General features: G+C 51.3%; 7 protein-coding genes across 15 annotated transcripts in view; 5 read left to right on the top strand and 2 right to left on the bottom strand.

Moving 5' to 3' along the window:
- Nucleotides 1-1,830, bottom strand: part of LOC101947241 (mast cell protease 2-like) — a 4,870-nt gene extending 3,040 nt beyond the window's left edge. The window contains exon 1 of the mRNA XM_005281140.5: nucleotides 1,640-1,830. The gene's annotated coding sequence lies outside the window, so the exon portion shown is untranslated. The remainder of the gene's footprint in view (nucleotides 1-1,639) is intronic.
- A 6,231-nt stretch (nucleotides 1,831-8,061) lies between these two features.
- On the top strand, nucleotides 8,062-18,259 carry LOC122172309 (sphingosine 1-phosphate receptor 4). The gene is made up of 2 exons (XM_042841688.2): nucleotides 8,062-8,181; nucleotides 9,293-18,259. Exon 2 carries the CDS (start codon nucleotides 9,369-9,371, stop codon nucleotides 10,677-10,679), a length of 1,311 nt encoding a protein of 436 aa, XP_042697622.2. The 5' UTR covers nucleotides 8,062-8,181; nucleotides 9,293-9,368; the 3' UTR covers nucleotides 10,680-18,259.
- Nucleotides 18,260-22,391, top strand: S1PR4 (sphingosine-1-phosphate receptor 4). Its single transcript, XM_065578490.1, has one exon. It carries the CDS (start codon nucleotides 19,872-19,874, stop codon nucleotides 21,162-21,164), a length of 1,293 nt encoding a protein of 430 aa, XP_065434562.1. The 5' UTR covers nucleotides 18,260-19,871; the 3' UTR covers nucleotides 21,165-22,391.
- Nucleotides 22,392-25,580: 3,189 nt separating this feature from the next.
- On the top strand, nucleotides 25,581-43,450 carry NCLN (nicalin). 7 transcript variants are annotated; one of them, XM_005281142.4, is made up of 16 exons: nucleotides 25,582-25,860; nucleotides 31,193-31,383; nucleotides 31,610-31,754; nucleotides 32,572-32,666; nucleotides 33,658-33,738; nucleotides 33,954-34,057; nucleotides 34,918-35,006; nucleotides 35,819-35,958; nucleotides 36,587-36,765; nucleotides 37,071-37,158; nucleotides 37,264-37,302; nucleotides 37,422-37,585; nucleotides 38,429-38,482; nucleotides 38,585-38,663; nucleotides 42,157-42,257; nucleotides 42,378-43,450. In XM_005281142.4, the coding sequence occupies exons 1-15, from the start codon at nucleotides 25,680-25,682 to the stop codon at nucleotides 42,214-42,216; spliced, it is 1,689 nt and encodes a 562-aa protein (XP_005281199.1). In that variant the 5' UTR covers nucleotides 25,582-25,679; the 3' UTR covers nucleotides 42,217-42,257; nucleotides 42,378-43,450. The 7 variants fall into 7 exon arrangements, with proteins under 7 accessions (XP_005281200.1, XP_042697452.1, XP_042697455.1 ...); XM_005281143.5 differs by having other exon boundaries at nucleotides 25,581-25,860; nucleotides 37,425-37,585; nucleotides 42,157-43,450; XM_042841518.2 differs by lacking the exon at nucleotides 38,585-38,663 and having other exon boundaries at nucleotides 25,581-25,860.
- An 8,782-nt stretch (nucleotides 43,451-52,232) lies between these two features.
- Nucleotides 52,233-62,307, top strand: LOC101948159 (activated RNA polymerase II transcriptional coactivator p15-like). Its single transcript, XM_005281144.4, has 5 exons — nucleotides 52,233-52,365; nucleotides 55,606-55,675; nucleotides 56,630-56,746; nucleotides 57,051-57,159; nucleotides 59,433-62,307. Exons 2-5 carry the CDS (start codon nucleotides 55,607-55,609, stop codon nucleotides 59,510-59,512), a joined length of 375 nt encoding a protein of 124 aa, XP_005281201.1. The 5' UTR covers nucleotides 52,233-52,365; nucleotide 55,606; the 3' UTR covers nucleotides 59,513-62,307.
- A 4,736-nt stretch (nucleotides 62,308-67,043) lies between these two features.
- On the top strand, nucleotides 67,044-124,895 carry CELF5 (CUGBP Elav-like family member 5). Of its 3 annotated transcripts, none has more exons than XM_005281145.5 (13): nucleotides 67,045-67,383; nucleotides 78,456-78,538; nucleotides 96,588-96,636; nucleotides 108,943-109,071; nucleotides 109,515-109,594; nucleotides 110,779-110,925; nucleotides 117,317-117,461; nucleotides 117,848-117,994; nucleotides 118,374-118,436; nucleotides 118,527-118,610; nucleotides 119,889-120,032; nucleotides 121,467-121,630; nucleotides 123,000-124,895. In XM_005281145.5, the coding sequence occupies exons 1-12, from the start codon at nucleotides 67,125-67,127 to the stop codon at nucleotides 121,592-121,594; spliced, it is 1,458 nt and encodes a 485-aa protein (XP_005281202.1). In that variant the 5' UTR covers nucleotides 67,045-67,124; the 3' UTR covers nucleotides 121,595-121,630; nucleotides 123,000-124,895. The 3 variants fall into 3 exon arrangements, with proteins under 3 accessions (XP_023961494.1, XP_005281202.1, XP_023961493.1); XM_024105725.3 differs by having other exon boundaries at nucleotides 96,588-96,639; XM_024105726.3 differs by lacking the exon at nucleotides 110,779-110,925 and having other exon boundaries at nucleotides 67,044-67,383; nucleotides 96,588-96,639.
- Nucleotides 124,896-128,012: 3,117 nt separating this feature from the next.
- The window catches only part of LOC101949352 (repulsive guidance molecule A-like), a 14,973-nt gene continuing 3,824 nt past the window's right edge, over nucleotides 128,013-139,161 (bottom strand). Inside the window, exons 2-3 of the mRNA XM_005281149.4 lie at nucleotides 138,039-138,532; nucleotides 128,013-129,742 (exon numbers count right to left, since the gene is read on the bottom strand). Coding sequence (XP_005281206.2) covers nucleotides 129,074-129,742; nucleotides 138,039-138,532 — 1,163 coding nt within the window. The 3' untranslated portion in view covers nucleotides 128,013-129,073. The remainder of the gene's footprint in view (nucleotides 129,743-138,038; nucleotides 138,533-139,161) is intronic.

The following is a 139,161-nucleotide window of genomic DNA, read 5'->3' as shown; positions in this document are numbered from 1 at the left end:
TCAAGTCAGCGTCTTTGCCTTGGAGAGGAGGGGAGGGGCCATATTTCACATTCAAACAGCAGCTTGCATTCAAAGCTCCTTTCGTGTAGGCAGCGTGGGCTAGTGGGCAGGGCAGCGTGCTGTGACGCAGAAGAGGGTGCGTTAATTCCTGGCCTCTGATCTGCTGTATAATCTTGGGCCAATCACTTCCCCTCCCGTCCTTCCTCTGGTTAGACTTCAAGCTCTCCAGGGGGCAGAGGCCCCTCTCATTATGTGTTTGTACAGCCGCTGGCACAGCTGGGCCCCGGTCTCCATTTGGGCCTCTAGCGTCCAGGAGGAAATGGGGTCAGTTGTCAGGAGGCCTGGCCCAGGAGGGAATGGATTTGGCAGCTGGAGGGATGCCCTGACTGGGAATGGGGACGTTTTGAGAGAGGATCCGGAGTACTCGCTGTGGGACTGGCTGAGAATCTGAACAGGAGGGGATGGTGTCATGGGAGCAGGGAGTGCCGGGCGGCTCCCTGCCGGGGTGTCGGTTATTGGTCCCAGCCTTGGCTCTCGCGGGGGAGGTGCAGAGCTGGGGGCTCAGCGGGGGGAGGGATGTTCCAGGAGTTTGCTCTAAGAACGTCTTTGTGGTCTCTTGCGACGCCTGACCCTGTGAGGTGCTGAGCTCCCTCCCACGGGAGGAACTCAGCACCTGCAGGATGAGACCGTAACGTGCCTCCCCATCACCTGCCCCTGGTGCGATCACTTACTCCTGTGCAAAGCCGGCGTAAAGCGCTCCCAGGGCAGAATGGCAGTGACGTGCATTCTGCGCCCGCTTTGCCCCTGGCTGCAGGGCCATGGAGAATCAGGACCTAGCAACAGTTTAATTCAATTGATTTAGTGAAACCAGCGCAGACCTCTGGGTGGACACTCCAGTCTCTGATTTCAGCCAAACATAAACCTGCTCCTAATTCACTTAACCAGCCTGACTTCAGTTGAGTTTAAAGTGAAAACAGCGTCTCCCCACAGCCTTTCCAACCAGTGTAGCCTAGTGGCTAGGACACTGGACTGGGGCTCAGGGCACCTCGGTTCTAGTTCCAGCTCTACCACTCGCCTATTGGGCGAGTCACGTCACCTCCCGGTGCCTCAGTTTCCCCATCTGTAAACTGAGGATAATGACATTAACTTCCCTTGTTGAGATTCACCTGTACAAAGTGCTATGTAAGAGCTAGGGATTATTATAATGAAATCGACTTAAAACCACCCCTTAAGTTAAAGAGATGGAATTGTCTGGCCAGCCCAGCCCTGAGTCTGCTGGACCCTTTCAGAGTGAGTTAGGCTCTTTAATGAATTTCCCAACACTCTGACATTTGTCTTCCAACCAGAATCCGTCCGTGCGTTTGTGGGGAAGGGCCGGGGCTAACCCCATGCAGTGAGCAGCGGTCATCATCCAGTCTAGGGCCACCAGAAACCCCCGGCAGTGGAAACGACCGGAAACTTTCAGGGCTGCCATGTAGGGTCTGGAGTGGGGCTTGGCTTCATGCCCCCCCACAATCTGACTCCGCAAAGCACCCGAAAGACACGCACACTCCTGAGCAGGAGGAGATGGGACTGCCCCTTCCTCACGTGGTGCACGGACCCCGGATGGTAACCCTAGCCCACGACTTCCTCTACTCACCAGCATGGGCTGAGGGGTAGGACAGCAGGGACAACAGGAGGCACTGGAGCCGCTCCGTCTCTGAGTTCCTCGGTCCTCGTCCAGGCTCGGCGCCAACCTGAGCCTCCTGCTGCCCCGTGGCTGATTTTATACCCTCAGCCCAATGAAACTCAGAAGCCAGAAAACCAGCTGAGCTGGGCTGGTCTAAACAATCCGCCCAGATCTGCATCTCCCCTCACCTCCTGCCTAACCGCTGACCAGCACGTGCTGCCATCTTGTGCAAACTCCCCGTTTCCCGTTCTCATCCTTCCCTCCCGCAGGTGCATGCCTTGCTGCGTTGAGACCTACACAGTCATTTCTTGACCCCTACTGATATCTCAAGAGATAAATGACTAATGCACATCCAACCAGTGCTGCTTGGGCTGTTAGGGGGATTAGAACCGGGGACCTTCTGCATGTAAAGCAGGCGCCACAACCACTTGAACTAAAGGGTAAGTTGCCTTTGTTGTCAGCCGCATCAGACTCATATACGGAGTCTGGCTGAAGACCCATCCTGTGAGAGAAAGGGCTACACACACAGGGCAATACAAAAGCCTTTCCAAAGCTTGGTACCAGTGGGATTTTTCTATGAATCATAGAATCTCAGCGTTGGAAGGGACCTCAGGAGGTATCTAGTCCCACCCCCTGCTCAAAGCAGGACCAATCCCCAACTAAATCATCCCAGCCAGGGCTTTGTCAAGCCGGGCCTTAAAAACCTCTAAGGAAGGAGATTCCACCATCTCCCTGGGTAACCCATTCCAGTGCTTCACCACCCTCCTAGGGAAATAGTATTTCCTAATATCCAACCTAAACCTCCCCCACTGCAACTTGAGACCATTGCTCCTTGTTCTGTCATCTGCTACCACGGAGAACATGCCCTGACTGGAAGGAGGATGGACAGGTCCCAAGGGAGAATGCAGTCAAAGACTCAGATTGCAGGTGAATCTTGACCCAGGGTTCATGTGACTTACGTCTCCACACACCCATTTTTGCGTGAGAGCCTGAATGAGTCTGATACTCACCCCCCGGCTCTTGTGAGCAGATGCCCAGTTATCGCGGCATCGGAAGCAGATTGTGAGATTGGCTTGAGGGGAAAGGACAAGAACTGAAACAGAGTGATAAGGAGGAGCCCTGAGATAACACTCAGGATGTATTTGCAGAGATAGGGACTCAGCATCACCGAGTGATGAGGACGAAAATGCTGCTCCCACCCAGGCCGATGCAACAGGAGATGCTGACAGCTGCTTGTGACCGTTACCCGTCACTGCCTGTGTCAAGTCCATATGACTCGCCGTTGGGCCGGTGGATTTATTGCTTCTCAGAAGAGCAGCGTTTCTCCATCACATGAAGCCCAACGTGAGCTGTGCTGCCAATCAAAGTGGTGTGGGTCGCTGTGCGAATCCAGGTGGGCGCTCAGGCTGGGATTCTCAAAGGAGACTGACTAGAGGCCCCAATTCCTGTTGAATTTCAGTGGGGCCTGGACCCCTTATTCCCTTTTGCCCCCTTGAAAATCCCAGCCACATTCCATAAATGACCTGGCTCACTGGGAAGCAGATGGTGCTGCTGGTGACGCACGGGTAAGTCTGGTTTACGTGGGGTGACTGACAGCAGAATCTGGCCCTGAGCGTGGATCAGACACAATTCTTAGCAGACACAAAACAGCACCAGGAAAAAGAGAAGCCAGGCTAACTCTGTTTTTTCAAAAGCAGACCCCAAAGGCCTTTCGGTTGTCCCATCGCCAAGGGACTATGGTTATCATTTGTATTGGTATTACAATAATGCCTTAAGGCCCTGGCCCTAGTGTGCTTGGTGCTGTACATACACCTAGCAAGAGGCTGTCCCTGCCCCAGAGAGCTTACCGTCAAAGCAGACAAAGGGTGGGAGGGGAAACTGAGGCACAGAGAGGGGGCGATGACATGCCCAAGGTCACCCAGCAGGTCAGAGATGGGAATAGAATGCTGGTCTCCTGACTCGTAGCCCATTGTCCTCACTACTAGGCCACACGGCTTCCCAGGCGCAGGCCCAACGACAGCAATTCCGGGCCCCAGGCCAGAATAGTCAATGAGCCCCCGCGCACGCCTGCGCGGACACGGGCCACCTGACAGAGGCGGTGATGCGCCTGCGCTGGCTGGTGCCCAGTGAGCTGCCGGCTGCGCTGCTGGTGCCCTCCCCTTCTCCGAGGTCCCGGCCCCTGCTCACTCCATTCCCCCACCCCCGTCGCTCGCTGTCCCTCACCGCCACTCACTTTCACCAGGCTGGGGCAGGGGGTTGGGGGGCAGGGTGCAGGCTCTGGGAGGAAGTTTGGGTGTGGGTGGGGTGGGGGTCAGGCTCTGGGGGGGAGTTTGGGTGGGGGAGGGGGTGGGAGTCAGGCTCTGGGAGGGAGTTTGGGTGGGGGAGGGGGAGGGGGTGCAGGCTCTGGGAGGGCGTTTGGGTGCAGGAGGGGGTGTGGGCTCTAGGCTGGGGCAGGGAGTTGGGGTGAAGGAGGGGATCTGGGGGTCGGCACTTACCTCGGACAGCTCCCGAAAGCGACCAGCAAACCCCTCTGGCAGCGGCTCCTAGGTGGGGGGTCCTGGGGGGTCTCCAGGCACTGCTGCCCACAGGCACCGCCCCTTCAGCTCCCATTGGCCGCAGTTCCCAGCCAATGGGAACTGCAGAGTCGGCACTTGGGGCAGGGGCAGCGCACAGAGACCCCCGTCTGCCCCAGGGGCTGCAGGGACGAATCAGCTGCTTCCGGGAGCGGCGCAGAGCGAGGGTGGGCAAGAAACCGGCTTTAGCCCCACTGTGCTGGTGGCGGCTGGAGGCCTCCGGGCCCTTTTAAATCACCTGGGCAATTCCCCCCTTTGCCCTCCCTGTCAGCGGGCCTGCCCAGGGGCCCCATTCAGACAAACCATCATAATTGGAACAAATTTGTCAGCCACCTCACATGGGGACAAAGACTGTATGTTCAGAGGTCAGGCCTGGCGCCCGCTGACATGGGAAAGCTTGCCCTGCTACGGTGGGTAGACGGAGGGCTCCGTTCTCCAGGATAGGCAGATGCCACAGTGATGAGCGACTTTCTAAAGACCCAGACAGACAGTGGAATATGTATGCTGATGATGGACAGATAGTTAGATTTGTATGTTCACAGCTCCATAGATTTTTATTTTTTTTCCAGCTCAGAAGGGAGCATCCAGTCTGATCTCCAGCACAACCCAGGCCGTAGGACTTCCCTGAATTAACTAGTGTTTCAAGTGCAACAGATGGGTGAGGGGATGAACTAGGCCAGATCGTTCAGAAAAACATCCAACCATGATTTTAAAATGTCCAGTGATGGAGAATCCATCACAGCCCTTGGTAAGTTCCTCCAAAGGTTAATTACCCACGCTAGTAAAAACTGGCACCTTATTTCTAGCCTGAATTTTTCTAGCTTCCGTTTCTAGCCACTGGATCTTATTAAACCTTTGCAGGCTAGACTGAAGAGCCCACTATTATGAAATTTCTGGTCCACATGTAGGTATTTATAGACGGCTCAAGTCATCCCTTCAACGTCTCTTTGATAACTAAATAGATTGATCTCCCTGCTACAAGGCCTGGCTTCCAGTTCTTGACTCATTCTCCTGGATCTTTGCAGAACCACCTTCAGTTGATCAACATCCGTCTTGAATTCTGGACACTGGAACTGGACATAGTGTTCCAGCAGCAATCACACCAGTGCCAAATACTAAGGTAATAACCTCTCTACAAATACGTGATATTCCCCTGTTTATGCATTAGCCCTTTTGGCCACTGGATCGCACTGGGTGTTCATGTTCAGCTGAGTAGCTACCGTGACCCCCACATCTTTTCAAGTTGCTGCTTCCCAGGACAGAGTCCCCCATCCTGTAAGCGTGGGTGATGGTCTTTGTTCCTAAGTGTATGATCTTATCTTTGGCCATATCAAAACATGCGTTGTTTGCCTGCGCTCCGGCTTACGGAGCGATTCAGATTGTCTGTGTCGGTGATTTCTTCTTCATGATTTCCCACTCCCCCAATCTCTGCAACACCGATGAACTTGATCAGTAACGACTGTATGTTTTCTGCCAGGTCATTGACAAAAATGTTAAATAGCAGAGGGCCAAGAACTGTTCCCTGTGGGAACCCACTAGAAATCGACCCGTTCCACGACGATTCCCCGTTTTGGGATCTGTCAGGAACCAGACTGTAATCAGGGCCGGCTCTACTGTTTTTGCTGCCCCAAGCAGGGCGGGCGCCGACAGCGGGGGCAGTCCGTGTGCCGTTAGGCCGGCACGCGCGTTTCTGTGGTGGCGGCAATTCGGCGGCAGCTTCTATCTTCAGCCGGAAGACAGAAGCCACCGAATTACCGCCCCGGGCAGCTGAACATAGAAGCTGCCGAGGAATTGCCGCCCCCGCGGAAATGCGCGTGCCGCCCTAATGGCACACGGACTGCCCCCGCCGTCCGCGTTGGCAATTCAGCGCGCTGCTTGGGGCGGCAAAAACACACAGACTGCCGCCCCTTGCCGGTGGCCGCCCCAAGCACCTGCTTGGAATGCTGGTGCCTGGAGCCGGCCCTGACTGTAATCCATGTAACGTTGATGATTGAGTGACAGATAACGGGTCTGTCGATTGTAGACAGATGCAATCCAGCACTTTTCACGAGCATCTTTACTACCACCCTTTCCACCCCCAATTTTTAAATCTATACGTTTTTACAACACCGTTTCCTTGGTGAGGTTTTATTCTCAGTTGTCTCATCAGCTTCTCCTTGCTCGGGGAGGTAGGCAGGAACGGCACCTCCTAGTGCCAACAGCAGAATTTACTTGCAAGTTTCCACGCCGCACAGCACCAGCGTAGCTTGCGTGAGGCAGAAGCAGCTAAGTGGGAACACAGGAGCCCCTGGTTGGCCTCGATGGGAGGGGGTTTCCCTTCTCAGAGGTGCAGGGGGCCAGGTGGCACAGCTGTGAGTCAGTGACTGAGAAGAATACGATGCAAATCAGCCCGTACTGAGCAAGCAGCGTGAGAAGGACCCAGCTGAGTTCAGCCCATTTGCCTGCAGAAAGCCCCAGCAGGAGCGAATGGGTCCCTGATGGGACAGCCCCTTGCATGCACCCTTGTAATGCTTGGGATTCCTCTCCCGTCGGGCGTGTCGTGTTGGAACGGCGCGGAGTGGGAGGGTTTCCTGGGCCTGCTTGCAGGCTCAGGGCCTTGGCAGGAAAGGTGCCTGCAGAGTCAGTCTGGGCACAAAGCCGGGTGAGATATGCCTCTCTGCCTTAAGGGAGGGCTGTGATTTTGCTGCGGCCAGCAGTACCTGCCAGGGGCAGAAGATGGCCCCCATCCTTTCAGCGTGTGGCCTGCACCTCCACGCCAGCAGGATGGGGGCACAGCGATGGCTATCTCCAGTCTCCTGCCCACCTGCCGGTGCCAGTGGGATTCTGCGGCTCTCAGCACCGGGACCGCTCGGCCACTGGGCGTGTTGACTGCGAGCGCCCTCAGCTGAGCGTGATTCAGCAGGGTGCTTGGGCAGTGCCTGACTCTCAGCACATGACCAATAGTCTTATCTGTGACCAGTGACCTCCGCAAAGAATCCCCTTTCCGATCAGGACACCTGGGTCCTCTTCTAGCTCAGGGAACCCCATAGCAGACCCCCCATGCTGCTTACTACTTGTGACAGGCCTGATCCCGCAGGCATTACTCTGGCAGAACTCCTCTGATGTGGGGAGAGACCCCCCTGCTGCCTTTCAGCCCATGCCGAGAACCTCGATCTTCCCTGGACCATGCAGACCCTGCCCCACGGCCCTGTCCGAATCCAGCACTAGTACGGCATGGGGGGAACTCATGGGCTTCAGCTCCACCTCCTGGCAGTCTTGTCCAAACAGGGACTGGCGAGGGGGTGTTGTGTGGGTGGGGGTAGGTGCATCGTGAGGGTGGGGTGGGAATGGGACGTCTGTAGGGTGGAAGGAGGGCGATGCGGGTGCTCAGGAGAAGGGAGGGCAGAGAACTGGACAGGGCCCTGCCCCTTTAACTTTGCACTGGACCCTGCAGAAGCTGCCACCATCCCTGCAGCATGGTGAGCTATGTATTCTCCTCTTGCGCCCCGGATGTCTCCCGCTGTGGGTGCATCTCTGCCAACGGCCTTTGCACCTTGGTCCGTTGCTTGCTGGCAAGAGCGGCCCTTGCTGTCCGTGGGGAGATGCTGCTGTTCTTCACCTAGAGTCTGGAGACCAGCTAACCTCTACCACCCCCCGGCATGGCGTGAAGAGCTCCAGGAACATGAGCATCAGTGGAGATCAGGGGAGGCTGCTTCTGCCTTGTAGCTGAACTTGAAGGTGCCCTCGATTGTTTTACGCCTCCTCCACCACCTCTCAGCTGTGTTGGGTGGGTCCATCCTGCAAAAACTGTGGTTAGTTTAAGGCGTGTTGCAACTTCCCCTTTTTTTTTCTTCTGCTAGGTACAAGTGCCAGTTACCCTGCACGAGCAGCCCTCACTGCTACCTCTGCCCAGCGCAGGATCCAGGCTAGACAACAGAGCCTCCGGCCCCTTCCTGACAGGTGAGTCCAGCCAGAGCTTAATGGGGACAGGGGGTGGTGAGAGGTGGGGGGTTGTTCCTGATCCAGACCTTCCTTGGTTTTGAAAGCAGGTCAGTCATTAATACCAGCATTGCAATGTGGCCAGGACTCCTGGGTTCTACTCTTGGCTCTGCCCCTGGCTCCCTGTGGGACCTCGGGCAATCCACAGCCCCTTTCTGTTCCTCAGTTTCCCTGCCTGTCCAATGGGGGGTGATGTGACTTATCTTTGTAAGGTGCTTTCAGATCCTCAGATGAAAGGGACAACGTCAGTGCTAAGTAGGGTGATCAGATAACAAGTGTGAAAAATCGGGACGGGGATGGGGGGGGTAATAGGTGACTATATAAGAAAAACCCCAAATATTGGGACTGTCCCTATAAAATTGGGACATCTGGTCACCCTAGTGCTAAGTATTAATACAGGGTTTTCCAGCAGACTCTGGGCTCAGTCCTAGCCTGAGACCTGCAGATGCCCACAGCTAGTGGCGCCTTCAAAGGGCTCTGCACCTCCATGTGTCTGTGTGCAAAGAAGCATGTTGTGCCAAGCACCCCTGGAAGCGAGCTAATGTATCTGAGACCGGAGGGCTGGGCCGGAGACTGAGGGCCTCTCCTTGATGGATGCAAGGAGGGTGTCCGGGCACTGGTGGCCGAGGGGAGGCTGGAGATTAGGGAACAAGCTCTCCATGCAAGGCCAAGCGTTGGGAATACTTTCACAGAAACGCTGAGATCCCAAAGTAGAGGCCTTTGTGTAGGCGCAGGAATGGCAGTGCTCCCTTGCCCCCTTGGCTAAGGAGCTTTCACTCAGCCCGGAGTGACCCCATCCAATCAGTTAGCTAGAGTCACCATCAAGCCAGCTGTAGAAACAGAAAAGCCGGGCTATTGCTACATTCATGTTCCATCCGCCCGTGGTCCCATTTACCAATGAACCAGCGGAGATTAACCCAGCCCTTACTGCTGAGAAATGATTTCAGCTGAACTGGGCAGCGGTGATGCTTTCACTCACAACAGGAAACCGTCCTGAACAACAGGAAACCATCACTATCATGCCCACACAACTGTGCGCATTTCAAAACATCTCATGTTTACTCTCTTGCAGAATCCCGGGCTGCTGGACGGAGGTGCCAGCTCTGACCTCTGCTCCATTGGCTGGACGCGGGGCCGTCTCCTGTCCTATGTTTGTGCTTTCCCTAGCTCTGGGCTTTGCTCTTCCTCAGGGCTTGCCGGTTCCTCAGAAGATGCCTGCTCCAGGGCTAAGCCGTTCAGTAGATCCCTCTCTCCCTTCTCTCCTAACTGACATCCCCGAGGCCAGGGTTAGCCTGCTGTATAGCGTGGACTCATGTCTGCAGCTGGCAGCCAGGCAGAACATCAACCTCATCCTGCAGCACTACAATTACACGGGGAAGCTGGGCAGGCGGCGGCCCCAGGAGGACAAGATGGGCCTCCTCAAGGTGGCCTTCATCACCATTAGCTGCCTCATTGTGGTGGAGAACCTGCTGGTGCTGATAGCCATCGTGAGGAGCCTGCATGCCCGCCGGTGGGTCTACTCCTGCATCGCCAGCATCACGGTGAGCGACCTGCTGGCTGGGGTGGCCTATATCTGCAACATCTGCCTGTCGGGCAGCCGGACCTTCCAGCTGACGCCTGAGCTGTGGTTCCTCCGGGAGGGCGTCCTCTTCATCGCCCTGGCCGCCTCCACCTTCAGCCTGCTGGTGACGGCCATCGAGCGCTACAGCACCATGGTGAGGCCCATTGCCGAGAACGAGGCCAGCAAGACCTTACGCCTGCGCAGTCTCATCGTCTCCTGCTGGGCCTTGGCCATCCTCATTGGGATGCTGCCTCTGCTGGGCTGGAACTGCCTGTGTGACTTCCCCAGCTGCTCCACCCTCCTGCCCCTCTACTCCAAGAACTACGTCCTCTTCTGCGTGGCCATGTTCAGTATGATCCTGCTGGGCATCATCGGCCTCTACGCCTCTATCTACCGCCTGGTCTGGGCCAGCTCCCAGCAGGCCGTCACCCGCCACAGCCGCAATAGGTCCCTGCGGCTGCTCAAGACCGTCCTGATGATACTGGGGGCCTTCATTCTCTGCTGGAGCCCGCTCTTCGGCTTGCTGCTCCTCGACGTCTTCTGCGAGTCCCAGACCTGCAAGCCGCTGCAGGGCATGGACTGGGCCCTGGCCCTGGCATTGCTCAACTCAGCCATCAACCCCCTCATCTACTCCTTCCGCAGCCTGGAGGTGCGCCGGGCCGTGCTGTGCTTCGTCTGCTGCTGCTGCATCCGCCTCGGGCTCCATGGGCCTGGGGACTGCTTGCTCATGGCCGATATCAACTCGGGATCCTCGACCGAGAGCTCCCTGCGGACTCGCGAGAGCCTCCGCCGGACTCGCGACAGCTTCCGCCGTTCCGTGGTGCTCAACGCCCGGGCCCGGCCTAGGGAGCCTCTCTCCAGCAACTCCAGCATGATGAGCAACCTTGCCAGTAACTGAGGGGATGGCGGCCGGCTCCAGGAGGGGGCCTGCCCATGGGGACTTGCCCTCATGGCTGGGACTGGGTGTCAGGAGTAAGGCCCAGCAGCTGCTCCCGCTCGGGCTCCTGATAGCCTCATGGGAACAGGTGGGCTGGGTCAGCTAGCCCACATCACGGACCGCCCCACCCGATTGACGGAAGAAGCCAGCAGGCTTGCTCTTAAGCCCAGAAGCAGCAGCATGAATTATGCTGGCTGCTCAAAACATTTCCCACGGCTTCTGCCCTGCCCTCCCTCCCTCCCTCCAGATAACCTGGTTCTGATTCCCGACTTCTGACTCTGATTCCGATCCTGGGCTCTGACTCCAGCTGTGACCCTTGGTTCTGGCCTCTAACGCCAGCTGCTCTAACCACTAGGCAAGGCCGCCCATATATCCTGGTCCCTGACACTGGGCACTTGCTTTGAGAAGAGGGTGTGGGGGGGCATAAAGGAGACGACTGCAGGGAACTAGATGTCGGTGGATCCGGTGCCGGAAGGCGTATGACGCCCCTAAGACTTGGGTTCAGCACAGCCTAAGGCTGAGCAGGGCAGTGAGCTCAGGGCAGCTGTATGGGACTGAGGCAAAGTCATTCCTCGTCCAATGTGTGTGTCAGCAAGTACCGGCTGGGCTATTGTTTCAGTGTGTCTGGGGGGTGCGTGGAGTTATGGGCTGGACGCTGCGTCTGGGTGTAGGCCAGGGGTAGGCAACCTATGGCACGCGCACCGAAGGCGGCACGCGAGCTGATTTTCAGTGGCACTCACACTGCCCGGGTCCTGGCCACCGGTCCGGGGGGCTCTGCATTTGAATTTAATTTTAAATGAAGTTTCTTAAACATTTTAAAAACCTTATTTACGTTACATACCACAATAGTTTAGTGACTTCTAGAAAGAGACCTTCTAAAAGCATTAAAATGTATGACTGACACGCGAAACCTTAAATCAGAGTGAATAAATGAAAACTCGGCACACCACTTTGGAAAGGCTGCCAACCCCTGGTGTAGGCTGTGCCCACGGTTATGGGCTGGGCACTGCTCCAGGCTCTGGTGCACAATGGGCAGCCCCAGGGCTGAGGGCAGCTTGCTCGCTCGCAGATTGTGGCGAGCGGTGACTCCCCGTCCCTGTGATGCCGCTGATGAACCGTGGGCGTTCGACCGCTGGGGAGCGAAGCCATCCAGCGATTCCCATCCCCGTCTCGCCAGGCTGATGCAGCCCCGCAGCGAGAGCCCGGTCGACGTGGCTGGGCGTTTGAATGAAATGAATCAGCCGCTTAGGTGCAGCCAGTGAATCTGCAAGTGGGACGGGGTTAACCCCCCCGGCCGGGGCATAGCTGCAACCACTGGCCTGACTCCATTCCTGTGGGCCTGGTGCTGTGCCGGGACATACGGTGCATGTGTCACAGCCCTGACAGCAGTGGCTTACAGGCCTGTTGTGCCTCCGGCCCGTGGCATAGGCACGTCTGCAATTAGGGGCCTGACGGTGTTCCAGGCTGGACGGGCTGCCCGCCACACTGAATGGGAGACCAGTGACAGCCCTGGCAGCGATCCAGGGGGTGGGTGCAGCTCGGGGTGGGCTCCTTTCGGGAGGTTGGGCATGTTTCCAGCACACCAGCCGGCCTGGCACCCGCTCGGCTATCCCCGTGGCGAAGGGCTAGCCCTGGCCACGGCGGAGGAGCTGGTTCCGGGTGCGGAACGGCAACGGCCGGGCAGGACACTTACTCCCTGGGACGTCCATGGGCTTTGGGGTCGGGCCCTTAGGGACGCGGCTCCATTTCCCCTTCCTCTCCAACCTGGCATGGAAATGGCAGCGAGCGCAACGCTGCGTCTTTCCAGGAACCTTTTGCAAACAGGGTTTTGCAACAGGCAACTTACAGCATTGCACCAAGAGACCGTGTGTGTGTGTGTGTGTGTGTGTGTGTGAATCTGTGCCCCAAACCCTGCGATCCATTGTGTAGGGCGAGGATTCCCAAGAAAGAGAGAGGCATTTATGGGCCCGGTCCTGAGGACTTTCCTCAACCCCCCACCCCCAAAGTCAATGGGAATTTGCCTGAAAGAAGCAGTACAAGATTTGCTCAGGTAATGAATTTAATCTCCCAATAGGCCAGTCCCCAACCTACAGAGGGGAAACTGAGGCTCCAGGGTCACAGCTAGGGATTGAACCCAGGAGTCCTGACTCCTACTCCCAGGCTTAAGCCTTACAACAGTGAGGAAGCCTGAGATTGCATTAGCCTCCCGCCTGCCCAGGTGTCTTGACTGGCCCATTGAGAGTGGCGTACTGGGGCTCTCTTCTCTAAGCCTGTGGGTGTCTCTCTGCCCATTCGGCCATCACCTGGGACTCTGGCCCTGATGGTTCAGCTGGGGCCTTGCTGGGTACCTGTGGCAGGGGAAGGGTGTTGCCACGTGGCTCCAGCATCACGGGATGCTGCTGGCAGGGGCACTGCAGTGCTAGGCAGTGTAGCAGCAAAGGGTGGGCATGTGTCGTCACTCTGCATGGGAACGGCAGAGCCGGTGGCCCTTGTGGCTGGCTGTGGCAGGAATGCAACAAGGCTGGACAGGTGGGGTGGCCCTGGCAGTGCCGGGTGGGCATAGTGGCCGTACGGCCATGCTGAATGGGTGGGCAGGGCTGCATGGCAATCCAAAGCAGGTGGCAATGCTGGAAGGGGGTGGTCGGGGTGGCTGGGTCTCAGGGGGCTTGGGCAGTGTTTGACGGCTGTAGCAGGGCTTGCTTGGACGCACTAGCTCAGGAGGGCTGTGGAAGAGGTGCGTGGAGGGCTGTAGCAGGCTACAGGAGACATGCTGGGGGCGCTGGCTGGCTGCATGCAGCCGGGCTCCACCATGCCAAACGGACATGCTGAAGGACGCCACGGGGGGTGTCGTCCCCCCATTTGGTGCTGATGGGAGAGAGGGTTCTGGGGTAGGAAAGCAAGGCTCTGGTGTGGCACTAGTGGGCAGAGAGCTCTGTTCTGCATTGCTCCAGCAAAGCAAGGTGGAACGGCGCCTTCTTGTAGCTACTATGAGAAGCAATGTGCGGGGGGTGGGGGAGGGGATGCATTTCTTGGGGGGAGAACTGTCTTTCTTATTTTCCATTCCCTGTTGCAAATGAAAGAGGAACCAGCTAACCTTGCTCGACCCCAGAGGCCGAGAGCATCTCCACTGCCAAAGAAGGCCAGGTTCTTAGTGAACATCCCTGTAGCATGAAAAGCAGGGGCTCCTCCTTGCATGTGACTCGAGACACGGCTCTGAGGGCTGCTCTCAAGAGACTCCAGCTGGGCTGAGCCACCTCTAGCGAAAGAGGAGCAGGGGTTTTGTAAGTCCACTTCTTCTGCAATAAACCTTTTGTACAAGAAAGTCACTCGTTTGGCAACACCTCCTTCCGTTCTCCTCCCATCCATTGAACAGCACATCCCACAGGAGAGGGTCTGATGTAGCAGGGGGAAGTGACTTCGGCGCTGGCGAAAGGTGCCACTGACTTCCCATGTCACCTTGGGCAAGTCACCCGGGGGGCGGAGGGCGGGGGGAATTTTTCCTGGGCAGATTTTCCAGCACCCTCAGGAGGGGCAGGGTTTTCAACCCCCTCCACTCCCACCTCCAGGCTCCCCCTGTGATGTCTATGGGGGGTTTTTAAAAGAGTTTGGTGCTCAACTTGCTTTTGAAAATGTGATCACTTATTCTGGTGCCACAATGAGAGCTGAGCCCATCTGAAAATTGTGGCCTCTAGGGGCTATCTTCAGAAACACTTAGCATCCAGCTAACTCAGCTTAGGCCAGTGGAAAAGACACTCCTGACTCTCTCTGGGCCTCGGTTTCCCATCTGTAAAATGGGGATAATGCGCCTTCCTTTCTCCCACTCTTTGTTTGTCTTCTCTATTTAGGCTGCACGCTGTTTTTGGCTGAGACCATCCCTTCTTATGTGTCTGCACAGTGCTCAGTGCAATGGGACCCTGATCTCCACTGGATTCTAGAGGTGCTCCTGTTGTACAAAGAATAATCGCTCCTGCAATAACACATTCATGTATCTATGACACCCCCCCGATGCAGAACACGAAGGAGCTACCCTACCCTACCTTTCCCTAATGGCTTTCATCTGGCATTAGTTAAGCCCCCTGCACCGCAGGGAAGCATTAAACCCCATTCTACAGAGAAACTGAGGCAGAGAGAGAGGCGCTAAATTTAAGGTCACACAGAGTATAGGTGGCAGAGCAGGGACTGGAACCCAGGCTCCTGACAGCCTCTCACTAACCATTAGATGAGATGGCCTCTCACGGGACAAATCCTTCAGTGCCCAGGGCTATAGAAGGACAAGGGATTGTCCTGTTGCTAATGGGGCTGGGAAAGCCCTTGGGTCTGGTCCTGAGTTAACACAATGTTCCCAGCCAAACCACCTAAAACTCCCCCGGTTCTGGCTTCTGTTGCAAACTTGGAGCTCTGGAAAGGGGTCGCCAAAGCCCAGGGATCATACGGGGAAATCTGGGGTGGTTTTACGGCTTCCCGTGCAATCCACGTGATGGCTTCGTGAGTTGCACTTTGAAGAACCAGCACCTGAAACTTCGAGGGGTGGGACACCAACCTGGCAGCACTGCTGTTCCCACCCCACCTCCCTGCTCAGATCTGGCCTTTGGCTGAGGAGTCAAACCCACCCTGTGGACTGTAAGGGCAGGAGGGGAACCTCCGTACATCCTATTCCTCAGCACGACCGAGAGCCTAAATTGTCAACGTTGAGGCTCAGTGGCCTTTGGTGCCCCCTTGTGGGTTTGGTACAGAATCATTGACCCGTCAGGCTGGAAGGGACCGTGAGACGTCATCACCCTCAGCCCCCTGTGCTGAGGCAGGACCAAGTAAACCTAGACCAGGGGTCTCAAACTCAAATGACCATGAGGGCCACATGAGGACTAGTACATTGGCCCGAGGGCCGCATTAACTGACAGCTCCCCCCTGCTGCCCTCGGCCCGGCCCCCACTCCACTCCTTCCATGAGGCCCCGCCCCTGCCCTGCCTCTTCCCACCCCTTCCCTGCCCCCATTCCAACCCCTTCCCTGAAATCCCCACCCCAACTCTGCCCCCTCCTGCCCAGGAGGAGTGTGGGGTGTGGCGGGGGCTCAGGGCAGTGGGTTGGGATGCAGGAGGGGTGCGGGGTGAGGCAGGGGGTTCAGGGCAGGAGTTCGGGGCGCAGGATGTGGCAGGGGGTTCGGCTGCAGGAGGGGTTCGGGGTGCAGGATGTGGCAGGGGGTTCAGCTGCAGGAGAGGTTCGGGGTGCAGGATCTGCTGGCCCGGTGCGTACCGGGGGCAGGGCAGGATCCCTGCCTGCCTGCCTGTCTGCCCTGCTCCCACGCTGCTCCGGGAAGAGGCTGGAACGTGGGGAAGGGGGGGCGGAGGGGCTGTGTGTTTCTGTTGCTTCAGGCACCGCCCCCAGCAGCTCCCATTGGCTGCAGTTCCCGGTTCCCGGCCAATTGGAGCTGCTGGGGGCGCTGACTGAAGCAACAGCAACACACAGCCCCTCTGCCCTCCCTTCTCTTCCTGGAGTGGTGCTGGGCAGGGCAGGCAGGCAGGGAGCCTGTCCTGCCCCCGGTGCACTTCCGGCCGGAGCCGCTCTAGGTGAACACTGGAGGGCTGCGAGGGGCTTGCAGGCCGCAGAAAATAACCCCGTGGGCCGCATGTGGCCCCTGGGTTGCGTGTTTGAGACCCCTGACCTAGACCATCCCTGACAGGGGTTTGTCCAACCTGGTCTTAATCATCTCCCATGATGGGGATTCCACAACCTCCCTGTTCCAGATCTTAACTACCCTTACCGTTAGAAAGCTTTGCCTATGATCTAACCTAAATCGCCCTTGCTGCAGAATCAGATTAAGCCCATTACTTCTTGTCCTACCTTCAGACATGGAGAATAACTGAGCACCGGCCTTCCTACAACCTTTAACATCGGAAGACTGTTAGCAGCTGCCCCCTCAGTCGTCTTTTCTCAAGACTAAACGTGCCCAGGTTTTTTTAACCTTTCCTTATAGGTCGGGGTTTTCTAAACCTTTGATCACTTTTGTTGCTCTCCTCTGGACATTCTCCAATTTGTCCACATCTTTCTTAAACTGCGGTGTCCAGAACGGGACAACTTCCTCTTCTGTCTTATATGCAGCCCTTTTCATAACCACATCACATTGTTGACTCATCTGCTCTTTGTGACCCACTGTAACCCCCAGAGTCTGTTCAGCAGTAGGACCAGTTAGACAGTTATTTCCCATTTGGTAATGGTGCATTCGATTTTTTCCCCCCCTTCTCAAATGAAGCACTTTTTACTTGGCTTTATTGGGTTTCAGCGGGTTGATTTCAGACCAGTTCTCTAAGAGCACGTCTACACTTGACATGCTCTAGCTGTGCTGCTGTAACGCTTCAGTGTAGACACTACTTATGCGGATGAGAGAGGTTCTCCCATCAGTGTAGGTAATCCACCTCCCCAAGAGACGGTAGCTAGGTGGGTGGAAGAATTCTTCCATCAACCTAGGGCCGTCTACACTGTGGGTTAGGCTGACATAGCTACTTCTCTCGGGGCTGTGCGTTTTTCACACCTCTGAGCGACATAGTTTTCTAATGTAGACCAGGCCTAATATAGCCCCTCTGGAAGCTCCCTAAACCCTCTTCTGGTTCAAAAGCTCTGTGGCGTGGCGGTTCTGGGGCCCGGGCACCTGGAAGGCTGGTGGTCCCCCAGCTGCATCGCCACACTCAGTCTGCTCTTTCAGAGGACAAAGGACACTGAGTCCAGTCCCAATCATTGCAGGCGACCCCTTCCTATAATCCGTTCAAAAACGTATCAAGCTCCACTTTTAAACTAGTCAGGTTGTTTGCCCCCACTACCTTACTGGGAGGCTACACCAGAGCCTCCCTCCTCTGATGGTTGGAAATCTTCTTCACACACACAGCTGGGCAGGAGTAGAGCTCAGATTCTCTTTTTCCAACAGACATTTCTCCTCCCCACCCCCTTGCAGTAAAGGAGAGAATCTCCACTTAGCCCTTAGCAGTCTAGGGCACATGACTTGCAGTTGGACAATTCCGATCCCACCCAGTAGGGGGCTGGTGCTGGGGGATCTGGGCCCCAGAAGCGAGAGGGGAGGGTCTGGTTACGGTTGGTGGTTTGATGCTCCGAGTTCTTTTCTGCGCCACGGTAAGTGGTGTCATTGTGAATCGTTGGCAAATCCAGCGGGTGAAAAGCGTGTGGGCGTCAAGGCTGCCCATGTTTGTGTGCCAGGGTGTCTCGGGAACTGCTCTGGACCCGGATCAGGGCTGTGAGAACGGGACTCTCAGCTTCACTTCAAAAGGAGCTGTGAGGAGGGAGCCCTGTAATGCAAATGGAGGAGCCCTCAATAATCATACAGACGCGCTCTGGCTGGCTGGTGCGCCCCTGCCCTCTACAGGGTAGAATCAGAACTGCCTACCTGTGTTTCATAGGCTCTACACTGCTACAGCTGAAGGAGATTTTCTGGTTGCTCAGGTGGAGGGCTGTCTTTTGCAGGACGGGGCTTTGGAGTTTGATCGGTGGGGTCACTGGTATGTTCTCAGTGGTTGGGACACACAGTGTAATCACAGCCGTGCACTCAAGGCCTGGCAATGAACTTCTACCACATCATACAGCGATGAAACCGTTCAACGCTCGTCCGTTTTCTTAACCGGAAAAATAACAAAACAGCAGCCACTCTGCTAAGCCCGAGCGTGGGTCTGTTTCGATGCCCTGGGTGGCTCTCACCCATTTCCTAGCGGCCAGGCACAAAGACCCCCATCGCCGTTGGCCTCTTTGGTGGTATTATCGGCAGAGTAGCCAGTGTGTGATCATAACAGTTACCTCCTTTTACCATAGACCCCCAAAGCACTTTACAAAGGCCAGTCCCATTATCCCCATTTCACAGATGGGGGAAGTAAGCCACTGAGAGGGAAAGCACCTTGTCCAAGCTCAGCTAGCAGCAGAGTCAGGAATAGAAGCCAGATCTCCTGAGTCCCAATCTGCTGCCCTATCCACTAGGCCACACTACCAGTGGGTCAGTGAAACTGAGCTCCCCCCTTACATGAGAGTCGGGAGGGTCCCTCCAGGTCAGGACTGAAGCAGGCAGGCTGTGTTGGGAGGGGGGGGGGAGTTTGCCCTGGGTTTGGCACCCTTTCTCAGTCACACTGTCTATTAGGGTTCCATGTATAAAGGACTATGAAACGGTCAATGGCTGTTACAAGCATGTGCCAGTCAGGCGTATTCTAGATAGTGATAAGCCCATCTGCAGAAGGTGTTAAAGATGGTTCTAAACTGTGCTTGTCAGTAACCTATTGGACTCTATAACAATCTATAACAGTTGATTAACCGTTTATGAAAGCTGCTATTAACCCTCCATTAACTATTTATCAAGGTACTCGTCCTATAAAGCGTGACTTATTCCTCCAGCAGATGCACAGGAGAAAGTGACCAATAAATAAATAAAGCGGTTTCCTTTCTCCCCCTCTCAGTGCAGAGAGGTCACCTCTGCCGCTTGGATGGATCAATCTCCACAACACGCGAAACCCACAGCAGGCACAAGGACAGATTGTTGGGCTAATCGGTACTGTGGCTGGCTGAGCTGACCCTGACGGCTTTATAATACCCATTGTATGGCTGGTGCATGAGACGTGATCTCCTGCTGCTTTATACACCCTGCACCCCTTACAAACCCAGATGATCATGTCATGGTTTAGATTCCCCCTCTTTAAAATGGGGACCTCTCACTGGGATGTTGGGAGACTAAATTCATTAAAAGGGTCAAGTCTTGAGTTTTTGACTCAGGCAAACTACAATTGACTTCCACCTAGGCTAAGAATTAGTAACTGGTGATCTGTTGATCTTCTAGAGTCACCATCAAGCCAGCAGAAGAAACAGAAAAGCCGGGCTATTGCTACATTCATGTTCCATCTGCCCGTGGTCCCATTTACCAATGAACCAGCGGAGATTAGCCCAGCCCTTACTGCTGAGAAATGATTTCAGCTGAACTGGGCAGCGGTGATGCCTTCACTCACAACAGGAAACCCTCCTGCACAACAGGAAGCCTTCACTATCATGCCCACACAACTGTGAGCATTTCAAAACATCTCATGTTTACTCTCTTGCAGAATCCCGGGCTGCTGGACGGAGGTGCCAGCTCTGACCTCTGCTCCATTGGCTGGACGCGGGGCCGTCTCCTGTCCTATGTTTGTGCTTTCTCTAGCTCTGGGCTTTGCTCTTCCTCAGGGCTTGCCGGTTCCTCAGAAGATGCCTGCTCCAGGGCTAAGCCGTTCAGTAGATCCCTCTCTCCCTTCTCTCCTAACTGACATCCCCGAGGCCAGGGTTAGCCTGCTGTACAGCGTGGACTCGTGTCTGCAGCTGGCAGCCAGGCAGAACATCAACCTCATCCTGCAGCACTACAATTACACGGGGAAGCTGGGCAGACGGCGGCCCCAGGAGGACAAGATGGGCCTCCTCGAGGTGGCCTTCATCGCCATTAGCTGCCTCATTGTGGTGGAGAACCTGCTGGTGCTGATAGCCATCGTGAGGAGCCTGCATGCCCGCCGGTGGGTCTACTCCTGCATCGCCAATATCACGGTGAGCGACCTGCTGGCCGGGGTGGCCTATATCTGCAACATCTGCCTGTCGGGCAGCCGGACCTTCCAGCTGACGCCTGAGCTGTGGTTCCTCCGGGAGGGCGTCCTCTTCATCGCCCTGGCCGCCTCCACCTTCAGCCTGCTGGTGACGGCCATCGAGCGCTACAGCACCATGGTGAGGTCCATTGCCGAGAACGAGGCCAGCAAGACCTTACGCCTGCGCAGTCTCATCGTCTCCTGCTGGGCCTTGGCCATCCTCATTGGGATGCTGCCTCTGCTGGGCTGGAACTGCCTGTGTGACTTCCCCAGCTGCTCCACCCTCCTGCCCCTCTACTCCAAGAACTACGTCCTCTTCTGCGTGGCCATGTTCAGTATGATCCTGCTGGGCATCATCGGCCTCTACGCCTCTATCTACCGCCTGGTCCGGGCCAGCTCCCAGCAGGCCGTCACCCGCCACAGCCGCAATAGGTCCCTGCGGCTGCTCAAGACCGTCCTGATGATACTGGGGGCCTTCATTCTCTGCTGGAGCCCGCTCTTCGGCTTGCTGCTCCTCGACGTCTTCTGCGAGTCCCAGACCTGCAAGCCGCTGCAGGGCATGGACTGGGCCCTGGCCCTGGTATTGCTCCACTCAGCCATCAACCCCCTCATCTACTCCTTCCGCAGCCTGGAGGTGCGCCGGGCCGTGCTGTGCTTCGTCTGCTGCTGCTGCATCCGCCTCGGGCTCCATGGGCCCGGGGACTGCTTGCTCATGGCCGATATCAACTCGGGATCCTCGACCGAGAGCTCCCTGCGGACTCGCGAGAGCCTCCGCCGGACTCGCGAGAGCTTCCGCTGCTCCGCCCGGCCTAGGGAGCCTCTCTCTAGCAACTCCAGCATGATGAGCAACCTTGCCAGTAACTGAGGGGATGGCGGCCGGCTCCAGGAGGGGGCCTGGCCATGGGGACTTGCCCTCATGCCCGGGACTGGGTGTCAGGAGTAAGGTCTGGCAGCTGCTCCCGCGTGGGCTCCTGATAGCCTCATGGGAACAGGTGGGCTGGGTCAGCTAGCCTGTCTGATGGACTGCCCCACCCAATTGGCTGAAGAAGCTAGCAGGCTTGCTCTTAAGCCCGGAAGCAGCAGCAGAAATTATTTGCCACGGATTCTGCCCTGCCTTCCCTCCCTCCCTCCCTCCCTCCCTCCCTCCAGATAGCCTGGTTCTGACCCTCTGAGACGTTATGAGTGTAATATAATATTTCATTGGAAGGTGACAGGGCCAGAAAGAGTTAATTAACTCACAGACTGATCTGCCCCATGAGTGAACCTTAAGGACTGGTTAGGAAGATATGTAAATGAATAGAGCTTTGAAATGCAAGTCTGCATTGTTAGAGATCTCAAGGGTAGATGTTTGCTCAGGTCTTGTGATGTAAGGAAACAAGTCTTGTCTATTGCTATAAATTCAATTCAAAGATCAAGAAAGGAATATTAACATTTGTGATGATACTTGAGTGAAATAGTATAATTGTCTCTATGTCTCTTTGAAGGTTGTGGTAACCTGTATCAGAACTGTTTAATGGATAAATTACCCTGTGCTAATTGCCAGGATGTTTGGAAGAAGGAGAATTAGGCCTATTGTTTTCTCAGGCCGAAAGGCTGCTGGAAATGTATAAGAACCCTGGGACATGATCCTTCTTCATCTCAGATCTGCTTTGGGTTTCAAGAGGGGGAAACCTTAAGCCACAAGGATTGAGATCACTGACTGGAGCCACCATGAATATGGACATTGGACTATAACCTATGGAGTATATCTAAAAGGCCTTTTGGCAACTACAAGCTCACCTCTGCTATGTATCTGAACCTCAAGAATTGAATTCAAGTCTGTCTGTATATTAATCTTTTAACCAACTCTCTCTCTTTTCTTTTTTAATAAATGTTAGTTTAGTTAATAAGAATTGGCTATAGTGTGTATTCTGAGTAAGATCTAGGTTATAATTGGACCTGGGTATGTGGCTGATTCTTTGGGATTGGAAGAACCTTTTCTTTTATATGATGAGATAAGATTTTCAGTCATCATCATCATATCTGACGTGTGTGTCTGGACGGAGGCCTGACGCTGGGCACTTTAAGGGAACTGCGTTGTTTGGACTTCTAAGTAACCAGTGAGGTCCTATAGAAGCTGTTTTGTGCTGGCTTGGTAAATCTAAGTATTGGAAGATCCACCAGCGTTTGGGGTTTGGCTGCCCCGTTTTGTTTGCAGTTCACCCTGATTGAGTGACCTCAGCTGGCTCCCACGGGCAGCACTGTCACACCCTCCTCTCCAATTCCCGACTGCTGACTCTGTTTCGATCCTGGGCTCTGAGTCCAGCTGTGACCCTGGGTTCTGGCCTCTGGCCCCAGCTGCTCTAACCACTAGGCATGGCCGCCCATATATCCTGGTCCCTGACACTGGGCACTTGCTTTGAGAAGAGGGTGGGGGGAGGGATAAAAGAGAGGACTGCAGAGAACTAGATGTCGGTGGATCCGGTGCCGGAAGGCGTATGACGCCCCTAAGACTTGGGTTCAGCACAGCCTAAGGCTGAGCAGGGCAGTGAGCTCAGGGCAGCTGTATGGGACTGAGGCAAAGTCATTCCTCGTCCAATGTGTGTGTCAGCAAGTACCGGCTGGGCTGTTGTTTCAGTGTGTCTGGGGTGTGCGTGGAGTTATGGGCTGGACGCTGCGTCTGAGGGTAGGCCAGGGGTAGGCCTGTGTGACTCGAGACACGGCTCTGAGGGCTGCTCTCAAAAGACTCCAGCTGGTCTGAGCCTCCTCTAGCGAAAGAGGAGCAGGGATTTTGTAAGTCCACTTCTTCTGCAATCAACTTTTTTTACAAGAAAGTCACTCGTTTGGCAACACCTACTTCCATTCTCCTCCCATCCATTGAACAGCACATCCCACAGGAGAGGTTCTGACGTAGCAGGGGGAAGTGACTCCGGCGCTGGCGAAAGGTGCCACTGACGTCCCGTGTCACCTTGGGCAAGTCACCCGGGGGGCGGAGGGCAGGGGGAATTTTTCCTGGGCAGATTTTCCAGCACCCTCAGGAGGGGCAGGGTTTTCAACCCCCTCCACTCCCACCTCCAGGCTCCCCCTGTGATGTCTATGGGGGGTTTTTAAGAGTTTGGTGCTCAACTTGCTTTTGAAAATGTGATCACTTATTTTGGTGCCACAATGAGAGCTGAGCCCATCTGAAAATTGCGGCCTCTAGGGGCTAGCTTCAGAAACACTTAGCATCCAGCTAACTCAGCTTAGGCCAGTGGAAAAGACACTCCTGACTCTCTCTGGGCCTCTAGGCTAAGAATTCGTAATTGGTGATCTGTTTTGTTTTTTTAACCAGATTACATTAGCAGCTGGGATCCCCGCAAAGAAACTACAGCAAAATCTGATTTGAGTGACTACTCAAGGGATTGACAAAAACCAGCTGTTTAAATAAAATTGGCCTGTTAAATCTCTGTCTGTCTCAGGGTTTTGTATTTAGTACCCGTCGCTATCTGATCACTAGTTTGGGGAGAGGGGGGCAGAATGATTTGTGTGTTTTGGAAATACTCTTTAGACAGGTGGCAGTTTACTGAGTGTTTTCTTTCACGGGTTTCACTGTGTATAACCTCCATGAATTCTCATAGGCACAGCTGCCCAAATAGGGGATGGGATGACGCAGGGGTCTGGGAGACAGAGCCCTTCCCTGTTGGGTCACTGGTCAAAACTGGCCAAGCTTGTAAATGGACATCCCTGCTATCTGATGGCTGTTTGCGGCTTGTGTGAAATGAGTATTTGGTGGGTACTAAGTGTGATGGACAGGTGCTCCCGTTGCTAAAAATACGCCTCCACTAACTGGTCCTCATTATAAGCTGCCACTAAATGGTCCAAGCGGAGTAATGATTCAGCCGTGGCCCAGGAGCTGGTCTCAATGAAACAGAGGTGAGGCCTATCGGTAGACAGGCCATTTGTCTGGTTTGAAACTGAACAGTTCTGCTGTTCTGCTGTTTGTCCCATCTGATACTCAGCCAAAACCGGCTGTGGTTTTGTCCGGTGTCAAATGGGGGACGTCATAATGAAGAGCATCCCTCCACCGGTGTGACCTTGCGCATGCCATCCGTGCCTGGTCATTCCAGCAGGGATGGGGCAGGGCTGTCTTCAAAAGGGCACCCCATCTATGTGGCATGCCCTCATCACACCATGCGTGTGAGATCACAACAACAAGGTGGGGTCAGGCCCAGGCTGTTCCCGAAGATACTGGAATGTGTGAGTGGCCACCCTCCCTATTGCCAAGATGGTGCATTGCGCATGAGGTGGAGTGACTGAGTGGTTGAGGCACTTGACTATGCTCCTGAAGGTCGTGAATTTAACAATCTCACACTGAAAGGCCACCTCAGTTTACCCCGCTGCGAATCGGGTACCCGATCCATTGGGTTTGGGCAGCCAAAGAGGGACGGACGGGATGCTGACCACATCACTCTCTCCTGTGCTGTTGGCTATGAAACTGATGGTGGCTTAACCAGCTGAGCCAGTGGGTGGGGGGAAACTAAACAGAGAAGGGTGTGAGAGGACTACATCCCCCAGCAGCCCTTGCATCAGATCCTGGAAATACTACAACTCCAAACACCCTTTGCAGCTCTCGGTAAATATTTTATTAAAACTAATGTTAAAAAATTATATAGCAGACAGGTTAAGAAAAGAGTGTCTGTATATCAGGGTATAGTGCTTAGATTATTCACAAATACAAAGTTTGTTTTTAAAATCATAAGCTGCATATAGTGCCTAATCAGCAATCACCCAAATTTAGGTGAATACATTTTAAGAATACAGTTTATATATTAGCCTCCAAGTATTCGGCTACGTCACTCATGAAAAGTTATACAGAGAGTTGGTTGTGGAAAGCAAATGTAGCAATGAGTGGGGACGGTCCCTCAGTAACTGAGAATTGATGGTAGGGTATCCATTTAAAATACAATCCACGAGGAAAGTATCAGAGGGGTAGCCGTGTTAGTCTGGATCTGGCATGCGTCTGACGAAGTGGGTATTCACCCATGAACGCTTATGCTCCAATACATCTGTTAGTCTTAAATTTATTAGAGCATAAGCTTTCGTGGACTACAGCCCACTTCTTCTATATGCATCCGAAGAAGTGGGCTGTAGTCTCTAAGGTGCCACAAGTACTCCTGTTCTTCTTTTTCCATGAGGAAAGTATTTCAACTACAACTCCCAGCAGCCCTGGCAAGGAACGCGCCTATAGAGGACTACAACTCCCAGCAGCCCCCGAGGCTAGGCCTCCGCCCCCCATCCGGGCCCCTCCCCCTGGCAGGACTCCATCTCCCGTGAGCGCTTGCGGGCGAGGCCCCCTCAGCCGGGCTGTCCGTGCGGTGCCTGCAGGCTGCGGCGGGTGGCCGGGTGTGAGGGAGCCGGGGCGATGCTGGAAGAGGCGGGCGAGGTGCTGGAGTCGGTGCTGAAGGCCTCGTGCCTGCCGCTCAGCTTCCTGCTCTTCGTGCCGGCCGTGCTGCTGCTGCTGGGGCCGCCGCCCGCTGCCGAGGCCGCCCACGAGTTCACGGTCTATCGCATGCAGCAGTACGAGCTGGGCGGGCAGCCCTACGGTGAGTGCCCGGCCCGGTCCGGCCTGGCTTCCCCGCCCCGCTCCCCCCGGGCCCGGCTCCCTCCTCCCCCCTGGGCCCGGGGCAGCCCTACGGTGAGTGAGCGCCGGGCCCGGCCCGGCCCGGCTTCCCCCCTCCGCCCCCTCCCGCTCCCCCCGGGCCCGGTCCGGCTTCCCCGCCCCCTCCCCGCTCCTCCCCGGCTTCCGCCCCCCCCCCCGGGCCCGGCTCCCTCCCCCCCCCGGGCCCGGGGCAGCCCTACGGTAAGTGCCCGGCCCGGCCTGGCTTCCCCCCTCTCGCTCCCGCCGGGCCCGGCCCGGCTTCCCCTCCCCCCCGGCCCGGCTTCCCCGCCCCCTCCCGCTCCCCCCGGGCCCGACTCCCTCCTCCCCCTGGGCACGGGGCAGCCCTACGGTGAGTGAGCGCCGGGCCCGGTCCGGTCCGGCCTGGCTTGCCCCCTCCCGCTCCCCCCGGGCCCGGTCCGGCCCGGTCCGTTTTCCCCCCTCCGCCCGGCTTCCCCTTCCCCCCTGGGCCGGGGGCAGCCCTACGGTGAGTGAGCGCCGGGCCCGGTCCGGCCTGGCTTCCTCCCTCCGCCCCCTCCCGCTCCCCCTTCCCCCCTGGGCCCGGGGCAGCCCTACGGTGAGTGCCCGGCCCGGCTTCCCCGCCCCCTCCCCGCTCCCCCCTGGGCCCGGCCCGGCTTCCCCGTCCCCACACACAGCCCCAAAGCAGCCCTATAGTGAGTGAGCGCCCGGCCTGGCTTCCCCGCTCCCCCCTTTACCCTCCCAGGGCCCAGCTTCCCCCCTTCCCCCCCAGCCTGGCCTGGCTCTGCCCCGATCTGTCTATCCTAGGCCTGCCCCGATGCCCACCTGACCTGTCACCGCGGTATCTGCCTTGGCACATCCTGCCAGGTCTCATCCCATGGCAGCCTTGCTTCACCCTCCCCTGGGGCTCAGCCACTTTTTCCGTTGACTGCTTTGGCCTAATGAAACGAACAAGTGCCACTGGGCATAGAGGGCCCTGTCAGCGAACGGGGCAGTCCTTCAAGCACCAGCTTCTGGACACGGCTTTGCGCCCCACTGGCTGTGGCCCGTACAGGAAGCCCCTTGTTTGGCAATATCCTCTCCAGTGAGCGCTGTGGGGGGGCTTCTCTCTTCCCTGCTTCCACCCCCCACGGGCTTTAATCGCTGTCATAAATCAGCTGATGTCCTGTCTGTGCTGCTAACTTCATTTAGCTGAGGAACCCCGCTTAGATTTAGCATCTGGCTTCCAAAGAGGTTTTTTTACTTTTCACCCAGATTTACAGCTGCTTTAACAGAAGCCAGGAGAAGGGTTAAGGGCATCTCCAGAGGTCACCGAGCAAGTGAGCGCAGGCTGCTTGGCCGCAACTGAAGTTTCCTGTAATGCTGCACCAGCGTGCCTCTTGCACAACACTTCAATGTTGCAGATAGCTCAGTTCTATTATTACAAAGTTCTTCTCCCACTCCTAGGGCTAAATCCAGCCCTGGTCTGGCTTCAGTAGAGTTGCAGTCTCTTATGTTGGAGAATTTGGCACCTAAATTGGTCTGTTCATATGCCTTTGACTTGTCCTCTCCTTTCTGTTCAGAGGTCAACTTTCCTCCTTCCTGAGCTATTCCGTTTTCACTTTTTTCCTTCCTCCTGACATATGTCTCACTGCTCCCTGGTCTGAAAGTTCTAGTCCCTTCTCCAATCTATTCCCCAGTCCTTTCTTCACATTACATTTCCCTCATCTTTCTCTTAGTCCTGATGTTCTTGAACTTTACGTTCTTATTGGTTGCTCAACATCTTGTCTTGCGTCAGAAATATAATATCCATCATGAATTTCTTAAATGTTATAACCTTTTCCCTTCTCAAATGCTGATTAACATGGAACCAAGTATGGTTTCTAAGGGCTCTGTTCGTAGTGATCTTCTTCCAAATTAGGGTTTCTATTCTGCTCCTCTGTGGCTCTTACAATTTTTTGTCATTGTGGTCTAAAGCTTCAGCCATTTGTTGACCTCCAGAAATACTTAGGTATCCCTGATCCAGCCCCAGATTCATGTCGTAGAACTTTGGGGATCGAATCTCTAGATAGTTCTGAAATTCCATAAGATTAAACAGCACTAAAGGTGAAACAGTGTAAATTCTACCCCTAGTTGGATTTTGGCCTATGGGATATATGAATGGACCGGATCCTTGTGATTATTTTTGAACTAGAGTTTAATCATTGCCAATGTTCAAACCTCCATTCTTGAGAACTTCATTAGGTCATAGCTGTGCTCTCTCATGGAGATACTGAGCTAGATCTCTTCAGACTGCAATAAGTCTTCGCTGGCAGGTTTAATAGGAGGCACTGTGCACAAATTTCAGTTGGCTTTGACTTCAGCTGTAAGAATATTAAATCCAAGCAAGTGTTCACAACAGCTCTCTCTGATTCCAAGTTCTCGGACTCTTAGAAAAGCAGTATATTGATTTTTAAGATGCTTGCGATTAACTTTTAATGCTGTTTCTTTTTCTGGTTAGCTAAGTGAATTGTGTATTCTCTTTATCCCTTGCAAAACGCTTTGGGTAGCTAATGTTCCCATTCTGTGTGTGTTCTGAGGCCAGATGTCCTTTGGGGCAAAAGCTTTTTGTTGTTCCAAACTCTCAAATTTCTTTCCAATGAGATCAACTAGGTTTTTTTTAAAAAGATTGAGCCTGAAGCAGGTTAAGAACAGAGTTTGATTTGCTTCTAATTCTATTAAAATAGAGTCCTTCAGATTATAAATAATTATATACATATTTCATGTGTCTCTGAGAAATTACAAAAAGTAGCTCTTTCTTGTAGTATCAAAGAAAACAATGTTGAGCTCACGCTGCAGCAACATCTAACTGAGATCCATGCTGGGAATAGAATATACTAGTTACAACCATGTAAACAGCCATTGCTCTTGGGATTGTTGCATGGTTTTCCTGATGAGCGTGGGCAGATTGGTTTGTCTGGGAGGTGTATTATAGATATAGGCCCCTCTGATCATGCAATCTGATCCACTGGTGTAGATCCCCGTGTCTGTGCAGGGGCAGAGGTCTGTACTAGTTGGACTCAAGCAGGGGTAACTAGAGAAAATTCTATAGCTTGTGTTATACGGAAGGCCAAACTAGATGATCCTTCTGACCATAAACTCTATGAATCTGATTGCGGGATCGAGGCTGCATTACACGCTACACTATGTATCTTCATGCAGTGGGGCATGAAATGCAGCTCTCAGGAAGAATAAAACCGTTCCCACTGCTCAGGGAAACTGTGGCGGAACTCTGCTAACAAAGACCATGTTTAAACGCTGTTGTGTAAAGGTGTAATGCAGTTCCCGGATGCGCTGCCATCACAGGGACATGAACAGTTAAAAAAACCCCTGTGCTTACATTGTAAAGGGGTTTGGCCTTTCCTCTGTAGACAAGTAACCATGTAAGCAGGGCTAGCCCTGACCTTCACGATCCATGCAGGCAAGACTAATGTGAATTGGGGTACTGCCATGTTCAAGCATGTTGACTGACTTAAAAATACTGACATCATGCACCTTTTTGGCATGACTGACTTAAAAATACAGTCCCCCGTCCTTATAAGTATGGCCTAATTCTTTGTTTGTAGATGTATATATTTACATTTACCCATACTAAAACCCATTGTTTGCTTCCACCCAGAGTACCAAGTGATCTAGATAGCTTTGAATCAATGACCTGTCCTCTTCATTATTTACCACTTCTCCAATTTTTGTGTCATTTGTAAATTTGATTAGTAGTGATTTCTTTTTCTTCCAGGCCACTGATAAAAATGTTAAATAGCATAGGGACAAGAAATGATCCCTGTTGGACCCCACTGGAAACACACCCACTTGATGGCGATATCCTGTTTACAATTCATTTTGAAACCTATCTGTTAGCCAGTTTTTAATCCAGTTAATATGTGTCATGTTAATTTTATATCATTCTAGTTTTTTAATCAAAATGTCATGTGGTACCAAGTCAAACGCCTTAGAGAAGTCTAGATATATTATATCAACACTGTTACCTTTATCAATCAAACCTGTAATCTCATCAAGAAAAGATATCAGGTCAGTTTGACAGGATCTGTTTTCCATAAACCTATGTTGATTTGCATTAATTACATTATCCTCCTTTAATTCTTCATTAATCCAGTCCCGTATTAGCCACTCTGTTATCTTTGTCAGGGACCAATGTCAGGCTGACAGGCCTATAATTTCCTGGATCATCTCGTTTACCCTTTTTAAAAATCGGCACAACATTAGCTTTCTTCCAGTTTTCTTGAACTTCCCCAGTGCATCAAGACTTATTGAAAATCAACATTAATGGCCCCGTGAGCTCCTCAGCCAGCTTTTTAAAAACTTTTGGATGCAATTTATCTGGATCTGCTGATTTAAAAATGTCTCACTTTAGTAGCTTCTGTTTAACATCCTCCAGAGATACTAGTGGAATGGAAAGAGTGTTATCATTACCATATGATGAGACTATTTTAAATACAGAACAGAAATATTTATTGAACACTTCTGCCTTTCCTGCATTGTTGTTGATAATTCTATCAATTCCATCTGCTAATGGACCAATGCCACTGTCAGGATTCTTTTTGTTCCTAATATAGTTAAAGAACTCCTTTTTGTCCTTAACTCTGTTGAACATAGATTTCTCCTTGTGTCCCTTTGCTTCCCTTATCAATTTTCCAATTTACACTACATTCCAAATTTCCGATTTTATATTCTGAATAAGTTATGCATGTATAGCCAACACCTTTTCATATATTATCTCAGACTGTGCTGTCTGTTAGCATTTCCATTCAGCTTGATCCTGTGCTCTCAGGGAAGCTATTCGCAAAGCCAGAGGATGCAGTTGCCTGAGCAACCCGCTGCCTAGATTTTCCCAGAAAGCACTGGTGCTGACATAGGTGGTAGGTGCAGAGAAGCAAACGGATCTCGTATATCGTTGTGCTGTGTGGGTTTGAGTGTACTGTATCAGTAATAGTCAGATGAGCATGTCAGAATACGGTTCCACAAATGTGGTTGTAACCGGTATAGATGAGTGCACAGTGACTGTCTCTTAACGTGCCCATTGTGGGCTTAGGAACACAGGGGCAGATGATTAGTGTGTCCCACAGGGGAAAGGGAGAAAACTGAAGGTGTTCAAAAGGAATGGGGGAGGGAGAAAGGAATAACTTAAGTAATTACAAATACCTGTCTCTGCTGATGACTGTGGAGATAGTCAAGGCTGTTTAGCATGGAGAGTGTTCTGGGAACAGGATGCTAGTATTGACAAGACCATCGGCTAGATCTCATCCTCTTCTCCTTCCCTGCAGGCACCAGGAATGCAGTGTTAAACACAGAGGCCCGCACTGTAGAGGCGGACGTGTTGAGCCGCCGCTGCGTGATGATGCGGCTAGTGGATTTCTCGTATGAGCAGTACCAGAAGGCTCTCCGCCAGTCAGCTGGGGCCGTGGTGATCATCTTGCCCAAGGCCATGTCAGCGCTGCCGCAGGATGTTGTCAGGGTAAATATCGCTCCAGACAGAGAGATGCTGTTATTGGAGAAAGGGAGCAAAGATTCAGGTACAATATAGTGACTGAAACTCCCAGTTGTGGTTTGACGAGGTTTTTACTCTGTCAAGGTTAAGTTTAAAACTTTGACTTATGCCCCTCTGCTTTGGCCATTAGTACGCCTGCCTTCTTGCAAGTTCAATGGAGCCTAAGTGTGCCCCTCTCCTTCTAACTCCTCAGCAATTCATGGAGATAGAGCCAGAAATGCTGGCCATGGAAACCATTGTGCCGGTCTATTTTGCAGTAGAGGATGAAGAGCTGCTCTCCATCTATGAACAAACACAAGTTGCTTCTACATCACAGGGTTCAGCTTCAGCTGCTGAAGGTGAGTTGCTGCGAAAGGGGGGTTTGAAAGGAAGAAAATTAGCCATAATAATGTTCCTCAGTCAGGTGTCCCTAAGAATGGTAGGCAAAGGTTTCCACAAAATTCTGGAGATGCAATGTGATCTAATGGCTAGGGCGGTCGACCCCAGGAGTCCTGCGTTTTGTTCCCAGCTCACCTAATGTGTCACTTGGACAGATCACTTAATCTTTCTTTGCCTCACTTTCCCTATCTGCAAATTGGAGATAATGATCTGTGGACGAAAAGGCTGTATAAGGGCCAAGTTATTATTTTACTTGGAGTGACACGATTTAGGAACATAGTTCCATAGAAATCCTTATTTCTGTTTCATCTCATTTGCAACAGCCTAGGGGCCAAATTCAGTACAATTTGGTGGAAAGTTGTTTTTTCTAAGTGGCTATAGCAGGTTACTGCGAGTCACAACTCTTTGGCCCTATTCCTGGCTGGGCCACTGATCACTCTGTCTCTGGGCAAGTAACTTAAACACTTAGTACCTCGGTTTACTCCACTGTAAATTGCTTTAATATTTACCTATCTGTCAAGAGCATTGGGCTTAATTGTTTGTCATAGCTTTTGGATCCCGGGGTGAAAGTTGCTGTAGAAGTTCAAAGTATTGAGATTTTTGTACAGAATTAAATTGCTTTGTCACCAGATGTGAAAATGTAAACAGTGAGCCGGAGAAGTTATGGGCTTATTTGACAAAGCTAGGTTCTTTGTTCATCCGCCATCAAGGGAATTAAAGCGATAAGATTTCCCTCCCACACCTCCAGTGTCAGTATATTGAATTCTTTTTTTCTAGTTCTGCTGCACACGGCGACCGCCAACGGCTTCCAGATGGTTACGAGTGGGGCTCAGAGCAAAGCTGTCAGTGACTGGCTCATAACCAGCCTGGAGGTGAGTTCTAGATGGATCAGAACTGGGATCTAGGCTGGTAATGTTTATAGGAAAGCCCTTTCTGTATGGGGACTTCACTGCGTTGTGTGTTTCTAAAGACTGAAAGTTAAAGCCGCCTCAGAGGAAATCGGAGATTTTTCAGCCGCATCGTAGAGGCAGCTTTTCTACCTTTCTGGATTCAGAAGCCAGAAAGCTGGTTAATGGCTCAGTACTGGAAGTCAATGGGAGTATGATTCAGCACTGAGGCTGTTAGAAATTGACTGGGTGATGGTTAGGAGTGGTCTATTGTGCCCCTGTACTCCAGGCAATAGAGTGATGCAGGAGGGGATGAGTCAACAGTGTGCCCTTGTTGCCAAGAAGGCTAACAGCATTTTGGGCTGTATAAGTAGGGGCATTGCCAGCAGATCGAGGGACGTCATCGTTCCCCTCTATTAGGCCTCATCTGGAGTACTGTGTCCAGTTTTGGGCCCCACACTACAAGAGGGATGTGGAAAAATTGGAAAGAGTCCAGCGGAGGGCAACAAAAATGATTAGGGGGCTGGAGCACATGACTTATGAGGAGAGGCTGAGGGAACTGGGATTGTTTAGTCTGCAGAAGAGAAGAATGAGGGGGGATTTGGTAGCTGCTTTCAACTACCTGAAAGGGGGTTCCAAAGAGGATGGGTCTAGACTGTTCTCAGTGGTGGCAGATGACAGAACAAGGAGCAATGGTCTCAAGTTGCAGTGGGGGAGGTCTAGGTTGGATATTAGGAAACACTTTTTCACTAGGAGGGTGGTGAAGCACTGGAATGGGTTCCCTAAGGAGGTGGTGGAATCTCCTTCCTTAGAGGTTTTTAAGGTCAGGTTTGACAAAGCCCTGGCTGGGATGATTTAGTTGGGGATTGGTCCTGCTTTGAGCAGGGGGTTGGACTAGATACCTCCTGAGGTCCCGTCAAACCCTGAGATTCTATGAGGGGATGCTGGGTAATGCTCCTATGTGTTCCATCCCTAGGGGAGGCTGACTGGTCTGGGAGGAGAGGACCTGCCCACCATTGTAATAGTTGCCCATTATGATTCTTTCGGAGTGGCCCCAGTAAGTATTATTTTTCTTGCAGCTCTGTTTCTGTTAATGGGTTACTTCCTGGGACCCATATCCCTGTCTCTTCTCCACCCTCTGGCTATTGGGGCGGGAGGGAAGGAGGGAGGGAGCCTGTGAGGTCAGTGTGTGGCAGCGGAAGCTGTTCTCTGTGGGGTGGGTGAGCACAGTCATGAAGCCTTGTCTTTACGTCTCCCGTTCTCTTCCTGCAGTGGCTGTCTCATGGTGCAGACTCCAACGGCAGTGGCATCTCTGGGCTACTGGAGCTAGCCAGGCTCTTTTCTCGACTCTACACCTACAAACGTACCCATGCTGGGTAAGAAGCTGCTCTCTCCATCGGAGAGCGTGGGCGGGAGTGGGCGCGTGGAAGGGGTTTTGTCTGTAAGAGGAACTTGTGAACAATCCTGCAGCTGTGAAGTGTTCTACGTGCAAAGTCCCTTAGCACAGTGACAGGGCTGGCAGGGTGAAGCCAGGCTGCCTGTGTGCTTTTATCTCAAGCTCTGTTAGGAAATAAAACTAACATTTCATCTTTTTTTCCAACACATCTGCTGTTCATGAATTATCATGCCCTTTCCTTTCTTCTCCTTGCAGTGGCTTATCAGTTTATGCTTTGTGCAAGGCAGAGGCTGCATCATCTAGTGGACTTGAGGGTAGGATAAGAGCCAGGAATTCTTGTGCTCTGATACCTGCTCTGCCACTGTCTTACTGTGTGGCCCGTGGCAAGTTCCTTAACTTATGTGTCTGGGTTTCCCCATCAGCAAAGTAAGGCTAGAGAGACAGAGCAATGGGGAGAGGTGATTAGTTAATGTCTGTAGAGTGCCTTGAAAATGTAAAGTACAGAAGTGCCAAATATTCAGTAAGAACTGTGTGTTCCAGCAGGCATTTCCTTGCCTTCTGTTCTGTTAGGATGTGGATTCGATCATATTCCTGTATAGATGTTGCAGTCAAGTACATATGGTATATAAAGTAAAAACACTCATGATTTTACTCAGGATACAGCTCATAGTAATGAGCAAAAGTTAGTCTTTGGACAAAGTTCAACTTGGATTCCATGCCCTGTCCTTCGTTACTTCTCCTACCCTGTCCTTCGTTACTTCTCTTGGTGCTGGGCCTGCTGCCACCACAGCCAAGAAGTCAATTCTGCTAACTCTATTTTCCCTGTTTCTTGGTGGGCAGGTATAATCTGTTGTTCTTTGCATCTGGAGGCGGTAAATTTAACTATCAAGGAACCAAGAGGTGGTTGGAAGACAACTTGGATCACACAGGTGAGACAGACACCTAGGATGGGAGCAGAGTGTCCTGCAAGCTTAGCTGGGTGGAGCAACTTCAGCAGTGAAAGCATCCACTATTTGTGCTGTGATAAGTTAGGTTAGGGAGTGGGGTGGGTAAACTAACTTCAGAGGCTGTGATGCCATTTGCAGGCCAAATATTAGATCGCTGTATGTGTTCTGTGCTCTCTGGAAAGAATGTGATTCTCTTGGGGCTGTATTGTTGAGGGAAATGCCAGGGACATGAGAAGTATGGACTAGGAAAATGGGCCTGCAGTGAACTCCTCCAGCAAATGTACATTCCAGAGAGAAACCATTATCTTCTGTGAGTATGCACAAAGGAATCTCAGACTAGCATGACTTGGGATTGGGAGATGGTTCTCTTCCTGACTGTCACTGACTTGCTGTGTGACATTGGATGGTTCAGTTTTCCCCTCTATAATCAAGATAATGTTACTGATCTATTCCTACAGGATTATGAGGATTAATATTTGGGTAAGGCACTTTGAGATCCTCAGATGGAAGAGATCCATTATTGCCTATGTGCATGTTCTGTTTTGTTGAATGGGCTTTTAATATCAGCCGAATCCATACTGAACCACTCTAATAAGGTATATATTGTAAAGTGTCGTCCATGCTATGTGTATTGCAGCTGTTGTAAGAGGAGTATAGGGTGCATACCGGCCTCCTTACTCTGCAGCTGTAATACCTGACCATGCTGGGAGACCTCTTCTCCATATGTCCTGCACATGTGTCTAGCCCCGAAAGCGTGGAGTGGCGTTTCATGGGTTTGGCTGCATCTGTTTCAGATTCCAGTTTGCTGCAGGATAACGTGGCGTTTGTTCTGTGCCTTGACACCCTGGGCAGAGGGAACAGTCTTCACCTCCACGTCTCAAAACCTCCAAAGGAGGGGACCCTGCAGCATGCTTTTCTAAGGGAGTTGGAGATGGTAATGAAAAGCATCAACTTCATTGGGCCTGTTGGGGAGGGTGGGCTGGGCATGTTCTGGGTGGATGAGCATTTGGGGGTGAATTGCTATGGGGAGCTCTTCTGCTTCTATAAAGGATAGAGGGTGTGAAATTAATGTGGCTAAAAGAGATGAAGGGAGGAAGTCCTGATATCATCCAAGCCTCATTTCTGGTGGCCTTGATTTGGTGCAAGGAGTTACCTATCATTCAGGAATCCAATGTGGAGCAGACTGCGTCCGTTCCCTTTCCTTAATACAATGGTTCCTTTTAGAGCTTCTTGCTTGTACAAAGTGACTCGCCAGCTCCTGCAGCAGATGGCTGTCTCGGCAGCTTGGTGACTGTAGACTGTTGCTTGAATATTGTAAGCCAGATTTCGAGGGTTGCTACGTATTTTCCGGGTGCATCTGCCTTAACCAGCCCATCCTGAAGGACGTTGGCAGAAACATAGCCCTGTTGGAATAGGCCGGAGGGAGGGAAGGTGTAACCATCTATAACACTAGAACTCCAGCCTGGGTTTTGAGAGGGATGGGGAATGTGTTCTGAAGTAATGGGATCTGTTCCGTGACCTCCGGGTCATCCTTTTCCTGGGCTGCTTGGCTTCTTCCACAGGTGGTCGCGAGCCAGTTTCCAGAAGTGAAATTCTCCATGGTGCACAAGAAGATTAACCTGGCTGAGGACATGCTGGCATGGGAGCATGAGCGCTTTGCGATCCGCCGCCTGCCTGCATTCACCATCTCCCACCTGGAGAGCCACCGGGAGGGCCTGCGCAACAGCATCATGGACTTGAGGTCAGTGGCTCTGAGGAGAGGGCGCAAGCAGAAGATCAGTTGTTGAATGGACATGTGGGCTAGAGGCACTTTATAAGCATGATTGTTCCAGTGTCTTAACTTTCTCAAGTGGTGCTAGCACATCAGGAACACTGAGAAATCAAGACCAAGAGCTGGGAGTGTTGGGTCTATAACTGTGTCCTGATTGGGCACCCTCTGCTTCCTCCTTTATGGATGATGTTTCACCATAGTTGTATGCAGTGAAAAGAGCTTTCCCGAGAGGAAGCTCTTACCGTAGCCAGATTTACACCTCCCTTCTCTTGTAGGTCACGAGTTGACTCTAAGACTCTAACCCGTAACACCAGGATCATTGCTGAGGCATTGACTCGGGTCATCTACAACCTCACTGAGAAGGTAAGACTGTCCCCCAGCATGCACCCGCTGCCCATTGGCCAGGACTTTTCAGTTCTAAACCACCATGCCTGCTTTCGCAACTGCATCCCTTTTCTCTCTTCGCAGGGGGCACCTGCTGACCTGCAGATCTTCACAGAGCAGATGGTAAGGGAGCAGGGGGGCATAGACGTAGCCTGGTGGGGAGAGGGAGTGAAGTGCTCTGCAGACCTTTGATCAGCAGCATAAGTTTGTCTAATTCTCTCTCTGGTATCCTCTTTCTGCAGCAGATCCAGCAGGAGCAGCTGGAGTCCGTGATGGACTGGCTGACCAGTCAGCCCAGAGCGGCCCAGCTTGTAGATAAAGACAGCACCTTCCTCAACACCTTAGAATATTACATGAGCCGCTATCTGAAGGATGTCAAGCAGCATCATGTGAAGGCAGATAAACGGTAAGGGAGGCAGGTGAATGGGGAGAGGGAGAAAATTTGGTCTGCTCCTGACGTGCTTAAACTGACTTCCCCCTTCATTGCATTCCTGTCTCCTCCAAGAGTAGCAGCTTCCCAGGTGTTCTCCTCAGCGTGTGGGGTGACTGTACCCCCCCATTTCCTGCTGCACCTGTACAGTCTGGCCACATGTTCTTTACTCTCTAACAGGAAGTTCTGCCTTCTCTAAGGAACTCCCAGGAATTCCAGTGGGCATAATTAGAAGTCTTGTCTTCATCAGTGTGAAGAGGGAGGGTTTGTTTTTTCACTGTTCAGCCCCCTCCTTCTCCAGAAGTCCACCTTGTTAGATATGCTGTACCCGGTCTGAAGGCAGTGAGAGAGGAGCAGCCAGTCTCCTGGCGCCAGGAGAGCATTGCCTGCTTTTAAACAAAGGCAGTCTCTCGTCCTGATTTAGCTGCTTGGGATGAAGATGCTTGTGAGCCAGTGAGGTGTCTCCAGGGCATCTGCTCTTTGAGACAGCTGCAAATTTGTGTGGAAATGGAGGGCAAAGAGTCTTGTTCTTGTGTGTAAGTAAACAGCATTCTGCAGCCCCCTGAGAATGGGGTTCGGCTTTCCAAGGTTCTCTCTCTGGTTTGGATGGGAGATGAGTACTAGTTTATCTGGGTAGCTGCTGAGAGCGGTAAACTGGCTTAAAGGGGTATGTGAAGCTGTCAAGCTTTGCCTGTCACTGGTTGGTTGCTTCTGTGGCGAGGGGGACAGGAGATGAGTGAGTTCTGGAGCTGTTTTTATTTCCCCTGGAACCAATGCCCAGAAATGTCGCACCATCTGAAGAGCTCGTTCTTTCCACAGGGACCCTGAGTTTGTTTTCTACGACCAGTTGAAGCAGGTGATGAACGCATACAGGTATGTTCTAAGGCAGGGTTGGGTATTTCGTCTAAGGCAGGGTTGGGTATTTCATCTTGCTCACTCCTTTGGTGACCTCACCCTTTTGTCGGTCCATTTCAGGGTCAAGCCAGCAATCTTTGACCTGCTCCTGGCTCTCTGTATAGTAGCCTACCTCGGAGTTGCCTATGTTGCAGTCCAGGTGAGAAAAAAGGAGTGATCCTTCTATTCATTCACTTCCTCTTTAAACTATAAGAGTGCATGAGCCAGGTATGCTTTAGTGGCCTTCAGATCAAACTCAGAGTGTGAGAGACAGTCTTCTCTGGATGAGAGAGGACCCCTGATTTTTGCGACCCATTAACTCTTCTGGTGCTGGTGTTTTCACTTCCATGGGTGTCTTCACGGTGTTATCAAGCTCATAATTCAGCTCCCTTCTAGTTCTGGAGCATATTCCTGATGTGGGACTAATCTAGAGCAGCATCCTTCTCTTGGGGAGCAATGGGTTTCATTGGTGAGGGAAACGCATGCTGCATGTGTTACGAGACTAGCTTGAATTCTGAGCTCTAATAGCATGCATAGGCTTCAGGCAAAGGGCTTGTACATACTACCACTTAGGTTAGTATAACTTACATTGTTATGGGGTGTGAATAAGCCACCCCCCCGAGCGATGTAAGTTACACCTATCTAAGTCCCAGTGTGACCAGCGCTTCTGCTGACATAACTGCTGCCTCTCATGGAGGTGGTTTTATTGTGCCGATGGGAGAGTTCTCTCCCCTTGGCATAGAGCGTCTTCATCAGCTGCGCTACAGTGGTGCAGCTGCAGCACTTCTAATGTAGACCAGCCCTGAGACATCTGAGTTAAATCTGCCGTGTCGTAGTAAGCGTTTACAGCCCATGATAGGTCAAGTCACACACTAAGGTGCATAACGTCGGCGCTCCAGAGGCCTGAATTCAGACTGCACAAAAGGTTCTACGATTTTGTGCAATTAATAAAAATCAAAATCTCTATTTTTTTTGAAACCTTAATTATTGCCTGAATAAAATCAGGAGACATCCCAAGCAATTCAGTACATATGAAATAAATAAGCACACGTTCAGGTGATAGTTTATATCACAAGCATGTTACATTCTAAGCTTGTTGGCCTGTACATAGGTTCAGGGAGCTATTACTTTTGCCACGATAATGAGACTGTGACGGGTTCCCCCGGGGTGCCACCTGGAACTGGGGTGCCACTGGGGACCCACCAGCCTGGGCTCCCTTTACACTGTACTGCTGTGACCAGCCTGCACTGTCACCAGCACACATACAGGTAGGGACACACCCAGCTGCAGTTGCATGCAGATGCTGTGATCAGCTCTGCATGGGAAGGCTCCTGCTAAGGCGCTTCCCAGCTACTCAGGCGTGCACCCCCCTCTGGAGTGTAAACCCCAAATGATACTGTCTTGTGCTGCACAGGGAACTGTACAGCGTAAGCGCATGAAATTCCTCCCCCTCCCGCAATGTGGAGAGGAATATACAACCGCTTTCTGCCCCGAGTTATGACTCCCACACACTGGTTTTAGACAAAGCAAAAACAAGTTTATTAACTACAAAAGAGAGATTTTAAGTGATTATAAGGCAGGGGTAGGCAACTTACGGCACGCGTGCCGAAGGCGGCACGCGAGCTGATTTTCAGTGGCACTCACACTGCCCGGGTCCTGGTCACCAGTCCGGGGGGGCTCTGCATTTTAATTTAATTTTAAATGAAGCTTCTTAAACATTTTAAAAACCTTATTTACTTTACATACAACAATAGTTTAGTTATATATTATAGACTTAGAGACCTTCTAAAAACTTCTTAAAATGTATTACTGGCATGCGAAACCTTAAATTAGAGTGAATAAATGAAGACTCGGCGCACCACTTCGGAAAGGTTGCCGACCCGTTATAAGGCATAGCAAACACATCGAAGCAGATTACCTAGCAAATAAACAAAACATGCAAACTAAGCTTACTATACTACATAGGGCTGATATGAATAGCAAATGCTCACCCTAAGTGAGGATACAAACAGGCTGCAGATTCTTAAGGGGCAGGCTGCACTTGTTCCCAGCTTGGAATCCCCAGGTGTTCCATTCACGGGCTGAAAATCCCTTTAGTGGGTTCAGCACTCCCCCTTCCTCCCCCAGTTCAGTCTTGGTTCCTCAGGTGTTTCCAGAAGTCTCTTTGGGTGAGGAGTCATTGAAGAACCACGATGATGTCACTCCCCTGCCTTAAATACTTTTTTGCATATGGCGGGAACCCTTGGTTTCAAAGCTTGGTTCCCACACCAGTCAGTGGAAAAACACTGATATCCCAAGATGGAGTCCAGCACCAGGTGACCTGATCACATGTCCCTGTAGTGTCACAGCAGCGGGGGCCTCAGGAAGGCTCCCAGGTGGGAGATAAGCTTCTTCTAAGGCCTATTGTTTTCGCTAATGGCCCTTCCCCAGCCAGGTTTTCAGAGTGAAAGCATCTTGTCTAGTTGGGCATTCCCCAGGTGTAAACACATTTGTAATAGAGATACGTAGTCAATATTCCTAGCTTCAGATACAAAAACGATACGTGCCTACAAATAAGATAATCCTATTCAGCAAATCATAACCTTTCCAATGATATCTCACATGGCCTATCTTGCATAAAATACATCCTAACTATGCCATAATCATATAATAATATCACCATGAAGAATATGGGGTGAAGTGTCATCGAGACCATTGTGAGTCTGGCACCTGATCAATGCTCAATGAAAGGGGGAAACTATGTTGGGTCAGTCTGTACCTAATCCTCTTGCTTCATAACAAGCCTTTTTCCTTTTGTCATTTCTTTTTTTAAGTTAGCTGCTTCAGGAAACGCCCACCTTTGGATGAATGTCTTTTGTATATTAACAATCATATTAAATAGAAAGAAAAGCACAAATACTGTTGTATAATTCAAATGGTCCTGTCCACCCATTTATTTCTTATTGGTTAGCTAGATTGATGATGGGGTCATTTGGAGGCTGCTGCTAAGATTTGGGTTTGTAACCAAGTATTTGTTGAATATCTGCAGTGGCCGTTTAAATGAAAATGGGAATCACATGGGTGTTTCAATGATTTCTAAAACGGCAAAAGATAAGCCCATGTTAAAGGATTAATGGTTGGCCTTAATCTGTGGTTTTACCTGTTGGTTTTGCAATCCCAAAATCATTACAAGCCAAATGTTACTATCAGTGGGCCAGATCATGTGCACTGAAGTCAGTGGGAGTTTTGCCATCTACTTCAATTGGAGCCGGAGCAGGTTCCACAAGTACTGATTGCAGATCAACAGCAAATACTCATGGCAATTCTCCATGAATATAGGAGTTCATAATGGTAATGCAGGCATGCCCAGTGGGCGTTTCTGTAAGTAATTCATTGTTCTTTCCTTAGAACCCTGGTTTCATTGGCTGTACTGTAACAACTGAGCATTGTTTGCCAAGCCCTGAGCAGATCTATCCGGAAGGAGGCAGAGTTCTCCTTAGGGTAGGGATATGGGTGTGAACTCAGCCCTGAGGCAGATATTGCATTTATGTGCTAGCACTGCCTCCAACCTCCTAATGAGCTCCTCCTTCCCTGTGAGGCAATGTGTGTTCTTCTCTGCTGTTTGCTAGCACTGACATGGACTCACTACTCTTTCCCCCCCCTCCCCTTTCTAGCACTTTGGTCTCCTTTACAAGACGGTACAGAGGTTATCCCTTAAATCCAAGCAGCAGTGAAGTGACAAATCACCAACCCATCGAGCAGCACTGAGCCACCGGTGAGCCCAGAAGGAGCTTCTGCCTTCCACTGGCTCCTGCCATTTCTCCCTCTCTCCTCTAACCCTCCTGGAGGAAAGCAGAGATTAACAGAACTTCCAACTCTTGTGCACCTTCTTTAGGTCTCCCCCCCAACTTGCCCATTTTCCTTCATTTTGTGGCGAGGGAGATGTGCAGAGACTTGGTCAATCCCTGCAGATTGTTTAAACACTGAATGGCTGATGTAAAGTTTCCGCCGAACAAGAGGTTTCTGTAAGTGTGAAGGTGCTGAACCTGGTTTCACAGACATGTGCCATACAACCAGCTTGGAGGCTGAATCCACGGGGCGAAGGGACGGACAGCTCTGCCCACCCAACTGGACTCAGAGCACTCGTTTTTTTTTTTTTTTTTTTTTTTTTAAATGTGCACATGTAAATTAAAAGATAATTATTAGCACGTTTCATACTGCACCTCTTCCTTCAGCTCCCTCCCTGGCACCAGGAAGGGAGCGCTCAGCAAGCAGTGTCTTCAGCAAACCACTTATTGCATTTTCTTTGGACAGTGCAATAACCGGTTCTCTCTTTGGAAGTGCACTGTAAACGATCTTGACTGTTAATCTGATTGGGAAATGAGAAAGGATCATTAACTGGTTGCCACAGTAGGATTCCTTCCATAGCATGTTTTTCTCCCTCAGCTGGAGGCTGCATTCCGCTATGCCCAGGTTCCTTTGAGGTTTATATCCCTCAGTTTGATGCTGTCTCCACTCTGTGCTTAACTCTCACTGATGTGGGCGGGTGTGTTTCCCTTTTTTTTTTTTTTAAGGAGTTTCTAAGTTTATAGTTGCTGCAGGATCGGGTCTAAAGCAGTTCTGTATATTTAAACAGTTTGATGGTTATAGTAATAATATAAGCAGGAGTGACCTAGTTCCTGCCATGATCTCTGGTCAGTAATCCATTCGCTTCCATTCCTTTCTCTTTCCACTTGCAGTTGGGCAGATTTTAGTCCTGTTCACCTTCATCTCAGGGTCTTGTTTAGCATTTCTCATCACTATTGTTTATAAAACACTGGTCCTAGCCTAATATTATTGGTAACGTGCCAAGACTCTGTTGTTGCTTCCTTTACATGCACCCTGTGGTATGTTTGGAGGGAGGTGGGATGTTAGTGATTTTTTTTTAAGAAGGTTTTATGAAAATGTCATTAAACGTTACTGTTTCCAGATTGTAGCTAAGAGCACGTGTTACAGCTGGAGGTCACTTGTTCTCCAATACTTTTGTTCTCAAGCAAGATCTTACTGCTTCTGTTTGCTAATACATTAGGTTGGGGAAATTACCCTGTTGCCCAAAACTACTGTTAATGCATGTGCAGAGGCCTGGGAATTTTCCAGTCTAGACAGACAAATGCCAAAGTGTGATCTCTCTCAATTTTAAACCCCTCTGAATTTCACAGCCTAAGGTAAGTGGAACACTTTGTCTTGCAACCATTTTCTGATGAGTCCCCAGGCTGCTAGCAGAGGAGGTGCAGCAGTGTGGTTACCACAGTGTTCCTACATGTAAACCTCTCAGACCTTTCCCACAAGTTTTAGGTTAATGGTATGTGTAGATGACACTAAAAAAACCAAAACTCCTGCAGGCAACAGCAATCTTAACTTTTAAAATACTTTCTGTAGTTACTGTACTTCTATGCATATATAGTACGTCTCTAAGCCAAGATGACTCTCTTTATTTAAAATACCACTTTCCATTTGAGGCTGAATTTCGATCTTTTGTGGCTTGGAGTAGAACTATCCACCTTCCTGTAAGCAAGAAAAACATTAGCTGTGTGTCCCCCTTTTCATTAGTCACTGTACATGGATTAGCTAGGAAAAAGTGGTGGTGTGTGTGGCCAGATGCCCTAGTATTATTGTCCTTTGGATGGGGATTAAAACTCTCATTTTTCAACCATCTTTTTTTTAAAAAAGCAAGAGAAAATGCACCTTGTCCAGGGCTCTTCACCCAAGCTTTCCAATACACAGTGGCTCACTCTTTAAAGGGCCTGATTAGCAGAAACTCTTGCTGAGTTACTGTAGCTCCCAGTGACGTTGGATTGGTATCATAGATGCCCTCGAGAGGCGTGCCTTTTGCTAGCTCTTGGGTGCTTCCTTAAAATAGGTTGCACTGTGCGTTTGGTGTTTTTAGCTTCACCTCTGGACAAGCCATTCCAAATGGATGTGAAGCCTGTTTCCTTCTTGCTTTGGAATAGTTGGAGGAAAAACTGGCCTGTCGTTAGCTTTTATGCCCTGCACCATTTTATGCCCTGCATGCAGCAGCTGGGAGGAGCAATTGCATGGAGAGTCGTGCTCAGCCATAGGATGGAGCATGTCCAGTACAGGTAGTCTGACAGGTAAATGCTCCTAAGATTGTAAGCCCTTACTGAGCATGTGCAAACTAAGATGTTTCAGAGGCTTATAACGGTGTTTTACACCCCAAGGAACGTCTCCTTTCCCTATCCCAGCTCATTACTGAACCAGGCTTGTTGGGACACCTTTACTCCATTTAGAACAGCTAATAGGAAGCAAGTCATTAGCAGTCCTGCTTCAATTCACGTTAATGTAAGTAATATTTACGAATAGTGGGCAGAAGCGAACAGAGCCAGCGTGCTCCGATATGCAATGAAAAGCCCATTCTGGCATCTTCAAGACAAGAAGAGACTGAAGCTCATAGGTGCTGGAATTAGGGGTGCTGGGGGTGCAGCAGCTTGAGTGGTTTCCATCTTATACAGGGTTTACAGTTTGGTTCAATGGCACTCAGCACCCCCACCTCTGCTAAAGCCTGAGAGTAACAAACATCTCGGCCAGCGTGAACAATTGATTGCAGCTCTGATCCCTTCAAGGTTGTAGTAGTAAACCAACCGTTTACAGCTCCTTGCATGGTGGGAAATCAATACCAGAAGTTCCTGATAATGTGAAAGAATATAGCGGCAGTTATCTTAAACCAAGGAGGGTAGGACCGCATGGTTACAATGCATATTCAAGGGCAGTGGTGGAACAATGACCTGTTCTCTCCAGAGTGAAAGCAGTTTACCCTGTTATCTCATTTAGGCATGCCTAAGCCCTGTTCTGTCACTATAGAAGGTAAGTTCAGCTCATGGTAATTACTGCAGCTAGGGGTATTGCATTGCTGATCAAAGTGTTCCTGCTGCTACCAAAGCATTCATATATTCATAAATGTGAGAGAGCAGAATTACAGCCTCCTCACACCTGAAGGAGAAAGAGGCTGCCACTTTTTGATCTATTTAAATCAGGTGTAAATGTTTAACAGAGAGGGTAATGAACCCCTGGAACAACTTACCAAGGGTCTTGGTGGATTTCCCATGACTGACCATTTTCAAATCAAGATGGGATGTTTGTCTAGAGATCTGCTCTAGGAATTATTTTGGGGATGTTCTTTGGCCTGTATACAGGTGGTCAGATTAGATGATCGCGGTGGTCCTTCCTGGCCTTGGAATCGATCCGTCTTGTACTCTAATCCCACTAGTGCAGGTCCCTGAAATTAGAACACCCTATTGCTGGGGGTTATCAGTTGTGCTGGGTTCCCCTTGCGAAGTCAATTTGGAAACTTGCAACCAATCCTTGTGCTGTCCTTTGGGTTGTTTTGTAACAACAAAAAGTGATGATGATGCACCAGGCAGGTTCAGATTTCACAGTATCTGCTTAATCTTCCCAACCATAAAATACCGTACAGGGAGAAATCCAGACAGTTTGTTTTAACGTAATAGACTCCAAGGCCAGAAGGAACCACTGTGATCTCTCAGGTATTTCTGTAGGGCATAGGCTACTGCTCACCCTTAGCCTAGCCATGTGCCCTGTCTCTGGTTTTGATTTGCAAGGATTTGGCGATGACTGGCAGAAGAAATAATTAAAATGGTCATCAAGTTCATGCAGATGGGACAAGATTATGCCTTAGCTAAAATGCAACTAAGGGGCAATGCTGCTAGCATCCGTCTCAACTTTCCTTGCTGTCCTAGAGCTAGGGTGACCAGATGTCCCAATTTTGGGGTCTTTTTCATATGTAGGCTCCTGTTTACCACCACCACCCCCATCCCCTGTCCTGATTTTTCACACTTGCTGTCTGGTCACCCTGCCTAGAGCTATGAAACTCAGCACACTGTAGAAATACTTCTGCTTTCCAAACCGGCTCTGTCTATTGCAACCATTTTTCAGTCTCTCCACACCCAGACTGCTGGGGAGGCAATACACATGTCACTTGCTCGAGGGCAGCCTTTGTGCTACATTTTAGGTATTTTTTTTATTTTACCTTCCCTATTTTGCGCACAAGAAAATCAATCCAGAGGCATTAGGTTTGAGGAGGAGAGATTCCTTGAACAATAGTGATTGTTTTCTGCCAGTAGAATTAGTAATCACCACACTGTTTTTGAGCTTATAATCTCTGCAAGAAGGGAAGAAACTCTAGTAATCACTGCAGTTATTGCTCTGTCGTGGGGAGCCTGCTGCATAATAATTGCAGTAGAGAAAATTTATATATAATGGGCCAAATTTTGCAGTCTGGAATTGAAACTCAGATAGCCATGCATTAAGATTTAACTAATCCCTTAAGCAAACTCCCCTTGAGTTTTGCTTGATTTAAGGACTGCAGAATTTGGCCGCGCAAGAGCCTTTACTGTGTTGAAAAGCTGGCTACCTTGAAAACCTGCCACGTGCACACTACCTCCAGTATTTAGTCCTATGCTTGTACCTTCTGGTGTTACCAAACTTAATACTCTGCACGTGCAAAAATGACTTTTCAAACCGCAAGCTTGGTTATATTTAGGTGCATATTGAAGGGAGGCGTAGCTCAGTGGTTTGAGCATTGGCCTGCTCAACTCAAAGTTGTGAATTCAGTCCTTGAGGGGGCCACTTAGAGGGATCTGGGGCAAAATCAGTGCTCGGTCCCTGCTAGTGAAGGCAGGGGGCTGGACTCGATGACCTTTCAGAGTCCCTTCCAGTTCTATGAGATGGAAAGGGGGTTCTACTCATTGAGGGTGAGCCAAGATGAACATTTTAAATTGTAGATTTCTGCTACTTTTTGGGGGGGGGGGGGGGTGTGAGCAAAACAACCCATACAAACCACAAACAAAACCCATAATATGCACCAAAACAAATTGGCTTAAAATGAGCAGTGCATCTGAATAAATTTTGCTTATAAATTCCCAAACTGTCTCATCTGTGCTGTGCTGAAGAATGGATAATTTCAGCTGAATTTATATTTTGAGCATGTAAAAATGAGGTTCTCAATTAAAGTCTGGATGGTTGCCTCAACTTACTGGACTCATTACTATAATTCTTTTTAGGCTTTGTGCAATTCACTGGCTTTTCTGGCTTCTTAAACAAAGCCTCCAGAACTCATTCATCTGGGATAACCCAACGACTGGGCGAGCCAGCAATTGCATAAAGACTTCATCCATCTAGCGGATCCAGCACATTATCTGAAAGACCAGAAAGAATGCTTAAAGGGGCTAGTTAAATCTTAATGCTGTTCTGTCTGAGTCCTGGGGCTAGTCACAATATATTTCCAGTGCTTAACTTTCTGTTGTGGCTTTGCTGGTTGCTTTTAAAAGTAAGACCCTCAGCTACCCATTGGACGCAGGTCTTCCAGCGTCCAACCAAAGCTGCAGGTTGTCTGCCCTATATAATTCAGTAATTAAAGATCATGTCCCTATCCCTGCTTGTGAAACCCTGAGCAACACCCTGATTTTTTTTTTCTAACATCCTAAATCTATTAACGCTTGATCTGTATCGACCATTTTGCCAATTCAGGAGTAACCAACATAACCTTCCAGCTCCTCTCCTTGGCTGTCCCGGAGCAGCTGTGAGTGAGTCACGGGAGGCACTGCTCTTTTCCTGCTGAGGCAGGATTAGACTCTCACTAACGTTCTTAGCCGCCGATAACCTGCAAAACCAAATCTGGATTTCTTTGCACATAAATGAAAAAGGCACTAGGCCAGTGGCTCTCAAACTTTTTTTTACTGGTGACCCCTTTCACGTAGCAAACCTCTGAGTGTGACCTCCCCCTTATAAATTAAAAACACTTTTTATATATTTAACACCATTATAAATGCTGGAGGCAAAGCGGGGTTTGAGGTGGAGGTTGACAGCTCGTAACCCCCCCCCCCATGTAATAAGCTTGCAACCCCCTGAGGGGTCCTGACCCCCAGTTTGAGAACCCCTGCACTAGGCCACTGGCTTGCCTCTCTGCAAGTGCAGAGAACTATCTCTAGTTCATCAGACTTTTCCTGCGCTACAACTACTAGGCAACAGAGCTGTTCCTCAGTAACACTAATCCCGCCTTTTTTGTGTGTGCTCCTTTTCATAACGATTCTTCTAGACTCGGGCCACTTCTGTTGGTGGTTGGCAGGTACCACTCAGTTCTGGCCAGTCGTCTTTGGAGGAAGGAGTATGATACACATAGGCACAATGGTGAATTTTTATTTTTATTTTCACTGCCAAAGATTTTTTTTTTAATTTACTACAGAGACTTGTTGGGTTTTTCGTGTCTCTTTCCGGAATCACTCAATGCATTTAATTAGTCAGGGGACATCTGCATTATGGAGAGAAAATGTTCCGGAAAAGAAAAATAAAATCATTATCAATAGACATGTCTGTTTACTCTTTGTGTGCCTAAGAGGTGAGCCTGTTGCCTATGGCAATGTCTGGGATGGTGAAACAACCAAAGAAGAGGTGGCTGTAACCAAAATTCATAGCAGACCAGCGCACTCAGCGTATGAAACTTTTTGGCAAAAGGCTACAAAGAGGAGCGGCTGCAACTTTCAGTTTCATGACTGAGGGCACTGATGCCGAGGACTTTAACTCTGCTATAGGAGCAAGCCCCTGAGTTTATATGACAATAACAAGGCTTCTGATGGTCATCGAAGGCTAGATCCAAAGTCTATTGAAGTCAACGTGAGTCTTTCTATTGACTTTTGTGAGCTGGTGTGTTTTGGGCACTACAGGAGTGCTAGATATCTTTAGCCATCATTTTACTGTTTAATATGGAGAAATTGAGACCATGCAGCTGGAGTGGAAGCAGTGCAGTCCTTGTGGTTAATTCTTCTCCCCTAAGGCCCATTGGTCATGCATCTGGGTACCCAATACAAAAAACATTTTACAGCATGGCCCTCCCTGGGCTTCCACTGTAAGGAGACACACACATAAACACCCCCCCCCCCCGCCAGCAATATGCCGCTCCAGTAAGATGAGCTGTGCACCATGTGCTGAAGATCAGTATAAACTGGTTTACTGGGGGTTAGTGGGTACTGGTTTTGCATAGAAAGACTGAGCAAAAGTGTCTTAATTGTCCTGATGATGCTTGCTCTGCTGGGTTAGGAACTCCCGAGTTGTGTTTCCAGTTCTGCCACTTTCTCATTCTTTAGTTTTGGGCAAGTCATGTAAGTGTGTGAATGCCTCAGTTTCCCCCTTTGTAAAAACGGGAATCATAGAATATCAGGGTTTGAAGGGACCTCAGGAGGTCACCTAGTCCAACTTCCTGCTCAAAGCAGGACCAGTCCCCAACTAAATCATCCCAGCCAGGGCTTTGTCAAGCCAGGCCTTAAAAACCTCTAAGGAAGGAGATTCCACCACCTCCCTAGGGAACCCATTCCAGTGCTTCACCACCCTCCTAGTGGAAAAGTTTTTCCTAATATCCAACCGAAACCTCCCCCACTGCGACCTGAGACCATTACTCCTTCTTCTGTCATCTGCTACCACTGAGAACAGTCTAGATCTGTCCTCTTTGGAATCCCCTTTCGGATAGTTGACAAGGCATCTGACAAGGTCTGGCTCCATCCTCGTGTCCAGGCCACCTGGCCAGTGACTTGGCACGAGCAACTTCCAGGCTAGTAACTATAATAGCAACCTTGCAGAACTTGTGTGTGTGGGTGAATGATATTAAAACCTCCTTGGGAAATTCACTACATGAGATTATTATTTATATTCCCCTAGCACCCATAATATCACCGGCACAGTCCAAGAAAATCAGACTGTCCTTGCCCTGAGAAGCTTATAATTGGATGTCTCCGAAGTGCTATATAACTGGCAGATATTACAATGGTGGGACCCAAAGGGTTTCTGTATAGTCTGCCAAGCCTAGTTCCTTTTGGATTTGGGCCACAATCGACACTTCTAGCTGTAGAGAAAATGCCACAAAGAGGAATGCTTATCACTTGTGTTTGAGACAATTTTTCAACCCACAAACTTTTACCACTGGTGCCAGTGGATATTTGCAGGTTTCTACCTTCCTGATTTTAACATTGGCACTGAACACACGAGCCAAAAATCTTCAGTGTGGAACTTTCGGAGCAAACTTTGTCAAGCTAAATGTTTTTGTATAAGTCTTAAATATATAACCTCCCTGGTGGTTATAGACTTTGGTCACCTGGGTTGTTGTAACATCTTCCATTGCTATAGTGTCTTACACATCAAATATTTGAGAAAGAAGGTGGGTGAAATATCTTTTATCGGACCAAGTTCTGTTGGTGAAAGAGACAAGCTTTTGAGTTTACAAAGTTGAAAGCTCATCTCTTTCGCCAACAGAGGTTGGTCCAATAAAAGATACTACCTCACCTATCTTGTCTCTCTAATATCCTGGGACCACCACAGCAACCCTGCAATACCAAATAGCTGTATGATGTTTACATTCAGGGTTCCTGAAATGCAACCCCTTCTGGGGTGGCAACCAGTTGTCACATGGACAAACATTGTACAAATCAGGGTGGGGATTACAGATGCTTGTCTACACAAGGAAATTAATTTGGGTTCAAATAGGGCGTGAAAAGGAAGGAGCACCTTATTCCAAATCCACCAAGCTAATTTGTCATAAAACATTCTTAAATAAAGAATAAAGGTATCCACACAGGGAGTTAATCAGGAACAGCTATTCCGGAATAATCCGTGTAGACAAGCTCTTCCTCATGAAAAATACCAGGGGAGCTTTGATGTCCATGTGGAGTGGAGGTCCTTGGTTTTGAAGGCCTCACCCTACAGCTTTACCTACCAGATTTATTTATCATTAGGGCCCTACCAGATTCGTGGCCGTGAAAAACGCATCACAGACCGTGAAATCTGGTCTTTTGTGCGCTTTTACCCTGTATTATACAGATTTCACAGGGGACACCAGCATTTCTCTAACTGGGGGTCCTGACCCAAAAGGGAGTTGCAGGAGGGTCACAAAAGTTATTCTAGGACCCTTGCTTCTGCACTGCCTTCAGAGCTGGGTGGCTGGAGAGCAGTGGCTGTTAGCTGGGCACCCAGCTCTGAAAGCAGTGCCCTGCCAGCAGCAGCGCAGAAGTAAGGGTGGCAATACCATCCCATGCCATCCTTACTTCTGCGCTGCTGCTGGTGGAGGTGGCTCTGAGCGTCTGGTCAGCAGCCGCCGCTCTCCATCTGCCCAGCTCTGAAGGCAGCGCGGCCGTCAGCAGAGGCGCAGAAGTAAGGGTAGCAGTAACGCAACGTCCCCATCAACAACCTTGTGACCCTCCCGCAACTCCTTTTCGGGTCAAGACCCCTATAATTACAACAGGGGAAATTTCAGCTTTCAATAGCTGAAATCATGAAATTTACAATTTTAATAATCTTAGGGCCATGAAATTGGCCGGAATGGACCCTGAATTTGGTAGGGCCCTACCAGTCGTGGATGAAGGACTGTGTTGACCCAGTGACTGCAGGCTATCCAGGAGTTTCACACCAGAGTCAGCCGTCCCCTCCAGTTACACCGGCCAGGAGCCCTGGTTTCTAATCCCCCTGATTCTGCTCCTCTCCTGGAAGGAGAAATGGATCCCAGGGATGCTCTAGCCCACCAGGGTGCTCCTCCCAAGCTGGAAATGATCCTCTGGGCAGGTGCTCCCCTCCCCCCACCCAGGGAAGGGGAGGAACCCAGGAGTCCGAGCGTCCCCTGCTTCTACCAGCTCAGGCCCACGCCCCGCCCAGCCAAGGAGGAGAATGGGGGGAGGGGTCGGTTGTGGGCGGGACTGTTTTGGGGGAATCGGGCCCAGCGATTGGCTGGCGGGCGCGGTGATTGGCAGGAGCCGGCGCTAGGAGGGAGTCGCGGGCGCAGTGGGCGGGGCTCGGAGTCGGAGGGTTCCGCTCGCGCCGTTCCCCGCCAGGTACTGGGGGGGGGCTCCTGCCCCGCCTCGCCCCCCCCAACGGCCTCACCCCCCCCGCCTCTGCCCCCCCCAACGGCCCCCTTCTCCCCCAACAACCTCTCCCCCAGCCCTCCTGCCTCGCCCCCCCCGCCTCTGCCCCCCCCAACGGCCATACCCCCAGCCCTCCTGCCTCGCCCCCCCGCCTCTGCCCCCCCAACGACCCCCCCTCTCCCCCCAACAGCCCCTCCCCCAGCCCTCCTGCCTCGCCCCCCCCGCCTCTGCCCCCCCAACGACCCCCCCTCTCCCCCAACAGCCCCTCCCCCAGCCCTCCTGCCTCGCCCCCCCCGCCTCTGCCCCCCCAACGACCCCCCCTCTCCCCCAACAGCCCCTCCCCCAGCCCTCCTGCCTCGCCCCCCCCCCGCCTCTGCCCCCCCCAACGGCCATACCCCCAGCCCTCCTGCCTCGCCCCCCCGCCTCTGCCCCCCCAACGACCCCCCCTCTCCCCCCAACAGCCCCTCCCCCAGCCCTCCTGCCTCGCCCCCCCCGCCTCTGCCCCCCCCCCAACGGCCATACCCCCAGCCCTCCTGCCTCGCCCCTCGCCCCCCCACCTCTGCCCCCCCAACGACCCCCCCTCCCCCCCAACAGCCACTCCCCCAGCCCTCCTGCCTCGCCCCCCCGCCTCTGCCCCCCCAACGACCCCCCCTCTCCCCCCAACAGCCCCTCCCCCAGCCCTCCTGCCTCGCCCCCCCCGCCTCTGCCCCCCCCAACTGCCATACCCCCAGCCCTCCTGCCTCGCCCCTCGCCCCCCGCCTCTGCCCCCCAAACGACCCCCCTCTCCCCCAACAGCCCCTCCCCCAGCCCTCCTGCCTCGCCCCTCGCCCCCCCAACGGACATACCTCCTGCCTCGCCCCCCGCCTCTCCCCCAACAGCCCCTCCCCCAGCCCTCCTGCCTCGCCCCCCCCCGCCTCTGCCCCCCCCCCAACGGCCATACCCCCAGCCCTCTTGCCTCGTCCCTCCCATGGCTCCAGCCCCCATCTCCCCCAGCCCTCCTGCCTCGCCCCCTTGCCCCCCCCCGCCTCTGGCCCCCCCCCAACGACCCCCCTCTCCCCCAACAGCCCCCCCACAGCCCTCCTGCCTCGTCCCTCCAATGGCTCCAGCCCCCATCTCCCCCTGCCTCTGACCCCCCCAATAGCCCCCATCTCCCACAGCCCCCCTGCCTCTGACCCCCCAATAGCCCCCATCTCCCCCAACAGACCCACTCCCACAGCCCTCCTGCCTGACATCCCCAACGGCCTCGGCCCCCCCAACGGCCCCCCTCTCCCCCAACAGCCCTCCTGCCTCATCCCTCCAACAGCCCCCATCTCCCCCAGACTCCCCCAACAGCCCCCTCCCACAGCCCCCTGCCTCTGACCCCCCAATAGCCCTCATCTCCCCCAACAGCCCCCCCAGCCCTCCTGTTGCCCCCCAACAGCCCCCAGATCCCCCAACAGCCCCCCCCACAGCCCTCCTGCCTTGTCCCTCCAATGGCTCCAGCCCCCATCTCCCACAGCCCCCCTTCCTGCCCTCCTGCCTCTGACCCCCCAATAGCCCCCCCCACAGCCCTCCTGCCTTGCCTCCCCAACAGCCACGGCCCCCCTGGCTCTGACCCCCCCCAATAGCCCCCATCTCCCCCAACAGACCCACTCCCACAGCCCTCCTGCCTGACCTCCCCAATGGCCTTGGCCCTCCTGCCTCTGACCCCCTTCAACAGCCCATCTCCCCCAGAACTCCCCAACAGCCCCTGTCCCTGCCCTCCTGCCTCTGACACTCCTCAACAGCCCCTGGCCCCTATATCCCCCAGACCCCCTCAACAGCCCCCCTCCTGCCTCTGACCCCCCCATCTCCCTATTTCCCCCAGCCCCCCCAACAACCCCCCTAACAGCCCCAGGCCCCCATCTCCTTATCTCCCCCGACCCCCCCAACAGTCCCCCTCCCCTAGCCCTCCTGCCTCTGGCCCCCGTCAACAGCACCCCAACTCCCCCTGGTCTCCCTCAAAAGTCCCCCTGGCTCCCCTGCCCTGGATCCCACCATGTCTGCCCCCCTCCCTCAGTGCCCCCACTGTGTCCCCTGTCTCTTCTACCTCAGCCCCCTCCCCAATATTCTTCCCCTGGCTCCCAATCCCTGGAGTTGCTGCCTGTCATGCCCCAGGTTCCTGGGGATCTCTAGGCATTGCTGTAAGAAGGGGCTGTGTGCCCTACCCCTCATACAGGGATCCCCTCCCAGTGCTAGCATGGTCCCTTCTGGGGACCCCTGGCCTCTTCGGATCCTGCTCTCGCTCCCTTTGGAAGGATGGGCAAGGCTTGCTGAAGGGCAGCAGAGTTTTCAATCCCCACCTTCTCCTCCTGCTGCCCTTCTCCTTTCTGGGGGCGCTCCCACACTCGTCCCATCCACCTTCTACGCTGAAGTGACCATCTTGTGTCTGCTGCTCACAGCTTCGGAGACAGTGTTCACCCCCCTCAAAGAGCAGCTTTGGGGACCTGCTTTAATACCCCCCTCCCCGTGAAACCCCCCTGCTCATCCTCCTACTTATTGGATTCGATTTGGGCTTGGGGATCTCAGACTGCCAGTTCCCCATGGCTTGTCCACAGCACGTGGAGTTTTCCAACCCTCCTCCCTCGTTTTCTTTCCTTTCCCCACTTCCTTCTGTCTGGTTCTGTAACGGGTGTCCATTAGCACAGAGCCACCAAAGTTTCTTTCACCCCAGCTAGCCTCAGTTCAAGCCTCCTTGTGGTATGGAGCCTGGGCAAAAATCCCTTGAACTATTCCTTGCCCACAGCAATGACTGCGGAGTTCTTACTCTGCGTCTCAGAGTAGGTGACTGTTGCAGTGATGGGCACCTTAGAAATATTTGAGAGATGCTGAAATCTTGGGGAGATCTAAGGAGTGTTGTATTTTCTTATCCCTCTTTTTCTTGCCCAACTTCCATGTTATGTGGCTTTAGAACAGGACATCTGACTTAATCGTTGTTCCGAGACAACTGCTGAAGACTGAATTGCCCATTTAGATGACTGGAACTGGAGCAGGGATCCCATTGTTATGATTCTGTGTCATTTACTCCACATGAAGTTAAGCCTAGTGACTCTGCTGTCAGAGGGAGGAGCAAGCTACCTGTGCCAGAAGCTAAAAATCTGTAGCATGAGGAGGGGGTTATTTTGCTATAAATGTTGAACGTGGGATTGAAGGTGAAGGGTTCAGCCTGCTTCTTGGGTGTTTGTCTTCCAGAATGCCCAAGTCCAAGGAGCTTGTGGAAACAACCACTTCAGACAGTGGATCTGATGCTGAGAATGAAAAGGTATTGGTATACAGTAGCTGGGGAATGAGACTGACTTTGCTCCCACACATCAGGTATTCCCCTCCTATACATACGTCCCTCCAGTGGGGAAAAAGTAGCAATGTTCTAGGTGCTTCAGTTAATCCTCTGAGGTCATGCAAACAATAACCTGAATTCCAGCGTGCTCACTTAGTGGGCATCATTGTCATGAGCAAGCTCTGGGGTGAAAGTCGGCAACTAAGTGTCCTTCCCATGTCATGCCACTGTGCAAGTTAGGGTGCTCCTTGGCACTGAGGCAAATCCTATGCTTACAAATGCCATGGGATCAATCTTTTGCATCCATGCAGAGCAGAAGAAGCTTTGGGGTTTTTTAAATGTTACTTGAAAAGTCACAGCAGGTGATCTAGATGTTCCATTCTATATGCATCTGAAGAAGTGGGCTGTAGCCCACGAAAGCTTATGCTCTAATAAAGTGCCACAAGTACTCCTGTTCTTTTAGCAGGTGAAGGGAAGAGTAATTTCCCACCTTGCTTTCTAGATCTGAATGGCTTTCAGCCTTGTAAAGCCTGTATCGTAATGCAGCAAGTGAAGGTCACACAAACAACTTTATTTCTAGCACTTCTTAACTTTTCAGGGCTTGACTTTACAGCCTGGATGTTCCTTTAGTGTAGTTTTAATGTAATTATTAATAGTTTGGTCCCACTCTACTGGCTGCAGTCTAGTTTTCAGAGGTTGCAGACAGGTTTAGCTCAAGTACTGCTGGTTGCTAGTGTAGTTAAGAGTAGAGTGCCGTGTTAGTATTATTGCAGTTAGTATGTCTGGCTGAAGGGGCTTTGAGTGACTTATCATGAGATCCCATCTCATGAAATGTGTGTAAGTCCCATCATTTGAACTATCTAGAAGCCGCATAGGCTTGAGAACTAGACTAATCACAAGAGGGTGGGGAGCTGTCTAATTGTGACCTCTTCTTTACAGAAAAGAAAAAAAGAGATGCCGTCCAAGCCAGAGAAAAGACCAAAAACTGAGGCCAAAACTTCCAAGGTGGCAACGAAAAGTCAAGGGCAAGATAGTGAAGAGGAGGGCATGTTCCAGGTATTGGTGGGAGGGGAGAGGATCAGATATTACAAACAAATCTACCTCTGTCACATCCTTCAAATCCCCCTGCCACATACACACACACACATTTCTATTCGTTAATTTCCTAGCCAAATCAGAATTCTTTCCTGGTTTCTTGCATTGGCGTGTCCTTTCTCGCTCCAGTTAAATACAATGGAGTTTTAAGTAATGAGATGGAAGTAATATGGACGGTAGCTAAATATATGTATATAAAGCTGGTTGCAGCGTTCCTCAACTCAAATCCAGACCTTTCTTTAACTGTGGTTTAATATCTTTGCAGATTGGGAAGATGCGCTATGTCCGAGTGTCCTGCTTTAAGGGGAAAGTCCTTGTGGATATCCGAGAATTCTACATAGATAAGGAAGGGGACACTAAACCTGGGAGAAAAGGTAATCAGACATCTCCACTAGGTGGCAGTAATGCATCATATTCATCTAATTTCCAATACAATTAAAATCATGAATGAGTCTAGGGCAGTCTTGTATCCAGGAGTTGGAAACTTTACATTATTCTTAAATGACTGACTTCAGCATCTTCTGAAAGTCTCCAATATTCCCACTGCCATCTGATGCTGGGAAGTGAGCAGCACGGCCCCATGATGGGCTATTAATGAAAGAGCAACCAGCACAGTGACCTTAATCTATGAAGCTTGGCTCCCTGCCTGTTTCTGAAGGGGGACTTCAACTGAGGAAGGACATGAACAGTAGGTAAGCTGAATGTCGGATAAAAGGCAGGAGATGAACATGATCGAAGATGGGGTTATTCTGATAGTGCAGGAATGTAGTACCTTAATTTGACCAAACTTCACCCTTCCGGCTCTCTTTTTCTCCCCTCCAACTATTTCTCTTATAAACAGCACCTCTGCGGGGGGCAATTGAGTATGTAAAATTAGACAGGCCAAAGGAAAGTAGAAAATTGTAACTCTCACACCGCTATCCAGCATCCGGCTGTTGACAGACAAAACTAAATATATATTGAAGGAGCATATATTGGCACGTGGGCCTGTTAGAACTCTGGGGTTGTACAGTGTACTGTGCATTCACCCTAATCTTTTAACCATGGAAGTGCAGTCAGCAGGGACTTCACGATCCCAAAATATGATATTCCATCTCAATCTGAACGGAAACTGGAATTTCATAATCCCTCCAGCTATACCTCCATATTAAAGCAAGGATGATTGCAGTGTGAAACGTAAGGTGCATACCTGAGGCTCCTGGCAATTTGCCCAGTGCGACCCTCAGTGGAACAGAGTTTGGGTGACCCTTTATTAAAGAGCCATGCGGTCCTTGGAATAACATTGTCTGACTGGGAAAACAGCACAGAAAGTAATGTAAAGGCTGCTGTGGAACAGGGGCATCATTCACTCCAGAACTTCTCTCCCACTACTGAGTTAATGTTCATTCATGGCCCTTTACATTACAGCTTTCCGGCTGACAGTGATTTGCTTAGTTGACTCACTTGACTCTAAGTTCCCAGGCCACGTCTGTAAGTCATTCCCCTCTTCTGCCCTATGTGTTGGGGTATTCAGCAGAGATTCAGTTACATGAAATTTCCCAGGAACCGTTCAGTTCTCGTTATTGATTTTGTGTCTGTGCAGATGAATTTCTTTCAGCTTGATTTGCCCCTTGAACACTAAGCATGGTTTACCCTCCAGAAATTAATTTCCTTCAAAGAAGTTACCACTGTACATTACTCACTTAAAGCAAACAGCTTATCCTATAATGAAAGGCAGGAACAGATCCCTGAAACCTTTCTGTGCCAGCCTAGGGGGAGTGGGAGACAGAAGGGGGATTAAACTCTTTTGGCACATGTAGGAAACTTGCCCAGAATACAAGACAGAAGATCTGTTCATCTGCTACTTAGAACTTGGGTCTGTAGAGGAATGTTCACATGAATGCTGTCTCTTCTGTTTTGATGTAGTGTCTCTAGCCACTGATGTTTGTCTAAAACTTAATAAAATGTGTGACTAAGTGTCAGGACATGTTACTTTTGGTTTTGCTCAGGAAACAAGTGGACAGCATCCGGGTGGAACCAAGGTGGCATGCCCACTACCATGTTTCTTTTCCATGGAAAAGGCCAATTATATCAAGTTGGCTTTCTCTGTGGGTGATTTTTTTTTTTTTTTTTTTAAGCTCCTGCCTAAGGAGCTAAAAACAAGCCAATTCCTCTGAGCTTAAGCCATCACAGTGAATGTTGTTAGTGGTAGATTTTGTAGTTGAAATTACAGTTGCTGGGATGGGAGTTTGCATTACCCATTTGGCCAACACAAAGGATGGTACTCTAATTGCCGGACAGGGACTGGGATTAAAGGCTCCTAGGGTTTATTTACAGCTTTGCTATGACCTTGGGCCATTTAGCAGTTTCCTCCTCTTTACTTCTTTCCCCCATCTGTAAAATGTGGGCTACCATCTCACAGGAGCATTAAAGCTTTCCATATTTCTATAGTACTAGAGGAGGACCACAGAAGCACACATTTCATATTTGCTACAGTGTTAACATGGAGACGCTTTACTTAAAAGGCTGCCTCAGTTTCTGTTCTGGGATCAGATTCAGATCATAAATTTCCCTTCTATAACTGCCCTTATGGAGCCACCTTGGCTGTGGAACTTGCTGATTCTGCTCTGCAGGCATGTCTCTGTAATCCTTCTCCTTTGCGTTCTAGGGATTGCCCTATCTGCCGAGCAGTGGAACCACTTGAAGGAGATCATTCCAGATATTGATGCTGCAGTCAAGAAATTCTAAGATGTTGTTTATTTAAAATCCTGTATTTTTCCTGGGTTTTTTTGTATTTTTTTTTTCTTAATTGCTATTCTGCATTGGATTCCATCCAAGGGAAAGGTTCATTTCTTTGGATTGTGATAATGCTCAAGGGGCTAGAGATTGCTTTAAGGTTTTAAAATATAATGTGGAACAAATGCATGAGCCTAGATTCAGTTTTGCGAAAAGAGCCTTTAGCATCTTCAGCCCCTGCCTGTCCCTAATGCTTTGCATAGTGAGTGATCCCATCAGTGATCTGTTGCATGTAAGAGTCTGACTTCTAACTGGCATTTCCTGAACTAAATGGCTATTGACTATCATGCAGAGCTGTCTAGCTGCTCCACATCTGTTGCAATCTTCCACTTGGCCGAATATTTAGTAAGCAGTTTAGTCCAGCTACCTACTTGCCACCCTTCCACCTCATCTAGGCTCTGGAAACGCTGCATACAGCATTCTGGCTATTTCCATTAGCTTTTGTGTTTGGAACTCTTCCTGTCTCTTCCCCCCACCCCCCTTGAAGAAGGGGATTGTAGCACTTCAGCAGGGAAAATAGCATGTAGAGGATGAATATGCCCAATAAACTTGTTTGCATTACCAAAAAAAAAAGTGTAGTCTTCCCTGTTGCTGGTAACTTAACTCCCTATTTTGTCCTCTTAGTTGTGTATTGGTGTCAGATTTCCTTCCACAGGGAAAGTAAGTGGTTGAGTAGTGGCCCTGCCTTAGAGTTTAATCTCTCTTTTAAAAAAAAACCAACCCAACCCTAATTTTTTTTGCTATATAGAATTGATGAGATACCTATCTTGGCACACTATAATAAATAGTGCAGGCCACAGAAGGCCCTCAACTAGATCATATATTCTGTCAGAGGGGCAGTAATTACTTCATAAGTGTACAAATTACTAAAGAGGGAAATTAAAAGCTGAAGAAGGGAGAACCTTCCTTCCTCTGGTGGAGGAAAATCGCAGTAAAACTACCTGGGCCCAACACTGAACGGGTAGCGTGAGTATTTCTGTTATTTAAGGCTAAACAAACTTGAATACTGTTAATCAACAGGGGCACAAGCAAAGCCTTTCAGCATTTAGTGCTCACATTCTATTTCAGGTACTTATCTAGCCCTTGTTGCCATAGTATCCGAGCACCTCCCACTCTTGAATATATTTATCCTGACAACCCCCCTGTGAAATACTATCTGTATTTTACAGATGGGGAACAAGGGTCAGATCCTCAAATGTACTGAAGCACCTAACTTCCATTGAGTTCAATGGGAGACATGGTTCTAGGTTCTGACCTGGATCGAAGGGACTGCCCCAGGACACACAGGAAGTCTCTGGTAGAGCACGGAATTGAACCTGGCTCTCCAAAATCCTAAACTAGACTCCTGCCTACTGGACCATCCTTCCTCCTGCCAGATAATCGCTCCACTCAACACTTTTCCGTTCTAGCAATCAAGAGCATGCACCTAGGTACCAGACTCAATTTATAGCATATTCAACAGCCAGCATGTCTTATGCTGCAATCTGATTTCTGCAGCCATTGCTAATACTGTACATGGTGTCATAAACCACTCTTCAGTCGGAAGCCAAAGGTAAAAGAAAAGATGGAGGAGGAGGAGCGGGAAAGGAAAATTGCCTGGAGAATGATGGGAATGGAACAGAGAATGCTCAGAGTAGAGCAGGAAAGTGAGTGTCTAGGGGGGAAAAAATGACTAGCAGCGGGAGTGAGTCTGGGTAATTTGGAGAGAAGTCAGGGCAGTTGATTTGGAGATGGAGATGAATAGGAAAGTGCGGGGGAAGGTAGTGCAGCACTCGCAGAAGTTTCATTATATGGCACCCACCGCGTGCTAGGTACTTGAGAAAATGGTGTGCTCTTTGCCTCAAGGATCTTCCCGTCTAAATGGACAGCGTGCTGATGCTTTGCTGTGTCCCTTAAAAGGTGCAGCACAAGAGTCAGAGTCCAGGTTGGGGTAGGGTAAAGATGACTTTAAGCCATTTTTCTAACACTGGCCTGTTCAGACGGCTGATGTATCTCTCAGCAAAAGTGAGTGACCCTGGGGCATCCTGCCCCAGAGTGGTCCTGTGTTTGGGGCAGTGCAGAAAGACGCTAATTGGAGGTGGTGGGTGACTGTCTTACAGACAAGGACGTGTGGGAGGCAAGAATTTGGGATTCACTTTGAATATATGAATACAGGCATCAGTGTTGTCTATGGGTTGGAGCAGGCGAACCAAGGCACAAGTGTCCCACAGCAAAGTAATAGCAGTTAGGAACAGAACTCAGTTTTCTTGCTGCTTCAAAATGTGTCTTGACCAAAAGACCATCCTTCCTCCCTGTAATTTCTGTAGGAATTTTTATTGTGGTCAGAGAGAGGAAATAAACAAAATCAGGGCTGAAAATATTAACTCAGTGAAATGGCCCCAAACTAAACTTTGTTAGCAAAAGAAATGCTGAAGGGCACTTAAATTCGCAGTTCTGAAAGCATGCAAGTTTTATCTTTTTTAGAGGGGATGTGATGGATTTGAGGTTGTTTTGGTGTTTGTTGGCTGGCTTTTTCCTCAATCCAAAACTAAAAGGAGCACTAAAAAAGTGGTGAATTACTGAAGTCAAGGTACAGCCCAGTACATTTAGTTTATAATGTAACAAGGTTGTTGTTTTTTTTTTTTAAATCCTCAAGGAACAGCTGCTTCTGATCAGAAAGATGCCTGAGAGTTATTGATGGATGTTTGTTTTCCAATCCACCCACTGTAAAAATACAATTTATGCTTATAAACTCACAGGATTTAAAACTGGCTTGTTTTTGGTTTGTTGCATAGATAAAAATATTTAAAAGCCCATTTAAAATTGGTCAGGATAAATAATAGAGACCAGAAATAGGTAAACAGTAGACCTTTGAAAAAAGGAGTACTTGTGGCACCTTAGAGACTAACAAATTTATTTGGGCATAAGCTTTCATGGGCCATGAAAGCTTATGCCCAAATAAATTTGTTAGACTCTAAGGTGCCACAAGTACGCCTCGTTCTTTTTGCTGATACAGACTAACACGGCTACCCCTCTGAAAGCAGTAGACCTTTGGTAAATAAGCCGAGATGTAAGCATATTGGTATTGCCTATTCTCTCCTCCACAAAGATGTTTTCTAAGCTATCAGCTTGGCAGTTCTTGATCAATTTCCCTGCAGTACCTTTGCTCTGGAATAGATACAGTTGTTTTGCGTGAATGAGCTGGTATTTTACTGAGATACAACAACCCTGCTTGGATGTCTTCTGCCAGGAGTACATACTTTCTTCCTCCCTCCTCTTTCCGTGGGAACCGGTGGATAAGGGAAGATGGCCTGTTTGGCTATCTTGAAAGATTGGGGCGGGGGGGTGTTTATAGGATTTTTTAATGTAAAGTGTATCTTACAAATCTAGAACCTGATCTCCAAAGCCTCAGTGACTTTAATGGCACAGGATAGGGCCCCTAGACCTATTGGCTTAAGCTCACCTGTAAATCAAAGTAATTGGATGCTTTCCTACCCTCACATTGATGGCACATGCTGAAAAGAAATTGGGATCAAATTTGGGTTTCGATCGTCTGCAAATGTCCCTCTATTAACAGTGAAACTTCTTTCACCTGCACTATGCGGGGTTTCCTTTCCTTTAACAACTTTTTAAAGGGCTGCTTTTCCTTTTGGGATCTGCTCTTTCCTCCTTAGTGCACAATCATCCACATGTGGTGTTAGCCTCCTTTTCTGTGCCTCTCTGCAACCTTGCTACTGTCTGGTATGAGAGACTTGCCCTCTGCAACTCCCGGCACCTATACAAGTCTTCTGAATCTCCTTGTCTTGTTGATTTTCCAGTCTCATTTGAAAACCAACCATATCTTGTCTCTTTTGCATATGCCTACTCATTTCCTGTCTCCCTCTGATACTCCTAGTAATTCCTCAACTATTATCTTTTATTATTTATTCCTTAATCCTCTTGCTTTGGTATATAATTCTGTACCTTATTCTGCAAACTGTTTCAGGGCACTAGTTGACAGCTGCTATCTTTTATTATTTACCAGCAATATTCTCATTCCTGTCTTACTCTGCAGTCAGGGATGATTGTAATATTTCCATTTTTGGGCAGAGCGACCCCAAAAGATACAGTCTTCCTATGGATACCACTGCTTGGATTAGTGGCAAGGCTTGTGATGGCAGATCTCTGGTGGCCTATGCAACAGAGGACTGAAGAGAAGTGGCTGATGTGTGTGTGGGGGGGTGTTGCTTTTTGTTTTTACTTTGATTTTTAGGGATGATGTTGGCTTCTGAAGTGAAAGCACCTCTATGGAGACTGCCTTGATTGCTGCTCTGTAACTAGGAGTCCTTGAGAGATGGCCCATGGACACTGGTCAGGTTAAGTATGGTAGTACTGCCCAGCTCCATTTGATAATATATAAGCTGCAAACGCCACAGTTGCTATGCGAGGTTCTCACACCTGCCAGCCCAGGGGATAGGAGATTCAGGTGGCGGGGGGCAGCCAGGGCTGAAAGGAAAACGTTCAGACCTGCAGCATATGTCCGGGCTGGGAGTTAGGGGAATAGTAGATGGAGGTTTCCCGTTAAGCATGCGGAGAGGGCAATGTGTAGTGTGCTCCGGCCAACATTGAGCTAACAAGGGGCAACCCTGGTTCCCCAGGGTGACTCAAGTAATTATCCTCACCAAGCTCTCAGCCCATGCTGTGTCTTACTGGGTACTGAACATCCCATTAGCATTTCACCCTCTACCTGGTGGGGTGACACCTGCAGCTGCAGGTTTGGCAGCATTGAATCAGCCCTGAGGCTAGGCCACGACAGGGGCTGGGGCCCGTGCCTGTTGCTTTCTGGGTTAAATCAGACTTGAAAGTGTTGGCAGTGTTTCATCCTGCCTGCACTTGGGGAGGGTGGGCAGGTGTGTGTGTTTGTGTGTACATACAGGGGATGGGGGGGCTGCGTTTCCTAGTGTGAAGATGTGTCGCATTTGCTACATGTTGGGTAATGTGCTCCCCTCCTCCCCTCTTCAAATCGCTGCTTCGGTTTATCTGCAGGATTCAGGTGAGACTCCTGGAAGGTGACAAAAAGCTTCTAAAACAGAGCCACAAAGCAGGGTTTTTTGGTGCCAGCCTCACACTCCTCCTGCAAAGCCTTTTGGACTGATATTTTCAGCACCTCCAGCCCCTGCTGAAGTCAATGGGAGCTCAGCACCTCTGCAAATCATTCCATTTGTGTGTAAAACAATCAGGCTCCCTCCCTCCTTCCCAACCCTAGGGTAGATAAGCCATTTATCTTCAGCAATGCTATGGAAGAATGCCAGGCTGGAACGCATGGGCATGGAGATATGAGCCATGCTGTGCCGCAGAAGCGATGCACATGGGTGCTGTCCTGTGGTGATGGGCTGTATCCACAGGTAATGGGGAGGCACACAGGGCCATGTCCCCGGGGGACTGAGGATGTGTGCTGGGCTGCACACTAGGACTAGCAGATACATTTGCCCGGCTGAAGGTAGATCTGCATCCCTTAGGTAGTCTGCAGTGTGAGTCTGATAACACAGTTCTATTAAAAAAAAAAAAATCCCTGTTCACGTTGGTCAGGGGAACCCATCTTGCTAGTGAAACTGCATTTAAACATGGTTAGCACTACCAGCTTCAACTGACCAGGTGCAGTGTGGACAGGGCCTGACAGGGGCAGACCAATTTTATAAAGAGAATAGAATATCCCCAGGGAAACTATATCCCATATTGCACAGAGCACATTGGCTTCCAGCCCCCTTCCGGTTCAACATAACACATCGAAGCTACTCTGTGTCATAGGGCGCGATTCCAATGTATTACCGCTTGCTTCCTTCTTTGGACAGGGACTTGGTAAATAAACCTTCTAGCCTGAATTGCCTCTCCACCTACAGACAATGGTGCTACGGTAGCGGGGGGGAGGGTATGAACAATGCGATTTCAGATAGGGATTCAGTAGGAAGATATTTCTCTCATCTGTCCTTACCTCACACCTCCTATACAAATTGTGATTGGACCTTTATTTTGTAGAAGATGCTGGTGCCTGCGGTGTCACCAATAGCTGGAGCATAGACGTTACGGTTCTAGGAACCTTAGAAATGCCACGCACAGCAGCCCCTCTCACAATCTAAGAACCGGGGGCTTGATTTTTCATTGATGCTGAGCACTCCCGACTCCCAGCTGGCTGTCTGGGGCTTGGGACCTCTGAAAATTAAGCTCTCCATTTTCAACATACACTTGCTTTCTACTGCCCCCCCCCCCCAAATAAAAATCTTTAGGTTTCCTACTTGTCCAAGAGGAGGCAACTGAATCTGTTTTGTGCCAGGTTGCCTGCTCTTTTTGTGTCCCTCTTACCCAAGCTGCAGGTGTCTAGATTACGTAAGGTGGTCCTCTTTTCCCATTTGCATGGGGTCTGGCTTGTGGGGCTTCAATCCAGGCTGAATTGTGTTGTGTTGTAAATTGTTCTCCAGTATTTTGCAGAGTTGTGGGCTGGGCCCATCCCCGAGGTACATGATTCCTCTTTCCAGTCTGAATAGGCCTGGATGGTTTTGATACAGTCGTCACGGAGCTGTTCTAGATTTGGTCTCTCTGGCCAGGCTGAGATGATTCCAACAGCATTTCCTTTCCAGGCTGAAAAGTTCTGGACTCTCTCCCATCCAGTCAGCATGATTCTGGACTGTGCTTGTCCTCAGCATAGTACTAGATTATCCTGCCCCCCCCCCACCCTTCGCTGTCCCCAGCCTATCTGATTTTCCTGTGTGCTTCCAGACTCCATCCTCTTCCTGGACTGCATCTTCCTCTTCCAGTCTGAAAAATTCTAGACTGCCTATGCAACTCTCCAGCCTGTTCTGGATTGTGCCTTTCCTCCAGTCAGTGCAGGGTTCAGGCACCTTGGTTCTGCCCAGCGTGCATGGGCTTTCCTAGCCCTCTTTCCCAGCGCTAGCCATCCGTCTTTCTCTAGAATGGCACGAAATGGACTGTGCTTTACAGATCTCCGTTCCTTGCTGCTGTACCATGAGTTCCTCTCCCCAGTTTGTGAGGGGCAGGACTTCCCCCCCACACACACCAATATTCAGTATTGTTCTCTACCCTGGAGACTGGATGGAGTGTTTGGGTTCTAAGAGGCATTGTTCTCTTCTCTCCTAGGAAGGGGGTGTAGGTTTTATTCTCCCTGGGGGGTGCGGTGCTTCTCAGTCTGGGGGGGCGAAGATGCAGATCTTCAGTCATCCCCATCCCATAGGTTGCACGGATTGCATCGTTGGCAGCCCGCTGCTCCCGGGCAGCCTTGCCCCTCTCCCCCCTTTGGCCGGGGCATGGCCCCTGCCTCCCTCCCTCTGCAGGGTTTGCAGGCTAGCAGCACCGGCAGCCCCCGGGGCACGGTCCCTGCCCGGTTTGCCGCCCCAGGCAGGCATGGCCTCCCCAGGGACGGGTGCCTGCCTCCTCGAGGCTGCAGCTCCGCTCCGCGGCCGGCAGGTGTCCCTGTGGAGCGGCTCTTTGTGGTCCTGATGCTGCCGCCGCTGGCGGCTGAGCCCTTTCCAGCTGAGAGCGCTTTCCTCCCCCGTCCGCTCCTTCCGTCTGCAACCTGCGCCGGGCTCGGGGAATGGCCAGACTCACCGAGGGCGAGGCGAGGCGGCAGCAGCAGCTCCTGCAGCCCAGAGCCTCCCCCATGAGCAGCAGCAGCAGCAGCTCGGACCCCCCCGCGCAGCCGGACAGCATGAAGGACCTGGATGCCATCAAGCTGTTCGTGGGGCAGATCCCCCGCAACCTGGAGGAGAAGGACCTCAAGCCCCTCTTCGAGCAGTTCGGCAAGATCTACGAGCTCACCGTGCTCAAGGACCGCTACACCGGCATGCACAAGGGTGAGCCTCCCCCTTTCCTCCAGCCATCCCCCCCGGCCAGCCATCTCCCTGCCTCATGTCTCCCTTCTCCTTCCTACCCTCCCTCCTTCCAGCTTCTCCTCCCTGCCAGCCTCTGCCCCCCCAACTCCAGGAGCCCTCTCTTCCCCCCCCCCCCGCGTCCCCAGCCCCTTTCTCCTCCCCACCTCCTCTCCGTTCTGGGGCGCTGGCAGATTTCAGCCCCTTCCTTTCATTCATTTGGGCTTTTGACAGGAGCTGCCTGGGAACTTTTAATCCTCCCTAACAGAATTACATTTGTAATGTTCACAAAGGGGCCCTGGTGGCTTCGACCCTCCTCTTGCTGCCGGGCTAAGACTATCAGACTCTCTCTCTCCCTCTGCTCGAGCCAGGCTTGGAGCCACAAAGAAATGGGGTTGTGCCTGGGTCTGGGGAAATCTGTGACATATCCTTAATACTTCTGCCAATGCCTTCTGGGCCCGATGCCTTTCCTTGTTGATCTCGCTCCTTTTCCCAGGTCCTATTCTGGCCAAAGATCTCCTCCAAAAGAAGGGGAATATCCCCTCCCCCCTGTATACTCAAGTTAATTTAGGGTGAACCATTGGATGATTTCATAGATGAACCTCATTCCAATCCCCCCCCAAGATTATTGATCCAAGATGCTGCAGTAACATTTCTGTGAGCTGTAGTTTTTTTGGTCCATTACTGTAGAATATAGTAGTATGACAAGAAGAAGGAGGAGGGTGTGTGGAAGACCCCTTGAAATCTTAAGACTTATAGAAAACAGCTGCCACGTTATAGCTTTGAAATCGCGTTATCTAGCTAGGCGATATTTATATAGTGCTAAAAATGACTCTCTTTATACATAGACGGTTATAGACATTTACTGTACAGCACCATGCGTATAAAGGGAATTTTGTTTGAGTACATTCAATATATACCAGTAAAACTGTTTATTGTGAAACTTATGTCTGCGATTATAGCCTTCTGGTTGCTCATGTGTGGGGCTCTCCTAGACAATGATATTTCAGTGTACATGAATGATATACACAGTCATCTTTTTACAATAGGGTAAATGGAGAAGTTGGATTGCCACCCCACTTCCCCTTTCCAGATTTGTGGGAATGGAATTGGAGTGAAGGAATGATAGTGCTGGGGACAGCCAAGCGGTGGTTGTGTGGGAAGGTACCCAGGGTTCCCCTTGTCCCCCTGTTCTGCCAATCCACCTCAGCCCAGCCTGCCAAACCCTTATTCTAGTCCCAGGCTCCCCTGACTGAGGGTAGCAAGGAAAGCTGTATCACGTAAATAATCCAACGCCCCTTGGTTCTAACCTGCAGCATCCTCTGCTCTCCTAACCCCCCACCCTCTTTATAGCTGTGCCAGTCCCTTCAGTCCTGATTTGCAGCACCTCTGTATTTTGCTATTGGGCCTGGTGACAAGCCGTCATGACAAATTGCGTGGCTGGGTTTTTTTATGTGGACAGATGTACAGGACAGACTAGGCTGAGATCACAAAAACTCATTGCAATTAAGGCCTGGAGCAGATGTGGAAGCCGGTCTCCAAAGTGGAAGACCAGCAGTCCCTGGACTATGGTACTGAACCTCCTACCAGGCTATAATGCTGCAGTTTTTAAAAGCTGCACAACAAAGATTATAAACTGCAAATCTATTCTTCACAGCAGTATCTAGAGTGGATGAAAGGCCATCCTGAGCTTCTGATTATCCTAGAAGCTTTAGGATGCCAACAAGTTTTGGAAAGCATGTTTAGGCTGTAATTATTATTATTTTTTAAATCGGATGTTTTAAAAGCTTGTTGTTTTCAGAGTATCAGGTCTGTGGCTTGAATCCATGTCCACCCTAAGCCTGGCCCTGGGTAGATGTTTCCAAGTTTAGAATACTCTGATCATCACCACCACTAAAGGGATGGTAGAGAAATCAAAGAACCTGTTTGTTGAAAGACCTGACACAGGTTGTGGAAGCCCCATTGCTTGATAGGTTTAAAGCTAAACGGCAGAAAACATGCAGTAAATACCTTTAAAGCTGTCAGCAATCGGCCTGGCCATGTATGCCCTAAAATGATTTGTGGTGTCATGATATGGGGGTTTTCATTGGAGGGAAGGGGGAGCCCAGATCGGTTCTGATGCAGCTGGTTTTGAGTTTAGGGTGTAGCTCTGAAAAGCAAAACACCCGATAGCTGCAAGTGCCAACATTCCTCCAGGGACATCTGATTGTTGCAAGCCCAACAGAGGAAAGGGTGACAAAAGGAAGTGTCATTAACAGAAGACAAGTATCTGTCCAAACAAAGGGCCAAATTCAGCGCCAGTGTAAAGGGGGAATCATCTCCCATTGAAGCCAATAGGAGCTGCGATGGCTGACTTTAGCCGAGGGAGTGTTGCTGTCTTCAATCAGGATTTCAGAATAAAACTGTCATCTGTCTGTGTGTGCGCGCACGCGGGTGTCTCTGAACAAACCTGTTACCATCTGACAGCAACCCGCCTTTAAAACACAGCGAGGAGGTGGATGGGGTGGGGGCACAACGCAAACGCACATTTCATTACAATCGACATGTTAAATATAGGCTGCGTTTGTAGGCTGAGGTCAGGCTAAAGGCAGATTCCAGGGAAATTAGAGGGGGCAGCGTTGGTATTAGCCAAATCCTTGTGACATTAACTTGCTGCTAAACGCAGGATTCGAGTAGGGCCCCCCCCGCCCCCCCCCCCCCCAAAAATCCCTCTGGCTTTGACATTTTTGAGAGGATGCAGGCGTTGCTGGGATGTTGTTTAGCTCTCGATGCTTCTTTCCGGGGAAAGACGTTTGAAAGTTCAGGTTATCACTGTGGTTGTTTCCAGGGCTTCTGGGTTCTTCCTCCTTCCCTGTTTTATACAAATAGAAAGTTTGGGTTGATTTCCTTGTATCAGGTTTCACCGTTACTCGTTTTTCTGTTATTATTGATACACTCGCTTATAAGGTCGCCATAGGCGTGGAAGGTGAGTGGACTTCCCGTGGCTTAACTTGGGTCATTCACCTCCCCAAATAATAACAGGGCTCATCCCTCAAATTGCTGAACCTCCACCGGCATCAACTTCAGTGGGAATTGAGGACAGTCAGGATCTCATAGGCTTGGGTCCAGCAGGCATCTGCAGCTTCAAAGAAAGGTAGGGGCTGGTGGCTAGGTGCCCAAAGTTTCCTAGCTCACAATCAGTGGAAGGCCTGGGCTATTACCCATCCTTAGAGCAGCAGGGCACCTTACCTTTCACATTCAGCGCTCTCCTCACCTTCCTTTACTGTTGAGAACTGACAAATTCACTGCTCTAGGAGGATCCTTCATTCCTGTATAAGAATTAGTGCCTTAAAGTCAATGCTATTATGAAATGGTTATATATTCATATTAGTGGCTGAATATTAATGCCTCAGCAACCTATTCGGTAGTTGATATTGCTCCAGTTCCCCCTGATATTATTCATGATGCAGTTTTTCTATTTATGTTAATGATGGCAGATATATTTGCATATTAATGGCAATATTTGTCATCGAGCTGCTATTTCCATGGGAAGAGCAGGGAAGTGTTTTCACCTACGCTGGGGGAGGTGGACGAGGAGGGGGAGTCCGATGAAAATCTTTGGCCTTAAATTCCAGCACTGGGCTCACGGAGGTTTCTGTGAGAGCATCTGCTGCGTGCTTTCCTGGGTGGATTTCATGACGGAGTCTATGAGAGGGGAAGGAGAGAGGCTGTGAAGCATGAGATACCGAACCGGACCCCAGGGAGGAAATGGCAGAGGAACAGTCTAAACCTGGGTGTGTGAATAGGCAGAGAGTGCCATGGTTTGGCCATGGGCAGAGGAGGCAGCAACACCCTTCCACCGCTGTGTTTTCAGCTCATGTTCCGTGTGCTGGTAGGAGTGGGCTGCTCTATAAACCTGACCCCTTATGCCAGGTTGACATGCTTAAGACCGTTAAAGAAATCAGTGGGATTGATTATGCAGCAATGGAGGCCTGAATACTCCCTTTCCTTGAGCAAACCAAAGATCTGGAGACATGAGTCTCACACATGCCATTAGCCTTTATTAATACAGGCATTAGGCTATCGGTGACAGCGGTAGCCGTTAGGATGTAGCCGGGGATCGTCATTCCAGTAGCCAGTGCGGGAGGAGCCAGCCACCCTTTGCTGTGATCCAGACAGATCTCGCAAGCTAGACAAGGTTAGATCGTGTTGGGATGCCGACGTCCCCGGAAGACCTCGGCGCTACAGGAAGTGTTGATGGTGTCACACAGTCTGGGCTGCTCTCCCCGCTATCCGTACTAAGCCTCTGTCTACAGTTGGGATTCTGACTGCTTGTCATCATTAAAGATCCCATGCCCTGCTTTATAAACGTAAGGCAGTTAACCTCTCGGTGCTGGCCACATTCGAATGGTCTGCCTGCGTAGCCCCCACCCTGCTGTTTCAGTCCTATTCCACATTCTTCACTTGCTGCCCCAAACTTCTGTGTATTGCCGCAGGTTGTTCAACAGCTGCTGTGTTTCAGGGCCTGATGAGGTTTTCTCCCCTTATCTTGTTGTGAGGTTTAACTAACTAACGTTTGTAACGTGCTTCGAGGATCTTAGACAGTGGGTGCTGCAGGGCAACCGAGTCCAATATCATTATTAATAAGCACTCCTATAGTAGCATCTGGTGGACTCCTTAACATTTCAGCGTTAGTGCCACACAGTGATGAGCCATCTCCGATCATCTCAGTGGGGGCTGATAGCCTGGCCTGGGATTTCCTGTTGGATGCTCTGAGATCATTTGGCTAGCGGGGGCGGGAACGGGAAGCGTTGCTGGATTCTCTTCCCAGGGCTTCCATAATAACTAGCGGCAGGACCACAGAGTAGTTCCTGCATCCTAGGGGCAGGGTTTCTTGGTCTCTCCACTCCTCTCTTGCTCTGGGTATTTGAGCCGCTGGTGGGTGGTGCTAAGGGCAAATACAGAGAGTGCCATACTCCACACATGAAGTGCTGTTCTATTTATTACACCCACAAGCTAGCCCTGATCCAAATAGTGGAAGGGGTTTGGTCAAGCTGTCTGGTTCGAAGGTTAATTTAGGAAAATCAGAGGCTTACCTATACCATCTCCAGGTCAAATTCACAGGTGAGTCTAAGGCAGTGTAATGTCTCTTTTCCCACTAGTCTACGTGAGGCCATGTACTGGTAGATTCTCCAGTGTTTCAGCGAGTGGTAGCAGAATGGGAGAGAAGCGTAGAAACCATGTATAGCAAAGGCTTCCATGGCCAGCAGCATTTTTAGCACCACATCCTGCAGCCCCCGTCTGAGCACGGTTAGCTGACACGCTGTTAAAACCGCCTTCAGCCGCGTGAGCCCTACCCCTGGTGGTGGTGGTGGTGGGGTGTACTGGCCTTAGCAATGGTGGGAAATGTTACCCGAGACAACCTAATGTCAGTGGGCTTAGTCCTAGACTCACCCCCGCTGATACCTCTTCACACATCGCCTCCGACTCTGGTTTTGAGTGGGTCCCTCCTCAAATCCAAGGTGGTCATCTCAGACTGAAGTTTTAGGAACCAGAGACACCTGCCTTTCACAAAGAAAATGGGATCCCTGACTTGGGGAGAGGAACTTCCCTGCTCCAGATGTCTGTTTTCCTACGGCTTTGTTATGTTCCCCAGGCTCTCCTGAACTCTGAGTCCAGACCGAAGGATACAATGCAGCTGGAGTTTTACTGGGGATGGCATTGGGGGCCGTAGCTCAGGAATCAGTTTGCAATCGGCAATGTCTCTCTAAGGACAAGGGGCGAGTCTCGTTTCCCTAACAAGGGCAGCAAGGAATATAACATCCTGGCAAGATCCCCCTCAGCGTTCCTGACCAGGACGTAGGTGCAACTGAAGTAGAGTAAGACCCTGAACCTCAGCAGTGAATCCTGCCTCCACGTGTTGGGGCGAAATGATCAGGGACTCCTAGGGGCCCTGGGAGTGGATGGTATGCTAGGAAGAGCCTTTTCAAAAGGATGCTGCTGAGTTAGTGCCCCCCAAAAGGCAATGGCGCCCCCCCCAGTTTGGAGCACAAGAGCACTTCAATGGTTTCAACAGGCGGCCCCAAATCTGTTCCCGCTGTAAGTAGGAAGCAGGAATAAGTGGGCAGCCCTGGAGGGAAGTGACCATCTGTGTAGGAACATTCACCATTTAGTATTATAATGCACATGTACAAAGGGCCTCTCACCTTGGTATCTGGGCTTAATCCTGCTCCCACTGAAGCCCTTGGCAAAACTCCCAGTGACCTCAGTACCTTCAATCCTCTGCTTGTAGTGCCTCACTTGCCATTTCCTACAAATCAAATTACCAAGGGGCTGATTGGATTGCAAACATGTTTAGAAAATGTTTTCATTGCTGCTTTTTAAAATCTCCTTTATCCTAAGTTAAAAATAGGCACCGGGCCTGAGCCGGCAAAGTTTGGGCTGCGGATCCTGATGTAGGTTCTGAACTTAGCCAGAGTCTGGGGGTTGGTTCTGTCTAGAGATGAGAGGGGGGAAAAGGTTGGTGCAGTCCCACCTCTAGTTAAAAAGCCAACTGTAATAACTTGCAATCAACTGGGACAAAGTGCATGGGGGGGGGAGGGGGTCAGGGTGTGTGTGGCCAGGAGGGACCGGGAAGGAAGCAAATTAAGTCATCACTGCAGAGAAACGTTGTCCAACAATGTGATTTGCACCATCCAACACACAGTTATAACAGAAACCCCTTATCTGCATCTGATCCGCTCACATATACTTATTCAGATAACAGAGAGCTTATTTTTTTGGAGAGAGACTGATCTATATGTTGCAGTTCAAATAAATACAAAAAGGCGGCCAAATCTGCCTATATACATTCCAGTGAACTCCTGTGTTTCATGGGTGGTGGAGGAAGAGATGAACAGCTGACATTTTACCCTACAAATAGAGGTAGAGGGGGAAAGGCTTTTTAATACTGGTTCGGCGAACTGGGTACTTTAAGAGGCAAGCAACAAAATCTAATGTCTATTTGGAATTAGAGGAGGCGGGGGAAGAATGCATGGCGATAGTCTATCCAACACCTCCATGCTGCTGTGACAGGTACGTTAAAATGTTAACAGTGAAGGTCATTAACCATTGGAACAGTTTACCCAGAGTCATGGTGGACTCTCCAACACGGGCAATTTTTCAGTTAAGATGGGATGTTTTTGTAAAAGATCTGCTGTAGGAATCCTTTTGGGGAAGTTCTCAGGGAGGTCAGACTAGATGATCTTAGGAATCTATGACTCTATGAAAATGTTCTAGATCAATAGACATTTTAAGTATAACAAGAGGTTAATTTCAGTGCTAATTAAAACAAAGTGTTTTGCTTAGAAAGTTCCCAGTTAGCTTTGAAGGCAGTGCTGTCCAGGAGAGAGAGCACTAGACATGGATGCAGAAAACCTGGGTTCTATACCACATCCATTGATGAGCTTGGCCAAATCACTTCCCCGCTTGGTGCCTCGGTTTCCCCCTCTGTAAATAATGATACTGGCTGTCCTTTGGTAAAGCAGTTTCAGATCTATGGATCTAGCTAATAGGGCTATAGTGTGAAGGAAGAGGAGGAAGAAGGTCAATGCTATTCGCCCCGCAATGTGAGTAGAAGGGGGCATATATGTTCATAACCAGATTGGGTGTTGGCCAGCACGCAGTTGCAGATGCACAAGTGTGTCCGTGAAATTGTTGGACGAGGATTGCTCAGGTGGTTGGCAGCAGACTGTTGAGTCTTTCGCCGCTTGGTTGGGAGTTCAAATCCAACCCAGGCTGGCGGCTCCTGGAAATTGCTACGCACCGTACGATTGCTGTTTGGTGGTGTCCGTGAAATGAGTTTGATCTCAGTCCAGTTCTCACTGAACAAATACCCACGTTGCAAAAACCAGCACAGAAGTTGGGCCACAGCGATTATCCTGCCTTTTCCCCAAGGCACCTCTAGCTTGGGGTTGGGGGTATCGTGATTGGCTAGTTTGTGGAAGACTCACGTGGTCCCTGCCCATACTGGACCCAATCTGTGGAGAAAGCGGGCTTCAGTCTCCAGGTACCTATCACTAGTGCTAAATCCACACACAGATACCTGAAATATATAAGCTAGAATAAATATCCGGCTGTAGGTTGCATGTGCAATGTGGAAGATGGAGGAACCCAAGTCTGAAGTCAATGGGAGTTGTGGGTGCTCGGCACTTCTCAGGATTAGGTCTTGTGCAACTGGGCTTTGCAAATCCCATATTTTAGCTGCCCCTAGAAATAACTTTGTGGCTTTGCGCGTGGAATTCTGTGCATTAGCCCTGCTAAAATGGGCACCTCGGCCCCAATCCTCATCTCCTGGCAGCTAGTTCCCCATTGACTTCACTGGGATCAGGAGTTAGGCCTTTAAAATGCACTTGGAAAATCTAGGTCTACAGCTGCTGGCACTTTCCATAATTCTCGCTCTGCCTCCATCTCCAGAGCCTCCCAGTCGGCCGATGGGGGTAGGGGCACTGAACTGGGAGTCAGGAGAGCTAGGGTCAGTTCCCAACCCTGCCACCGATCTGCTGGGTGACCTTGGGCAAGTCACTTTCCCTCTGGTTCCCCTCCCCCCCTTTGTCTTGTCTTGCTAGATTGTAAACACTTAGAGGAAGGGATAATCTCCTCACTAGAGGTGTGTAGAGCAACTGCTCAATGGGAGCCCAAACTCAGTTGGGGCCACTGGTTGGTACAGCAATACAGATAATTATAATACACAATACGCAGACAGGCTCTCTTCGAACATGCAGGTTGAACAGGCCCTGCCCCGTAAACTTGGGGGGGATTTTCAAAAGATTCTAAAATCACTTTAGCAACCTCAGTCCATGTGACTTAGGTGCTTAGGAGCCTACATATGTAGGACTTAGGCTCCCAAGTGTCTAAGTTACTTTTAAAAATGGGACTTAATGCCTAAGTCACTTAGGCACTTTTGAGTATTTCACCTTTGGTCCACATTACAGCTGTCAGAGGAATGGGTGGATTCAAAAACCTTGGGATACTTGTCAGGCTGTGTTTTCACGAAGGATCCTGCCAGATACTGCATTTGGCATAGGAAGTGAGTGTGTGTGTGTGTGTGTGTTTCCTAGTCCCGTGTTCCTTAGTTAAATTAGTTGCTAATCTTGAGACCGAGCCTGGCACGATGCATCCTCAATTCGAAGGCTGGGCAAGGAGACTTAATTACCTGTCGGATATGTTTAATATTCATGTGGTGTTTTTCTAGCAAGAGCTACAGAGCCAGGTATAATTTGTTTAGCAGAGGCAATTTATTGGATGCAGAATGTAAGGAGGGCAGCTTAATCTTGTTGCCATATGTGGGATAAGGACACTCAAGAGTGGTGATTGTTCTGCAAAGTTTGCTTCAGCATGGTAGAAAAATCATCTGAGTCAATGTGGGACTCTGGGGTGGCTGCCAGAATATAGACAGTCCTGCAGCCCTTACTCACCTGAGTTTGAATCATTTCAGCCTAGGCTGGGCAAAGCGTGGGAAAATCGATTCAATGCTGGGGTGTGTAGAAGCTTGTTGAGATTGGATTGCAAGATCAGGCCTCTTATCTGGGCCAAAGCCATGTGAGTGGAGATCTGTGACACGGATTGGCACTGCGGGTTAACCCTGAAGACATTTTGTAGCAATCTGAGAGCTCTAACTAACACAGGGATGAATTCTGCCTTCGTACAGGACAAAATTTGCCCTGTAATTAAATACCAATGGGACTGGGAGAGAGAGGGGGGGGCATATGCATTCCTGTATTGGAGTCTATTCTTCAGTGCTTTGCCCAGCTTTGTCTGAAATGACTCAAGTGATGGGGCTTCCAGCTCTTCCCTGGGGAGATTATTCCACAGTCTAATAAATCTCTCTGATAGGAAACGTTTCTTGATAACCAGCCAAATTCTTTCATTGCTCAGCCTCATCCCGTTTTTCTTAGCATGGCCACCTCAGAGCACCCTAAAACAATCCCTCTCTCTCTCTCTCCATGGGCGTGACACCTTTTTCATAAGTGTAGGTGGCTCGCCTCTCTCCCCCTTTCGTCATGATTTTAGCCAAAGATGCTGGGTTGAATCTGGAGTAAGGCCTTCCGAGTCTGATCCTGATTTGGCCCTTTTAATCTTTCTTCATAAATCAGTCCCTGCAATACGTGTAGTGTTGCTTCTCTCTCCGTCAGTGCATGTGTATGTGTGTATGGGACGGCAAGCCAGGACTGCTCTTGCTACATCGTCTCACTGCTGCCGTATATTCTCTTCCTGCTCCAGGACAAGATACTTCTGCATAGACAGCCTAAAATCGCATTCCACTCCCATACACCACGGCATGCTGGTATCTAAATTGCTGCCTGCTCTGACCCCTTAGGTATTTTTTGGAATTGCTGATCCAAGCCTCACCCTCCCATTGAATATCTGTGTTTCAGGTTATTTCTCCACTGGCTGTGTCAGTTTGCATTTCTCCTGCCCGCGATGCTAACCCATCTGATTCAAAGCCCACAGAGCCTTTCCCTTGACTCCAATGGGCTTTGGACGAAGGCCCCGATTTTTCAAGGTCTTTAGGCACGCTGAACAGATTTAGGAGCCTACGTCTCATTTTCAAAAGGGGATTTAGCCAAATCCCTTTGAAAAATGAGACTTGAGTTCCTAAGTCGGTTAGGCGTTGCAAAACCGAGTGCAGCCGTGCGTGCCTAAAGACCTTGACAAATCTGGCCCGGGCCACTATACCCCTTTATATTCTTTATCTAGTTTCGTTCCTGGTGTTTTACGACACCTCCCGATTTAGTAACATCTGCACCTTTAATTAACAAGTCTTCGCCCCTTCTTGCAGGTACTTAATAAAGATGTTAGATAAAAACTTGGGCCTACCAGGGCTGCCTGCAGGCTTGACTCCTCCTCTCTGAACTCAGTACAGGAAGGTTAGAGCAGGGGTCTGTGTGCTGGGTGTGGGGACGGCAAGGCACATAGCCCATGAACCCATGGAACGTGTTGTTATCGTGGATATTTGGGCGGTGGGGGTTGGGGGGATTTTATGTTGTTACATGGAGACAATTGTGTGTCTAATTTGGCATTTGCTGTCTCCACTGCAGGTTGTGCATTTCTCACATACTGTGCCAGAGATTCAGCCATCAAAGCCCAGACTGCGCTACACGAACAGAAGACTTTGCCAGGGGTAAGTCCCGGTGGTTGATGAATTATGGTCTGTGGGTTTCTTGGCCTGAGCTGGGCCGCGAACTGGAGGGAGCATTGGCTTTGATTCCCTTTTCTCTCTCTCTCTCAGAGGAGCTTGGTCTGGTGGTTACAACAGGGAGGCAAACCCCCTGGGTTGGATTCCTGACCCTACTAGAGGCTTATTGTATGACCTCAAGCAAGTCGCTTCGCTCCTCCGTGCCTCAGTTTCCCCACCTGTAAAACGGGGTCTAATGCTGCTTACCCACATCACCAGGAAACGGTCATGTTACAGGGTGGAAGATGTGGCACAGGAAGCTGGTACTTTCTTTAGATGGGCAGCCTGTGAGGAGGAGTCAGGTGGGGCAGGAAATGAGATACGGCATGTGATGTTGGAACCTTTTCCCCAAGGCTCCTTTGCACATCAGCTACAGCTCCTCGCACGTTTCCTCTGCCGGAGCGACTGGCCCGGTTGTTCAGGGCCGCGGTGTAGAGCCTGACGTGACGTTGAGCTCAATTACCGAGGCTGACTAGACAGTGGAGGAAAAATGTCCCTGCTTATACACAGACCCATCCCGTCGTTCAGAAGAGAAATCCACTGAACGGGTGAGACTGGGAATTCTGGACGCCTGTAGGTAGCCCTCCATACCCTGTGCCCTTTCTGCTGTCTATGGTCAGTATGAAACCTCTATGGAGAGACCAGAGGGATTGTTTAACATGGATACACTCTAAGGTGTGGGGGGATCAGCCCTCAGCTCACCCATATTCATGCACAGATTGCCCCTCTCTGTTGCAAGGCGATGCTATTGTCTTTTTTTATTTATTTTTGCCATCCCCATTTTCTGATGGTAGAAGAACCCTGGCTAGGCTGGGCTTGTTTTCTCCCTGCTCTGGGGTTTGAACAAGTGCACTGAAAAGATTCCTTTGTAGGTGAGTAGGCGGAGGACTCGGGTACTTATAGACAGAAGCTCATCGGAGACCCTGAGCGCTTAAGGCAGCAGGATAATTAATGTAAACCAGGGATCTCTGGAGAGGGGTTAGGAATTCTTAACCATAACATTTCCCCTTTAACTCCTGCAGGACGAGAAAGCTTCCCTCACCTCTCCCAGCCCCTAGAGCCACCCGTAGTTTTTACTGTTCGCTTTCTGCATGGATCTGTGTTTGCAATAGGCAGGAAAGCTCGCATGGCTTAATTACAGCTTAATGGAGTCTTTTTTGGAAGCTGTCATTGCTGTTATTGGCTGTGGGTGTTCCAGGTTATTTTAGGGCACAGATGAGAGCCGAAGAGAAATACATTCTTAAATATTATTTGATTTAATTTTCTTCGGGGGATAAGTTAGCATTCAGGATAAGGCATAATAACTTTCCACAAGCGTTAGACCAGCGTGGGATCTAGAGCGGGAGGAAGCATTATACCAGTACAGAAATTATACAGGTCATGGTTTAGTGCTGTAACTCAACACACGGTGGACAAGAACTTCATCAGTAGAGTAGTCGCAGAGCAAACACCACAGACAGTATAAGTAAGGCTCAGTGTCTTCCGTGGTAGTCTGGGCCTAGATTTAGCAGCAAGACCTCTGGATTCTGCTTCAGCTTCCTTTACACTCAAAATGGAGATTCCTAGTGAATTAAATCTAAAAAGAACAGGACGAGCGATAGCCCCTGCGTTGCTTAGTGTGAGAGTAAGTGCAAGTTATTTTATACTATCCCCAGGTTTTGACAGAACTGCAGATTTTATTTTTGAATTGACAATGCAAAACTGCTTTGTCAGAGAAGCTGAAGGTTGTTGGCATCTCGATGTGAGGCTATGTCGGGCTTTTGGTACTCGGCGGGCATAGGTAGCTGCTGGGGATTGTGGGAAATGCACACTTGCTGGCTGTCCCTAAACTGATCAGTATCAAAATGGTTAACAATTACTATGTCATCACTGGGCTTCAGGGTTAACGTTGGGATGAACTGGCCTCAGTGCAGGGTTCCTCTAACCTTAGCCAAAATCCAGAATCAGAGGGCTTCAGGTTCAGAATGAAAAGGGAGAGGTGGCCAAGGACAGAATATGGAACCTTTCACCTCCTGGTCCAGGGTTCTAATATAGCCCATGTTGTGGTTGAATTTTGTTGTTGCCTGGTGGCTGTTTGGTAGCCTGCCTAAAATGCATTTAGTTGGTTTCAGTCCACTTCCTTGCGGACAGCTGTCCACGTCTCAAAAGCCATCACCACAGCTGGCACAAATTGGCCCCCTGATTGGCTCTCTCAACACAGAGACCAATGACTGTTCTTGACCGTTAAGGATCACGAGTATTAATCTGTGGATTTCTCAGCCTGAGCGAGGGCGATAAGGTTGGAATCAAAGAGGAATGGCCTTGATTTGTTTTCTTCTAGCTCTCTGGAGCGCGGTGTGGCTAGAGTGGTGAACTGGGAACCAGGACTCCTGAGTTCTATTCCAAGCTCTGTTGCTGGTTGGCTCTGCGCCCTTGGTCAAGCCACTTAACCCCCTCTTACCAGTGTAAGGCAGCCCTGGTATAAATGGGAATCCAGCCTGTGGTATCTGATCTTATCCATATGTAAAATCTATCTATTGGGGGTTTATTCTGCTGGCCATCACTGTAATATCCGAGCAGCCTCCATGTAAAACCAATAGTAAAGTCCACAGAGGACTTCCTGGAGTCTCGGGCAGTCCTTCCCTTTTGGGTCACAACTCTGCTTGCGGTAAGGTTTTTGATTTTCTTTTTTTTTTTTTGGTGATTGGTTGGGGTTTACTGGACAGAAGGGGGGGAAGCCCGTGTTGTGAGTGTCATTCGTATGGTGGCAAGTTGAAGAGGAAGGTTTTGCAGCATTTCTTAAAGATGGTCAGCCTGTGGGTTCACCTGGTCTCCACTGGGGGTTTATTCCGGAGCCGGATCCCCCTCGACCGAGAATGCTCTCGCGTGCTTTGATCTGAGCTCTGAGGGCTGCGTTGTCCCAGAGGGGTGCAGCTGTCGCAGTGGTTCATGATCAAAATGCAGTCTTTAATGTAGCCGAGGCTTGATCAATGAATTGCTTTGAAAATTAAAACCAAAGCCTTAAACTGGATTCGGGGGCTGACTGGGAGCCAGCGGAGGGCCTGGAGCGTGGGTCTGACGTCCTCATGGCAGCCTGAGCCATGGAGAAGGCCGGCAGCCACATTCTGTACCCACCAGAGCCTGTGCATCATCTGCACATTCCGTTTCAGATCCAGTGATTCACAGTAATCCAGCCTGGAGGTGACCAGTGCGTGGATCCCTGTGGCCAGATCCTGCTCTGGGAAGAAGGGGTGGAGATCCCTAGCGCGCTTTTAGCTACTGGTGCTGCCTGGTCATCCAAGCTTAGTGAGGAGTCAAATGGGACCTCGAGATTTTCACCCCACTTTGATGAATGGAGGCGATGTGTATTCATCGGAAAATGGAGACAACGGGCCATGTCTCCAGTACAGATGCTACAGCGGCACAGCTACGGTGCTGCAGACACTTGCTAAAGCCATGGAAGGGGTTTTTCCATTGCTGTCGTTAGTCCACCTCTCCAAGAGGCGGGGAGAGTTCTCCTGTCAATCTAGCAGTGTCTACGCCAGGGCTTGGGTCAGCTTAATTCTCTCAGGGGGGTGAATTTTTCACACTCCTGAGCAATGTAGCTAGGTCAACCTAAGTTTTTGGTGTAGACCAGTTCAACATCTCGGCCAGTTCTTTTGCTTTTCTGAATAATTCACTTAGGTTTTGGCTGGGCTCTGCTTGAGCCAGCTGTTCTCCATCCAACCTAACCCTAACCCTAATTTCCAGTCGACATTCTAACATGTTCGTCGTGGTGTTTGCATCAGCTGAGAATGAGATCTACAGTAGAATGTCATGGGCATATTGTCGGTAGCTGAGTGCATGCATCTCACTAGCTCTTTCAGTGGTCTCGTGTAGATTTTGAAGAGAAGAAGGGATAGTAAGGATCCCAGTGGGATGCTGCAGATTAGGGGCTTTTGAGTACCTGTTGCCTTTTTCTGAACACTGTTGGAGAGGAAGGATTGGAGCCACTGTAGTGCGGGGGGTAATAATACTTGCCTGGTTTGCAAGGAAAAGTGCTTGGAGATCCTTAGAGGAAAAGTGTTATACAAGGGCAAAGTATTCTGTTATTTCCAACATAAAAATGTTGTTCTTCATCCCCATAGTTGAACCTTTCACAGGTACTGTTTCAGAGTGATGCTGTATCAGATGCTCCCTGGAAATACGATGCACCGTGACACCCTAAATTCCACCCTAGTATAACACCCTGGAGGTCAATTTTATTGCACCAGGAATGATTTTAGCTCATTCTACATGGAAAAAGTTCAAAACTGTCCCCGGGCATGGCCAAGATCCAAACTGACAATATCTCAAAGACCCTTATGCTTTGGGAACCCCAACCAAGATGGGTTTCCAGAGCCTTCTGTAGTTATCTAGAAGCCAGTCTCATCTCTCGCTGTTGTACAGTTTTTGCAGTTCTGTGCCATAGAGTCACATCTAGTCACCCTTGGCACAAGGTTCTCAATTTTCCTCCGAGGCTCTTGAAATCTCAAATCAACCAGAGATGATTTCAAACTCCTTTAGCCAGGTGAGACTAGATCACCTTAAACAAATACTTGCCTAGTTCTTCCAAAACAAGTGGAACACGATTCAGTCAGTCAAGATCCTGGTGGCACGGAACTGAATGTAGACAGAGGTCCATCTTCCAGCTAGTGGAAGGTTTTGGAGGATCTGGGTTTCTTTTTAAGGCATCCTAGGGCTCGACTGTGTGGAATTCAAGGCAACACGTGGTACTCCGGGAACAGCTTTGGGCAGGCTAGCTCGGATAGTCAGAGTAAGTTCGAATAATACCAGGCTGGGCCAAGTGGGCCTCTTTGATTGTGTTTGGGATCTAGAGCGAGTGGAGCATCACAAATACTGAAGAGATCTAAACAGCTCATCCTGGCCCCAGCGCCCCACAGGCACTGCAACTTCTGACCTATAATTTTCCATGCATCCTTGGCTTAGTAGCCAAGGTGGATGCCCCATGAGGCAACCATCTACGTCGGGCACAGAGCTGGGTCCTGCGCAGCATTGGATGTAGGGCACGCCAAAACTCTGCCCTTTACTCCAGATGTGGAGTTGGCCTCTGGATTCCACAGCTGCTCTGCAAACCTCCCACTTAGCATTCCCCAGCCCTGTAGACTGACTTGGCTCCTCAGAGCCAAGATGGAATCTTTTCCATAAGGCAAGTCCCACGAGTCCTGCGGACTCTGCCCCAACCCCGGTGGAAGCGGATCATCCTGAGAAAGAAATGGATAGTAGCTAAACTCCTTTCCCAAGATCATGCTGTTGAGGGTTACAAGTGGCTCAGAAACGTATCTCTAGGAGGTCTGGATGGAGGCAGGATCTTTGGTTCTGAGCAGCAGAGCACCAGGCCCTTGGCCTTCTACTTAATCTATTGTACTCACAGGGTGCCAATCAGTATGTAGGTGCAGTGGCCATCACCCTCTCTTTGCTCCCCAGTGCACTTACCCTTGGCTGGTTGAAGTGATATTATATCTCAATAACCCATGCCTTTGATTCATGATTGTGCCTTCACTTGCAGACTTCTGAAAGGAACCGAAGAGGTTATTAATGACATGCAGTGATCACACGCGCCAAAGTTAAAGCTTCTCGCTAAGTGAAATTTGAGGGAAAAGCAGCCGGCTTTTCAATATTTCGGAGAAACGCTTTGTGTCTCTTTTCATTTGCAGCCAGACAGTTGCAAATTGCATAAAATTGCTCCTGAAGAAGAAGGGGGGAAAGGGGGGGAGGGGGAAAGTGTGATTCTTCTGGCAAGGTACAGTATCAGTTTTATATCTATGCAGAACAAAGAAGGGCTTGCTGAAAGGTAGGCAAATAAGTGGCAGAAATTGGTATTGATCCAAGCAGGGAATAGGGGCAGGTTGAAGAGCAGCGGTGGGGGTATGGAGATGCATGGACGTGGTGAGAGCCTGGGAAGGCAGGGACACGAGAACGGAAAATTACAGGGAGGCAGCAACACGAGAGCAGAGAGACGCTGGGAATGCACCAGGGGTTGAGATGCAGCACCGCTGGTTCCTGTGGATGGTGCACAAGGAGCAGCACTAGATTGTAAGGACCCAGCATCTGATTTGCCTCTCGCTCCTGATCCGGCGCTGATGCGAATCAGAGCAAGGCAACACACTGGGGTTAACAGAGATAACAGTTAACAGAGTGGGACTGGCTGGCTTGAAGGGAGCTAATCATGGGGTCACCAGACTTTCACCTCTAATGCTGGGGTGAATCCGGCCAAAGTCAATGTCTCCAAAGCTGCCTCTCCATGCAGGATCTACTGAGCCAGCTGTGCTCATCCAAGATGCTGCAACTGACAGTGCCTGGGGAAGCTTTTGGGAGCTCGGTTTAGGGCCTGAAGCTTGAATGGAGATGAAGGCTGGACTCCAATCTTCCATTCCTGCGATGGTCACAGCAGGTCATCATTTGGGCCCGGCATCAGTGCAGGGTGAGGAAAGCTTGCACGGCCATTGCCTGTGCTCTCCCCTTTTTGTGGGTTTTTTCAATAGAAATCCTCAGCCTCCCGCGCATTTCCCCAGCCCTGAATCCACCAGAGAGGGGGCTGTTCACGGATACACCGGCACTAGAACATAGCAATGCAGGGAACGCACCAAGGCCGGCACAGGGATAGCTCAGTGGTTTGAGCATTGGCCTGCTAAACCCAGGGTTGTGAGCTCAATCCTTGAGGGGGCCATTTGGGGATTTAGTTGGGGACTGGTCCTGCTTTGAGCAGGGGGTTGGACTAGATGACCTCCTGAGGTCCCTTCCAACCCTGACCTTCTATGATTCCACAGTGAAACAGCACCACAGCATGAAGATACTGGGCCAGATTCAGCCCCGGCTAAGAAGTGACTGCAAGTCACATTCACTTCAGTGGGAATCCCATCGGCTTATTCCACTGGTGATTCCGGCCTAAGGGGAGTGCAGGGGAATAGAGGGGCTTAACCGAAAGATGCAGCAGAAGCATGCATACAACGGATATTGGGAAAATGGGCTGCCAAGATAAACATTGGGAACTGGAGAGCTAATAAGACTGAAGCTCGACACCAGCTCCCTCATGCTACCTCAAAGGGCACGCCTGTGCTCTCTTCCTGCGTGCCAGTGGGTGTCCTCCCCAAGTGGAAATGCACAGTGCCCATGGCAGAGCGTGGGCACGTTGCTCAGCTGGAGGTGTCTTTCTCTGAGCAGGCTCCCACCCACGCGTGTGAACGAAGACACCCACCCCCACACGTACACACACTTCTTCCCAAACACGCCCACGCTCCCCAATGCAATAGCACATACACGTACACGTTTTCCATGCATGCACAAATGTGGGCCTTCCCCAGCCTCACATAGACACACGTATGTGCGGGAACACGCCAGCCTTCACATGTGCTCAGCCCACTGCAAATTTCCCCACTCAAGCCCTGGCCCCTCATCTTTGCTCTGCTGAGGATTTCCAGCCAGGCCTGGTTTTTCCATGTGTGCGTTGTTGTGGTAGGACGGTTTTCTCTCTCTCTCTATTTGCATCGTTCGGAAAGAGGAGCTGCAGCAGCCTGGCTGTCAGGAAGTGAGCGGCACCGTTAGTGGTTGCCATGGGAACTGGGAGTTAATTAAGGCCTGTACGCAGAGGCCTGGGTGGAGAGGTCCCCATCACAGCCTAGTTCTGAAGCACAGAACCACCGGCCTCCTGTTTCTCGACAACAAAAGAACATTAAATTAGCAGGGACCCATCTCTCCCAAATCACAGTAATTAAGCTGCAGTGGGGGAGGGGGTGACTGCGTAACAGGTGCTGCCGTGTCCCGCAGCCATTCGGGTTTGAACTCTTTGGAGAACAGAAGATACCTACAAACAGGAGCCAAGTTTTGCTTCGCAGGTCTGAATGATGTTGTTCTGGAGGGGGATGCTATGGGTCCCACTCCTCTCCCAGCCTTAGTAAACACCCTCTAACCATTCCTGCCTGATCTCAGCCTCTTGGCCTGAGACTAAAGCTTCTGGGGAATTTCTCAGGCCCTTGGGCCCATCTCTGAGGTCTCAGGACCTTCAGCATCACTCCAGGGGCTGCGGGTAGAATGTCTGAGGGCATCTCGACACTTGGCAGTGATGCAGAATTGGCTAGAGGAGCAGTGGAGATATGGGTCCTGTCCAGTCAGTTCCTAGCCCTACTGTCATCCAGGCTCCTTCCAGGCAGGAGGGAACGAATGTATCTGATCGGCTAATTCTTTTGCAAGGGTCAGAGAGAAAATGGGGCAGGTGGTGGATGGTGGAGTCCGCCAAGAGGGAAGTATCAGGGTTCTCCCATTATGCATCATTGGCAGGACTGCCCCGAACACTGCTAGAAGGAACGCCCACCCCTTGGGTACCAGTAAGACCAGAGGGGGTGATGACCCTTCTTATGCAAACGGAGAGCATCCAAGAGGGGAGAACTAGGAGTGGGTGAGAGGAGGAAAGGATGCTGTTGGTAAGAGTATAGAGGAGAACTTCATACAAGAGGCTGCTGTGATGTTAATTTTCCCCACGAGGGAAGATCCCTTGCCTGATGTCCCCCAACAGGCTCAGACAACTTTATTCATCACCAGTAGGATTGGTTTCAGAGTGGTAGCCGTGTAGGTTTGGGTGAGTTTAATACATTTGAACAGCACAGGTACTGTGGTCTCTGATCGCCACACCCAATCCATCCTTGTGCAAGAACATGGGACACCTTGGGTTTCAGACTAAGTTGGCACGAGGACTCTTTCTTGTTCTGTTTCTGCTGAATGGGGGCAGTATCCCCAGAAGAGCTTTCCCCCTGGATTTGAGTGGGGGTGACTAGCAAAAAATAGGAGATGGGGGAATGGATGGGCTGCTGCCCCCCAGGACCTCAGCTGGGGCGAAGGGGTAGTTGGGTTCCCCTTACTAAGCTGTCAAGACCAGAAGGGCCTGGAGTAAAAGACCACCTGAAAATACTTGGGGTGAGTTACCCGAGTGGGGTGTGTCTCCCCAGGCCTCGGGGAGCCTGGGATCCTGGTCAGGGGGAATGGACAAACTTTCTTGGTGCATCTGTACCAGCGGCAGGCGAAGACTTGAGCTGGAGATGCCTTAGTCTACTTGGCATTGTGAGCCGCTCCCAGTCACGAGATGGGAGCTTTTAGAAGCCTGGTGATAATGATCTCGCAGGTCCTGGAGTGGTGTGAAGCTGGCCTCACTAGACGATGGGGCTCCGGTGAAGCTGAGCACTAAGTGTATGTGCTACACAGAGCAGTAGCGAGTCTCAGGTCCTTGGCATGCCTGCTCCCTGACAGGGCATAGGGTAGGGCAGAGATGGAGATCGCACCATTCTCGTTGCGCAACCAAGACGCTTAGCTACGCGCCCGCCCCCCTCCCTTCTGCCTCGTTCCTGTTCTGTGGTGGGAGTAACGGGGTGACTGCACCGCAGTGTTTTATGAATGCAGCTCCCTTGCTCTTCCTCCAGTCCTGCCTGACGTGTTTCACTTTGCTCTGAGCAGCGACCTAGCCCTGTGGGTTAGAGCATCACCAGTCAAATAGGAGAGGGGCAACAAGTGGCCAGGAGCCCAGCACAGAGGCTCACTGTTAAGGAGGGACCATTAGATCATCTAGTCTGGCCTCCGGTGGATCACAGGCCATGACATTTCACCCAGATACCCCTATATTAAACCCAGGGACTTAAACCAGAGCATTTCCTCAGAAGACCTTTCCACAGGCAGAGAGCAGGAGAGACAGAGGGGCCACTCAAGTAAGATTGGGTCGGGGTGGTCTAAGGGATGCCATGGCATTGGGTGTTGTAGATATGCGTATAGAATAATAATAAAATCCCAACCACAAAAACAAAACAAAGACCCTGAAGGGCAGGGTCTTGGGACCTCTGCTGAAGCTAAATCAATTGAGACTAGAAATAAGGTGCACGTTTGTAACAGAAAGGATGATTGTCCATTGGCACACCTCACCTAGGGATGGGGTGGCTTCTCCATTAATTGAAGTCTTTTGGATCAAGACGGGATGTCTTTGTAAAAGAGAGGCTATCGCTCAAACAGAAGTTCTAGGCTTGATGCTGAGATTAGTGGATGACGTTCTCTGGCTTGTGCTATGCCGGAGGTCAGGTTAGATCATCACAGTGGACCCTTTTGGCCTTCAAATCAATGAATCTGCTCTAGGAAAGCTTTCAGTGTGTTTAGTTACGTCAGTGCAGGCTTGGGCGAGAGGTTATGGGCCAGCTTCCACTCTTATTTAGCCCAGCGTAAATCCAGACTGACTCTTGCTGAAGTACTTCAACACCCATGTCAACTAGATTTGGTTCTGGATTTTTCTTTCCGTGAGTTAGATATCTTTTGCAGCATGTGGAAAGGACTCCAGGAGAGTTGGCGCACTCCTCTTATCACCTTTCAGACCCTCACCTCCAACAAGACCAATTGTAAGGGGCAAGGAAGGACCCTGAATGATGGGGAAGCTCCTTTGATGTCCGTGGCCTTGGGCGTGCTGCCCTCAGGCCTGCTAAAGGAGAGGGTCAAGTGAGGGCAGAATGGCCAGTGACTCATCCCATCAAACAGCCCACTTCAGGATGTGTCTGCCCAAGAGCCTGCTGTGCGAAGAGGCTCGTAATTGCTGCGATGGGATGGACTCCCCTGTTGGTTATCTGATGATAATGCACAGTAATGGCGCTGTCACTTCCATAGGGATATCAGGGAGATCCAAAGACTTTCCGAGTCACAGTGATAAGGAGCTCGCCTCGCTGGCGGAGTGGCAGGAGCAGGAGCGAAGACAGGGGTGACTGATTGCATTGCAGAGCACCTGAGGAGGTGAAGCGACTGATCTGGTGTGTCATTGTCCTTCACTCAGCCTGGATGTCTGCACACTGCTGTCTGTCATCACTCAGTGCTCGTCTTCCAGAGGCACAGGGACAGCTTCCCTCTCCACCTGCCTGTCACTCACAGCCAGCTGGGCCAGGAAAAGGAAGACACTCTGCCTGAAACGATGGCCTTCAGCAGGGGCTCGTGTGAGATGAATTGGGGATTCTCAGTCCAGTTCTCAAAGGACAATCTACCATCACTCTTGGCACTAATTCCACAAAGGTTGGGTCTAGCAGTTAGAGCAGGAGACATAGAGTTAGGACCCCTGGGTTCTTCTCCAGGTTCTGCTCCAGACTTCCTGTGTGACTTTGGGCAAGTCACTTCCTCCGCCTCCGTTTCAAAATGGGGACAACGGTACTTACCTACCTCACGGGGGAGGGGAGTTGGGCGGGCCAAGTCTTTAACGTTCTTAAAGCGCTTTGAGATGCTTAGCTGGATGTGCCAGAGCAGCGTTCGGTTAGTACCATAGTAGTGGCCAGCCTTACTGCTGCTCTCAACGGAGACCACCAAGGACTGAAAGCTCAATGAAGACTAAACTCCCCTTTCCTCTGCCAGGTGAGGATTGAGCCCCGTTGATAGAGTAGCGTGTGGGGGCGTGCAGAAAGATACACTCTGCCACTGTTCACCCTTCATGTTTCATCATCGCCTGCCCAGATACAGGCAAGTGAGGTTCCGAACCCTGGTGCTTTGAATGGATGTTTAGTGGCTGTGATCCAATAGACAGGGAGTTCTAAACTGGCCACCAGAGAACCAATGAGTCAATGCTGAAGACCCATGCCCTGATCCTGGCAAGTCCCTGAGGGCTCTTGTTTCTAGTGAGGGCCCTACGGAGCCAGCACACGCTGTGTTTGTTTCATGGTCTCTGCCTCTGACCTACTTAACGCCGCTGGGTTACCCTGTGTTGCACCTGAGGGCCTATTCTACATCACTTACACGTAATTAATAGAGAGCGAGGCCTGCTCCTCCCTTGGGGCTCTCGCCCTCTCTGCAGCACATGGTTTGCTGAGCATCGCGGCCTGACGTCCCAGGAAGCAGGGGGGGACGGTCTCTCCCTCTCCTGGAGGAGATGGCTGTGGGATGGGGGCTGGGCTGTTGGGTCACTGGGGTGGCCGCTCACTCGGTGCACCGGTGTGGCCATTTGGGGGCTGCTCATCCCCAGGAATGCTCTAGGGGAAATGGTGCATTTTGTGGAGCAAATTGTAATCAGCTGGAATCAAAGCCCAGAGGCCTTACTCACTCCTTGCTCACTAGGAAACCTCCCATGGACTTGTGCTCCTTAGTCCCCTTGACTTCAACAGGAGTTTTGCCTGGATCTGCTCAGCAGGCAGGGGGACTTCAGGGGTGATTATGGGGAAACTCCCACTGCCTTCATGCGGCAGAATTTCATCCCAGGCATCCTCACTCCCAGCAATTGCATCAGAAAACAGGAGCAGGAATGTCACAGTAAAGGAGCCACCAAATCCCTCGCCCAACTGGGCTTCATATTCCAAACCCTACAGGAGCACGGAGCAGGGTGCAATTTATATTGTAATTTATACAGAATCACATCGTAAAGGCCTCTTACTGTCTCCCTCACCGGGAAAGGAATTGGCTGCTCTGGGCTGTCCTTCTGCTCCTCCCACAAGGCAGCTCCTGACCATTTGGGGATCGGCATGAATTCTGAAGGACGAGCTTTCTAACGTCCGAATGCAGATAGCCTGCTAACGCACCTGCGGTCAGTGCACCCCTCGATCCCAGCCAGGCCGGCTGGGCGCTGCCCACTGGGAGCCCAGGGGAGAGAAATGCATAGGCACTCTGTGTGTGTGCGTGTGTGTGTGTGAGAGAGAGAGAGACACACACACACACACACGCACAGATGGATTGGTATGTGTGCATGTGACAGAGAAGGGGGTAGTGCCGGAGAGAGACAGTGTGTGAGTGTGAGAAAGAAGGTGGGGGAAAGAAAGCAAGAGATGCATGCACAGATTGGTGTGTGTGTATGTGCGAGGTAGGGTGAGGGGACAGACACACACAGAGCGTGTGTGTGTGTGAGAGAGAGAGAGGAGGGTAAGGGGGAGAGACACACTCTGTGGGTGTGTCGGGGGGGGGGAGTGGTGTGACAGAGAGAGAGGGAGGGATTGATTAACCAGGTGATGTTCCCTTGCTGGTGTGTCTGGCCACACCACCACCATGTCGCTGGGAGCGCTTTGCAAGGCCATTGGTCCCCTGCCCGGTGGGTCACAGAGCTGACAACGCTGCCTATCATTAGCGGCAGGTAGGAAGCGCTGCGAGGCACTGGCGGTGAGGGGCGGGGGAGCGTGGCCCTTGCCGGCCCAGCAGCGTGTGCTAAATGTTAATGTGATAGTCTTCAGAAATGAATAAATAGGTTAATTTTTAATGCTCATCTAAATAATTTAATGAGGAAAATCAAGCTCCGTCTGCGAGGCAGCCTCAGCCTCATAAATCACTAGCAAAAATCCTCTGAGCCACATGGGTGTGGGTGTGTGTGGTACATGCATGTGTCTGGGTGGGTGGGTCCGGAACATGCATGCATATGTCCGTGCACGTGGGAGATAAGGACGGCCATCCTGGGCCAGACCAGTGGTCAGATGCTTCAGAGGATTTACACGTATGTGTGTGGGAGATGCATGCCTGTGTGTGTGTAATACACACGTCTGTGCAGGGGTGCCTGCCTCTGTATGTTTGTGTGTGTGCGCGTGCATGTGTCCAGACTGCATGTGTTCATGGTGGGTCTCTGTGTTCATTTGGGCACCGTGAACATAGCTGCGTTTATGTACAGAGCTGTGCCCATTGGTCTGTACATGTGTGGATGTACATGCCACATCCTGTCTAATGCAGTGGGACATGACAGCTAGAGCCGGGCATGGGGAGCTCAAGGTTTTGGTTGTATCTCCAGCTCTGCCACTGACTCACGGGTGACCCTGGACAAGTCACTTCCCCTCCCCATGCCTCGCTCTGTCCCTCTGTAAAATGGGAGGAGCAAATACTCACCTGGCAGCGTAAGGTGCTGTGACTTGAGCTCATTATCGCTCCTTGGTCTGGTCACCCCTCCTAGTGGAGTGTCTCTGGGCTGTGCAGTCTGGGCGCACACATGGGCCAAGTTAAAGCAGTGTAGAAGTTCCTGGCATTTGTGCATTTAGGTCTCTGCTTGTGGGGCCTTTTGTGGGTTGTTTGCCGTTCTAGCAGTGGTGGAGGTCCTGTCGCCTCCTTAGCTCTGTGCTGCCATTGCCAGGAAACTCCTGTGATAAGCGTGATGCCTCCTCCATGGTTGGGCCGGCGGTGGAGACCTCTCGCTGCACACGTTAAGCAGGGGAGTCTGAATGTCTTCTCCAAACATAACTGCCTTTCGCTGCTTTGAGAGGCTTCTGTATCTCGTCTCTACCCACGTCTCCCTGAGCAGGTGAGAACGAGCCAAGCCGCCCCTTCGCGGCTCTGCCAAGGAGCCGGGCTTGGCTGGCAACAGATCAACTGGAGGGAATGGAAGTGGGAAGTGGGGCTTGTTAGAACTCGCTAGGGATTGTGAGCTACATGGGGGCGCTCAGTCGTGGTCAGGCTGGTTCTGGTGGCAGCCCCGAGCCACTGTGAGTGGGTCTGAGGAGTGCTCGGGTCAGCTTCCCGGGGGTGAGCGAGAGTAGAGGAGAGACCTCGGTGTGGCTTAGAGGGCGGGGTGAGAGCGAGCTGGGGTCTGCAGAGTGGCTCAGGGAGCCCCCCAGGTCATCTTGGTCACAATCCCAGAGCCAGATGCTGCTCTTAGTTATCCTCGTGCACCCCAGGGCATCTGAGACTAGACAGCTGACTCGCAGGCCTCAGTGCATCTCACCCCACTCCCCTATAGCCAGCGATGGGCTCAGAGGGCTTCGTATGCCATAGCCCTGCAGTTCCCACCAGGGGCTGGTTCTGGCCAAGGTCTGCCCCACTGGGGCTCCCGTACGGAGCAGCTGGGGCCTCGGTGGCCAAGGGACCTGTTTACATAATGCCAGTTTATCCCGCCGATCCCGCGAGGGTCGTGTCCCGCTGGCAGAGCCCAGAGAGTCACTGGGAGCAATGGGGGGGGGGGGCTCTTCCCCCTTGTCCCCCCGCTCCCCCCCCCCGCCAGCCCCCTCTCCGAAGATCATATCAAAATGTCTCTTTTGTGCAAAGCGGAGGGAATGCCCCTAAGAGCTGGTTACCATGGCAACCACAAATGTCAGGTTCCATGTGGTGAATAACCGTTTCCATGACGACAACTCCTTTACCCAAGGTGCCACGAGCTGGAGTGACAGGCCTGTGGGGGGATGGGCGGCCAGGGTAGGGTGGGGTGGGGGTGGGGGGGCAGGATGTTCTCAGGTGCTCAATTCCCCTTGGGGTTGTTCCTGAACCTCTCACGCTCCTCCCCTCCCCCTCCCACTGCTGCCGTTAAAGATTCTGGATTCTCCCATATGCAGGCGTAAAGCCCTGAGCTTCAATGAAGCCTCTCCCTCCCGCCCCCCCTGGATTTGCACTGGTGAGGCTGAGCTCAGGGTCCAGTCCCTGCATCTCCCTCCCCATCTGTTTATCTTAATCCCAGGTTTTCTTCCTGGCTAGAAATAAAGCTGGTTCTTGAGGCTGCAGCGGGGGCGGGAGGGGCACGTGTGTGGCTCGTACAGCTGTTGCCCCTCCCCCTGAGCCTGTTCCCAAGTGCACATCTGGACGATGCTGCCCGACCATGCACAGGGCCGGCACAGGTTATTGATGCAGACGGCAAGCAGCAGCCCCGGCCTTGCTCAGATCTCTGTCGGGTATCAGGGGGACTGTCTGGATGAGAGTCCTACTCTGGGAGTCCAGCTTGCATCCACGCCTACCCGAACAGACACCCAAGAGACACCCGGGAGGCAGCGCTGGGCTGGAGACTGAATACTGCTGCCTCATGCTAGAGCTTGCACCTAGCAGGGTGGCTATGTCCAGAGGCACTCCATAAATCAATCCAATCAATCCATAGCAATAAGGGGATGAGTGAATCAGAGGCCAAGCTAAGGGAAGGTGCTTTGCTCTAAAGTCTCCTTGAAATGACAAAGCAGCATGCGGTGGATGGCGAACGGGGTCTTGGGAAAGAAGCAGCCTCTGAAGGCTGGGTTGGGTTTGGTGCCCAGTCACCGGCTTTGTGCAAAGACCAGCGCTTAGCCAGCAAAGTCCTGGGACGCCGCAGGGGATTGCAACAGTCAGCTGGCACGGGGGGCATTTGGGGTTTGATGATTGTGCTGCCTGCAGAGGGAAAAGCACCGTTCCGAGTTGGCGAGCTGAAGCATTGGGAGCTGGTGCATGGTATGGAGGAGACATTGCAACTCGGTGCATCTCTCAGTCAGTCAGCTGGCAGGTAGAACCCCATTCCTGGAGAAAGCTCCCCTCTGGGTGGTCTCCATCTCCAACTCATCACCCCTTTGGCCAGAGGCAGACTCTTCATTCCCTGATTTGACCAAGTGCCGGAAAGGGAGCTGCCCATGTCTAGCTGAAACCACTAACCTCAGGGGCGCTGGCTGGGAACAGTGTTTTCCACTACTGGCCCCAGTAGGTTCGCCTGCATAAATACACGCAGCCTTTGTACATACAGATCAGGTTTGTGCATGCACATTGGATGACTGGGCACAATCCTGCAGCCAGGCGCTCGATTTCTCTGCCCAGGTAAGGACGGTCTTCTGCAGTTACATCCTGGACATGGACACAGCTGGAAATGTGACCCAGGAGCAGAAGCACCAGAACACTGAATTCTTGGGAGCCACAAAGCACGCGATCAGTCAGTCACTTGGAGCTGGAATCTCTCAGCAATGGGTGTGTGTGAGTGGGGGGAGGCTCGGGCATCTATTTTATAGACTTCAGTTCATAACTTTTTATCACTCGACTTCATTATACGTTTTGCATCATGGTTGTGCCTTAAACCACCGAACTTAGTCGAGGACCCGATCCTCTAGGGTGTGAGCAGATCTTGCTCAGGCAAAAAAACGTTACCGACTCAAGTCAATGGGAGCTTTGCCCGAGTGAGGACTGAGGCTGCTAGATTTTTCTCACGTAGTTATGGAAATGAGCCTCTTGCGCAAGAGATCCCAACAGCGGAGGATATTGGCCTCCGATTTTGGGCTCCTCGAGGGCGGAGAAGGTATATTGCTTGTGAATTCACTTTCAGTGAGACGCAGGCTCCCAAGCACAAGATGTGCTTTTAAGGGACTCAGACTCCTTAGTCACTTAGGTGCTTTGAAAATTTTCCCCTTGGTGCCCATAATAACCTAATTGTCCTCTCATCCTGTTGACTTTGGGGGAGTCACTCCAGGTTAGATCCGTGTTAGCGAGACGAGTGCAGAGCCCAAACACCATTGAAAGCTGGAGGGGTTTGTGAAACTAGGTAACCTCCTCCTCTCCTGTGCGGATGATGCTTTGAGGTGTCACTACCGTCTTTAAAAGAAGTTCAGAATCATCCTTCTCTAGAACTTTCCCTCAAGGATCTCAGTTCCCCATAGGAGCATTAATGAAACACCGCCCCTGTCTGGTACGGACGTCTTATTTCCCCGCATTTTACAGAAAGAGAGAGAAATGGAAACACAATTAACTGACTTGCCCAAGGCCACGCTGAGTCAGTGGCAGAGTTGGGAATAGATCACAGGTCCCCAAGCTTGTTCTTTAACCACTGGACCACACTGCTCCCTGGGTATTAGATTCTGAAATGATGAAGTGTTTGCTTCAAGGCCCTGAGTCTTTCTCAGCCAGCAATCTGCTGCCTGGAAGATGCAGGGTTCCTTGGTACAGGAGGGGTGTTCTCTGCACTGCCAGGATAGGAAGGGGTGGGGGTTGCATTCCTCCCAGAAGATCTGAAAGAAGCTGCTTGGCTCCTTTCTGCAGGTCCTGGCTTGCAATCATGTCATGGGTCTTGGCATGCAGTTGTGCAATCTCCACATCCCCAGGACACCCCTCCACACTGGCATGACAGGCATTTACTGGCAGAGCGGGAAGAGGGGCTCCTATTGGGAGAGTACTTGGGCCCTGGGAGCCCAAGGGCTTATACTGCTGCACAGGCCCGAGAGCATCACTATGGGGAGGAGGTAATATTCCTAGCTGCGTCTCTCCACCCTCGGGCAGTGCTGCTGAATTCTCTGGTGCTGCTGGCGCCGCCATGTGACTGGCAGGCGGGCAGTGATGTCTCATTCCCCGTCTTTCTCTCTCGTTGCAGATGGCCCGTCCAATCCAGGTGAAGCCGGCGGACAGCGAGAGCCGTGGAGGTAGTTGTCATCTCTCCTTGTTATTCCTCCGTGTCGTTTTGCTGGCAGCTGATCTGTTGTGAGGTGCCCTCCTGGCCCACTCTTGCTAGGTGGAGAGACCCAGTGTTTATGGCCTACCCTTGCTGTGCACCTGCGGGTGATTGTGGGCCTGGGTTTGGGTTATGGATAGAACAAAGAGGCTCCTGTTGGGAGCTCCTGGTTTGGTGAAACACTCCATGCCCGAGTACGCCACTGCAAGGCTCTGCCAAGCTCACAGCTTCTCTGTTGGGCCCCACTACACTTGGGAACTGCGCAGAGCATCAGCCCTGGGGCCTGGCAGGAGGGTACAGGAGGAACAGGAAGAAGGATGGGGGCGTTTGGGGGAGACTCAGGCATAGCACTGGGCCCGTTTTTTCATTGGAACCGTTTTTTCAATGAAAAAGGCAGATTTGAGTCGACCAAACTACTTCACGAATTGGGTCAAATTCGCCAAATTGTTCACTCCAAAAAAAAAAAAGCAGAAACAGATCAAAACATTTCCATTTTTCCATTCGAAATGAATTTCTATTTAGAAATTTGTTTTCCTTTTATTTTTTAAAAAAAGTAAAAAACCCCTCAGAAATGAAATGAAACAGGGAGGGGGGGGGGTTTCGGTACGGCCGAGAGCTATTCGCACAGCTCTCCTCAGCGGTGCAGGTTAGCCCCTTGGCCTAGCGAGCATTAACATGACAGCAGTAACATATGCTAAGCGGTTATGAGCTGGAATATGCGGCGAGCTGCGTTAATTTACATGGCCCCTGTCAGATGCCATTCTTCAGATGGAGCAAGTGTAACCCCCTGGTGTCGCAAATGAACAGATCCTTTTTGTTGCTTTTCCCTGCCTTAACCGTGCATTTCTTCTTCCTCCTACACTCCTGCATCTATCCGTCCTTCTCTTCATTTGCTTGTGCTGCCTTATCAAGCGATTTGGTAGGGCTGGTGGCATTTGGGTGGGGCTGCTTTCCCCTTTAGAATGGAACATCGCATGTACTGTGTCTAGGATTGGAAGAATTTGATTTTTGTTTTCAAGGATTATTTCCAAGTATTTTGTTTGTATTGATTTCAACGTTCGCATCAGCAGGAAATCAAAATAAAAAAGTCAGCTATTAATAATCCTTTATTCCAAACGGAGGCTGGGATTTTCAGATGAGCCTAAGGGAGTTAGATTTCCAAATTTCAATGGGAATCAGGCATTTAACTCCCTTAGGCTGCTCTAAAAATCCAAGCCATAGAGCCTGTAGGAAGCAAGGTGTGGAATAAGTGACCTAAGTCACTTAGGCCCAGATCTTCAAAGGGCTTTAGGTGCCTAACTCTCATTGGTTTTGGCTATGGAAGTCTTTGCTAGAGCTACAAAATCTTGTACGCACAAGTAACCATGCGCAGCTGCTCACAGACACCACACACAAATTCTGGTACACAGTTAATATATAGCAATACACATGCTTATGGACACCCGAACAGACACCACAGAGATACATAAAAACATCCACATCCAACGCTGGTAGGCATGAGTGCATTCACACAGCTAAGTTCACAAGTCCATCCATACACATGCACAAATAAATAGAAAGATAAACGCATACCCATTTATTAAGCCCTCAAGACATATTAAAAAAAATAACTTCCCCTCTCTGTAAATGTCCCTTATCAGTGACGGAAATTCTTCCTTACAGAAGGAAAAAGATTGTTTCTTCTAGGCTGCACTGCCTAGAACCATGTACCTGCGCTACTGAGCGCACATGGGTTTAGGCAGCCGGAGAGCTGAATGCCTGAATCAGAGATTGCTGATGTGTTGGGAAGGGTGGAGTTAATATTCAGCCAGCTCGTCCTCTCAAGCTGCCCAGGGAACTCTGCCAAGGACCACAACACATGAGTGGGGAGAGACGCCGACGATGATCGCCGACATTTACCGATCGAAAATGGAATCCTGCCGTGCCTAATGAAGGCCCCGATGCTGCAATCTGAAACTTACTTCTGCCCCCCCATGCAGGGCCCCATCAGTGCAGGAATCCACCTGGATGGATCTGAATGCAGGATCAGGGCCTATCTGTGCCTCTGTACTGGGCCATAATTTCCTCTGGGCAGGGACCATATATCTGTCTATGTTTGAAAAAGCACTAAGTACCCTGTAGTGGCTGGTCAAAATAATAATAATAATTAATGTCCCCACTTTGCTCCTTGGGGAGCAAAAGGAGACGTGTTGCTTCTTCGACCATTTAATTGAGTTCAAAGCTGTCAGTGGTGTTTGCAGAAGACATTTCTTTCCCTGTGTAGGACCAGATTATGATCCTGTTACAACCCATAGTTTATTACTCCACAAGTGGTGCCACTGACTTTGGTGGGCCAATGCTCATGGGGAAAGCACTGTTCAAATGGAGTCAGAGTATCACAAACTGGTGCTTAATTATTCTTGCCTTCCCTACAGCAAGATCTTTATTATTTTAAAAAATATCCTAGTGACTGTTGTATTAAATATTAATATGATCTTACATTTCTATTGCAACTTCCATCCCAAAGCATCTCAGTCGCTGTTAGAGAAGGGAGAAAGGAGTCAAAAATGTTTATTTAATTTGTGTATTTTAAAAAAAAGTTTATTTCCAGTTCACAGCTCTGAAACAGAGGAGGATTCCCCCCCCCCATGATATTGGTGCCAAAATGGCCATTTTTCGCATTTTAAGAAAAATGCAACATAAAAAGATTTCACTTTTTTAAATGCAAATCGATTTTCACCCCAAAGGATTTTGCATTTCAAAACTGCTGGAAGTTGTTTTGCATTGGAAACAAGATCTGTTTTTTTGGGTGCGGGACCTATTTCCAGTCCAAAAGGCTCCAGTTTTTCCAAGATGTGAAAAAGGAATTCACTAGCATTTTTTCCTGTGCTTTTATTATTATTATTTATTATTGTTGAAAATTTGGACCATTTTTGGAAATTCAAAGCCGGAAAGCAGAAGTCTTGAGTTTCTAGGTCTCTGAATTTTGTTTCAAATTTTCTCCAATAAATCTACAAATTATATACACATGACAACACAGAAACGCAGCCACTTCTGGGGGGGAGCTGATGGAGGCCCAGAACTAGCCTGCAGCTTTTCACTGTGACAAGGAGAATTTGCTATCGAGGTCTAAGAGGTAATGGGATGTTTGCAGTGAAGTGTGTGCATGTGGCATGGGAGAAGAATAGTGATTCTCATTTAGGTTCCGCTTAGATCTAGCCTACAAGACAATGGTCATTTAATCCAAAATCCTGCCTGCATTTAGGAGTTCCTTACCGACCCCTGTATTCCACACCAGTACCTGGGGCAGCCCAGAACCCAGAGGGCACAACATTGGCATAAAGCCACCTTTTCCTTCCCCTTTTCCGGCACAGCACTACTTCCTTTCTTATTGTTTCCTTTATTACCACCCCCTCCCCTCCTGGGAAGATCTCATCCCTTCTGATTCTCACACTTGTGTCCCCTGAGTCCAACAGTCCACTCTGCCCTGAGTTGCAGCCGTTAATACCAATGGGCTTGCAAGGGAGGCAGAGAAATGTCCCCTCCTTTCCTCTTCCTCCCTGTATTTACGTTGCAAATCTTCCTTCCTGTCTGGGAATGACAGTGCAGGAATAAATGAGGAGTCGGGAGCAAGTTCCCATCAGCCCAGGCGCAGCAGAGCTCCCATCTGTCTGAGATGCCCCCAGCTCCTTTCGTGCAGACGGCAGGAGGAGATGGACTTTATTGTTTCCCTGTCAGGTTTCAAGCAAAGGAGTTTACTACCAAGTCTGCAGGGAATGGGGCGGGAGGGGGAGGAGCAGGAATCCTGAGCAGCGCACGCTACAAATGCAAACCCTCTGCAAAAAGTTACTGCAGCTTCCCATAACCTACCTGGCCTTTTAAACAAAGCTAATGCTCTTAGAATGAAATCCCAGCCACCTCACGCTGGGTGTCAGACTCCAGACGCCCACCTGGGCACAGTCCCAACGAGGTTGCTTCTCCAGTGATCATGCATCCTATGGATACGGCAGGAACTGTGTTCAAAGGATTGAACACTGTTGTCCTCATGGACACAGGGACCAGAGAAATTCCATCCCCCAGCGAAAGGACTGAAACAGCAACCCCCAGATATGCCTGGCCTCCTGCAAGAGACCTTGATGGAGAGGAGGATGGAGGCTGGGGAGCCAAAACTGAAACAGGGACCTGGGCTGCTTCTCTCTCAGCTGCAGGGAAGGGATAATATCTTGCCTTTCCATAGCGAGGCGCTCAAAGCCTAATGATGATGTACTGGGATCGCTTCACTCACCACTGAAATGCAGCCACCTCTGGAGCGTAGCAGCTGTTTGACAGCCACACTGCAGTTTAGGGCAGGGAGATGAATATTGTATCTAACTGAAATGCCGTGGGAAATCTACAGGCAGGATGTAGATTCTGCTACACGGATTTGGCCCTGATATTGGGACTCAGTGCCCTGAGCTTGTGACGAATGCCAGGGGATCGTTAATGACCACAAGCGGTCTGGATGTTAGCTTTGATTCTCATTCCAGACAGGGTGTCTCCCAGCAACAGGGCATCCCCAAGCACCATGCCGGGGCAGCTCCTGGGGTCATTGTTGGACCCCAATTTGTTCTTTCTCGTCCCAAGGCTGCATCTCACCTCTGTGGTTTCTAGTTAACACCCCAGGGGTGGGTGCCCCTTGACATCCCCCCGGCTTGCTCTTTGTGCAAATCTGGGGCACACGGATCCAGCCAGTTGGCAGTGTTAAAGCTGCACCTCAGACCCTTTCCCACCGGGGCCACACTCTTGGATTCATCCCAGCTAGGAACTGGCGATCAGAGTACCATTTCCAAAGTCTTCTGCGGGAACCCCATTCTTGGAGAAGACGCAACAAGATCTGCAGATCGGGATAGAGCGGTCTTACACAGCGATGGAGAAACGCTGCCCCTTGGAGAGCAACGCTGAGTGTGGGCCAGGCAGCCTTGTTCCGTTTATTACCATCGGTTTGGAAAGAAACCCCAGAAAAACTTTCCTGGGGTCACACCAGAGCCAACTTGCCCCATGGGATTCCAGGGAGTGGCCTTTTCATGGCTGAATTGTGGCAGACACCATGTTTCAGTATATTCTGCCTCCCACTGGCCTGGTGCCCTCGGACTGCATATTTTCGACTCAGCCGTAACATCCCACATCCCGTGCAAGCCTGGGGTTCTCTCACATTGTCTCTTGAAAACTAGTGACATCACCAGTGCAGAATCAGGGGCCTGCAAAATAGGGAGCTCTATGCTCTGAATCTTCCCCAGATGTTTATTTTCCTTGTGACTATCAGTTTGGGCCGTTGTCCCAGGTTTCCAGCCATCCTTGGACACTGAGAGCTCCCTGCATACAGATGTGTGCATGAATCCTCCGCTCAGAGGTGTGGTGTAGACTGGGAGCCAGGACCTTCTGAGTTACTGGGAGATATATTATGACAGCACCTAGGAACCCCAGTCCCGGACCAGCACCCTGTTGTGCACTGCTACAAACACAACACACAACCGATTCCTACCCCAAACAGCACTTACACTCTAATTAATCTCAGCCCTTATATTGATTCAGTGGCTTTAGACCAGTCACTTAAAGTGCAAATCTCAGCTTATATTTTATGTTCCTTTCCTGTTTCTTTGAACACCCTAGATTATTAAAAAGGGGGCGGGGGAACTAATTAAAATCTAATTAGGTTTTCATTATTTAAGACTTTTAGCCTTTCACTCACTTTCTACAACCGGACTAGTCCAGTGGTGTCAGCCACTTGGCCCGTCTGGTGGATACGGGTGACTCTCATGGCGTATTCGGATTCTGCAGAATCCCAGTTTTGATGAAAAAATACAAGTTTCTAGGCTTCATGATTGCACAGCTAACCTTCCAAATGTGAGCCGCGTATAAACCGATGCAGTGCTTTCTGCCTGAGTCTGCAGAGAGCCTGAACCAATAGCTCTGGAATTCAGCTCTTCCTGAACAAAGGGTCTGGCACCTCTGGGCTTGTCTGTTTGACTTTTGTCCTAGTCAGTTTCTTTGGTGCTTTCCCAATATTGATAGGGTCTGAGCCTCTGACACAACAGAGGGATGTTATTCTTTAAAAATAAAAAGTTTCCCCCTGGAAGTTTAAAAAAAAACATTCAAAATGTTTCTGTGGGTGTTCAGCTTTTTTAGCCCTGACACCGCCCCTTTAATAAATCACTCTGTACCTCAGTTTCCCTATCTGTTAAAAAAATGGGAGAACACAATACTTACCTCTCTGGCCGAGGTGTTGTAGATAAAAAGTGCTTTAAGAAGTGCTAAGTATTAGCGTTCTATTCCTGACTCCAACGTGCCGCAGACATGAGTGACATACTGAGCATATGTGCACTGTTAAACATACATCCATGCACACAGAGCGTTACATAACTGGTTAGGTGCATCATGACTGGGAGAGGAATCTTTCCCCTACTCTAGCGCTGTGATTGGATATGGCACATCCAATGCTCTAAGATCTTGCTGTGCTGCATAGCATACCCAAGCCCTACAGGTTAACTGAGGACACCTTTTGTCCACTGGTGGAACTGAATTCACTCCTGGCCATTCATGGGTCCCACGCTGAGTGGTTTTTATGGGTTAGATCAGTGTATTCGGATGGGAGTTTCTGCAAAGGTGATGTTACTAAACCTCTACAGAACACATCTTCCAGGCAGTCACTTGGAGCTTGAGAAAGGAAAGGCGCTTTCAAGATAGCCTGGCAGGGCTAGTGTAGGGGGAAAGCTCGTCTGGGCAGGAGCAGTCCAAAGCTGTGGCATGAATTCCCCAGGAATTAGGGGGCATCATAAAACCTCCCCACCTTCCACTCCACGTGGCCAGCACAGCATGCCTCTCTGACAAACATGCAGCTGCATCCCGTGCATTTCAAAACAACCCCCGCACCACCACCAAAGCAAGCCATCCCCTGCACACCCAATTCTCCCCCTGGGGAGAGGATGAGAGAGAGAGAACAAACCACATGTGACAGATGTGAGTCATGGCGCTTACTGCACTGCTGGAAGGTGCTTAGATGCTGCGGTGGTGATGAAGGCGGCATGAAAACCTGTTCAGAATGGCGTGGCTGGGGAGGGACCAAAGGGGGCTGGGTGGATAAAATCAAGCTGCTTTAATCTGTCTGGGGGAGTTGGAAAGGAACGCTGGCGAGGGAGAGACGGGAAAGATTGGGAGCGAAGGAAGAGATAGAGCAGGGCTAGAAAGGGAGAAGAGAGAATAAATTGCAGGACCAGGGGGAAAAAAATGAAAAAGGGAAGGAATAAAATGAGAAGAGGGGGAAGAATAGAGCAAAGAGGATGGGGAAAGAAACGGTAACAGGAAAGAGGGTCAGAAGAGAAGGGAAGCGCTAAAGAGCCCAGGACAGGGAGGCCGGAGCAGGGGAGAAATAATCAGCCATTTACATGCGTTTGAGGGATTTTAGAAAATAATAATAATGATGCTGATGAAGAAGAAGAAAAGGACAAAAGCCAGGCCTGGGGCAGCTTTAAAACCATCATTGCCGTGAATTATCCACCCGGATGGAGCTGTTCTCCGCCTCATGTGGCTCAGAGACTGCCTCCCCCCGTGGCCTGTTGTGGATACCGGGGGTTAGGCCTGTCCCCTGAATCCCTCCCCTGCTGGGGGCCAGGAGCTGATTAGAGGGCCCTGAATGAGAGGGAGAATTGGCATCCTGGTCCCTCTTTGGCGACTGCCATCACCTGGTCCTTTGCAAGGCAGGGATCGTGGGCTGGCGTGATTTCCCATGAGCCACCGAACGCTCTGCTGCTCTGAGCTGATAGCGATTGCTCACCCGAGCCCATTAGCACTGTATTAGTGACGAGGAAGCTCCCCGCGTTCCCAGTGAGATTTATCGTGGGAACCATCCCATCCGTAACGGGCTGCGCAAGGGGGTCGCCTCCCTCTCCCGTAGCCATCCCTGCTCTTCTTCCTCCCCCCGCCCCCGCCAACAGCTGTTTGGCCAGATGACCTAATTCCACTGGGTTTTAAACAGGAGCAGCATCCCCTGCTGTTTCTCTCTCTAATGGCTGAACCGTTCAGCCTTAAAACCCTCCAGTGTTCCTCGTCATCGCTCCATCAGAAACCCGCTCGGCGCTAGGCCCCTCCTTGTGCCCTCCCTTCCCCAACCTGCCTGAATGACGGCCTGCCCGAGAATGGGTTTCCATGGGAACTCAAACTCCAACAGTCGGGGATAAGAGACAATTTTCGTGGTTGCTGGACAGCCTGGGAAATTGCCAATCAGAGGGTGAAAAAGAAGAGCTGGAAAGAAGGTGGAGAAAAGGGGGGGCTACGTGGCTGAGACAGAGAGGGACCTGCAGCTTGGCTTGCAATAGCGCCACAGGCCAGGGCAATAATGCAGCAGCCTCGATGCTTCAGATCCAGGGGGCTGTTCTAACCATTGCAAGATGCCAGGGGCTCCTGGTGGCTTGGCCAGCTGCAGAACTGGGGGCGGTGCGGGCTCAGCCGGTGATGCTCAGCTTCAAAGTGGTTGCTGATGCCCCCCCCTCCCCTGCCCCCATAATAGGAAGGGACTAGGAGCCAGGTGAGGAGTTTGGGAGAAGAGCTGCAGCTTTTACCAGGAAAATGCAATCAAGAACATTAGCTGCGACATTGGGGCTGGGGGGGGAGGGGGGGGATGAGAGGTTTGCTTTAATCATTAAAATATTTTTAATTAAAGCGACGGCATCAAAATAAAAGTCTTCCGCATTGTTAACCTACCATTGTTAACAGAAAAGGATTAAAGGGGGAAAATATTTATTTCTCTCTCCTCCCCCCAGTTTGTGTATTGGACAGCACTAAGTGAAAATGACTATAACATTTCCCCTATATCGTCCTTTGTCAGTTTCCCCTGTTGCGGTATTGCCAATTCCCAGCATTCATAAGTTAGGCTCTAAAAAAAAAAAAAGTTGAGATTGTTTTATTTGCTTTCTGATGTTTGGGTCTTTAAGGGTTTGTGTTTTCAAGCTTTATGCCACAACTAGGAGAGATAGACGCTTACATTAAAAAAAAATGAAAGTCAGATTCACACATAATCACAGGACTCCCAGAGCTGGAGATTTCAAAAATGCCCCCAGCAAATATTGCAAGACTTGTGATAAAACTGGGAGAGTGGGAAACATTAGGTGTTGTTTGTGTGGGTCTTTCATGCAGCGACAAGACAGAGAGGAACATTTATGGGGGGAAAAACAGGAAAAATGTGATAGTGAAAACATAACAAAATATCCAGGGGGCTCAGAGGGCTGGTGGAGAACCTGAAACGACTTGCAATTGATTTTTTAAACTGACCGCTTTCAAGTTGATGGTGTCCCCTTTTGACACATGTCCAATGCAAGTTAGTGCCTCATGGTTCCAAAGGAATATTGCTTTGCCCAGGATCATTCTCGCTGGGACAATTGCATTTGTATTAAAATATGGGACAGGCCCAAAATGGAACAGTTTATCTGAAATCCTCACTCCCCTTCCCCATTCATTCCCCCCTCCCTGGCCAAAAATAATCCCGCTTTGGATAAAATTAGATCCAGATCCAAACTGCCAATCATCTTGCAACAGCAAATCCCAACCCAATTCTCCATCGCTGGCAATTTTAAAATCAAGATTGGATATTTTTCTGAAAGATCTGCTCTCGTTCAAACAGGAATTATTGGGGGACGTGTTACACAGGGGGTCAGACTAGATTATCACAATGGTCCCTTCCCGCCTTGGAATCTATGAACCTAACACATTTTTAAAAAAAATATAAATCTCCTCCCCAGTTGCCGCCCCCTCCCATTCTGACCATCTCTGGGCAGGAAGGATAGCCTGGTGAGCAGAAATTGGGACTGGGTGTCTGAGGAATGTATTTAAAGGGATTTCAGCAGGTCAGTTTTGTCCCAAAGTTTAGGTGTTTGTTAAAATAACCCGACTTTTTACAGTGTCTCAGATCAATCGAAATATTTCCCTGATATTTTCCCCGGTCGATCCAGCACTGATGTGTTTTTAAAGATACGCCCTGCAGTGTTCGCAACCCTGACACTGCAGCATTAGTACGTGTGCATGAGACCCTGAACATTTCAATTGTTTGTTAAACTCCGCTCATTTTGTTACCCCATCCTCTCCACCCCACTTGTTTGTCTTGTCCACCTGTTGCTTCCTGACTAGCACTGAGCCTGGGGCAGGGGCTGTCTTCCTTCTTAGCTGGCTGTACAGCCCCTAGCATCATGGGGTCCTGATTCTGGACGAGGGTTGCTAGGCGTTGCCAGGATACAAATAGTAAATACTCACAATAAGAGTAACGTGACTAGGCACTCCAAAGTGAAACTGTCCCATTTATTCTCATTGTCCAAGGGCAGAGAGGAGGGTAAAACAGTGACAAGCAAATGGAAATGTTTTAAACTCTATGCAGGTCTAATACGCTGGAGAGTTGCAAACCGAATTGGTCAGGAAACTTTGTCTTAAAAAAAAATGGGGCTGTATTTTCTGGTCACCCACCCTGTTGTAAATCAAGAGCCAGACCCGTGACTTTTAACCCTTTCAATCAAGTTGATCAGAGGGCAGCTTGTCCCAAGAAAATACCTTGACATTGAATGAGACCCGTGTGTTTGTGTGAGCGAATGCACCTGTGTGCACGCAGCTGTACGTCTGTCTCCGCACGCTGCCCGTGCGGCAGGAGTGTGGATATGTCTGTCTGCACGTCTCTCTCGCTCTCTCTCTGGAAACGTGGCTCGGACAGCATCCGCGGAGTCACTGTGAGATGCATGTTGCCGGGCATGCATGAGCCCGTGTGTGGTCACGTCTATTATTTATGGGTGTGCGCATGTGTCTCCCAATGCGCTCTTGTGTAAGTGTGTGCCGGCACGTGTGGGCCTTCCCCTCACGTGTCCCCATGCGTGCGCATGTGTGCGTGTGTGGGGAGGGAACGGAGCAGTGGGTTACCTAGGTGGGGAGCCACTTTCTAAGCCGGTGGGTGCTGCCCGCAGCATGAAAGCCCCCCCCCCACACACACTTCCCCTGTGCTGTTGTAGCTTGCAGACCTGTTGTTTTTCAGGTCACTGCACTCTCAAGCAGATAGCAGCCTCTTCGCTATTTTCCCTGACACACGTCACATTCAATTGGTTTTGTTTGAAGCCGGCCCCTCTGATCCTGTCACTAACAATAAGGAATCCTCCCTCGCTGCTCCTCCTAAACCTCATCTTGACACAGCCATTCCCTGCGGGGCGTTTCTCCTATGCACGTTCCAGGGGGTGTATTTAACCGTTTCGGTGACACAACCCCTCTGCGGGATGGGGGGCAGGATGTCCCTGGGGTCAGGCAGTGTGAGTAACCGGCTGGTGTGATCCAGAGGCCAGAACTCCACGCTTCCAACGCAACCAGACGCCATGTTTCTCTCCGGCCTAATGACACCCGGCTGTAAGATGTTAGCATCGGAGCCTGGGCTTCGGGCCGGGGGGGGGGGCGCTTTGTGTGGGGTGATGGAGAAGGGAGTAGGGCGGGGTGGGAACAGGAAGAAGGCACCCCGTTGTTGTCATCACTTCCGCTTCCCCGTCCCCATAAACTCTCCCAGGGTAACCTTGAATTGAGTTTCTCCCTTACAATTAAATAATCCAAAGCGACTCGCTGCCTAACGTGAATGTAGCCATGAGCCTTTCGTCCCCTCTCCCCCCAGGGCCAGAGTGTGCTGAGCCCTCAAGACATGTCCTGTGGACAGTGGGAGGGAGGGGAGAGGATCTTCGTACTCCCTTTGGCCCTGCACCCACGCATCTCCCTGGCATTAGTGCCAACCCTTTGGCAACATTTCTAGGGTGTGGGATCCTGGGAGCCAGGACACCTGGGTTCTTTTTCTGTCTCAAGACGCAGGAGAGTGGTCTAGTGGTTAAAGCCTGTGGAGGCTGGGCTGGGTTCTAGTCCCTCTCTAGTCGTGAGAGCCAGGAAACTCGAAGTCAGGACGCCTGGGTTCCATTCCCTACCTCTGCTGTGCAACGCTGGGCAAATCATGTTTCCTCACCTGTCATGTGGGGAGGATAATGCCCACCTTGCAGGGGGTGGGCCTGGGAGGTTTCGCTCTTTAACGTCTGCAGTGTGCTTTGAGATCCTTCAATGGAAGGAGCTATTATTAACCCTTAGGGGGCTGGATCCCTGCTTGGTGTAACCGGAACCTCATTGGATTGCTGTCCGGGATGAATTGTGGCCCAAGGAAAGTAACTCACCTGCCCGTGTGTTACATACCCAAGGCCGGATGCCCCGTGTCCTTGTCCTCTGAGCCGCGAGACTCACAGAAGGTTGATGTTTCTGTGTTTGCCCCTAGGGGACAGGAAGCTGTTTGTGGGGATGCTAAATAAGCAGCAGTCTGAGGATGACGTGCTCCGGCTCTTTGAACCGTTTGGGGTCATTGACGAATGTACCGTGCTCCGGGGACCTGATGGCAACAGTAAAGGTGCGAGCCTCCTCTGTCTGTCATGCCTGTCTTGCTGTCTCTGCGTCCTGGGGTGCACCCAACTCAACCCCTGCGCTGGGCGGGTCTGTACGTCAGGGCCAAAGATGGAGGGTGGCAGGCAAGAGGAGAAGCCTGCTTCGGAGAGGGGGAACGTGGCTTGGGGAGAGTCCCTGGGTCAGCAGACGTTGATGTGCCCAGCTGTCTGCCTGAATCAACTGGGGCACCTGCCAAGCCCTCCTCCTGCCTCCATCTGTCCTTCTGGCCCTGGCCCTGGAATGCTTTGTAGGGATCGGCCTGAGCAGCAGGATCCGGATCTCAGGCTCTGGGCCGGTTCGGATCCGGCCTCGGGCCCGCTCCCCGGTACGCAGGTGGCGCCTGGCTCCCGGCCTCCCTCTCGGGTTTGCTCTCACCTGCAGTCTCCCTTGCTCTCTGTCCCTCTCCAGGCTGTGCTTTTGTAAAGTTCTCGTCTCACACAGAGGCTCAAGCAGCAATCCACGCACTGCACGGCAGCCAGACGATGCCTGTGAGTATGAGTCCAAGGTACCCGTCACGCCCCCTGCTCCCCATCTCTGTTCAAGTGACCGCTCCCCATCCGTCTGTGGCTGGGAACCCCCATCACCGCTCAGCAGAGCGACAGGCACATGCATGTGTTGTGACCTGTGTGGCCAGGACTGTGTGGGAGTATGTGTTACTGCTCTGCCTGCGCGTTCGGTTGTATGTGCCCAGTGTATCCCATCATCCTGACTATCTTAGGCAGGGGTGGCGGTCGTGGTGTTGTGTTTGCCGCGGTAGGTCTGACTGTGAGCGGACAGGGCAGGGCGTGTGTGTGTATTTGGGCTCCTATAGGCATGTGGCTGTGTGTGACCTGATGTGCCGCCTTGTTACCTGGATGTTAGAGTTTGCGATTGTGTATCTGTGATTGCTTTGGGGTCGGCGTGATTAGGGGGTCCTGAGACAGAGTAAATCTTTATCTACTCTGCCTGTACATATGGCGGTGTGAGTGCCCTGTTGTCTGCCTTTCCGTCACCCGGGGCTGGGGTGTGTGTAGAAAGGAGCATGCGCTTGTGTCCAGAGTGGGTGTGACTGTGAGTATTCTGGGGTGTGGCGTGCATGGGTGTACATGCTTCGTACATGCTTGGGGGCGGGAAACAACATCTGTCCTGTGTGCCGGAGCAATGGCTGCCGTATAGTTGTGCGTTCTCTCTCCGTGTCACCCGGGGTGCTGTGGGACTTTGCATTGCTCAGGCGGTTGTTACTCTAGGATGCATGTGTCGCTTGTTTGCCTGCATACACAGTTGTGTGTATGTGCCCTGTACGCCAGTGCTGTACCGGTGCCTTCCTGTCACCTCACTGCCAGTATCTGTGGCTGTGTGTCGTGTGGGTGTGAGGACAGCCGGATGCTCGGCGCTGCACCTGCACCTGTGGCTGCGCGTCCTTGTGCATCCCGGCAGCAGCAACCGTGTTTTCTTGTGTGCGTGTCTGTATCTGTGTCCACCAGCTTGTGTGTCTGGGCAGGGCTCCCCCTAGCTCTCGGGTTCGGATCTCAGACTGAGCCTTTCACTCTGACATTTGCTGCTCTGCTGACCCTCCTCCTCTCTTCCTCTCTGTGCTGCCGCTCCCGCCAACGCCGCCCGATGCCCTCACTGCTGTGCTCTTCTCTCTCTCTGTCTCTGTCTCTGTCTCTCTGTCTCCTCTCTCTATGCATAGGGGGCCTCCTCCAGTCTAGTCGTGAAGTTTGCTGACACCGATAAGGAGAGGACCCTACGTCGGATGCAGCAAATGGTGGGGCAGCTGGGGATTTTCACTCCGTCTCTCACCTTGCCGTTCAGCCCGTACAGCGCGTACGCGCAGGCTGTGAGTATCGCGGGGCCCTATCGCCGTGGCGTGACACCACGGAGACCAGGGCTGGCGGAGACCAACCGGCTCCCGGAGCGGTCTGCTGTGGTCTCCTGGGTTCCCTTCTCAGCCTGTTGTGCTGGGTGTGCTGCAGGCCCCGGTGCGTTTCTCCTAGTGGGTGTGACTGCTTGGCCGACGGTCCCTCAGGAGAGATCTGGTCTCGTTTCTGAGTTGTGACGTATTGCTTCAGTACAGTGCCTGCTGGAGCTAGTGGACCGGTTGAAGTGTCTGGGAGTCCTGAGAGACAGTGCAAGTGTTCCCTGGTGTATTTCTCTGGTAGGGCCTGTCTATGCTGCAGGCCCAGACTACCCTGTGCTGACGGGTGTGCTGTTGCTTCACTGCTCCGGGACCCAGCCTAGCTAGATTAAAGCTTATCCTGGAGATGTCAGCTCAAGCTGCAGTGTAGACCTTCCCGAGGTTTGTGGGCTGTTTGGAGCCATGATGCCTGGGACTTGTCTCCTGGATATGCAGTCTTCGAGTTGTGATGTATTTCTCTAGCATCCGGTGTAGTGTCCCTGGGCTGGGTGTATTGCTCTCTTAGCCCTTGGGAATGATTGTGCCACGGTGGGTCGTGAGTCCTAGCAGTCTGGGTCCTCGCGGGTTTCTCTCTTAGCTTTTGCTGCAGTGCTCAGGAAAATCCTAGCATCTCCAGTGGGTTCTGGAGTGTTTCTCTCTTCGCTGGCGTGATCACAGGGCCTGCCGTGGCTAGGAGAGTCTTCGAATCGAGGAGAACGTACCTGGCTCTGTGATATTTCTCTCCTGGCTGGTTGTGCCTGGGATAGATTCATAAGAACATAAGAATGGCCCTACTGGGTCAGACCAAGGGTCCATCTAGCTCAGTGTCCTGTCTTCTGACAGTGGCCAGTGCCAGGTGCCCCAGAGGGAATGAACAGAACAGGTAATCATCAAGTGATCCATCCCCTGTCACCCATTCCCAGCTTCTGGCAAACAGAGGCTAGGAACGCCATCCCTGCCCAGCCTGGCTAATAGCCATTGATGGACCTATCCTGCATAAATGTATCTAGTTCTTTTTTGAACCCTGTTATGGTCTTGGCCTTCACATCATCCTCTGGCAAGGAGTTCCACAGATTGACTCTGCATTGTGTGAAGAAATACTTCCTTTTATTTGTTTTAAACCTGCTGCCTATTAATTTCATTTGGTGACCCCTAGTTCTTGTGTTATGAGAAGTAGTAAACAACACTTCCTTATCTACTTTCTCTATACCAGTCATGATTTTATAGACCTCAATCATATCTCCCCTTAGCCATCTCTTTTCCAAGCTGAAAAGTCCCAGTCTTATTAATCTCTCCTCATATGGAAGCCGTTCCATACCCCTAATAATTTTTGTTGCCCTTTTCTGAACCTTTTCCAATTCCAATATATCTTTTTTGAGATGGGGCGACCACATCTGCACGCAGTATTCAAGATGTGGGCGTACCATGGACTTACATAGAGGCAATATGATATTTTCTGTCCTATTATCTATCCCTTTCTTAATGATTCCCAGCATTCTGTTTGCTTTTTTGACTGCCGCTGCACATTGAGTGGATGTTTTGAGACTCAAGACCTACTACGGGGTCTCAGGTCCTTTGGCTGCAGACCAGGGCTACCAGAGCGGAACGCTTTTGTTAAAGATTTGTGTGATGGCAATAGTGTTATTTTCAGTGGGATCTGGGCCATTGTCAGAGGCAGGAATCCAAGTCTGATGGACCAATGGTCCCATCTGGTAGTGCGAATCCTACCTTCCTGTGGAGCATCCAGCGCTGGTTGGTTCTTTTCATCTTCAGGTCAGCTGACTACCTCATATAAGGTAGAAAGGCCCAGAGAGACTCTACACGTGTCTCCACTGTCCTAAAAAACCCGCAGAACCAAGTCTCAGAGCCTGGCACAATTGACTGGGGCTTGCAGAGCTCAGGCTGCGGGACTACAAATTGCAGTGCAGAGGTTTGGTCTTAGGTTGGAGCCTGCGCTCTGGGACCCAGCCCCCTCGTGGGGTTTCAGAGCCCAAGCCCGAATGTCCACACTGCCCTGCAGCCCGAGTCCCGTGAGTGTGAGTCAGCTGACCCAGGTCAGCTGGGGCCGTGCCATGGGTCTTCTACTGCAGTGTAGACGTACCCTCAGTGACCTGCTCAAGGCTACACTGGAGCAAAAAATTTGGACTTAGGTGCAACCTTCATTCAGTCCCCTTTGTCCCATGGACCCCTCCCCGCCACGCACACACACACGAGGGAAGAACACTGTCTGAAAAGCTGCTTGGACCTAACCCCAATTGATGTCAATCGTTTACATGACTCTCAGTTCAAATTGTACCCGCTGGGGACTTGCTCCGCACCCTCCCCCCAACGCAGCCACCTCTGCCCGTTGAACGGGGGCGGGGCAGGATGCGAGGAAGAACACCGTCCGTGTCAGACTGGAACTGCAGTGGGGAGTTCAGGGAGCTGGGCCGTGGCCAGGACTGGCTAGTGGACTGTTCTCTGGAAAATGATTGCAGGGTCTATAACGACCAGCACCGGTCAGGACCTTGGTGTTACGTGTCATTCAAATGATGACGCCTCCTCCTCTCACCAGCACCCTGCGCCTGGGACACTGGTTGAGTAAGGGCCTGGATGGGACGGTGCCTTGTCCTGAGCTACCAGCATCGCCTTCTCCAGCACCCCAGGGCTTGCTTCCAGCTCCCCCATCCAACTACTGGCCACCCTTGATCTAGTTTAGCTGTAACGAGATCCTAGCCAAAGGGGCCAGCATTGGCGCAGTGGGGGCTTTTGTTCACGCTCGTTTCTGGTGTGTGTGTTAGGTTGTGGGGTAGGCAGGGGCAGGGGTGCAGGGAGGTCATGGCGTGAGAGGTCTTTGACTTTAGGCTTGGCCTTCATCTTCTCTTTCACTCTTGACTGGCCCTGCCTCCCACTCCTTCTCCTTGACTTCATTCCTGGCCTTTTCCTCCTTGACTCTTGGCTTGGCCTGCTTTCCTTCCCTTTGGCCTTCCCCATTCTCTTCTCATTGGCTGTGGCCCAGCCCTGGGCCTTTAATCTTGGATTGTTGCTTCCCTTGGACCTTAGGCTTGTCCTGATCTTTGGCTTCTCCTCTCGCTGGAGGTGAGATCCTGGCCTGTTCTCGCCCTGACTACATCAGGGTGTCGTGAGTCTCTGCAGTGTTCGCCCTTCGAAGTGCCCCCCATCGGATGCGGAAGGGGCGGTACCGGGGAGGGATTTGCTAGCAGAGTCCTTGTAGAAGTATTCCGAACGTCAATCCAGGGAGCAGCCTCAAGTGACGGGGCTCGTGCTGAGTTAGTGCTCAGCTGATCTCTGGAACGGCGACAAGTTTTTCCAGGGCAGCACTGACGCGGAAGATTTGACACTTGTGCTGCTCCCTGGCCAAGTGGACGCCGTTAGTAGAATGTATCAGTGCAGCAAGTGAGGGTGCCACTGCGTGATCCCAGGGGAACCTCTTTTGAACTGTTTGCTCCGTAATACGCCGGCAGGTTTTCGCCAGCGTGTGACTCGCTGGGTCTCTGGGCCAAAGCGATCAGACGGGTTAGAACAATGGCGATGGTAATTCCCTACACAGGGCAGAGAAGGAAAACAGTTGTGACCCTGCGTAAGGACCATGAGTGGTTAAGACTTGGCTTAACATCGCCTCCCAAAGACAGCACCTCCAGGAGCACAGCGCCACGTAGCACCAACCTGGGGTACTGGTTTGATACCATCTCTTGTTCTACTACTGAGATACTCACGACACTCCCAATCCCGACTTGCCTGGCCTAGGAGCCTACTACTCCCAGGCCAGTAACCACCACGCTTATCCCTGCTTTGCTTAGAAGTGGGGGCAACTGGAAAAACCACACGTGCGGGAATAGTGACAACCCAGGTTCATAGGCAGACAAGCAGCTTCTTCCGGGGAGTGTCCATGTGGTGTCCCAGGTAGCGGCTCTGTGGCCTTCCCATTAGCATGTAGAAGGCTCTGTGTAGAGGCCCTGGGGTGGTGGCCTCACCTGGGGCATTTCCTTTGGGGTGGGAGGATGTGGCAGTCAGACTGCACCCTCTTTCCCACTAATATTGTGCCCTGCACGGATAAGTGACACGGGTGGTGTGACTCCCGTTGCGATGTGCAGGCGCCTTCAGGGAAGGGAATTTTCTACCCAGAAGCCAAAACACTTTATTGATTCCCCGTCCACCCCCTGTAGATCTCATGGGAGCTACAAAGCTAGGTTTACTTGGTCCTGTCTGAGCACAGGGGGCTGGGTTAGATGACCTCTCGAGGTCTCTTCCAGCCTGACATGTCTGTGATTCTATGATTCTCCCACCCATCCCGCTGCTGCCCTGCTGAGCTGAATATGGCATGGGGAAAAGGGAATATGGCTCCATCAGGTCTTGCTCGTGCCACTCTAAAGAGACATTAACGCCACAACTTAGCCAGCTCCTATTTTGACTCAACAGCAGTGATCGGATGAGGTGCTCAAGCTAGATTGATATGTCTAGGAGCTACCAGCTCCTTGACTGTAGAATTCACTGCTTCGGTCCCGTGTTTGCTGATCTCCGGGCCACGTTGGTTGCAAAGGCTCTGTATATACTCAGCCTTCTTAAGGGGTGAGTTAAGTTGATGCAGTATCCATTAGACTTGAGAAGAGACAGGAGGGGAGTGAATATAAGGGGATTCTCTATTGAGGCTTCTGGACACAGACAGACCTTGGGGTTTTCTCTGGCTCATTAGTTCCCAGCCTGGGCACTGTGGATCATCACACAAAGGTCTTCCTCCCTGCAAATGTCACACCATTTACTCACTGTCATTCTTGCCTGTGAGAAACAACGGTGTCCGATGCTATCACAGGGCTATAAAGGGGCGGGATAATTTGGTGGCCATTAATGACATTTGCAGCTATTTGCGCTAAGATCTACTTAATCAAATCTCATGCTTCAGAGCATCAACGGATGGCCGCAGGGGTCAGGAAGAATTTTCCCTTCCTTCCCCTCTCCTACCCCAATGTGCATCACTACCTAGTTAGCCAGGTGCATTATGGGGCCAAGGGGGTTTGCCTTCCCCCGAGGCACCGGCGAAGGCTGCTTCTGGAGGCAAAATTGCTCTGATTTTGTATGGCAAAGTCTGTGATGTGAGCTCAGCCCCAGCGAGTGCTGTGTGTTGTTAGTGTGGAGTCTAAAAGGGACTGCATGTGTCTGAGCAAAATACAAATGTATAACAGCCGGCTCCTGGCAATGGGCAGGGTGTGAGGGGAGCGATCTCACAGAGCTGCCTAGTGGAATTCCCATCCTTCGGGCTAGTGAAAACCATACCGGACCCTGCACTAAGGAATGCTTCCTAGAGAGCAGTCTTGCACTGGTCCCCTGGTGGGAGAGGGCCGGGAGGAAATGCCTTACTGGTCCTTTAGCATCTCTAACTTGTCTGGTTCATTTATAAGGTCTCCCTTCAGGAGTAGATGAAGACAAGACTGGGAGGCGGAGCATGGGGTGGAGGCAGTTCTATCGCCACACAACGCATCCACGTGCCTGTGGGCTTCTCTTGTAATGAGCTGGCGAATATGTATGCGTTACCGCTGCCCTTTGTGGAACAGAAATCAGAGCTTTTCAACTGGGTGTCATTGACCCCATACTGCTAACAGCGATTCTCCTTTAGCTCAAACTCTGGGGACCCGGGTTTTCAGAACAGGAAGATCCCCAAGTTCTAGCCTGGCTGCTGCCATGGGGGGGGGTCCTGGTGTGTAGCACAGAAATGGCCCAGGAAGCAGTGGATTTGTTACAGTACTAGAGAGATGGGCCAGGGAGGAGGGGTGGTGTTAAGAGCTGGAGTTTGGGAGCTCAGTCGAGGCCAGGGTTTGGGTCAGACACTGACATAAACCTCTTGGGAGCGGCTCTTCCCAGGAGCTTGTCCGGCCGCCTCCCAACCCAGCCGCAGGGAATCGGCTCCTTCCTCTGTTGAATCAGACCCGCGATCACATCCACGGGGGCCAATTTGGGGTTGAAGCTCAGCGGGGTTTGTCTGCGAGGTTGTGTTTGCGGTGCCTTGCTGGCCTGGAGCTGCCCCTGCAGGAGCCGTCGCTCAGGTGAGTATCCCGGGAGCAAGGATGCTCCTAGCGCCATCACCAGGGAGAGCCTCGCCAGCCAGCCTGTCTGAGCGCTAGAATTTGGGGTGGATTGTTGGAATCTGGTGCCCCCTAGCGGCTGGTCGGAGATGAACCCTGCCTCTCAGATCCAGAGTTAGCAGCTGGGGTGGGGTTAGCATGTGGGCGCGGTGTGAATGGAGCGGGGGAGGGCCGGCCCTGGTGGCCGGGGCTGAGTAACTTATTAGACGTACCCTTGCACCAGGGCTGAAGGGACGTCTCTTTGCTTCGTTTCACAGCTGATGCAGCAGCAGACGACGGTTCTCTCCACGTCTCATGGCAGCTACTTAAGCCCAGGAGTCACCTTTTCCCCATGCCATATCCAGCAGATCGGGGCCGTCAGTCTAAATGGGCTACCAGCCACCCCTATTGCACCCACCTCAGGTAGGTGCCCTGCCCACCACCCTCAGCTCTGAGTAGAGCAGAGTTACTATGATTTACCCATATAGGGTTTAGGTGACAACCAAGAACGAGGCCCCATTGTGCTAGGCACCAGACTATCCCTGGCCTGCAGAGCTCCAGTGCTGCGAGCTTCTTTACAGCAGTGCCCTACCAATGCCATTACGGCCTGTGGCATTGTGCACCTATCCCCACAGCACTGCCCTGTCTCCAGCAGGGGACAGGACTAGGGGACCTCTCAAGGTCCCTCCTGTTCCGGTGGTTCTATGGTTGTGAGCTTCTTTGCAGCAGTGCCAGCCGGAAGATGCTAATGAATCGTTGTGGGTTGTGGAGGCCAAGCTAATGTGGGATTTGTTTGCCTTTTCCCTCAGGGCTACACTCGCCTCCTCTCCTGGGCACAGCTGCAGTTCCGGGGCTGGTAGCCCCAATCACAAACGGGTTCACCGGGGTGGTGCCTTTCCCGAGTGGCCATCCCACCTTGGAGACGGTTTACGCCAACGGCCTCGTGCCCTACCCAGGTATGGAGGAAGGGGAGGACCCTTGGCTGCCAGCTTCCTGGCTCGTCGGGGCCAGACGATCCGATCGACTCCACCATCTCCCCAATGAAATGCTGTGGTTCTTGTTACTCTGTGTTCTCTCTCCTCCCGCTCCCCATCCCGGCTCGTTCCAGGTCTCTCTCTCTCACCCTCTCTGTGTCTGGGCTTAGCCACACATCACAAACCAGAGACCTCAGGGAGCCAGAACTAGTAACCGTCCCTGGCTTCCCAAACAAGGAGTTTCTCATAGCTCCTGGCAGCCGCTCTGGGTCCCTTGGGCTTGCGGCAGAGTCAGGGAGCGCATATCTAGCTCTCCCACGATTCCCTTTCCATTCCTTTCTCTTTCTCTCCCTCGCTCCAGCTCAGAGCCCCTCGGTGGCAGAGACCTTGCACCCAGCCTTTACCGGGGTTCAGCAGTATGCAGGTACCTGTCCCCTTTTACGGCCCTCCCCTAGACTTCCCTTGTGTTCGCGTTCCATTGGATAACTGGTTTGTTACGTCTCGTTGACCGCAGCCATGTATCCGACCACGACCATCACCCCGATAGCCCAGACCATCCCCCAGCCGCATCCCATCCTGCAGCAGCAGCAGCGAGAAGGTGAGGACTTGGGACAACGGGAAGCTCCGGTCTGGGGGCTGACGCTCTGACGCTCGTGGGATTCCCTTGGGGGAGCTGAGCCCCGTGGGCTCTGATCTCCCCCGTGGAGGGTGAGCAGGCTCCACACAGTGCCCCGGAGAAGCCCAACCCACGAGCCAGGGCTTGGCTTCAAAGCTGGAGCGTTGGTGCCACCAAACCACGCCAGTTGCACAAGCCCCCATCAGGGGTCGTCCCCAGTCACACGGGGCCTGATCCGCAGCCTGTGGAAGTCAGCGGCAAGCCTGGATCAGGCCCTTGATGAGAGGGAAGAGATGCACTCCATCTGGCATCAAACAGCCCCAGTGAAGATGGTAGAGCCGGGTGCTGCAAAGCAGTCTCTGCACTTCTTGGACTTTCCGGGCCCCCGGCCTGTCACTTTCAATAATGTGACCGGAAAGGGATGAGGATATTGTTATCACCCTGCACTGGCAGCGCAGTTACTGCTCTGCCCTGCCATGCCAAAGGTTCGAATCAGATTCCTGAGACTGGCATGCATAACTGGCCCAGCATGGGGCGAGAGCCCCTGGCATCGCTCTACAGCGGCTCCTCCCGCCTCTTCTGGGAGCAGCGTTGGTGGATTCCCCCAGCCATCCCTGCTCAATGCAGCAGGCTCCATCGAGGGCCTGGATCACTGCTTTAATCAGCCAGTTTGTAATCTGCAGGCTGCCTGGGACTAGTGGCTGAGTTGGCAGTCCCGGCTCAGCCCTTCCCCGGGGGTGTCCAGCGCAATCCTCGAGGTTTACCGTGTGGTCGTCTTTCAGATGGGACTTCAAATCCAAGGTCCAGACCTCGACAATGAGTCCCCAGGGCTCTCAACCCAGCGGCTTCCACCAGGGCTAAATTCATGCCAATGGAACAAACCCATCAGTGCCCGGCTCTGGCACATCACTGAAGGAGATGTCCAGTGTCACCGGTGGGAACCGGGGGCTGTGATACCCAAAGCTGCTCTGCAGAACCCTGCAGTCATGTGTTGTTCCCAGGGCACTGCTGGGATAAGTAGTTCGCAAACTGTGGCTGTGGGGGCAGCCCTCTGAGCGCCCCCCTCCCTCCCCAGATCCAGAGCTTAGCCGGCGGTGAGAGCCGAGCAGGAGGGGCGTTTGGGAGGGGGAGGTGGCCCGTCAGAGATTCTCTTACAAAGCTGTTCTCTGAGCTGAACCCGTTTCTTTCCCCTTTCCCTCGGGGGTTGTGCACACTTTTGTGTCCTGTCCCCTCCCACCCCCTCCCTGTCCCTGACTGCAGGTCCCGAAGGCTGCAACCTCTTCATCTACCACCTCCCTCAGGAGTTTGGAGACAACGAGCTGATGCAAATGTTCCTGCCCTTTGGCAACATTATCTCCTCCAAGGTGTTCATGGACCGAGCCACCAACCAGAGCAAGTGCTTTGGTAAGCAAGCCCCTTTTCCCGCAGCAGCAGGGGGCTCTGAGAGGCTGGATGAGACCGCAGTCATCTGGGGCACGAGGTAGAAAGGGGATGAACTCCCCTGGGGCATGGAGTGCTCTGATCTAGAGGCATTTGGGGCACTCCAAGTCCTGCACCTGATTCTGGGCAGGGCCGCCCAGAGCGGGGGGCAAGTGAGGCAATTTGCCCCAGGCCCCCACGAGAATATAGTATTCTATAGTATTGCAACTTTTTTTTATGGAAGGGGCCCCCGAAATTGCTTTGCCCCCGGCCCCCTGAATCCTCTGGGCAGCCCTGGTTCTGGGTGGAGTGGAGGCTAGAGCGGAAGTGTGAGAGAGTAGCTCAGCAATGTGTGTGTGTGTGTGTTTGTGCGCCCGCGGGTACGCACATGTGGACTGGGGCTGTGTATAGACTGGGTGTGCGCACACACCAAGGGATGTATGTGTATGAACTTGTGGATGTGTGTGTGTGTGTGTGCGCGCACGCGTACGCACATGCGGACTGGGGCTGTGTATGGACTGGGTGTGTGCACACACCAAGGGATGTATGTGTATGAACTTGTGGATGTGTGTGTGTGTGTGTGTCCACACTATCACTGTAGGTACGTACATGCCCCTTCCCCCCAGCAATATGTCAGCACATCAGCCTAGAGGAGCCAGGGCGTGGTTCGTTTATAGGGGCTTGTTTCGGTCGCTGTGGTTATTGGTGTGTGTGCTCGGTGTTTGCGCGTGAGTGTGAACCGGTGGAGGGGTGTCTGCTGCTGTGCGTGCACAGAATTTATGGCGGGGGGGCTGAGACTCGCACTGACTGTGGCTCAGAGGACGGTGACATCGGGGCGGGGGGGGGGGGTGTGTCTCTCCTCTCTGCTGGGAGCAGATTTCACCGTCTAGGCCCAGCTCCTGCGCCCGTTCTATCTGCTGCCATCACCAGCCGCCTCCTGCTACCGCGCGGCAGCGTCCCTGGAACTTGGAGATCCTGGCTGCCGGGCGTGCGGTTTCTCTCGGGCAGCAGAGGCTGATCCCAGGGAATAGCAGGGCAGAGACCTGGAGCTGGACTCTGTAGTCAATGGGGAGCCCGTGCAGAGTGGACCCCGGGGTGCTCACCAGGCACGCTGCTGCCTTTTCCCCCAGCTGGAGCGTTTCTTCAAGGCATGCGGCCTCATTCCTAGGTAGCCTGACTTTCAACAGTCAGGCCTGGAGAGCGCAAAGGTGCCGATCACTGTGGCAGAGCCTAAATCTAGTAGCCCGGGGCGCAGCCTTTCGCCCAGTCGCAGCTGGAAGGGGGATGTTTTCTACTGGCATGGCTGCCCTAGGTGGATGGATTTGGGCCAGTGCACCCCAGCAGTCCTGGTCAGACGCTGGGGCCTTAGATCCATGAGAAACTGCGACCATCTCCGTCCCCCCGGTCTTCGTTCTGCAGGTTTTGTGAGCTTTGACAACCCGTCCAGTGCCCAGACTGCCATCCAGGCCATGAACGGCTTCCAGGTCGGAATGAAGAGGTTGAAGGTTCAGTTAAAACGACCCAAGGACGCCAGCCACCCCTACTGACAGTGTGTGAAGCCAGGATTCAGTGCTGCAGCACAGGTAAACCATCCGACCTCCCAGCTCCTGCTCCTCCACCCCGGTCCACCTCCACCGCTGCCCTGTGGCTCTGCAGCTGAGAGAAGCAGCCCCCGTCCATCCTGACTGCCCTGCTGTCGAGCTAGGTATTAACCCTGAGAGATTGTTTTCAGGTGGGGCGCGTGACGTGGGCTTAGCCTGTGGCCCAGTCTCCCAAGGTAAGTGGTGGAAGCCCCAACACTTGGGTCATTTAAAAATGGACTGAAGCATTCACTGGAGGGAACAATCCAGCGGTGTGGAGTAGACGGGGACCAAGGGTTCTTATGTCCTAATACAGCCAGAAAGACAAAGAGCTTCCATCTCTGCTCTCTGTGGACACTGGGACAATACATTAGGTTAGGCACAGGGGGCTGGGGTGATGCACCGCTTCTGCTGTTTAGTTTGGACGTGGTTTGAACTTCTGGGGTGACAGCTTGTTTTTCTCCCCTAGGCTGGAGGCGGTTTGCTAGCTAGGGCACTGGTGGAAGGCTTTGGAGCATGGTGAAGTTTGCTTGGCATCAGGGACCCAGCGAATGCTGGTTTTTGCAGCCGTTCCCCTGTGAGAAACTCTTCTCCCCAGGACGCTGCATTAGGAACTCTAGGGATGCCGCAGCTTCAGCAGGGACATGATTAGCGGAGGATGGACGTCAGCCACCACTCACGCCTGGCCATCCTCTCAGACTGGGCTTGGTACTTGCTTTGGCTACCAGCGCAGATGCGTCCACTTGCACTAGTGTTACTGCAGCATTCGGGGCTGTCCCTCTCCAACACTCGCATCAGATGTTTCTAATGGGTTGGGGCGATCTGTTTAACCCCCATCACAGAGCATGTTCCGGGCACTTCGTGCTGCCACAGGACTGAAGGCAGCGAAGCCGTCTTCGCTGGCAGCCAAACCAGTTCTCAGCCCAGCGTCAGCCATACTCCTTCAGTGTGGGTCTCTGCCCCCAGTGTTCTAGTGGCTAGACCATATATGAAGGCTTCTGAGTCTGGTACAGTCTTTGAGCTAATGAAGCTGTCCCTTCAGCCCTCAAGTGGTGGTGGGTTCAGGGCCTTCAGACCGCTGAGCTAAGGGAAGGCTGTAGAGAACCCTAATAACATGGGGTCACTTTCATAGAATATCAGGGTTGGAAGGGACCTCAGGAGATCATCTAGTCTAACCCCCTGCTCAAAGCCCCAGACAGATTTTTGCCCCAGATTCCTAAATGGCTCCCTCAAGGATTGAACTCACAACCCTGGGTTTAGCAGGCCAATACTCAAACCACTGAGCTATCCCTCCCCCAATGGAGGGGAAGGACAAGGAGAAGCCTTGGTGTTAATCTAGGGCCTCCTAACCTCCCACCCTCTTTTAATGCAGGCAAAGGAACCGTCCAGAGGAAGAAGAACTTCTGCTTCAAGCTGATTTCAGGAGAGGCCAGTAAATTTAAGAACTCTTTTGACACCGCCCCTTTCCGTCCCACCCCGCCCCCCACCCCGAAAACGTGACGCTCCGAAGAGAAGAGACGCTTTGGAAGGCTTGACATTGACCCAGCGGGAAGAGTCTTGTCACAACTGGCTGCTACCACCACCACCATTACTGGGGGAGGAGGGGGCCAGAGAAGTAGACACTCATGGGGACCAGGCTGCCTTCTGCTCGGGATAGGTGTGGAGTGCCGTGGACTAAGAAAACTTAATTGTTGCGTCTCTAGGTCACCACAGCAACTCACGGGATTTTGGCTTTCACCCTTTCATATATAAATATAAATATATATATAATATATATATATATATACAGTCTCTATTTTTTTTTAACGTAAATCACAGGACCAAACTTTTCCATTCAGAGACTCCCTCCTCCTCACCTCCAGAGGGGTTAGGAGCAAAAGGGTTACTGCTGGGACAGCACCTCCTCTACGGGGACTGCACAAGGGCCTGGACATTGTCAGAGGACGTGGCCACGGGGAGATCCTCTCTCCACTTGGTATTAGCAAGCGGTGAGGAGAGAGCGAACTATATACCTCCAGGAATGGGGTAAGGCCACCTCAAGATTCACTCACCCATCAACCTTAGCACCAGCTTGGTTAAGGCTATTGAGAACTCTCAGTCTTACTTCTTAGAGGGCTTCTGGAGACCAGGCTACGGGAATTTGGCTCTGAAGCCTATCTTGAGCACTCCTGGAATGGGAAATAAGGTACCTTTACCCTTCATCCCCGGCAACAGCAGACCTTCCCCGTGCTCAGCAAAGAACCCTTGACTTTCATCGTTCTCCATGGCAACAGGGAATTTTTCCCAACCTATCAAAGGCGAGCGCTGTAATCCTACAGCAGAGAGATGGAAGCCTGAAATGGCCTACACGTTGCCTCCACGTTCCGGCTAGAACATAGAGCTCTTTATCAAGCGTTAGCATTTCCAAACCAAACATTCCATTGGCGACGATGTTTACTCCAGTTGATGACCTCTTATCCCCTCCGCAAGGCTTTTCTGAGCAGATGCACGGAGGATAACATTGTAAAAGAGGTTGTTTTGTTTTCAGCATTCCTCCCCCTCCAAGGACAAATTATACAGTATGCAGCATATATAGATATAGCTATAGATATAGATACACTTAAGCACAGAACCCAGGTCCGAGCTTGGTTAATTGGAGCTCTCCTAAAGTAGGGATCGTATGGACAAGCAGCATCCATTTAACAACTTGAAAGAGTCCCTTTAAGGTTCTACCAAAATAAGTTTAAGCAAAAGAAAAAAACAACGTCTGAACAACTATTCCAGAGTTGGATAATGTGCGAAGAACATTCCTGTGCGTGTCTGCGTGCGTTTGTGTGTGTCTGCGCGTGTTTAAACAACATCAGCAGAGGGTTGGTGGGGAAAGACTGATGTAGCAGTTTTAGAAGAGAGCGCTGAGGACTAAGTTTCTCTTGGGACCTTTATAATCTGTTGTCATTCTCCAGATACCCATGTGCAGATGTTGCCCAGGCTCTTTAAGAAGGTACATTTGTGGCTCTTCACCAACCCTCGCTGTCTGATTCTGAGAGCACATGAGAGAGAGGATGAAGTATTGAAAGCTTGTGCGTTTCTATCGTCCATGTTTACTGATTGTAAATACCATTTTTATACTTAACATCTATTATGTACGTGATTTGTACGATGTTCTTTATTTCTGCTACAAGTGATTTCATGAAGTTTGAACTTTAATCAAATTTTGAACAAAAAAAAATATTACCAACAAACAACAAAACGAAAAAAAAAAAAAAAAATAAGGACTTTGGAAATTTTAGGTTGAGCTGGTTTGAACTAAGTGTCTAAGATCAGTTTCTTCCATCACAGTTACCAATGTGACCGATCCGGTGTTGCAGGTGAGATTCAAGCTATGTCTTAATGTCAAACTCCTCGCTCTGGTCTAAAGAATCCGAAATTTATTTAATAAAAGTTTTACTTGTTAAGTAACTGGTTTTCGGCTGTTGGTTGTGTCCGTCGCCAAATGGTTGCTTGGGTTTGAAGACAGTCAGGAGGGCCCCAGATGAGGAAAGCATTTAAATACAGGCTTAAGTCCATCCCTATTCAGCAAATCAGATGGAGATGTGATTCCTCAGCTCAGGGAGACGTACCCGTGTTAGCTTTAGTGGAACTAGTGCACTAAAGATAGCAGCGTGGCCGTGGCAGCAGGAGTGTTGTGACCTCTAAGCACCTACCTAAGACCTCAAACAGGCTCATACTTGAGCTGCCAGCCCAAGCCGCCAGGGCCACTCTGCTGTTTTTAGCACACTATCTTGATCAAAGCTAGCACATGCATGTCACCCCCAAGCTGGGTATTACGTCACCCAGCTGCAGCGGCATTATACCCTTAAGCACCAGTCTACAGTCAAGCATGTACTTATGTTCCCTCTGTATTCAGCAAGGCCTGTAGCCTTGGGAACGGACAGAAAGTAGGGTCCCATTCAGGCTATACGCCAGCAAATGTCCTTATAAACAGGCATCCCTAAAGGGCAGTAGCTCTCTAGGATGTTAGATGGCACCATCCCCATAATAGCTGCACACCGCCCAGCACCTCTCCATTTATTGGTGCCCCCAGGCCTGGTGAACGCTGCGAGATAGGGAGTGGCAGCATTTGTGTTTGAGAGCTGGGGACATGGAGGCCAGGCCCTGAACTGTCCATTCGCAACTTTAGCCACAGCATCACGCCAGCAAGCGGTTTCAGCCCCGGATCTAGGTGACTCGCTGAAGAGAGTTGGCCAGAAACGTACACTTTGGTCTGCAGCCTCTGAAAGCCAACCGCATCACACACGCCCCCGGCTCAGTGACCTACACCGATAAGCTACAGCAGCTACACGGCAAATGGGTCTTCTCTCCCTCTTTTAATGTGTTAGTTACAAAGTACAGCTGTTTTATTTTTAACTGATTAGTTCCCACAGCAGCTCTGTAAATAAAATGGACCAGCCCTTCAGGACTCAAACTCGACGCTGGCCCATCTATTAACTTAGACCAGAATATCTGAGCTTGGCAAGAGAGAGAGAGAAAGCAATTTCAACCCTCCTCTGTTCTGTAGCATAAGGTAAGCAGGACTGTGGTCAGCCCACGGCAGCAGGATCTTGTGTTCGATATTAGCTCAGTCCTGGTATGTTGCGTGTATGGTTCAGTTTCCCCTTCTGAAAATGGAATGAACATTCATTTTCCAAGCAGGCCTGGTTTATAAAGTGCTTTGAGCTACTCCTATGAAAGGTGCTCAAGGAAAGCAAAGGTTTATGGGGAAATAAAGGCTCTGGCAGGCTAGCTTTTAATGTTTTCCCCTCACAGTCATGGTGCTCCTGGCGGAGGTTTCCTAAGTGCTCTTATTGTTCTAGTTTACATTTAAACCATTGGAGACCGTTTTTCCAATCTCCAGGTGTTGCATTCAGAGGATGATTACAGTTTTGTGAGGCCCTGGGCCAGAGCAAGTGGGAGCCCCTCCCCCTCATGCTCCTACCAGGGAAATGGGGTCAGGGCGTAGGAGCTTGCCCTGCCAGGGAGCGTGGTTGCAGCCTGGGGGCAGGAGCGCCAGGTGGGTGGACGGAGCGGGGCAAGCCCCCATGCCCTGATCCTGCTCCCCGGCAGGAGCACCGGATGGGAGGGGGGTCAGGGCATGGGGGTGCCCATTTTTCCAGGGCCCCCGGGCACGGGCTCTGTTGGCCCAGTGGCTAATCGATCACCGGCTGCATTGGTCAGTTATCTCCCATCTACATGCCTTTGTTTACCGCAACGATCACTGAGGTCATAGGGGAGACTGAGGCTTTGGGTCTGAAGCACTGTGGAGGTCCTTAGGCAAAGAATTATTGCCAAGAGGGGCTGGACGCTTGCCCCGTACTGTCCAGGTCGAGCCCCAGCCCTGCTCTTGCATGTTCTAGAACAGGGCAGTTTCTTTCGGGGGGGGGGGATAGCTCAGTGGTTTGAGCATTGGCCTGCTAAACCCAGGGTTGTGAGTTCAATCCTTGAGGGGGCCGCTTGGGGATCTGGGGCAAAATCAGTACTTGGTCCTGCTAGTGAAGGCAGGGGGCTGGACTCGATGACCTTTCAAGGTACCTTCCTGTTCTAGGAGATGGGATATCTCCATTCTTTTCTTTCTCCGTTGACAGTAACCATCTGAATAGAATCAAGGTAAAAAGAGAGGGAGGGAAAGTGGAGATTGGAGACCTAACGTGCAGCCCGGTCCAATACTCCACCCACTGGCTTGGGCACGATGGCCTCACACAGAGCCACAGGGCTAGGGCTGCAGCCCCAGGCCCAAGCAGAGGAAAAGGGGCCGCAAGAGGAGGCGAGCAAACGGAAGCAACACGCTGCCTGGTGCAGCAGAGCAGCTTGGGGCCGGCCCGCTTCATTCCCAGGCCAGCTCACCTAGCAAAACGGTTTGCTACCCTAGGCTGGAGGTGGGGCAGCAGGGGAGAGCCCAGTGCAGGGGCAGGAGGGATGAGCCATGCCCCCCCCCAGGTCGGATCCTGCCTGAGACCGTAGGTACATACACAGGGCGGGCAGCCCCTCTCACCACCGCTATTTCTGGTGCACCCGCTTGTGCGGAGCTACCGCAGGTACGTCGCAAATGGAGCTTGAGCCCTGGCGTCTGCTTAGCCTAGCCGAGATCACGCTGCAGCGGCCAGAGGGACATGCTGGCGGAGAGGAAAACTGGGCTGGGGGCTGGTAACGGCCTCTGATGAATGACCAGGCTCCAAGCGTGGAGGCTGGTTCCTGCGGAGAAGGGAAGCTCTCACTCCGCCTTTCTTCTCGTGCCATTTGTTGCAGAGGGCATTCCATCGACGCCTTTACAGTGAGGGACCAGCAGCCCTTGTACCCGAGCACATTGGGGATCAGGCTGCAGGCTCAGGCAACTCGACTCCTTCCCTGCATACAGGCACGAGACCACGGACACTTTAAAAAACAGCAGTTTAATTAAAATAGAGGTTAAAAATGCTATGAACAGCTGGTTGGGGGGAGGTTTAGAAAGTCCACAGAGCTCAGCAGCGTGGAGGAACACCAGTTGTACAGAACGTACAGACACTTTTACAGGCTGGAGAGCACAAATCTACACGTCTTAGCAGTGATAATAAGAGAAGCTGTTTCTTCAGGCTCGGCCGCTCCCACATCCACGAAGGGCTCTGTCTGGGCTGGGGCTAGTTGAAGCCATGGGGCGTGTGGGTCTGGCTAGCGTGACCATTTCACAGCTCTGCGGGAGGAACAGCGCGAGGCCCCTTCCTGCTCAAACCAGCAGCTTTCCTTGGGGGCATTGGAAAGGAGCCAGGTTTCACGGCGTAGTTTCCTGAGGCACGGGGCTATCTGCAGACAAGGCTTCTTAGTTGGCTTTGTTTCTACAGCCATCGCTCTGGATTTGGAGCGCAGAGGAAACCAGGGGCCAGTACCAGCCCCAGCCGTGTAGTATGGCCCCCCCAGTTTGCTCATCGTGGCACAGGGAAGCAGAGCGCTTGGTAAGAACCCCCAGTCAGCACGGGGTCAACCTAGGCGCACGGCCGCCATGAGATGGCAGAGAAATCCCTCGAAGGGCCACCCCTGGGGAAAGCTGGAGGAGGTTCTGACTGGAGGACAGGGTGGGGAAGCACCTCAGGGACAGAGAAGGGGCTGGTAAGCAGGTATTATGGATGGGGGCAGCATTGCCCTCAGAAATGGCCAGTTGAGAGTCTGGCCAGCCTACTAAGAAGCAGCCCTGGCAAGCAGGAGCCAACGCTGGTCCCCGACTCTTGCTCGCAAGGCAGGGGTGCAGCTGTAGCGTATGGGATTCAGTGGAGACCAGAACATCTGAGCAAGCCGCACTTTGCCTTCGGTTAGCAACAGAGAGGGGGAGTCAGCTGGACCAAGCAGGCCGGCTTGGTGGGAGGAGAATTTGGACCCTCCACTCTGCTCCAAGATTGGAAGGTGCCAGGGGCTTCTCTCTTCCTATAGGGGGGCCCAATACTGACAAAAGGTCCACACTCATTAGCAGCACCAGAACAGCTTTAGGAAGGCAAGACCGCACCAGACTAACGAGGCAGCGGGCTGCCCAGGCCCGGGAGCGCCCGTGGCCACGTTAATAGTCTTGGAGACCGTATGCAACTTGAGTCTGCTGGGGTACAACGCCTTCAAGTCTTCCAAGGCCCCGTAAGCAGCCATGGAGAACTCAGGGTCCCCCGTGGTGAGCAGGTCGAAGACGCAGGACTGGAAATACACGTCCTCCACCTGCAGGATGTGGCGGCACTGCTCGGTGGCCATCTCCACCGTGTAGGCCCGTCGGGAGCTGGGCCAGAGGGGGCTGGAGCTCCCCACATTCAGCCTGTGCTCCTGGATCAGCTCGTTCTTCGGGCAGCCGTGCAGACAGAGCTGGAGGCCGGCGCTCTCCTCCGAGAGGTTCAGGGTCTCCTCCGGCACACGGATGGCGAAGGTGAGGTAGCGGCCCACTTGGCGGATGATGACGGTGCTGCCGATGTAGTTGGCCTGGATCTCCACCTGGCCGGCGGCCGGCTTTTCCAGGATGCGCAGGCTGCTGGCGCCCTCCTGCCACCCTCCGGTTCTGGTGCCGTCACTGAACGCCAGCGGCAGGTCCTCTGTGGTCGCCTGATAAACCTTCTGCTCCGTGCAGCCCTGGTAACTCTTAAAGATCAGCGTGATCTGCAGAGGAGACAGAAAGCAAGGAGATCAGCCTGGGGAAAACGCAGCCTGGTCCCCACCTCCCACTGCAGCTGTGTCCACTGGGGAAAGGCACCGGGCGACGTGGCCGCTCACAATGAGGCTTTGGGGATAGGCGCTGGAGCACCCACAGGAAAAAAATAGTGGGTGCTCAGCACCCACCGGTGGGCCCCACCGAGCAGCTCCTCCCTCTTCCCCACTCCAGTGACTCCCACCCGCCGAGGATCAGGGAGCCGGGGCCGGGAGCTGGGTCACGGCTCCAGGAAGGGGGGACATGGACAGGGATAAGGGGGCCGAGGTTGGGCGCAGAGCTATTGGGGGGGACATGGGCGTGGGGCTGACTGCGGGGGCCAGGAGCAGAGCTGGGTGGCGCTCCCTTCCCGTCCCCCATGGGGCCTGGTCCCCAGCCATGCCCCCGCAAACATTCCTCCATCCCCCCACACTTTGGGGACCTCTGCCCTAAGCCATCTGTTCTCTACTTCCCAGTGACACATTCCACTGGAGCTGAAGCTTACCTCCCGCACTGTGTGTGTGCGGGTCGTGAGGAACCCAGGGGCCCCAGAACATCTATTCTGCTAGAGGCACCTTGACTCAAGTTGTTTCAAACCTGGCAACCGGGCCCACAACCTTAAAGAGCCGCTCATAGCTGCAGCTCTCCTCTGGGCCCCCCAACCCTCCGCTGGGCCCCCCAACCCTCCGCTGGCACATCCAGGACGTGGTTCTACAGAGCACCGCGAGAGCTAATAAATCACAAAGTTCATCGTCGCTTCTAACTCCGACCTCGGCCGCCGTCAGAGCCGACGTCGCTTTTGGTAACCAGCGGGAAGTCAACCGGGCCGGCAGATGTCCACACAGCCTAAAGAGCGTTCACAGGGGCATGCTCAGCAGAAGGGGTAAGTGCGGGCAGAGGCTGACCCGAGCTGGGCTATCCCAGCCAACGTTGAGGTGTGGGGAAGGGAACTTCCCAAACTCTGCTGTGCCTCTTTTATGGTTAGAGACCGTCAACGTCCAGTGAGGCCAGCCCTGAACTCACCAGGGACAGCAGCTGTTTCAAGGCTCCTGCACGGGTTTAAACTTAGGCGACAAGAGGCCATCAGCACCGTGGCCTTGTCTGGCGGCAAGGGAAGCCAGGCGCCAGCCGGATACGTGTACAGGACAGGATATTTGCCTTCGTCTCTCAACAAGGCCCAACGCATAGGTGGGGCCCTTCATTTTCCGTTCTTATTTTATTTTTCTCGGGAATGGATCAGTGTTTATTACCACCACCACAAAAACAGGTGAAAATCAGGGCAAAAAACTATTAATAATTTTCTAGGTAAATATCGGGTTTTATTTTGGTGGGCCGAAAGACAGGGGGGTGGAAAGTATCTAGTAGATTAAGGTTTTGAATTCTGTTCATCAATGTGGGTTGCTGCAGAACTAAAACAGAACTCAACACTCAATGCCACCTCTGTGTTTAAGGAAACAGTACATCCCTAATGCCCAACTAAAACTTTTCATTGTCTACACGACAAAGTTAAGTTGACTTTATGGACGTCGACATTAAGCCTCCGATTGAAGCAAGTCGATCTTGCGTGTCCACAGAGTGCATCCTCACTAGCAGGGCTTGCATCGACGCATGGAGCACTGCATCATGAGTAGCTATCCCTCAGTGCATGTAGCCAAGTGGAATTTTGGGTTGGGCTTGCAATGCCTTATGGGACCAAAACATTGGCACGGGTGGTTAGGGGAACATCACGTTAACCTCCCGTGATGCGCTTACCTCCCTCCCTCCCAGAAATCAATGGCAAACAAACCAAGCCTTTTTCGCGAGCCTGGGTTATCCACGCGGACGCCATAGCACGATAAGCATGGACCCCGCTCGGCTGTACTCTGTTGTTGTGAGTGCCTTATCCTGCAGTATTTACACAGCCGCCACACGGAACAACGTGATGCCACACAAGCAACCTTGCTGGAAGACCTAGAGCGAAGCAATTCACAGTTGCTGGTGACAGTCACGCATCACCTTGACATAGTCGAGCACCGTTTCTGGGCCTGGGAAACAAGCACTGCCTGGTGAGACCGCCTCGTTATTTGGCTATGGGATGACGAGCAAGGCTGCAGAACTTTCCAGTGCCTAAGGCCACTTTCCAGGAACTGCGTGAAGAGCGTTCCCCAGCCCTGAAACGCAGCAACAGTAAAATGAGAGCTGCTCTGACAGCAGAGAAGCGAGTGGCGATAGCTCTGTGGAAGCTTGCAATGCCAGACTGCTACCAGTCAGTGGGGAACCAATTCGGAGTGAGTAAATCTAATGTAGGATCTGTTGTGATCCAAGGTTGCAGGGCCATTAACAGACTTCTGCGAAGAAGGGTAGTGATTCTGGGCAACATACAGGACATAGTGGATGCTTTTGTCGCGATGGGGTTCCCTAACTTCAGTGGGGCCATAGAACACATGTCCCTATCTTGGCACCAGCCCACCTTGCCAAAGAGCACATAAACCAAAAAGGGGTACTTCTTAATAGTGTTGCAAGCGCTGGTGGATCACAGGGGCTATTTCATCAACATGGGACGGCCGGGAAAGGTGCATGACGCAGACATCTTTAGGAACACAGGTCTGTTCAGAAAGCTGAAAGCAGGGACTTTCTTTCCAGACTGAAAAATAACCATTGGTGATGTTGAAATGCCAATCGTGAACCTGGGAGACCCAGCCTACTCCTTGCTTCCATGGCTCATGGAGCCTGGACAGCAGTAAGGACCAGTTCAACCATTGGCTGAGCAAGTGCAGAATGGTGGTGAAATGTACCTTTGGACGTTTAAAAGGTTGCTGGCGCTGTTTGCTTACTAGGTTAGACCTCAGTGAAAGCAATATCCCCATTGTTATTGCTTCCTGCTGTGTGCTCCACACATATCTGTGAAACAAAGGGAGAAAAGTTTCCCCCGGGGTGGGGAGGTTGAGGCAGATCACATGGCAGCCAATTTTGAGCAGCCAGACACCAGGGCACTAAGAAGAGCACATTAAGGGGCTCTGCGTCTCCGTGAGGCTTTGAAAACCAGTTTCAGCAGTGAGCCAGAGTAATGTGACACTTAACTGTGTTGTTCCTTACCAAGCTGTCCTCTTCCTTGCACTTCCTCCCCTTTAAACTCCACCCCCATCAACCACCATGTGTTGAATGAATAAAGAGCCTTTTCTCCTCAATCCGTTAAGTTTTATTATGCACACAAAACACAGAGACAGCAAAGAAAAGTAAGATAACCAGGGGCAAAAGGGCTGATAACACTGTGGGGGGGAGAAACAAGGAAAGTTTGCTTACAGCTGCACTGCAACAACAATTAAAAGGTGTGGGAATGGGCACCTTCTGGTCCTTGTACCCTCCTCTGGTGTTGAGTGCAAGGGATACAGAACACCCCACATGCACACATCTAATAGGATGTTTGGGGGAGGAGGATGTAGAACTGGGCGATGATGGCAGCAGGTTCAGCATTGGCTGCAGCGAGACTCTTGCATCCAGCTGCCTTTCATGAACCTCAACATGTCTGACTGCTCATTCATAATCCGCAGCATCTCTTCCTGCATCCCTGTATGCTCTCCTGTCCTCCCTGTCCAGGTCCAGGTCCTCAGACAGTGCAATCCTCCATGCTCAGAGCTCCGTCTTGTCACTCTCGGAGGCATGCGTTAACGCATTGAACACATCCTCCTGCGTCTTCTTTTTCTGCCTTCTAATCTGGGAAAGTCTCTGTCCCAGTGTGGAGGATGCGCCGACGGACAAGGTTTCTGCTGCAAAGCATGAGGGTAGCATTGACAGTGCTTACATGGTTTCTGGTGCAAGGTAAACGTTTTTGGTTTAAAAAATAAAATAAAAAAAAAAACACCCCACCACCCATCAATGCATTTCACTGCAAGCCACAACGGAATCTCAACCGCTGGCTATTGCAAGTGTCGGTTTGCTGCTCCAGCTTGGGCGAGTAAGGCCACGAGGCATGGGCAAGAGGCCTTGTGCTGCTGCTTTTGTGGGATCACAGGTTGGAACTTGAGAAAAGCCCCCTTTCTCCTAGCAACCTGGACGGTGCTTGAGGACAGGCACCAGGGTAAAGCCCCGCCAATAGTTTGTTTTTTTACAAAAGCGGCACCGGGTTGAGGGGGAAGGGAGACAAACAAGCTCCTCTCCCCCCCCCCCCCCCCACCATCCCCCATGCTGCTTGCAATACCCGGTGATCCCTTCCAACCACAGCACATTTGGGAAAGCCTGGTTGTATGACTCATATTTCACCAAACAGGTGGTGGATCTCTTGCTGAATTATTTGTGGTTTAAGGGCTAGCATTGAAAGCTTCCCCCGTTCCCCCTAGGTGACCCTGTGCGATATCACTCTCCTGAGGGGAACAGAGGCGCCAAGGGAGCAGATGTTGAAAGTGTCTGGGTACAGAGCTGGTCCTTATGCTGCCATGCTGTGTGTTGCAATGATCCCAGCAGAGTTAATACTGGAGTGACGTGGGAAAGTGTCCTACCGTGGAGAATGCAAAAGGGCAGCCCTTCCCCGAAACCTTCTGTAAAGGATTGCAGAGTATCTCCATGGAGGACTCCCGGGCCATCCCCGTGCACATAAACCGTCTGTTTCGGAGAGCACCCTCGGCGTAGCTGGAGTGGCCACCGATACCCACTACACCTACTTTTTTGTTCAGATTAAACATAAAATATAGTAGCATGTAACCCCTACAGTTTGACTGGAAACGTGGACTCACCAGAGGTGCCTTTCCCAGCATCACGCTCCGCTGCCAACTGGTCCTGTGAAGGGATGGGCTCCAGGGTTAAAAGCAGTTCTTAGCTGTCGGGAGAAAACGGATCCTCCGCTTGCCTGCCTCCAGGGGCAGCTCTATGTATTTTGCCGCCCCAAGCACGGCGGGCAGGCAGCTTTCGGCAGCATGCCTGCGGGAGGTCCACCGATCCCGCACCTTTGACGTACCCGCTGCCAAATTGCCGCTGAAGCCATGGGACCGGCAGGCATGCCGCTGAAGGCTCCCTGACTGCCGCCCCCACAGCGACCGGCAGGCCCCCCCCCCCCGCGGCTTGCCACCCCAGGCACACACTTGGTGCGTTGGTGCCTGGAGCTGCCCATGCCTGCCTCATATTCTCCACCTCCTCTTCCTCGTCAACAATGTCCTCCTCATTGTTGCTCGAGGTCACCCGGGGCTCCTGGCAGGTATCCATGGAGTGTTTTGGGGAGCAATGGGGTCGCCGCCGAGAATCGCATGCAGCTCCTCATAGAAGCGGCACGTCTGTGGGGCAAAACCAGAATGACTGTTGGCCTCCCTTGTCTTCTGGTACGCTTGCCGAAGCTCCTTTACTTCCACGCGGCGCTGCTGTGTGTCCCTGGTGTAGCCCTTCTCCCCCATGCAATCTTGGCACAGACGGCAGCGTTTTCTTCTGCTGGATCGAGCTCTGCCTGCACAGACTCTTCTCCCCCACACAGCAATAAGACCCACCACCTCCTATGCGCTCCACGCTGGAGCATGTTTGCAGCCTTGAGTCCCCATGATCAGCTGTGCTGGCGAGCTCTCCACGCTGATCAAAACAGGAAATGAACATTCAAAAGTTCCCAGGGCTTTAACAGGGGAGCGACTGTTTCCTGTGTAACGTGCAGTGGAGTTGAAAGTGCAGTCCAGGACGGTCACAGCAGAGCACTGTGGGACACCGCCTGGAGGCCAATTCATTCGAATTACACAACGCCATGTCGACCTGCGGCTGTCGAATCAAGCGCTACGCCTCTCACGGAGGTGGAGTACAGAAGTTGACTTAGGTCGGCAGAAGGGACTCAGTAATGTAGACACATACATTATTAGATTGACTTAATGTAGCTTATGTCGACCTAAGTTTGTAGTGTAGACCAGACGTGTACTATTAGCCTATAAATATTTACATTTAAAAATTGGGCCACACCATTTGCAGCACATACTTCATTCTTTTCTCCTGTTTCTCTCTTTTTTTTTAAACTTTCGAATACTTCCTTGTGTTCAAAAACGTAATCAGACACGTTTTCATTTTCTTCCCATTTCAGTGTGTCAAATCTTTAAGCCATTATCTGCTAACAGCTGGAGATGTGTACATGGCGGGCGTGACATCCATCCATACCTTCAGATGCGCACACACTTCAGAGCTTGCGTGCAGGCCTGTTTGTTTATTGTGTGCATCTTCTAGACTAATGCATAGTCTTATTTCAACAGGCAGCTTTGCACATACACACAGACTAATGGATTATCTTAATACATAGATCTCCTGCAAGGTATCGTATGTTCCTAATAAAACCAGTTATTTTGTATATATTTGAATGATACAAAAGTAGGGTGAAAAATCAGAAAAGAAAAAAAAAACCTGAATACTACTTTCTGTAAAACCCAGGTAAAAATCGGTTTAAACTGAAAACAAAAGGGCTTACGCATGGGGTAGGCAGGTAAGGACAAGTGCCCTGAAGGGTTCAGCACGGCACACTGTTCTCAAACTCCAGCCCGGGACAGCCTATGGTCTCAACCTGGGTGTGCCAAGTTGCTGCTCCCACCTCTTATTATTTGGGTCTCCGTAGCACCTAGGAACGCCAGTCATGGGCCGGCCCCCTTCTGTGCTAGGCTCTGTACAAACAGAACTGCCAGTCCTGTTCTGTCCATTCCCTCCGGGGCACCTGGCACTGGCCACTGTCGGAAGACAGGATACTGGGCTAGATGGACCTTTGGTGTGACCCAGTATGGCCGTTCTTATGTTCTTTCAGTCCTCTCCCAAAGCACTTACAATCTAAGCCCCACTTCCTCCTGGTTCTAGATCCATCCCCAGCTCATGGTTTCCAGAGACTCTGACCAACTAAACTAGAGAGAATCCTTCTTTCCTGCTACTCCAAGCAACATTTCCCCCCCCCTCCCTTTGTGTGGGGGAGATGGGGCTTCTTTGGTGTACGTTCACCCGTTACCGGCTGTGCAGCTGAAACAATCTGCAAAGGAGGGGATGTCAACACACAGGACGGCAGAAATAAGCAGTCTAGGAGATTGGGGGTGGGGAGGTAGGTGGGGGCCTCGGTCACCCACAGAGGGAAATCAGTCCTTAACGAACAGAAAGCCCTACCAGCAGCATGAAGAACTGAACAGCTGACGTACAAAAGATGGGGGCTGTAATTAAGCCCCGCACTGTAACTGGTTTATTTTCCCCCCTCACCTCCGAAGGGCCAGTTCCCAGGAGCCACGCCCTGCAGACGTGGCAGGGAAGATGGAGACTCAAGACTGAAGGGAAGGTGGGTTGGAAAGACACAGTCCTCAGTGAGGCACCTGAGAACCACAGCCTTGCCCCAGGCTGCCCACCTATCTAGCTGCCCCCCTCCAACGGCTTTCGCTAGGGAGCATACCCTGACCTCCCCTCCTGTCCTACAACACCAGAGTGATGGTCTCTGATGCTCCCCTGCAGCAGAACACCACCGGCTGCTGGATGAGCATTAGCCTTGACGATGAAGACCCGTCCTTCCTTAGCTGTGCTAGCCACAAGGAGAACGAGCGTAGCAGGGACTACGCAGGGTGCTCGGCCGGTTAAAGCTGGACCCAGAACGCAGGCGGACGGCCCCTAATCTAAATCAACCGTCAAGAAGCTGAAGCACAGAGGGGGAAAAAAACCCTCCCAGCTTCCCTCAACTGGAGAAGACCCAGGAGGAAACAGGAGGGGAGCCCTCAAGACCTGAACTGTACAGAGGGTTTGGGGCTACACAGAGCCCTCTCACCTCCTCAGCTCCTGCTCACAGATGTGCTGCCTCTCCTCCCTAGACTTCGTCCAACTCCAGAGATCTCAAAACAAAACTCAACTGGAAACAGAGTCACTTTTCCCATCCCTCACTTAAAGCCCTGAAGTGAAGCCAGCTTTGCCGGAAGGTTTGGGAACCGGTCCTGAGTTTGTCGCAAAACTCAGCGGGTTTGGGGCGCTTACACACGGAAGGGTTGCACCGCCCTGCTATGGAGGCAGGCCCTCAACATCCCCCAGGGTCCGAGGGCACCATCTGAACCTCTAATGCCGTCCTGTAATTACAGGAGACCATGGTAACATGGCAGACCTGCGAGAAAGGTACAGAACAAACACACACAATTCTAAGCCCCCATCTAGGAGAGGCTGTTTCCTAAGCACACACTCTGAAATTCACTTCCTCCGATGACCACAAGGGGGTAGCAGATGATCACAGCAGCTTAGTCCCTCCTAACAGAAGCTATTAAGGAGAAGGGTAGGGAGTTGGGTGGGGGGTTGGTTTTTGTTTTGTTTTTTTAAAAAGGGTCTGATTACCTTGCTGGTGGCCGTGGCGCTGGATCCCAGAACAACTGGGACGTTGGTGACCTGGACCGACAGGTACTGATTGTCTATTAGCGGCCAAGCGCCCTCGACTTTACACGTCTGAAACTCATCTTTAAAGGTCCTTAAATGAGGATCCCCAAATAATCCACAGTGGGCAAATTTCTTCTGAAAGCCAGATCTGCTCTCGTAGTTGCACAGCTCTGAAACCAGAGGGTCCGGTGTGCCGGGGGCTTTCGCCGAGGAAGTCGGCCCGTCGCTGGAGCAGTTGTGCTGCGGAAAGAGTTCCTTGATTCGGAAGACGGCCGAGTGATACACCAGGTCTCCCCGGCAGGATTTGGCTGTCTTTCTAGTGCACACGGAGTACGCCCGCAAGGCAATGCAATAATCCACGTCCAGCGGCGTCTCTTCCGGCAAGGCATGGGTAGGAGATGTGGCAGCCACGTAGTCTGCATTGCAGCGCTGGATTCGGCACTGCTGGCCACGCACTGCAAGGAGAAAAGGTCATTCTGATCAACAGCAAACATTTGACGGATGTCAATGATCCGCCCACTAACTAGCAACTAGAGAGGTAGGATCTGCCCTAAGCACAAGTCATATAAAGATGGCTCTTTCCCCCTCCCAATACTGCAATGAAAGCTCCTATCCGGGGGCTTAAAAAAGTCCTATAGGTAGAGAAAACAGAGGCCAAACTCTTCATGACAGCTTGACTGAGATATAGATGTTACCTACTGGCTGTTGTGACCCATCAACGCCTTGCACTTAAGATAGCACTCCAACTCCACACCACTTTACCAACCAGGGCCATCACAATTCTCCTGAGACAGACAAGTATTAAGGCAAGAGTTCAGTATCACCAGCATTTTCTTGTGGTTTTTTATTAACTAAAATCCCCCCTCTCTCTAAGGCAGGGCAGAGCAAAAAAATAACCACGGTTAAAACATTTTTACAGAGTGAAAATAAAGGAGCGGGGTTACTTTTGCAGAAAAATAGGTGTTGTGCATTACATGGATGTTACACAAGCTACAACGTACTACAAACATAGGCAAGACAGCATCAGGCAGTGCAATGCAATGACATGTATATGAAAAGCAAATGCAAACTATACAAAAGTGGC

Source organism: Chrysemys picta, chromosome 25, assembly GCF_011386835.1.
Source record: "Chrysemys picta bellii isolate R12L10 chromosome 25, ASM1138683v2, whole genome shotgun sequence".
Lineage (NCBI taxonomy): Eukaryota > Metazoa > Chordata > Testudines > Emydidae > Chrysemys > Chrysemys picta.
This window is presented reverse-complemented; position numbering and strand designations above follow the sequence as displayed.

What these genes read in the sequence shown, in the direction of transcription:
- LOC122172309 (XM_042841688.2), top strand. Translation starts at nt 9,369, where the DNA reads ATGTTTGTGCTTTCCCTAGCTCTGGGCTTTGCTCTTCCTCAGGGCTTG.
- S1PR4 (XM_065578490.1), top strand. Translation starts at nt 19,872, where the DNA reads ATGTTTGTGCTTTCTCTAGCTCTGGGCTTTGCTCTTCCTCAGGGCTTG.
- NCLN (XM_005281142.4), top strand. Translation starts at nt 25,680, where the DNA reads ATGCTGGAAGAGGCGGGCGAGGTGCTGGAGTCGGTGCTGAAGGCCTCG. An exon ending in AACAGCATCATGGACTTGAG is followed by an intron (nt 36,766 to 37,070) that starts GTCAGTGGCTCT and finishes CTTCTCTTGTAG; the next exon opens with GTCACGAGTTGACTCTAAGA. An exon ending in TCTACAACCTCACTGAGAAG is followed by an intron (nt 37,159 to 37,263) that starts GTAAGACTGTCC and finishes CTCTCTTCGCAG; the next exon opens with GGGGCACCTGCTGACCTGCA.
- LOC101948159 (XM_005281144.4), top strand. Translation starts at nt 55,607, where the DNA reads ATGCCCAAGTCCAAGGAGCTTGTGGAAACAACCACTTCAGACAGTGGA. An exon ending in CTGATGCTGAGAATGAAAAG is followed by an intron (nt 55,676 to 56,629) that starts GTATTGGTATAC and finishes TCTTCTTTACAG; the next exon opens with AAAAGAAAAAAAGAGATGCC. An exon ending in CACTAAACCTGGGAGAAAAG is followed by an intron (nt 57,160 to 59,432) that starts GTAATCAGACAT and finishes TTTGCGTTCTAG; the next exon opens with GGATTGCCCTATCTGCCGAG.
- CELF5 (XM_024105725.3), top strand. Translation starts at nt 67,125, where the DNA reads ATGGCCAGACTCACCGAGGGCGAGGCGAGGCGGCAGCAGCAGCTCCTG. An exon ending in CTACACCGGCATGCACAAGG is followed by an intron (nt 67,384 to 78,455) that starts GTGAGCCTCCCC and finishes TCTCCACTGCAG; the next exon opens with GTTGTGCATTTCTCACATAC. An exon ending in AACAGAAGACTTTGCCAGGG is followed by an intron (nt 78,539 to 96,587) that starts GTAAGTCCCGGT and finishes CTCTCGTTGCAG; the next exon opens with ATGGCCCGTCCAATCCAGGT.